The sequence below is a fragment of the Schistocerca gregaria genome, chromosome 9 (genome assembly GCF_023897955.1).
Source record: "Schistocerca gregaria isolate iqSchGreg1 chromosome 9, iqSchGreg1.2, whole genome shotgun sequence".
NCBI classification, from domain to species: domain Eukaryota; kingdom Metazoa; phylum Arthropoda; class Insecta; order Orthoptera; family Acrididae; genus Schistocerca; species Schistocerca gregaria.
Genome location: NC_064928.1, coordinates 15,599,371 through 15,743,549, shown reverse-complemented (window position 1 = coordinate 15,743,549; position 144,179 = coordinate 15,599,371).

Sequence of the window (144,179 nt, the reverse complement as noted above, 5' to 3'; positions counted from 1 at the left end):
TGGACCTTCAGAGTGTTGATGAAGCACAGAAGTTGAATCAGCGTTGTACACAATAAGCACCATGCGGACGTTTCTCCATGAGAGTAATGTCTTAAACTGTCTACGCTTTGTTCGTTCACTGGAAGACTAGTAGTAGTTTCCGAAGCTCATCTGGAGGCATTCTGTAATCTGTGGACCCTCAGAGTGTTGATGAAACACAGAAATTTCATCGGCATTGAACACAATAAACACCATGCGGACTTTTCTCCATGGGAGTAATGTCTTACACTGTCTACGCTTTGATCGTTCACTGGAAGACTAGTAGTTGTTTCTGAAGCACATCTGGAGGCATTCTGTAATCTGTGGACCTTCAGAGTGTTGATGAAGCACAGAAGTTGAATCAGCGTTGTACACAATAAGCACCATGCGGACGTTTCTCCATGAGAGTAATGTCTTCAACTGTCTACGCTTTGATCGTTCACTGGAAGACTAGTAGTAGTTTCCGAAGCACATCTGGAGGCATTCTGTAATCTGTGGACCTTCAGAGTGTTGATGAAGCACAGAAGTTGAATCAGCGTTGTACACAATAAGCACCATGCGGACGTTTCTCCATGAGAGTAATGTCTTAAACTGTCTACGCTTTGTTCGTTCACTGGAAGACTAGTAGTAGTTTCCGAAGCTCATCTGGAGGCATTCTGTAATCTGTGGACCTTCAGAGTGTTGATGAAACACAAAACTTGCATTGGCGTTGAACACAATAAGCACCAATCGGACTTTTCTCCATGGGAGTAATGTCTTAAACTGTCTACGCTTTGATCGTTCACTGGAAGACTATTAGCAGTTTACGAAGCACATCTGGAGGCATTCTGTATTCTGTTGATCTTCAGAGTGTTGATCAAACACAGAAATTGAATCGGCATTGAACACAATAAGCACCATGTGGACTTTCTCCATGGGAGTAATGTCTTAAACTGTCTACGCTTTGATCGTACACTGGAAGACTAGTAGTAGTTTCCGAAGCACATCTGGAGGCATTCTGTAATCTGTGGAACTTTAGAGTGTTTATGAAACACAGAAATTGGATCGGCATTGAACACAATAAGCACCATGAGTACTATTCTCCATGGGAGTAATGTCTTACACTGTCTACGCTTTGATCGTTCACTGGAAGACTAGTAGTTGTTTCCGATGCACATCTGGAGGCATTCTGTAATCTGTGGACCTTCAGAGTGTTGATGAAACACAGAAGTTGAATCAGCGTTATACACAATAAGCACCATGCAGACGTTTCTCTATGAGAGTAATGTCTTAAACTGTCTACGCTTTGATCGTTCACTGGAAGACTAGTAGTAGTTTCCGAAGCACATCTGGATGCATTCTGTTATCTGTGGACCTTCAGAGTGTTGATGAAACACAAAAATTGCATCGGCATTGAACACAATAAGCACCACCTGGTACTTTTCTCCATGGGAGTAATGTCTTAAACTGTCGACGCTTTGATCGTTCACTGGAAGACTAGTAGTAGTTTCCGAAGCACATCTGGATGCATTCAGCAATCTGTGGACCTTCAGAGTGTTGATGAAACAAAGAAATTGCATCGGCATTGAACACAATAAGCACCATGCGGACATTTCTCCATGACAGTAATGTCTTAAAGTGTTTCCGCCTTGATCGTTCACTGGAAGACTAGTAGTAGTTTCCGGAGCACATCTGGAGGCATTCTGTACTCTGTGGACCTTCAGAGTGTTGATCAAATACAGAAATTGAATCGGCATGGAGCACAATAAGCACCATGTGGACTTTCTCCATGAGAGTAATGTCTTAAACTGTCTACGCTTTGATCGTTCACTGGAAGGCTAGTAGTAGTTTCCGAAGCACATCTGGAGGCATTCTGCAATCTGTGGAACTTTAGAGTGTTTATGAAACACAGAAATTGCATCGGCATTGAACACAATAAGCACCATGAGGACTTTTCTCCATGGGAGTAATGTCTTACACTGTCTACGCTTTGATCGTTCACTGGAAGACTAAGAGTTGTTTCCGAAGCACATCTGGAGGCATTCTGTAATCTGTGGACCTTCAGAGTGTTGATGAAACACAGAAGTTGAATCAGCGTTGTACACAATAAGCACCATGCGGACGTTTCTCCATGAGAGTAATGTCTTAAACTGTCTACGCTTTGATCGTTCACTGGAAGACTAGTAGTAGTTTCCGAAGCTCATCTGGAGGCATTCTGTAATCTGTGGACCTTCAGAGTGTTGATGAAACACAGAAATTTCATCGGCATTGAACACAATAAGCACCATGCGGACTTTTCTCCATTGGAGTAATGTCTTCAATTGTCTACGCTTTGATCGTTCACTGGAAGGCTAGTAGTAGTTTCCGAAGCACATCTGGAGGCATTCTGTAATCTGTGGAACTTTAGTGTGTTTATGAAACACATAAATTGCATCGGCATTGAACACAATAAGCACCAAGAGGACTTGTCTCCATGGGAGTAATGTCTTACACTGTCTACGCTTTGATCGTTCACTGGAAGACTAGTAGTTGTTTCCGATGCCCATCTGGAGGCATTCTGTAATCTGTGGTCCTTCAGAGTGTTGATGAAACACAGAAGTTGAATCAGCGTTGTACACAATAAGCACCATGCGGACGTTTCTCCATGAGAGTAATGTCTTAAACTGTCTACGCTTTGATCGTTCACTGGAAGACTAGTAGTAGTTTCCGAAGCTCATCTGGAGGCATTCTGTAATCTGTGGACCTTCAGAGTGTTGATGAAACACAGAAATTGAATCGGCATTGAACACAATACGCACCATGCGGACTTTTCTCCATGGGAGTAATGTCTTAAACTGTCTACGATTTGATCGTTCCCTGAAAGACTAGTAGTAGTTTCCGAAGCACATCTGGAGGCATTCTGCAATCTGTAGATCTTCAGAGTGTTGATGAAACTCAACAATTGCATCGGCATTGAACACAATAAGCACCATGCGGAGTTTACTCCATGGGAGTAATGTCTTGAACTGTCTACGATTTGATCGTGCACTGGAAGACTAGTAGTAGTTTCCGAAGCTCATCTGGATGCATTCTGTAATCTGTGGAACTTTAGAGTGTTTATGAAACACAGAAATTGCATCGGCATTGAACACAATAAGCACCATGAGGACTTTTCTCCATGGGAGTAATGTCTTACACTGTCTACGCTTTGATCGTTCACTGGAAGACTAGTAGTTGTTTCCGAAGCACATCTGGAGGCATTCTGTAATCTGTGGACCTTCAGAGTGTTGATGAAACACAGAAGTTGAATCAGCGTTGTACACAATAAGCACCATGCGGACGTTTCTCCATGAGAGTAATGTCTTAAACTGTCTACGCTTTGATCGTTCACTGGAAGACTAGTAGTAGTTTCCGAAGCTCATCTGGAGGCATTCTGTAATCTGTGGACCTTCAGAGTGTTGATGAAACACAGAAATTTCATCGGCATTGAACACAATAAGCACCATGTGGACTTTTCTCCATTGGAGTAATGTCTTCAATTGTCTACGCTTTGATCGTTCACTGGAAGGCTAGTAGTAGTTTCCGAAGCACATCTGGAGCCATTCTGTAATCTGTGGAACTTTAGTGTGTTTATGAAACACAGAAATTGCATCGGCATTGAACACAATAAGCACCAAGAGGACTTTTCTCCATGGGAGTAATGTCTTACACTGTCTACGCTTTGATCGTTCACTGGAAGACTAGTAGTTGTTTCCGATGCACATCTGGAGGCATTCTGTAATCTGTGGACCTTCAGAGTGTTGATGAAACACAGAAGTTGAATCGGCGTTGTACACAATAAGCACCATGCGGACGTTTCTCCATGAGAGTAATGTCTTAAACTGTCTACGCTTTGATCGTTCCCTGAAAGACTAGTAGTAGTTTCCGAAGCACATCTGGAGGCATTCTGTAATCTGTAGATCTTCAGAGTGTTGATGAAACACAAAAATTGCATCGGCATTGAACACAATAAGCACCATGCGGAGTTTTCTCCATGGGAGTAATGTCTTGAACTGTCTACGCTTTGATCGTGCACTGGAAGACTAGTAGTAGTCTCCGAAGTACATCTGGATGCATTCTGTAATCTGTGGACTTTCAGAGAGTTGATGAAACACAAAAATTGCATCGGCATTGAATACAATATGCACCATGCGGACTTTTCTCTATGGGAGTAAAGTAAAAAACTGTCTACGCTTTGATCGTTCCCAGAAAGACTAGTAGTAGTTTCCGAAGCACATCTGGAGGCATTCTGTAATCTGTGGACCTTCAGAGTGTTGATGAAACACAAAAATTGCATCGGCATTGAATACAATAAACACCAAGCAGACTTTTCTACATGGGAGTAATGTCTTGAACTGTCTACGCTTTGATCGTGCACTGGAAGACTAGTAGTAGTTTCCGAAGCTCATCTGGATGCATTCTGTAATCTGTGGAACTTTAGAGTGCTTATGAAACACAGAAATTGCATCGGCATTGAACACAATAAGCACCATGAGGACTTTTCTCCATGGGAGTAATGTCTTACACTGTCTACGCTTTGATCGTTCACTGGAAGACTAGTAGTTGTTTCCGAAGCACATCTGGAGGCATTCTGTAATCTGTGGACCTTCAGAGTGTTGATGAAACACAGAAGTTGAATCAGCGTTGTACACAATAAGCACCATGCGGACGTTTCTCCATGAGAGTAATGTCTTAAACTGTCTACGCTTTGATCGTTCACTGGAAGACTAGTAGTAGTTTCCGAAGCTCATCTGGAGGCATTCTGTAATCTGTGGACCTTCAGAGTGTTGATGAAACACAGAAATTTCATCGGCATTGAACACAATAAGCACCATGTGGACTTTTCTCCATTGGAGTAATGTCTTCAATTGTCTACGCTTTGATCGTTCACTGGAAGGCTAGTAGTAGTTTCCGAAGCACATCTGGAGGCATTCTGTAATCTGTGGAACTTTAGTGTGTTTATGAAACACAGAAATTGCATCGGCATTGAACACAATAAGCACCAAGAGGACTTTTCTCCATGGGAGTAATGTCTTACACTGTCTACGCTTTGATCGTTCACTGGAAGACTAGTAGTTGTTTCCGATGCACATCTGGAGGCATTCTGTAATCTGTGGACCTTCAGAGTGTTGATAAAACACAGAAGTTGAATCGGCGTTGTACACAATAAGCACCATGCGGACGTTTCTCCATGAGAGTAATGTCTTAAACTGTCTACGCTTTGATCGTCCACTGGAAGACTAGTAGTAGTTTCCGAAGCTCATCTGGAGGCATTCTGTAATCTGTGGACCTTCAGAGTGTTGATGAAACACAGAAATTGAATCGGCATTGAACACAATACGCACCATGCGGACTTTTCTCCATGGGAGTAATGTCTTAAACTGTCTACGATTTGATCGTTCCCTGAAAGACTAGTAGTAGTTTCCGAAGCACATCTGGAGGCATTCTGTAATCTGTAGATCTTCAGAGTGTTGATGAAACACAAAAATTGCATCGGCATTGAACACAATAAGCACCATGCGGAGTTTTCTCCATGGGAGTAATGTCTTGAACTGTATACGCTTTGATCGTGCACTGGAAGACTAGTAGTAGTCTCCGAAGTACATCTGGATGCATTCTGTAATCTGTGGACTTTCAGAGAGTTGATGAAACACAAAAATTGCATCGGCATTGAATACAATATGCACCATGCGGACTTTTCTCTATGGGAGTAAAGTAAAAAACTGTCTACGCTTTGATCGTTCCCAGAAAGACTAGTAGTAGTTTCCGAAGCACATCTGGAGGCATTCTGTAATCTGTGGACCTTCAGAGTGTTGATGAAACACAAAAATTGCATCGGCATTGAATACAATAAACACCAAGCAGACTTTTCTACATGGGAGTAATGTCTTTAACTGTCTACGCTTTGATCGTTCCCTGGAGGACTAGTAGTAGTTTCCGAAGCACACCTGGAGGCATTCCGTAATCTGTGGACATTCAGAATGTTGATGAAACACAAAACTTGCATCGGCGTTGAACACAATAAGCACCATGCGGACTTTTCTCTATGGGAGTAATGTCTTAAACTGTCTACGCTTTGATCGTTCACTGGAAGACTATTAGTAGTTTACGAAGCACATCTGGAGGCATTCTGTATTCTGTGGACCTTCAGAGTGTTGATCAAACACAGATATTGTATCGGCATTGAGCACAATAAGCACCATGTGGACTTTCTCCATGAGAGTAATGTCTTAAAGTTTCTCCGCATTGATCGTTCACTGGAAGACTAGTAGTAGTTTCCGGAGCACATCTGGAGGCATTCTGTAATCTGTGGACCTTCAGAGTGTTGATGAAACACAAATATTGCATCGGCATTGAATACAATAAGCACCAAGCAGACTTTTCTACATGGGAGTAATGTCTTTAACTGTCTACGCTTTGATCGTTCCCTGGAAGACTAGTAGTAGTTTCCGAAGCACACCTGGAGGCATTCTGTAATCTGTGGACCTTCAGAATGTTGATGAAACACAAAACTTGCATCGGCGTTGAACACAATAAGCACCATGCGGACTTTTCTCTATGGGAGTAATGTCTTAAACTGTCTACGCTTTGATCGTTCACTGGAAGACTATTAGTAGTTTACGAAGCACATCTGGAGGCATTCTGTATTCTGTGGACCTTCAGAGTGTTGATCAAACACAGAAATTGGATCGGCATTGAACACAATAAGCACCATGAGTACTTTTCTCCATGGGAGTAATGTCTTACACTGTCTACGCTTTGATCGTTCACTGGAAGACTAGTAGTTGTTTCCGAAGCACATCTGGAGGCATTCTGTAATCTGTGGACCTTCAGAGTGTTGATGAAACACAGAAGTTGAATCAGCGTTATACACAATAAGCACCATGCAGACGTTTCTCCATGAGAGTAATGTCTTAAACTGTCTACGCTTTGATCGTTCACTGGAAGACTAGTAGTAGTCTCCGAAGCACATCTGGATGCATTCTGTTATCTGTGGACCTTCAGAGTGTTGATGAAACACAAAAATTGCATCGGCATTGAACACAATAAGCACCATCTGGACTTTTCTCCATGGGAGTAATGTCTTAAACTGTCGCCGCTTTGATCGTTCACTGGAAGACTAGTAGTAGTTTCCGAAGCACATCTGGATGCATTCAGCAATCTGTGGACCTTCAGAGTGTTGATGAAACAAAGAAATTCCATCGGCATTGAACACAATAAGCACCATGCGGACTTTTCTCCATGACAGTAATGTCTTACAGTGTCTCCGCCCTGATCGTTCACTGGAAGACTAGTAGTAGTTTCCGGAGCACATCTGGAGGCATTCTGTACTCTGTGGACCTTCAGAGTGTTGATCAAACACAGAAATTGAATCGGCATGGAGCACAATAAGCACCATGTGGACTTTCTCCATGAGAGTAATGTCTTAAACTGTCTACGCTTTGATCGTTCACTGGAAGGCTAGTAGTAGTTTCCGAAGCACATCTGGAGGCATTCTGTAATCTGTGGAACTTTAGAGTGTTTATGAAACACAGAAACTGCATCGGCCTTGAACACAATAAGCACCATGAGGACTTTTCTCCATGGGAGTAATGTCTTACACTGTCTACGCTTTGATCGTTCACTGGAAGACTAGTAGTTGTTTCCGAAGCACATCTGGAGGCATTCTGTAATCTGTGGACCTTCAGAGTGTTGATGAAACACAGAAGTTGAATCAGCGTTGTACACAATAAGCACCATGCGGACGTTTCTCCATGAGAGTAATGTCTTAAACTGTCTACGCTTTGATCGTTCACTGGAAGACTAGTAGTAGTTTCCAAAGCTCATCTGGAGGCATTCTGTAATCTGTGGACCTTCAGAGTGTTGATGAAACACAGAAATTGCATCGGCATTGAACACAATAAGCACCATGCGGACTTTTCTCCATTGGAGTAATGTCTTCAATTGTCTACGCTTTGATCGTTCACTGGAAGGCTAGTAGTAGTTTCCGAAGCACATCTGGAGGCATTCTGTAATCTGTGGAACTTTAGTGTGTTTATGAAACACAGAAATTGCATCGGCATTGAACACAATAAGCACCAAGAGGACTTTTCTCCATGGGAGTAATGTCTTACACTGTCTACGCTTTGATCGTTCACTGGAAGACTAGTAGTTGTTTCCGATGCACATCTGGAGGCATTCTGTAATCTGTGGACCTTCAGAGTGTTGATGAAACACAGAAGTTGAATCAGCGTTGTACACAATAAGCACCATGCGGACGTTTCTCCATGAGAGTAATGTCTTAAACTGTCTACGCTTTGATCGTTCACTGGAAGACTAGTAGTAGTTTCCGAAGCTCATCTGGGGGCATTCTGTAATCTGTGGACCTTCAGAGTGTTGATGAAACACAGAAATTGAATCGGCATTGAACACATTACGCACCATGCGGACTTTTCTCCATGGGAGTAATGTCTTAAACTGTCTACGATTTGATCGTTCCCTGAAAAACTAGTAGTAGTTTCCGAAGCACATCTGGAGGCATTCTGTAATCTGTAGATCCTCAGAGTGTTGATGAAACACAAAAATTGCATCGGCATTGAACACAATAAGCACCATGCGGAGTTTTCTCCATGGGAGTAATGTCTTGAACTGTCTACGCTTTGATCGTGCACTGGAAGACTAGTAGTAGTTTCCGAAGCTCATCTGGATGCATACTGTAAACTGTGGAACTTTAGAGTGTTTATGAAACACAGAAATTGCATCGGCATTGAACACAATAAGCACCATGCGGACTTTTCTCCATGGGAGTAATATCTTAAAGTGTCTACGATTTGATCGTTCCCTGAAAGACTAGTAGTAGTTTCCTAAGCACATCTAGATGCATACTGTAATCTGTGGACCTTCAGAGTGTTCATGAAACACAGAAATTGAATCGGCATTGAACACAATACGCACCATGCGGACTTTTCTCCATGGGAGTAATGTCTTAAACTGTCTACGATTTGATCGTTCCCTGAAAGACTAGTAGTAGTTTCCGAAGCACATCTGGAGGCATTCTGTAATCTGTAGATCTTCAGAGTGTTGATGAAACACAAAAATTGCATCGGCATTGAACACAATAAGCACCATGCGAAATTTTCTCCATGGGAGTAATGTCTTAAACTGTCTACGCTTTGATCGTTCCCTGGAAGACTAGTAGTAGTCTCCGAAGTACATCTGGGTGCATTCTGTAATCTGTGGACTTTCAGAGAGTTGATGAAACACAAAAATTTCATCGGCATTGAACACAATAAGCACCATGCGGACTTTTCTCCATTGGAGTAATGTCTTCAATTGTCTACGCTTTGATCGTTCACTGGAAGGCTAGTAGTAGTTTCCGAAGCACATCTGGAGGCATTCTGTAATCTGTGGACCTTCAGAGTGTTGTTGAAACACAGAAATTTCATCGGCATTGAACACAATAAGCACCATGCGGACTTTTCTCCATTGGAGTAATGTCTTCAATTGTCTACGCTTTGATCGTTCACTGGAAGGCTAGTAGTAGTTTCCGAAGCACATCTGGAGGCATTCTGTAATCTGTGGAACTTTAGTGTGTTTATGAAACACAGAAATTGCATCGGCATTGAACACAATAAGCACCAAGAGGACTTTTCTCCATGGGAGTAATGTCTTACACTGTCTACGCTTTGATCGTTCACTGGAAGACTAGTAGTTGTTTCCGATGCACATCTGGAGGCATTCTGTAATCTGTGGACCTTCAGAGTGTTGATGAAACACAGAAGTTGAATCGGCATTGAACACAATACGCACCATGCGGACTTTTCTCCATGGGAGTAATGTCTTAAACTGTCTACGATTTGATCGTTCCCTGAAAGACTAGTAGTAGTTTCCGAAGCACATCTGGAGGCATTCTGTAATCTGTAGATCTTCAGAGTGTTGATGAAACACAAAAATTGCATCGGCATTGAACACAATAAGCACCATGCGGAGTTTTCTCCATGGGAGTAATGTCTTGAACTGTCTACGCTTTGATCGTGCACTGGAAGACTAGTAGTAGTCTCCGAAGTACATCTGGATGCATTCTGTAATCTGTGGACTTTCAGAGAGTTGATGAAACACAAAAATTGCATCGGCATTGAATACAATATGCACCATGCGGACTTTTCTCTATGGGAGTAATGTAAAAAACTGTCTACGCTTTGATCGTTCCCAGAAAGACTAGTAGTAGTTTCCGAAGCACATCTGGAGGCATTCTGTAATCTGTGGACCTTCAGAGTGTTGATGAAACACAAAAATTGCATCGGCATTGAATACAATAAGCACCAAGCAGACTTTTCTACATGGGAGTAATGTCTTTAACTGTCTACGCTTTGATCGTTCCCTGGAAGACTAGTAGTAGTTTCCGAAGCACACCTGGAGGCATTCCGTAATCTGTGGACCTTCAGAATGTTGATGAAACACAAAACTTGCATCGGCGTTGAACACAATAAGCACCATGCGGACTTTTCTCTATGGGAGTAATGTCTTAAACTGTCTACGCTTTGATCATTCACTGGAAGACTATTAGTAGTTTACGAAGCACATCTGGAGGCATTCTGTATTCTGTGGACCTTCAGAGTGTTGATCAAACACAGAAATTGTATCGGCATTGAGCACAATAAGCACCATGTGGACTTTCTCCATGAGAGTAATGTCTTAAAGTTTCTCCGCATTGATCGTTCACTGGAAGACTAGTAGTAGTTTCCGGAGCACATCTGGAGGCATTGTGTAATCTGTGGACCTTCAGAGTGTTGATGAAACACAAAAATTGCATCGGCATTGAATACAATAAGCACCAAGCAGACTTTTCTACATGGGAGTAATGTCTTTAACTGTCTACGCTTTGATCGTTCCCTGGAAGACTAGTAGTAGTTTCCGAAGCACACCTGGAGGCATTCTGTAATCTGTGGACCTTCAGAATGTTGATGAAACACAAAACTTGCATCGGCGTTGAACACAATAAGCACCATGCGGACTTTTCTCTATGGGAGTAATGTCTTAAACTGTCTACGCTTTGATCGTTCACTGGAAGACTATTAGTAGTTTACGAAGCACATCTGGAGGCATTCTGTATTCTGTGGACCTTCAGAGTGTTGATCAAACACAGAAATTGGATCGGCATTGAACACAATAAGCACCATGAGTACTTTTCTCCATGGGAGTAATGTCTTACACTGTCTACGCTTTGATCGTTCACTGGAAGACTAGTAGTTGTTTCCGAAGCACATCTGGAGGCATTCTGTAATCTGTGGACCTTCAGAGTGTTGATGAAACACAGAAGTTGAATCAGCGTTATACACAATAAGCACCATGCAGACGTTTCTCCATGAGAGTAATGTCTTAAACTGTCTACGCTTTGATCGTTCACTGGAAGACTAGTAGTAGTCTCCGAAGCACATCTGGATGCATTCTGTTATCTGTGGACCTTCAGAGTGTTGATGAAACACAAAAATTGCATCGGCATTGAACACAATAAGCACCATCTGGACTTTTCTCCATGGGAGTAATGTCTTAAACTGTCGCCGCTTTGATCGTTCACTGGAAGACTAGTAGTAGTTTCCGAAGCACATCTGGATGCATTCAGCAATCTGTGGACCTTCAGAGTGTTGATGAAACAAAGAAATTCCATCGGCATTGAACACAATAAGCACCATGCGGACTTTTCTCCATGACAGTAATGTCTTACAGTGTCTCCGCCTTGATCGTTCACTGGAAGACTAGTAGTAGTTTCCGGAGCACATCTGGAGGCATTCTGTACTCTGTGGACCTTCAGAGTGTTGATCAAACACAGAAATTGAATCGGCATGGAGCACAATAAGCACCATGTGGACTTTCTCCATGAGAGTAATGTCTTAAACTGTCTACGCTTTGATCGTTCACTGGAAGGCTAGTAGTAGTTTCCGAAGCACATCTGGAGGCATTCTGTAATCTGTGGAACTTTAGAGTGTTTATGAAACACAGAAACTGCATCGGCCTTGAACACAATAAGCACCATGAGGACTTTTCTCCATGGGAGTAATGTCTTACACTGTCTACGCTTTGATCGTTCACTGGAAGACTAGTAGTTGTTTCCGAAGCACATCTGGAGGCATTCTGTAATCTGTGGACCTTCAGAGTGTTGATGAAACACAGAAGTTGAATCAGCGTTGTACACAATAAGCACCATGCGGACGTTTCTCCATGAGAGTAATGTCTTAAACTGTCTACGCTTTGATCGTTCACTGGAAGACTAGTAGTAGTTTCCGAAGCTCATCTGGAGGCATTCTGTAATCTGTGGACCTTCAGAGTGTTGATGAAACACAGAAATTGCATCGGCATTGAACACAATAAGCACCATGCGGACTTTTCTCCATTGGAGTAATGTCTTCAATTGTCTACGCTTTGATCGTTCACTGGAAGGCTAGTAGTAGTTTCCGAAGCACATCTGGAGGCATTCTGTAATCTGTGGAACTTTGGTGTGTTTATGAAACACAGAAATTGCATCGGCATTGAACACAATAAGCACCAAGAGGACTTTTCTCCATGGGAGTAATGTCTTACACTGTCTACGCTTTGATCGTTCACTGGAAGACTAGTAGTTGTTTCCGATGCACATCTGGAGGCATTCTGTAATCTGTGGACCTTCAGAGTGTTGATGAAACACAGAAGTTGAATCAGCGTTGTACACAATAAGCACCATGCGGACGTTTCTCCATGAGAGTAATGTCTTAAACTGTCTACGCTTTGATCGTTCACTGGAAGACTAGTAGTAGTTTCCGAAGCTCATCTGGGGGCATTCTGTAATCTGTGGACCTTCAGAGTGTTGATGAAACACAGAAATTGAATCGGCATTGAACACATTACGCACCATGCGGACTTTTCTCCATGGGAGTAATGTCTTAAACTGTCTACGATTTGATCGTTCCCTGAAAAACTAGTAGTAGTTTCCGAAGCACATCTGGAGGCATTCTGTAATCTGTAGATCCTCAGAGTGTTGATGAAACACAAAAATTGCATCGGCATTGAACACAATAAGCACCATGCGGAGTTTTCTCCATGGGAGTAATGTCTTGAACTGTCTACGCTTTGATCGTGCACTGGAAGACTAGTAGTAGTTTCCGAAGCTCATCTGGATGCATACTGTAAACTGTGGAACTTTAGAGTGTTTATGAAACACAGAAATTGCATCGGCATTGAACACAATAAGCACCATGCGGACTTTTCTCCATGGGAGTAATATCTTAAAGTGTCTACGATTTGATCGTTCCCTGAAAGACTAGTAGTAGTTTCCTAAGCACATCTAGATGCATACTGTAATCTGTGGACCTTCAGAGTGTTCATGAAACACAGAAATTGAATCGGCATTGAACACAATACGCACCATGCGGACTTTTCTCCATGGGAGTAATGTCTTAAACTGTCTACGATTTGATCGTTCCCTGAAAGACTAGTAGTAGTTTCCGAAGCACATCTGGAGGCATTCTGTAATCTGTAGATCTTCAGAGTGTTGATGAAACACAAAAATTGCATCGGCATTGAACACAATAAGCACCATGCGAAATTTTCTCCATGGGAGTAATGTCTTAAACTGTCTACGCTTTGATCGTTCCCTGGAAGACTAGTAGTAGTCTCCGAAGTACATCTGGGTGCATTCTGTAATCTGTGGACTTTCAGAGAGTTGATGAAACACAAAAATTTCATCGGCATTGAACACAATAAGCACCATGCGGACTTTTCTCCATTGGAGTAATGTCTTCAATTGTCTACGCTTTGATCGTTCACTGGAAGGCTAGTAGTAGTTTCCGAAGCACATCTGGAGGCATTCTGTAATCTGTGGACCTTCAGAGTGTTGTTGAAACACAGAAATTTCATCGGCATTGAACACAATAAGCACCATGCGGACTTTTCTCCATTGGAGTAATGTCTTCAATTGTCTACGCTTTGATCGTTCACTGGAAGGCTAGTAGTAGTTTCCGAAGCACATCTGGAGGCATTCTGTAATCTGTGGAACTTTAGTGTGTTTATGAAACACAGAAATTGCATCGGCATTGAACACAATAAGCACCAAGAGGACTTTTCTCCATGGGAGTAATGTCTTACACTGTCTACGCTTTGATCGTTCACTGGAAGACTAGTAGTTGTTTCCGATGCACATCTGGAGGCATTCTGTAATCTGTGGACCTTCAGAGTGTTGATGAAACACAGAAGTTGAATCGGCGTTGTACACAATAAGCACCATGCGGACGTTTCTCCATGAGAGTAATGTCTTAAACTGTCTACGCTTTGATCGTTCACTGGAAGACTAGTAGTAGTTTCCGAAGCTCATCTGGAGGCATTCTGTAATCTGTGGACCTTCAGAGTGTTGATGAAACACAGAAATTGAATCGGCATTGAACACAATACGCACCATGCGGACTTTTCTCCATGGGAGTAATGTCTTAAACTGTCTACGATTTGATCGTTCCCTGAAAGACTAGTAGTAGTTTCCGAAGCACATCTGGAGGCATTCTGTAATCTGTAGATCTTCAGAGTGTTGATGAAACACAAAAATTGCATCGGCATTGAACACAATAAGCACCATGCGGAGTTTTCTCCATGGGAGTAATGTCTTGAACTGTCTACGCTTTGATCGTGCACTGGAAGACTAGTAGTAGTCTCCGAAGTACATCTGGATGCATTCTGTAATCTGTGGACTTTCAGAGAGTTGATGAAACACAAAAATTGCATCGGCATTGAATACAATATGCACCATGCGGACTTTTCTCTATGGGAGTAATGTAAAAAACTGTCTACGCTTTGATCGTTCCCAGAAAGACTAGTAGTAGTTTCCGAAGCACATCTGGAGGCATTCTGTAATCTGTGGACCTTCAGAGTGTTGATGAAACACAAAAATTGCATCGGCATTGAATACAATAAGCACCAAGCAGACTTTTCTACATGGGAGTAATGTCTTTAACTGTCTACGCTTTGATCGTTCCCTGGAAGACTAGTAGTAGTTTCCGAAGCACACCTGGAGGCATTCCGTAATCTGTGGACCTTCAGAATGTTGATGAAACACAAAACTTGCATCGGCGTTGAACACAATAAGCACCATGCGGACTTTTCTCTATGGGAGTAATGTCTTAAACTGTCTACGCTTTGATCATTCACTGGAAGACTATTAGTAGTTTACGAAGCACATCTGGAGGCATTCTGTATTCTGTGGACCTTCAGAGTGTTGATCAAACACAGAAATTGTATCGGCATTGAGCACAATAAGCACCATGTGGACTTTCTCCATGAGAGTAATGTCTTAAAGTTTCTCCGCATTGATCGTTCACTGGAAGACTAGTAGTAGTTTCCGGAGCACATCTGGAGGCATTGTGTAATCTGTGGACCTTCAGAGTGTTGATGAAACACAAAAATTGCATCGGCATTGAATACAATAAGCACCAAGCAGACTTTTCTACATGGGAGTAATGTCTTTAACTGTCTACGCTTTGATCGTTCCCTGGAAGACTAGTAGTAGTTTCCGAAGCACACCTGGAGGCATTTTGTAATCTGTGGACCTTCAGAATGTTGATGAAACACAAAACTTGCATCGGCGTTGAACACAATAAGCACCATGCGGACTTTTCTCTATGGGAGTAATGTCTTAAACTGTCTACGCTTTGATCGTTCACTGGAAGACTATTAGTAGTTTACGAAGCACATCTGGAGGCATTCTGTATTCTGTGGACCTTCAGAGTGTTGATCAAACACAGAAATTGGATCGGCATTGAACACAATAAGCACCATGAGTACTTTCCTCCATGGGAGTAATGTCTTACACTGTCTACGCTTTGATCGTTCACTGGAAGACTAGTAGTTGTTTCCGAAGCACATCTGGAGGCATTCTGTAATCTGTGGACCTTCAGAGTGTTGATGAAACACAGAAGTTGAATCAGCGTTGTACACAATAAGCACCATGCGGACGTTTCTCCATGAGAGTAATGTCTTAAACTGTCTACGCTTTGATCGTTCACTGGAAGACTAGTAGTAGTTTCCGAAGCTCATCTGGAGGCATTCTGTAATCTGTGGACCTTCAGAGTGTTGATGAAACACAGAAATTGCATCGGCATTGAACACAATAAGCACCATGCGGACTTTTCTCCATTGGAGTAATGTCTTCAATTGTCTACGCTTTGATCGTTCACTGGAAGGCTAGTAGTAGTTTCCGAAGCACATCTGGAGGCATTCTGTAATCTGTGGAACTTTAGTGTGTTTATGAAACACAGAAATTGCATCGGCATTGAACACAATAAGCACCAAGAGGACTTTTCTCCATGGGAGTAATGTCTTACACTGTCTACGCTTTGATCGTTCACTGGAAGACTAGTAGTTGTTTCCGATGCACATCTGGAGGCATTCTGTAATCTGTGGACCTTCAGAGTGTTGATGAAACACAGAAGTTGAATCAGCGTTGTACACAATAAGCACCATGCGGACGTTTCTCCATGAGAGTAATGTCTTAAACTGTCTACGCTTTGATCGTTCACTGGAAGACTAGTAGTAGTTTCCGAAGCTCTTCTGGGGGCATTCTGTAATCTGTGGACCTTCAGAGTGTTGATGAAACACAGAAATTGAATCGGCATTGAACACAATACGCACCATGCGGACTTTTCTCCATGGGAGTAATGTCTTAAACTGTCTACGATTTGATCGTTCCCTGAAAGACTAGTAGTAGTTTCCGAAGCACATCTGGAGGCATTCTGTAATCTGTAGATCTTCAGAGTGTTGATGAAACACAAAAATTGCATCGGCATTGAACACAATAAGCACCATGCGGAGTTTTCTCCAATGGAGTAATGTCTTGAACTGTCTACGCTTTGATCGTGCGCTGGAAGACTAGTAGTAGTCTCCGAAGTACATCTGGATGCATTCTGTAATCTGTGGACTTTCAGAGAGTTGATGAAACACAAAAATTGCATCGGCATTGAATACAATATGCACCATGCGGACTTTTCTCTATGGGAGTAATGTAAAAAACTGTCTACGCTTTGATCGTTCCCAGAAAGACTAGTAGTAGTTTCCGAAGCACATCTGGAGGCATTCTGTAATCTGTGGAGCTTCAGAGTGTTGATGAAACACAAAAATTGCATCGGCGTTGAATACAATAAGCACCAAGCAGACTTTTCTACATGGGAGTAATGTCTTTAACTGTCTACGCTTTGATCGTTCCCTGGAAGACTAGTAGTAGTTTCCGAAGCACACCTGGAGGCATTCCGTAATCTGTGGACCTTCAGAATGTTGATGAAACACAAAACTTGCATCGGCGTTGAACACAATAAGCACCATGCGGACTTTTCTCTATGGGAGTAATGTCTTAAACTGTCTACGCTTTGATCGTTCACTGGAAGACTATTAGTAGTTTACGAAGCACATCTGGAGGCATTCTGTATTCTGTGGACCTTCAGAGTGTTGATCAAACACAGAAATTGTATCGGCATTGAGCACAATAAGCACCATGTGGACTTTCTCCATGAGAGTAATGTCTTAAAGTTTCTCCGCATTGATCGTTCACTGGAAGACTAGTAGTAGTTTCCGGAGCACATCTGGAGGCATTCTGTAATCTGTGGACCTTCAGAGTGTTGATGAAACACAAAAATTGCATCGGCATTGAATACAATAAGCACCAAGCAGACTTTTCTACATGGGAGTAATGTCTTTAACTGTCTACGCTTTGATCGTTCCCTGGAAGACTAGTAGTAGTTTCCGAAGCACACCTGGAGGCATTCTGTAATCTGTGGACCTTCAGAATGTTGATGAAACACAAAACTTGCATCGGCGTTGAACACAATAAGCACCATGCGGACTTTTCTCTATGGGAGTAATGTCTTAAACTGTCTACGCTTTGATCGTTCACTGGAAGACTATTAGTAGTTTACGAAGCACATCTGGAGGCATTCTGTATTCTGTGGACCTTCAGAGTGTTGATCAAACACAGAAATTGGATCGGCATTGAACACAATAAGCACCATGAGTACTTTTCTCCATGGGAGTAATGTCTTACACTGTCTACGCTTTGATCGTTCACTGGAAGACTAGTAGTTGTTTCCGAAGCACATCTGGAGGCATTCTGTAATCTGTGGACCTTCAGAGTGTTGATGAAACACAGAAGTTGAATCAGCGTTGTACACAATAAGCACCATGCGGACGTTTCTCCATGAGAGTAATGTCTTAAACTGTCTACGCTTTGATCGTTCACTGGAAGACTAGTAGTAGTTTCCGAAGCTCATCTGGAGGCATTCTGTAATCTGTGGACCTTCAGAGTGTTGATGAAACACAGAAATTGCATCGGCATTGAACACAATAAGCACCATGCGGACTTTTCTCCATTGGAGTAATGTCTTCAATTGTCTACGCTTTGATCGTTCACTGGAAGGCTAGTAGTAGTTTCCGAAGCACATCTGGAGGCATTCTGTAATCTGTGGAACTTTAGTGTGTTTATGAAACACAGAAATTGCATCGGCATTGAACACAATAAGCACCAAGAGGACTTTTCTCCATGGGAGTAATGTCTTACACTGTCTACGCTTTGATCGTTCACTGGAAGACTAGTAGTTGTTTCCGATGCACATCTGGAGGCATTCTGTAATCTGTGGACCTTCAGAGTGTTGATGAAACACAGAAGTTGAATCAGCGTTGTACACAATAAGCACCATGCCGACGTTTCTCCATGAGAGTAATGTCTTAAACTGTCTACGCTTTGATCGTTCACTGGAAGACTAGTAGTAGTTTCCGAAGCTCAACTGGGGGCATTCTGTAATCTGTGGACGTTCAGAGTGTTGATGAAACACAGAAATTGAATCGGCATTGAACACAATACGCACCATGCGGACTTTTCTCCATGGGAGTAATGTCTTAAACTGTCTACGATTTGATCGTTCCCTGAAAGACTAGTAGTAGTTTCCGAAGCACATCTGGAGGCATTCTGTAATCTGTAGATCTTCAGAGTGTTGATGAAACACAAAAATTGCATCGGCATTGAACACAATAAGCACCATGCGGAGTTTTCTCCATGGGAATAATGTCTTGAACTGTCTACGCTTTGATCGTGCACTGGAAGACTAGTAGTAGTTTCCGAAGCTCATCTGGATGCATTCTGTAATCTGTGGAACTTTAGAGTGTTTATGAAACACAGAAATTGCATCGGCATTGAACACAATAAGCACCATGCGGACTTTTCTCCATGGGAGTAATATCTTAAAGTGTCTACGATTTGATCGTTCCCTGAAAGACTAGTAGTAGTTTCCTAAGCACATCTAGATGCATACTGTAATCTGTGGACCTTCAGAGTGTTGATGAAACACAGAAATTGAATCGGCATTGAACACAATACGCACCATGCGGACTTTTCTCCATGGGAGTAATGTCTTAATCTGTCTACGATTTGATCGTTCCCTGAAAGACTAGTAGTAGTTTCCGAAGCACATCTGGAAGCATTCTGTAATCTGTAGATCTTCAGAGTGTTGATGAAACACAAAAATTGCATCGGCATTGAACACAATAAGCACCATGCGAAATTTTCTCCATGGGAGTAATGTCTTAAACTGTCTACGCTTTGATCGTTCCCTGGAAGACTAGTAGTAGTCTCCGAAGTACATCTGGGTGCATTCTGTAATCTGTGGACTTTCAGAGAGTTGATGAAACACAAAAATTTCATCGGCATTGAACACAATAAGCACCATGCGGACTTTTCTCCATTGGAGTAATGTCTTCAATTGTCTACGCTTTGATCGTTCACTGGAAGGCTAGTAGTAGTTTCCGAAGCACATCTGGTTGCATTCTGTAATCTGTGGACCTTCAGAGTGTTGATGAAACACAGAAATTTCATCGGCATTGAACACAATAAGCACCATGCGGACTTCTCTCCATTGGAGTAATGTCTTCAATTGTCTACGCTTTGATCGTTCACTGGAAGGCTAGTAGTAGTTTCCGAAGCACGTCTGGAGGCATTCTGTAATCTGTGGAACTTTAGTATGTTTATGAAACACAGAAATTGCATCGGCATTGAACACAATAAGCACCAAGAGGACTTTTCTCCATGGGAGTAATGTCTTACACTGTCTACGCTTTGATCGTTCACTGGAAGACTAGTAGTTGTTTCCGATGCACATCTGGAGGCATTCTGTAATCTGTGGACCTTCAGAGTGTTGATGAAACACAGAAGTTGAATCGGCGTTGTACACAATAAGCACCATGCGGACGTTTCTCCATGAGAGTAATGTCTTAAACTGTCTACGCTTTGATCGTTCGCTGGAAGACTAGTAGTAGTTTCCGAAGCTCATCTGGAGGCATTCTGTAATCTGTGGACCTTCAGAGTGTTGATGAAACACAGAAATTGCATCGGCATTGAACACAATAAGCACCATGCGGACTTTTCTCCATTGGAGTAATGTCATCAATTGTCTACGCTTTGATCGTTCACTGGAAGGCTAGTAGTAGTTTCCGAAGCACATCTGGAGGCATTCTGTAATCTGTGGAACTTTAGTGTGTTTATGAAACACAGAAATTGCATCGGCATTGAACACAATAAGCACCAAGAGGACTTTTCTCCATGGGAGTAATGTCTTACACTGTCTACGCTTTGATCGTTCACTGGAAGACTAGTAGTTGTTTCCGATGCACATCTGGAGGCATTCTGTAATCTGTGGACCTTCAGAGTGTTGATGAAACACAGAAGTTGAATCAGCGTTGTACACAATAAGCACCATGCGGACGTTTCTCCATGAGAGTAATGTCTTAAACTGTCTACGCTTTGATCGTTCACTGGAAGACTAGTAGTAGTTTCCGAAGCTCATCTGGGGGCATTCTGTAATCTGTAGATCTTCAGAGTGTTGATGAAACACAAAAATTGCATCGGCATTGAACACAATAAGCACCATGCGGAGTTTTCTCCATGGGAATAATGTCTTGAACTGTCTACGCTTTGATCGTGCACTGGAAGACTAGTAGTAGTTTCCGAAGCTCATCTGGATGCATTCTGTAATCTGTGGAACTTTAGAGTGTTTATGAAACACAGAAATTGCATCGGCATTGAACACAATAAGCACCATGCGGACTTTTCTCCATGGGAGTAATATCTTAAAGTGTCTACGATTTGATCGTTCCCTGAAAGACTAGTAGTAGTTTCCGAAGCACATCTGGAGGCATTCTGTAATCTGTAGATCTTCAGAGTGTTGATGAAACACAAAAATTGCATCGGCATTGAACACAATAAGCACCATGCGAAATTTTCTCCATGGGAGTAATGTCTTAAACTGTCTACGCTTTGATCGTGCCCTGGAAGACTAGTAGTAGTCTCCGAAGTACATCTGGGTGCATTCTGTAATCTGTGGACTTTCAGAGAGTTGATGAAACACAAAAATTTCATCGGCATTGAACACAATAAGCACCATGCGGACTTTTCTCCATTGGAGTAATGTCTTCAATTGTCTACGCTTTGATCGTTCACTGGAAGGCTAGTAGTAGTTTCCGAAGCACATCTGGAGGCATTCTGTAATCTGTGGACCTTCAGAGTGTTGATGAAACACAGAAATTTCATCGGCATTGAACACAATAAGCACCATGCGGACTTTTCTCCATTGGAGTAATGTCTTCAATTGTCTACGCTTTGATCGTTCACTGGAAGGCTAGTAGTAGTTTCCGAAGCACATCTGGAGGCATTCTGTAATCTGTGGAACTTTAGTGTGTTTATGAAACACAGAAATTGCATCGGCATTGAACACAATAAGCACCAAGAGGACTTTTCTCCATGGGAGTAATGTCTTAATCTGTCTACGCTTTGATCGTTCACTGGAAGACTAGTAGTTGTTTCCGATGCACATCTGGAGGCATTCTGTAATCTGTGGACCTTCAGAGTGTTGATGAAACACAGAAGTTGAATCGGCGTTGTACACAATAAGCACCATGCGGACGTTTCTCCATGAGAGTAATGTCTTAAACTGTCTACGCTTTGATCGTTCACTGGAAGACTAGTAGTAGTTTCCGAAGCTCATCTGGAGGCATTCTGTAATCTGTGGACCTTCAGAGTGTTGATGAAACACAGAAATTGAATCGGCATTGAACACAATACGCACCATGCGGACTTTTCTCCATGGGAGTAATGTCTTAAACTGTCTACGGTTTGATCGTTCCCTGAAAGACTAGTAGTAGTTTCCGAAGCACATCTGGAGGCATTCTGTAATCTGTAGATCTTCAGAGTGTTGATGAAACACAAAAATTGCATCGGCATTGAACACAATAAGCACCATGCGGAGTTTTCTCCATGGGAGTAATGTCTTGAACTGTCTACGCTTTGATCGTGCACTGGAAGACTAGTAGTAGTCTCCGAAGTACATCTGGATGCATTCTGTAATCTGTGGACTTTCAGAGAGTTGATGAAACACAAAAATTGCATCGGCATTGAATACAATATGCACCATGCGGACTTTTCTCTATGGGAGTAATGTAAAAAACTGTCTACGCTTTGATCGTTCCCAGAAAGACTAGTAGTAGTTTCCGAAGCACATCTGGAGGCATTCTGTAATCTGTGGACCTTCAGAGTGTTGATGAAACACAAAAATTGCATCGGCATTGAATACAATAAGCACCAAGCAGACTTTTCTACATGGGAGTAATGTCTTTAACTGTCTACGCTTTGATCGTTCCCTGGAAGACTAGTAGTAGTTTCCGAAGCACACCTGGAGGCATTCCGTAATCTGTGGACCTTCAGAATGTTGATGAAACACAAAACTTGCATCGGCGTTAAACACAATAAGCACCATGCGGACTTTTCTCTATGGGAGTAATGTCTTAAACTGTCTACGCTTTGATCGTTCACTGGAAGACTATTAGTAGTTTACGAAGCACATCTGGAGGCATTCTGTATTCTGTGGACCTTCAGAGTGTTGATCAAACACAGAAATTGTATCGGCATTGAGCACAATAAGCACCATTTGGACTTTCTCCATGAGAGTAATGTCTTAAAGTTTCTCCGCATTGATCGTTCACTGGAAGACTAGTAGTAGTTTCCGGAGCACATCTGGAAGCATTCTGTAATCTGTGGACCTTCAGAGTGTTGATGAAACACAAAAATTGCATCGGCATTGAATACAATAAGCACCAAGCAGACTTTTCTACATGGGAGTAATGTCTTTAACTGTCTACGCTTTGATCGTTCCCTGGAAGACTAGTAGTAGTCTCCGAAGTACATCTGGGTGCATTCTGTAATCTGTGGACTTTCAGAGAGTTGATGAAACACAAAAATTGCATCGGCATTGAATACAATATGCACCATGCGGACTTTTCTCTATGGGAGTAATGTAAAAAACTGTCTACGCTTTGATCGTTCCCAGAAAGACTAGTAGTAGTTTCCGAAGCACATCTGGAGGCATTCTGTAATCTGTGGACCTTCAGAGTGTTGATGAAACACAAAAATTGCATCGGCATTGAATACAATAAGCACCAAGCTGACTTTTCTACATGGGAGTAATGTCTTTAACTGTCTACGCTTTGATCGTTCCCTGGAAGACTAGTAGTAGTTTCCGAAGCACACCTGGAGGCATTCTGTAATCTTTGGACCTGCAGAATGTTGATGAAACACAAAACTTGCATCGGCGTTGAACACAATAAGCACCATGCGGACTTTTCTCTATGGGAGTAATGTCTTAAACTGTCTACGCTTTGATCGTTCACTGGAAGACTATTAGTAGTTTACGAAGCACATCTGGAGGCATTCTGTATTCTGTGGACCTTCAGAGTGTTGATCAAACACAGAAATTGTATCGGCATTGAGCACAATAAGCACCATGTGGACTTTCTCCATGAGAGTAATGTCTTAAAGTGTCTCCGCATTGTTCGTTCACTGGAAGACTAGTAGTAGTTTCCGGAGCACATCTGGAGGCATTCTGTACTCTGTGGACCTTCAGAGTGTTGATCAAACACAGAAATTGAATCGGCATGGAGCACAATAAGCACCATGTGGACTTTCTCCATGAGAGTAATGTCTTAAACTGTCTACGCTTTGATCGTTCACTGGAAGGCTAGTAGTAGTTTCCGAAGCACATCTGGAGGCATTCTGTAATCTGTGGAACTTTAGAGTGTTTATGAAACACAGAAATTGCATCGGCATTGAACACAATAAGCACCATGAGGACTTTTCTCCATGGGAGTAATGTCTTACACTGTCTACGCTTTGATCGTTCACTGGAAAACTAGTAGTTGCTTCCGAAGCACATTTGGAGGCATTCTGTAATCTGTGGACCTTCAGAGTGTTGATGAAACACAGAAGTTGAATCAGCGTTGTACACAATAAGCACCATGCGGACGTTTCTCCATGAGAGTAATGTCTTAAACTGTCTACGCTTTGATCGTTCACTGGAAGACTAGTAGTAGTTTCCGAAGCTCATCTGGAGGCATTCTGTAACCTGTGGACCTTCAGAGTGTTGATGAAACACAGAAATTGCATCGGCATTGAACACAATAAGCACCATGCGGACTTATCTCTATGGGAGTAATGTCTTAAACTGTCTACGCTTTGATCGTTCACTGGAACGCTAGTAGTAGTTTCCGAAGCACATCAGGAGGCATTCTGTAATCTGTGGAACTTTAGTGTGTTTATGAAACACAGAAATTGCATCGGCATTGAACACAATAAGCACCAAGAGGACTTTTCTCCATGGGAATAATGTCTTACACTGTCAACGCTTTGATCGTTCACTGGAAGACTAGTAGTTGTTTCCGATGCACATCTGGAGGCATTCTGTAATCTGTGAACCTTCAGAGTGTTGATGAAACACAGAAGTTGAATCAGCGTTGTACACAATAAGCACCATGCGGACGTTTCTCCATGAGAGTAATGTCTTAAACTGTCTACGCTTTGATCGTTCACTGGAAGACTAGTAGTAGTTTCCGAAGCTCATCTGGAGGCATTCTGTAATCTGTGGACCTTCAGAGTGTTGATGAAACACAGAAATTTCATCGGCATTGAACACAATAAGCACCATGCGGACTTTTCTCCATGGGAGTAATGCCTTCAACTGTCTACGCTTTGATCGTTTACTGGAAGACTAGTAGTAGTTTCCGAAGCTTATCTGGAGGCATTCTGTAATCTGTGGACCTTCAGAGTGTTGATGAAACACAGAAATTGAATCGGCATTGAACACAATAAGCACCATGCGGACTTTTCTCCATGGGAGTAATGTCTTAAAGTGTCTACGATTTGATCGTTCCCTGAAAGAATAGTAGTAGTTTCCGAAGCACATCTGGAGGCATTCTGTAATCTGTGGACCTTCAGAGTGTTGATGAAATACAGAAATTGAATCGGCATTGAACACAATAAGAGCCATGGGGACTTTTCTCCATGGGAGTAATGTCTTAAACTGTCTACGATTTGATCGTTCCCTGAGAGACTAGTAGTAGTTTCCGAAGCACATCTGGAGGCATTCTGTAATCTGTAGATCTTCAGAGTGTTGATGAAACACAAAAATTGCATCGGCATTGAACACAATAAGCACCATGCGAAATTTTCTCCATGGGAGTAATGTCTTAATCTGTCTACGCTTTGATCGTTCCCTGGAAGACTAGTAGTAGTTTCCTAAGGACATCTAGATGCATACTGTAATCTGTGGACCTTCAGAGTGTTGATGAAACACAGAAATTGAATCGGCATTGAACACAATACGCACCATGCGGACTTTTCTCCATGGGAGTAATGTCTTAAACTGTCTACGATTTGATCGTTCCCTGAAAGACTAGTAGTAGTTTCCGGAGCACATCTGGAGGCATTCTGTAATCTGTAGATCTTCAGAGTGTTGATGAAACACAAAAATTGCATCGGCATTGAACACAATAAGCACCATGCGAAATTTTCTCCATGGGAGTAATGTCTTAAACTGTTTACGCTTTGATCGTTCCCTGGAAAACTAGTAGTAGTGTCCGAAGTACATCTGGATGCATTCTGTAATCTGTGGACTTTCAGAGAGTTGATGAGACACAAAAATTGCATCGGCATTGAATACAATATGCACCATGCGGACTTTTCTCTATGGGAGTAATGTAAAAAACTGTCTACGCTTTGATCGTTCCCAGAAAGACTAGTAGTAGTTTCCGAAGCACATCTGGAGGCATTCTGTAATCTGTGGACCTTCAGAGTGTTGATGAAACACAAAAATTGCATCGGCATTGAATACAATAAGCACCATGCAGACTTTTCTACATGGGAGTAATGTCTTTAACTGTCTACGCTTTGATCGTTCCCTGGAAGACTAGTAGTAGTTTCCGAAGCACACCTGGAGGCATTCTGTAATCTGTGGACCTTCAGAATGTGGATGAAACACAAAACTTGCATCGGCGTTGAACACAATATGCACCATGCGGACTTTTCTCTATGGGAGTAATGTTTTAAACTGTCTACGCTTTGATCGTTCACTGGAAGACTATTAGTAGTTTACGAAGCACATCTGGAGGCATTCTGTATTCTGTGGACCTTCAGAGTGTTGATCAAACACAGAAATTGTATCGGCATTGAGCACAATAAGCACCATGTGGACTTTCTCCATGAGAGTAATGTCTTAAACTGTCTACGCTTTGATCGTTCACTGGAAGGCTAGTAGTAGTTTCCGAAGCACATCTGGAGGCATTCTGTAGTCTGTGGAACTTTAGAGTGTTTATGAAACATAGAAATTGCATCGGCATTGAACATAATAAGCACCATAAGGACTTTTCTCCATGGGAGTAATGTCATATACTATCTACGCTTTGATCGTTCACTGGAAGACTAGTAGTGGTTTCCGAAGCACATCTGGAGGCATTCTGTAATCTGTGGACCTTCAGAGTGTTGATGAAACACAGAAGTTGAATCAGCGTTGTACACAATAAGCACCATGCGGACGTTTCTCCATGAGAGTAATGTCTTACACTGTCTACGCTTTAATCGTTCACTGGAAGACTAGTAGTAGTTTCCGAAGCTCATCTGGAGGCATTCTGTAAACTGTGGACCTTCAGAGTGTTGATGAAACACAGAAATTGCATCGGCATTGAACACAATAAGCACCATGCGGACTTTTCTCCATGGGAGTAATGTCTTTAACTGTCTACGTTTTGATCGTTCACTGGAAGACTAGTAGTAATTTCCGAAGCTCATCTGGAGGCATTCTGTAATCTGTGGACCTTCAGAGTGTTGATGAAACACAGAAGTTGAATCAGCGTTATACACAATAAACACCATGCAGACGTTTCTCCATGAGAGTAATCTCTTAAACTGTCTACGCTTTGATCGTTCTCTGGAAGACTAGTAGTAGTTTCCGAAGCACATCTGGATGCATTCTGTAATCTGTGGACCTTCAGAGTGTTGATGAAACACAAAAATTGTATCGGCATTGAAGACAATAAGCACCATCTGGACTTTTCTCCGTGGGGGTAATGTCTTAAACTGTCGACGCTTTGATCGTTCACTGGAAGACTAGTAGTAGTTTCCGAAGCTCAACTGGATGCATTCAGCAATCTGTGGACCTTCAGAGTGTTGATGAAACAAAGAAATTGCATCGGCATTGAACACAATAAGCACCATGCGGACTTTTCTCCATGACAGTAATGTCTTAAAGTGTGTCCGCCTTGATCGTTCACTGGAAGACTAGTAGTAGTTTCCGAAGCACATCTGGAGGCATTCTGTAATCTGTGGACCTTCAGAGTGTTGATGAAACACAGAAATTGCATCGGCATTGAACACAATAAGCACCATGCGGACTTTTCTCTATGGGAGTAATGTCTTAAACTGTCTACGCTTTGATCGTTCACTGGAAGACTATTAGTAGTTTACGAAGCACATCTGAAGGCATTCTGTATTCTGTGGACCTTCAGAGTGTAGATCAAACACAGAAATTGATTCGGCATTGAGAACAATAAGCACCATGTGGACTTTCTATATGGGAGTAATGTCTTCAACTGTCTACGCTTTGATCGTTCACTGGAAGACTAGTTGTAGTTTCCGAAGCCCATCTGGAGGCATTCTGTTATCTGTGGACCTTCAGAGTGTTGATGAAACACAGAAATTGAATCGGCATTGAACACAATAAGCACCATGCGGAGTTTTCTCCATGGGAGTAATGTCTTAAACTGTCTACGCTTTGATCGTGCATTGGAAGACTAGTAGTAGTTTCCGAAGCTCATCTGGATGCATTCTGTAATCTGTGGAACTTTAGAGTGTTTATGAAACACAGAAATTGCATCGGCATAGAACACAATAAGTACCATGAGGACTTTTCTCCATGGGAGTAACGTCTTACACTGTCTACTCCTTGATCGTTCACTGGAAAACTAGTAGTTGTTTCCGAAGCACATCTGTAGGCATTCTGTCATCTGTGGACCTTCAGAGTGTTGATGAAACACAGAAGTTGAATCAGCGTTGTACACAATAAGCACCATGCGGACGTTTGTCCTTGAGAGTAATGTCTTAAAATGTTTACGCTTTGATCGTTCACTGGAAGACTAGTAGTAGTTTCCGAAGCTCATCTGAAGGCATTCTGTACTCTGTGGACCTTCAGAGTGTTGATGAAACACTGAAATTTCATCGGCATTGAACACAATAAGCACCATGCAGACTTTTCTCCATGGGAGTAATGTCTTAAACTGTCTACGATTTGATCGTTCCCTGAAAGACTAGTAGTAGTTTCCGAAGCACATCTGGAGGCATTCTGTAATCTGTGGACCTTCAGAGTGTTGATGAAACACAAAAATTGCATCGGCATTGAACACAATAAGCACCATGCAAAATTTTCTCCATGGGAGTAATGTCTTAAACTGTCTACGCTTTGATCGTTCCCTGGAAGACTAGTAGTAGTTTCTGAAGCACATATGGTTGCATTCTATAATCTGTGGACCTTCAGAGTGTTGATGAAACACAAAAATTGCATCGGCATTGAGTACAATAAATACCATGCGGACTTTTTTCCATGGGAGTAATGTCTTAAACTGTCTATACTTTTATCGTTCCCTGGAAGACCAGTAGCAGTCTCCGAAGCACAACTGTAAGCATTCCGTAATCTGTGGACCTTCAGAGTGTTGATGAAACACAAAACGTGCATTGGCGTTGAACACAATAAGCACCATGCGGACTTTTCTATATGGGAGTAATGTGTTAAACTGTCTACGCTTTGATCGTTCACTGGAAGACTATTAGCAGTTTACGAAGCACATCTGGAGGCATTCTGTATTCTGTGGACCTTCAGAGTGTTGATCAAACACAGAAATTGAATCGGCATTGAACACAATAAGCACCATGTGGACTTTCTCCATGAGAGTAATGTCTTAAACTGTCTACGCTTTTATCGTACACTGGAAAACTAGTAGTAGTTTCCGAAGCTCATCTGGAGGCATTCTGTAATCTGTGGAACTTTAGAGTGTTTATGGAATACAGAAATTGCATCGGCATTGAACACAATAAGCACCATTCGGACTTTTCTCCATGGGAGTAATGTCTTAAAGTGTCTACGATTTGATCGTTCCCTGAAAGACTAGTAGTAGTTTCCGAAGCACATCTGGAGGCATTCTGTAATCTGTGGACCTTCAGAGTGTTGATGAAACACAGAAATTGAATCGGCATTGAACACAATACGCACCATGCGGACTTTTCTCCATGGGAGTAATGTCTTAAACTGTCTACGATTTGATCGTTCCCTGAAAGACTAGTAGTAGTTTCCGAAGCACATCTGGAGGCATTCTGTAATCTGTAGATCTTCAGAGTGTTGATGAAACACAAAAATTGCATCGGCATTGAATACAATAAGCACCATGCAGACTTTTCTACATGGGAGTAATGTCTTTAACTGTCTACGCTTTGATCGTTCCCTGGAAGACTAGTAGTAGTTTCTGAAGCACACCTGGAGGCATTCTGTAATCTGTGGACCTTCAGAATGTTGATGAAACACAAAACTTGCATCGGCGTTGAACACAATAAGCACCATGCGGACTTTACTCTATGGGAGTAATGTCTTAAACTGTCTACGCTTTAATCGTTTACTGGAAGACTATTAGTAGTTTACGAAGCACATCTGGAGGCATTCTGTATTCTGTGGACCTTCAGAGTGTTGATCAAACACAGAAATTGTATCGGCATTGAGCACAATAAGCACCATGTGGACTTTCTCCATGAGAGTAATGTCTTAAACTGTCTACTCTTTGATCGTTCACTGGAAGGCTAGTAGTAGTTTCCGAAGCACATCTGGAGGCATTCTGTAATCTGTGGAACTTAAGAGTGTTTATGAAACATAGAAATTGCATCGGCATTGAACATCATAAGCACCATGAGGACTTTTCTCCATGGGAGTAATGTCATATACTAACTACGCTTTGATCGTTCACTGGAAGACTAGTAGTGGTTTCCGAAGCACATCTGGAGGCATTCTGTAATCTGTGGACCTTCAGAGTGTTGATGAAACACAGAAGTTGAATCAGCGTTGTACACAATAAGCACCATGCGGACGTTTCTCCATGAGAGTAATGTCTTACACTGTCTACGCTTTAATCGTTCACTGGAAGACTAGTAGTAGTTTCCGAAGCTCATCTGGAGGCATTCTGTAATCTGTGGACCTTCAGAGTGTTGATGAAACACAGAAATTTCATCGGCATTTAACACAACAAGCAACATGCGGACTTTTCTCCATGGGAGTAATGTCTTCAACTGTCTACGCTTTGATCGTTCACTGGAAGACTAGTTGTAGTTTCCGAAGACAATCTGGAGGCATTCTGTTATCTGTGGACCTTCAGAGTGTTGATGAAACACAGAAATTGAGTCGGCATTGAACACAATAAGCACCATGCGGAGTTTTCTCCATGGGAGTAATGTCTTAAACTGTCTACGCTTTGATCGTGCACTGGAAGACTAGTAGTAGTTTCCGAAGCTCATCTGGATGCATTCTGTAATCTATGGAACTTTAGAGTGTTTATGAAACACAGAAATTGCATCGGCATAGAACACAATAAGCACCTTGAGGACTTTTCTCCATGGGAGTAACGTCTTACACTGCTACTCCTTGATCGTTCACTGGAAGACAAGTAGTTGTTTCCGAAGCTCATCTGGATGCATTCTGTCATCTGTGGACCTTCAGAGTGTTGATGAAACACAAAAGTTGAATCAGCGTTGTACACAATAAGCACCATGCGGACGTTTGTCCTTGAGAGTAATGTCTTAAAATGTTTACGCTTTGATCGTTCACTGGAAGACTAGTAGTAGTTTCCGAAGCTCATCTGGAGGCATTCTGTACTCTGTGGACCTTCAGAGTGTTGATGAAACACAGAAATTTCATCGGCATTGAACACAATAAGCACCATGCGGACTTTTCTCCATGGGAGTAATGTCTTAAACTGTCTACGATTTGATCGTTCCCTGAAAGACTAGTAGTACTTTCCGAAGCACATCTGGAGGCATTCTGTAATCTGTGGACCTTCAGAGTGTTGATGAAACACAGAAGTTGAATCAGCGTTATACACAATAAGCACCATGCAGACGTTTCTCCATGAGAGTAATCTCTTACACTGTCTACGCTTTGATCGTTCACTGGAAGACTAGTAGTAGTATCCGAAGCACATCTGGATGCATTCTGTAATCTGTGGACCTTCAGAGTGTTGATGAAACACAAAAATTGCATCGGCATTGAAGACAATAAGCAAGATCTGGACTTTTCTCCATGGGGGTAATGTCTTAAACTGTCGACGCATTGACCGTTCACTGGAAGACTAGTAGTAGTTTCCGAAGCTCAACTGGATGCATTCAGCAAACTGTGGACCTTCAGAGTGTTGATGAAACAAAGAAATTGCATCGGCATTGAACACAATAAGCACCATGCGGACTTTTCTCCATGACAGTAATGTCTAAAAGTGTGTCCGGCTTGATCGTTCACTGGAAGACTAGTAGTAGTTTCCGAAGCAGATCTGGAGGCATTCTGTAACCTGTGGACCTTCAGAGTGTTGATGAAACACAGAAATTGCATCGGCATTGAACACAATAAGCACCATGCGGACTTTTCTCTATGGGAGTAATTTCTTAAACTGTCTACGCTTTGATCGTTCACTGGAAGACTATTAGTAGTTTACGAAGCACATCTGAAGGCATTCTGTATTCTGTGGACCTTCAGAGTGTAGATCAAACACAGAAATTGAATCGGCATTGAGCACAATAAGCACCATGTGGACTTTCTCCATGGGAGTAATGTCTTCAACTGTCTACGCTTTGATCGTTCACTGGAAGACTAGTTGTAGTTTCCGAAGCCCATCTGGAGGCATTCTGTTATCTGTGGACCTTCAGAGTGTTGATGAAACACAGAAATTGAATCGGCATTGAACACAATAAGCACCATGCGGAATTTACTCCATGGGAGTAATGTCTTAAACTGTCTACGCTTTGATCGTGCACTGGAAGACTAGTAGTAGTCTCCGAAGCTCAACTGGATGCATTCAGCAAACTGTGGACCTTCAGAGTGTTGATGAAACACAGAAATTGCATCGGCATAGAACACAATCAGCACCATGAGGACTTTTCTCCATGGGAGTAACGTCTTACACTGTCTACTCCTTGATCGTTCACTGGAAGACTAGTAGTTGTTTCTGAAGCACATCTGGAGGCATTCTGTCATCTGTGGACCTTCAGAGTGTTGATAAACACAGAAGTTGAATCAGCGTTGTACACAATAAGTACCATGCGGACGTTTGTCCTTGAGAGTAATGTCTTAAAATGTTTACGCTTTGATCGTTCACTGGAAGACTAGTAGTAGTTTCCGAAGCTCATCTGGAGGCATTCTGTACTCTGTGGACCTTCAGAGTGTTGATGAAACACAGAAATTTCATCGGCATTGAGTACAATAAATACTATGCGGACTTTTTTCCATGGGAGTAATGTCTTAACTGTCTATACTTTTATCGTTCCCTGGAAGACCAGTAGCAGTCTCCGAAGCACATCTGTAAGCATTCCGTAATCTGTGGACCTTCAGAGTGTTGATGAAACACAAAACTTGCATTGGCGTTGAACACAATAAGCACCATGCGGACTTTTCTATATGGGAGTAATGTCTTAAACTGTCTACGCTTTGATCGTTCACTGGAAGACTATTAGCAGTTTACGAAGCACATCTGGAGGCATTCTGTATTCTGTGGACCTTCAGAGTGTTGATCAAACACAGAAATTGAATCGGCATTGAACACAATAAGCACCATGTGGACTTTCTCCATGAGAGTAATGTCTTAAACTGTCTACGCTTTGATCGTTCACTGGAAGACTATTAGCAGTTTACGAAGCACATCTGGAGGCATTCTGCATTCTGTGGACCTTCAGAGTGTTGATCAAACACAGAAATTGAATCGGCATTGAACACAATAAGCACCATGTGGACTTTCTCCATGAGAGTAATGTCTTAAACTGTCTACGCTTTTATCGTACACTGGAAAACTTGTAGTAGTTTCCGAAGCTCATCTGGAGGCATTCTGTAATCTGTGGACCTTCAGAGTGTTGGTGAAACACAGAAATTGCATCGGCATTGAACACAATAAGCACCATGCGGACTTTTCTCCATGGGAGTAATGTCTTTAACTGTCTACGCTTTGATCGTTCACTGGAAGACTAGTAGTAATTTCCGAAGTTCATCTGGAGGCATTCTGTATTCTGTGGACCTTCAGAGTGTTGATCAAACACAGAAATTGAATCGGCATTGAACACAATAAGCACCATGTGGACTTTCTCCATGAGAGTAATGTCTTAAACTGTCTACGCTTTTATCAGTACACTGGAAAACTAGTAGTAGTTTCCGAAGGTCATCTGGAGGCATTCTGTAATCTGTGGACCTTCAGAGTGTTGATGAAACACAGAAATTGCATCGGAATTGAACACAATAAGCACCATGCGGACTTTTCTCCATGGGAGTCATGTCTTCAACTGTCTACGCTTTGATCGTACACTGGAAGACTAGTAGTAGTTTACGAAGCACATCTGAAGGTATTCTGTATAATGTGGACCTTCAGAGTGTTGATCAAACACAGAAATTGAATCGGCATTGAGCACAATAAGCACCATGTGGACTTGCTCCATGAGAGTAATGTCTTAAACTGTCTACGCTTTGATCGTTCACTGGAAGTCTAGTAGTAGTTTCCGAAGCACGTCTGGAGGCATTCCGTAATCTGTGGACATTCAGAGTGTTGATGAAACACAAAACTTGCATTGACGTTGAAGATAATAAGCATCATGCGGACTTTTCTCCATGGGAATAATGTCTTAAACTGTCTACGCTTTGATCGTACACTGGAAGACTATTAGCAGTTTACGAAGCACATCTGGAGGCATTCTGTATTCTGTGGACCTTCAGAGTGTTGATCAAACACAGAAATTGAATCGGCATTGAACACAATAAGCACCATGTGGACTTTCTCCATGAGAGTAATGTCTTAAACTGTATACGCTTTTATCTTACTCTGGAAAACTAGTAGTAGTTTCCGAAGCTCATCTGCAGGCGTTCTGTAATCTGTGGACCTTCACAGTGTTAATGAAACATAGAAATTTCATCGGCATTGAACACAATAAGCACCATGCGGACTTTTCTTTATGGGAGTAATGTCTTCAACTGTCTACGCTTTGATCGTTCACTGGAAGACTAGTAGTAGTTTCCGAAGCACATCTGGAGGCATTCTGTAATCTGTGGACCTTCAGAGTGTTGATGAAACACAGAAATTGAATCGGCATTGAACACAATAAGCACCATGCGGAGTTTTCTCCATGGGAGTAATGTCTTGAACTGTCTATGCTTTGATCGTGCACTGGAAGACTAGTAGTAGTTTCCGAAGCACATCTGGAGGCATTCTGTAATCTGTGGACCTTCAGGGTGTTTATGAAACACAGAAATTGAATCGGCATTGAACACAATAAGCACCATGCGGACTTTTCTCCATGGGAGTAATGTCTTAAACTGTCTACGATTTGATCGTTCCCTGAAAGACTAGTAGTAGTTTCCGAAGCACATATGGAGGAATTCTGTAATCTGTGAACCTTCAGAGTGTTGATGAAACACAAAAATTATATCGGCATTGAACACAATAAGCACCATGCGAAATTTTCTCCATGGGAGTAATGTCTTAAACTATCTACGCTTTGATCGTTCCCTGGAAGACTAGTAGTAGTTTCTGAAGCACATATGGTTGCATTCTATAATCTGTGGACCTTCAGAGTGTTGATGAAACACAAAAATTGCATCGGCGTTGAATACAATAAATACCATGCGGACTTTTTTCCATGGGAGTAATGTCTTAAACTGTCTATACTTTTATCGTTCCCTGGAAGACCAGTAGCAGTCTCCGAAGCACATCTGTAAGCATTCCGTAATCTGTGGACCTTCAGAGTGTTGATGAAACACAAAACTTGCATTGGCGTTGAACACAAAAAGCACCATGCGGACTTTTCCATATGGGAGTAATGTCTTAAACTGTCTACGCTTTGATCGTTCACTGGAAGACTATTAGCAGTTTACGAAGCACATCGGGAGGCATTCTGTATTCTGTGGACCTTCAGAGTGTTGATCAAACACAGACATTGAATCGGCATTGAACACAATAAGCACCATGTGGACTTTCTCCATGAGAGTAATGTCTTAAACTGTCTACGCTTTTATCAGTACACTGGAAAACTAGTAGTAGTTTCCGAAGGTCATCTGGAGGCATTCTGTAATCTGTGGACCTTCAGAGTGTTGATGAAACACAGAAATTGCAACGGCATTGAACACAATAAGCACCATGCGGACTTTTCTCCATGGGGGTAATGTCTTTAACTGTCTACCCTTTGATCGTTCACTGGAAGACTAGTAGTAATTTCCGAAGCTCATCTGGAGGCATTCTGTAATCTGTGGACCTTCAGAGTGTTGATGAAACACAGAAAGTGCATCGGCATTGAACACAATAAGCACCATGCGGACTTTTCTCCATGGGACTAATGTCTTAAACTGTCTACGGTTTGATCGTACACTGGAAGACTAGTAGTAGTTCCTTAAGCACATCTGGAGGCATTCTGTAATCTGTGGAACTTTAGAGTGTTTATGAAACACAGAAATTGGATCGGCATTGAACACAATAAGCACCATGAGTACTTTCCTCCATGGGAGTAATGTCTTACACTATCTAGGCTTTGATCGTTCACTGGAAGACTAGTAGTTGTTTCCGAAGCACATCTGGAGGCATTCTGTAATATGTGGACCTTCAGAGTGTTGATGAAACACAGAAGTTGAATCAGCGTTATACACAATAAGCACCATGCAGACGTTTCTCCATGAGAGTAATGTCTTAAACTGTCTACGCTTTGATCGTTCACTGGAAGACTAGTAGTAGTTTCCGAAGCACATCTGGATGCATTCTGTAATCTGTGGACCTTCAGAGTGTTGATGAAACACAAAAATTGCAACGGCATTGAAGACAATAAGCACCATCTGGACTTTTCTCCATGGGGGTAATGTCTTAAACTGTCGACGCTTTGATCGTTCACTGGAAGACTAGTAGTAGATTCCGAAGCTCAACTGGATGCATTCAGCAATCTGTGGACCTTCAGAGTGTTGATGAAACAAAGAAATTGCATCGGCATTGAACACAATAAGCACCATGCGGACTTTTCTCCATGACAGTAATGTCTTAAAGTGTCTCCTCCTTGATCGTTCACTGGAAGACTAGTAGTAGTTTCCGAAGCACATCTGGAGGCATTCTGTAATCTGTGGAACTTCAGAGTGTTGATGAAACACAGAAATTGCATCGGCATTGAGCACAATAAGCACCATGTGGACTTTCTCCATGAGAGTATTGTCTTAAACTGTCTACGCTTTGATCGTTCACTGGAAGGCTAGTAGTAGTTTCCGAAGCACATCTGGAGGCATTCTGTAATCTGTGGAACTTTAGTGTATTTATGAAACACAGAAATTGCATCGGCATTGAACACAATAAGTAACCATGAGGACTTTTCTCCATGGGAGTAATATCTTACTATGTCTACGCTTTGATCGTTCACTGGAAGACTAGTAGTTGTTTCCGAAGCACATCTGGAGGCATTCTGTAATCTGTGGACCTTCAGAGTGTTGATGAAACACAGAAGTTGAATCAGCGTTGTACACAATAAGCACCATGCGGACGTTTCTCCATGAGAGTAATGTCTTAAACTGTCTACGCTTTGATCGTTCACTGGAAGACTAGTAGTAGTTTCCGAAGCTCATCTGGAGTCATTCTGTAATCTGTGGACCTTCAGAGTGTTGATGAAACACAGAAATTTCGTCGGCATTGAACACAATAAGCACCATGCGGACTTTTCTCCATGGGAGTAATGTCTTCAACTGTCTACGCTTTGATCGTACACTGGAAGACTAGTAGTAGTTTCCGAAGCTCATCTGCAGGCGTTCTGTAATCTGTGGACCTTCACAGTGTTAATGAAACACAGAAATTTCATCGGCATTGAACACAATAAGCACCATGCGGACTTTTCTCCTTAGGAGTAATGTCTTCAACTGTCTACGCTTTGATCGTTCACTGGAAGACTAGTAGTAGTTTCCGAAGCACATCTGGAGGCATTCTGTAATCTGTGGACCTTCAGAGTGTTGATGAAACACAGAAATTGAATCGGCATTGAACACAATAAGCACCATGCGGAGTTTTCTCCATGGGAGTAATGTCTTGAACTGTCTATGCTTTGATCGTGCACTGGAAGACTAGTAGTAGTTTCCGAAGCACATCTGGAGGCATTCTGTAATCTGTGGACCTTCAGGGTGTTTATGAAACACAGAAATTGAATCGGCATTGAACACAATAAGCACCATGCGGACTTTTCTCCATGGGAGTAATGTCTTAAACTGTCTACGATTTGATCGTTCCCTGAAAGACTAGTAGTAGTTTCCGAAGCACATATGGAGGAATTCTGTAATCTGTGAACCTTCAGAGTGTTGATGAAACACAAAAATTATATCGGCATTGAACACAATAAGCACCATGCGAAATTTTCTCCATGGGAGTAATGTCTTAAACTATCTACGCTTTGATCGTTCCCTGGAAGACTAGTAGTAGTTTCTGAAGCACATATGGTTGCATTCTATAATCTGTGGACCTTCAGAGTGTTGATGAAACACAAAAATTGCATCGGCGTTGAATACAATAAATACCATGCGGACTTTTTTCCATGGGAGTAATGTCTTAAACTGTCTATACTTTTATCGTTCCCTGGAAGACCAGTAGCAGTCTCCGAAGCACATCTGTAAGCATTCCGTAATCTGTGGACCTTCAGAGTGTTGATGAAACACAAAACTTGCATTGGCGTTGAACACAAAAAGCACCATGCGGACTTTTCCATATGGGAGTAATGTCTTAAACTGTCTACGCTTTGATCGTTCACTGGAAGACTATTAGCAGTTTACGAAGCACATCGGGAGGCATTCTGTATTCTGTGGACCTTCAGAGTGTTGATCAAACACAGACATTGAATCGGCATTGAACACAATAAGCACCATGTGGACTTTCTCCATGAGAGTAATGTCTTAAACTGTCTACGCTTTTATCAGTACACTGGAAAACTAGTAGTAGTTTCCGAAGGTCATCTGGAGGCATTCTGTAATCTGTGGACCTTCAGAGTGTTGATGAAACACAGAAATTGCAACGGCATTGAACACAATAAGCACCATGCGGACTTTTCTCCATGGGGGTAATGTCTTTAACTGTCTACCCTTTGATCGTTCACTGGAAGACTAGTAGTAATTTCCGAAGCTCATCTGGAGGCATTCTGTAATCTGTGGACCTTCAGAGTGTTGATGAAACACAGAAAGTGCATCGGCATTGAACACAATAAGCACCATGCGGACTTTTCTCCATGGGACTAATGTCTTAAACTGTCTACGGTTTGATCGTACACTGGAAGACTAGTAGTAGTTCCTTAAGCACATCTGGAGGCATTCTGTAATCTGTGGAACTTTAGAGTGTTTATGAAACACAGAAATTGGATCGGCATTGAACACAATAAGCACCATGAGTACTTTCCTCCATGGGAGTAATGTCTTACACTATCTAGGCTTTGATCGTTCACTGGAAGACTAGTAGTTGTTTCCGAAGCACATCTGGAGGCATTCTGTAATATGTGGACCTTCAGAGTGTTGATGAAACACAGAAGTTGAATCAGCGTTATACACAATAAGCACCATGCAGACGTTTCTCCATGAGAGTAATGTCTTAAACTGTCTACGCTTTGATCGTTCACTGGAAGACTAGTAGTAGTTTCCGAAGCACATCTGGATGCATTCTGTAATCTGTGGACCTTCAGAGTGTTGATGAAACACAAAAATTGCAACGGCATTGAAGACAATAAGCACCATCTGGACTTTTCTCCATGGGGGTAATGTCTTAAACTGTCGACGCTTTGATCGTTCACTGGAAGACTAGTAGTAGATTCCGAAGCTCAACTGGATGCATTCAGCAATCTGTGGACCTTCAGAGTGTTGATGAAACAAAGAAATTGCATCGGCATTGAACACAATAAGCACCATGCGGACTTTTCTCCATGACAGTAATGTCTTAAAGTGTCTCCTCCTTGATCGTTCACTGGAAGACTAGTAGTAGTTTCCGAAGCACATCTGGAGGCATTCTGTAATCTGTGGAACTTCAGAGTGTTGATGAAACACAGAAATTGCATCGGCATTGAGCACAATAAGCACCATGTGGACTTTCTCCATGAGAGTATTGTCTTAAACTGTCTACGCTTTGATCGTTCACTGGAAGGCTAGTAGTAGTTTCCGAAGCACATCTGGAGGCATTCTGTAATCTGTGGAACTTTAGTGTATTTATGAAACACAGAAATTGCATCGGCATTGAACACAATAAGTAACCATGAGGACTTTTCTCCATGGGAGTAATATCTTACTATGTCTACGCTTTGATCGTTCACTGGAAGACTAGTAGTTGTTTCCGAAGCACATCTGGAGGCATTCTGTAATCTGTGGACCTTCAGAGTGTTGATGAAACACAGAAGTTGAATCAGCGTTGTACACAATAAGCACCATGCGGACGTTTCTCCATGAGAGTAATGTCTTAAACTGTCTACGCTTTGATCGTTCACTGGAAGACTAGTAGTAGTTTCCGAAGCTCATCTGGAGTCATTCTGTAATCTGTGGACCTTCAGAGTGTTGATGAAACACAGAAATTTCGTCGGCATTGAACACAATAAGCACCATGCGGACTTTTCTCCATGGGAGTAATGTCTTCAACTGTCTACGCTTTGATCGTACACTGGAAGACTAGTAGTAGTTTCCGAAGCTCATCTGCAGGCGTTCTGTAATCTGTGGACCTTCACAGTGTTAATGAAACACAGAAATTTCATCGGCATTGAACACAATAAGCACCATGCGGACTTTTCTCCTTAGGAGTAATGTCTTCAACTGTCTACGCTTTGATCGTTCACTGGAAGACTAGTAGTAGTTTCCGAAGCACATCTGGAGGCATTCTGTAATCTGTGGACCTTCAGAGTGTTGATGAAACACAGAAATTGAATCGGCATTGAACACAATAAGCACCATGCGGAGTTTTCTCCATGGGAGTAATGTCTTGAACTGTCTATGCTTTGATCGTGCACTGGAAGACTAGTAGTAGTTTCCGAAGCACATCTGGAGGCATTCTGTAATCTGTGGACCTTCAGGGTGTTGATGAAACACAGAAATTGAATCTTCATTGAACACAATAAGCACCATGCGGACTTTTCTCCATGGGAGTAATGTCTTAAACTGTCTACGATTTGATCGTTCCCTGAAAGACTAGTAGTAGTTTCCGAAGCACATATGGAGGAATTCTGTAATCTGTGGACCTTCAGAATGTTGATGAAACACAAAAATTGCATCGGCATTGAACACAATAAGCACCATGCGAAATTTTCTCCATGGGAGTAATGTCTTAAACTATCTACGCTTTGATCGTTCCCTGGAAGACTAGTAGTAGTTTCTGAAGCACATATGGTTGCATTCTATAATCTGTGGACCTTCAGAGTGTTGATGAAACACAAAAATTGCATCGGCATTGAATACAATAAATACCATGCGGACTTTTTTCCATGGGAGTAATGTCTTAAACTGTTTATACTTTTATCGTTCCCTGGAAGACCAGTAGCAGTCTCCGAAGCACATCTGTAAGCATTCCGTAATCTTTGGACCTTCAGAGTGTTGATGAAACACAAAACTTGCATTGGCGTTGAACACAAAAAGCACCATGCGGACTTTTCTATATGGGAGTAATGTCTTAAACTGTCTACGATTTGATCGTTCACTGGAAGACTATTAGCAGTTTACGAAGCACATCTGGAGGCATTCTGTATTCTGTGGACCTTCAGAGTGTTGATCAAACACAGAAATTGAATCGGCATTGAACACAATAAGCACCATGTGGACTTTCTCCATGAGAGTAATGTCTTAAACTGTCTACGCTTTTATCAGTACACTGGAAAACTAGTAGTAGTTTCCGAAGGTCATCTGGAGGCATTCTGTAATCTGTGGACCTTCAGAGTGTTGATGAAACACAGAAATTGCATCGGCATTGAACACAATAAGCACCATGAGGACTTTTCTCCATGGGGGTAATGTCTTTAACTGTCTACCCTTTGATCGTTCACTGGAAGACTAGTAGTAATTTCCGAAGCTCATCTGGAGGCATTCTGTAATCTGTGGACCTTCAGAGTGTTGATGAAACACAGAAAGTGCATCGGCATTGAACACAATAAGCACCATGCGGACTTTTCTCCATGGGACTAATGTCTTAAACTGTTTACGCTTTGATCGTACACTGGAAGACTAGTAGTAGTTCCTTAAGCACATCTGGAGGCATTCTGTAATCTGTGGAACTTCAGAGTGTTTATGAAACACAGAAATTGGATCGGCATTGAACACAATAAGCACCATGAGTACTTTTCTCCATGGGAGTAATGTCTTACACTGTCTACGCTTTGATCGTTCACTGGAAGACTAGTAGTTGTTTCCGAAGCACATCTGGAGGCATTCTGTAATCTGTGGACCTTCAGAGTGTTGATGAAACACAGAAGTTGAATCAGCGTTATACACAATAAGCACCATGCAGACGTTTCTCCATTAGAGTAATGTCTTAAACTGTCTACGCTTTGATCGTTCACTGGAAGACTAGTAGTAGTTTCCGAAGCACATCTGGATGCATTCTGTAATCTGTGGACCTTCAGAGTGTTGATGAAACACAAAAATTGCATTGGCATTGAAGACAATAAGCACCATCTGGACTTTTCTCCATGGGGGTAATGTCTTAAACTGTCGACGCTTTGATCGTTCACTGGAAGACTAGTAGTAGATTCCGCAGCTCAACTGGATGCATTCAGCAATCTGTGGACCTTCAGAGTGTTGATGAAACAAAGAAATTGTATCGGCATTGAACACAATAAGCACCATGCGGACTTTTCTCCATGACAGTAATGTCTTAAAGTGTCTCCTCCTTGATCGTTCACTGGAAGACTAGTAGTAGTTTCCGAAGCACATCTGGAGGCATTCTGTAATCTGTGGAACTTCAGAGTGTTGATGAAACACAGAAATTGCATCGGCATTGAGCACAATAAGCACCATGTGGACTTTCTCCATGAGAGTATTGTCTTAAACTGTCTACGCTTTGATCGTTCACTGGAAGACTAGTAGTAGTTTCCGAAGCTCATCTGGAGTCATTCTGTAATATGTGGACCTTCAGAGTGTTGATGAAACACAGAAATTTCGTCGGCATTGAACACAATAAGCACCATGCGGACTTTTCTCCATGGGAGTAATGTCTTCAACTGTCTACGCTTTGATCGTACACTGGAAGACTAGTAGTAGTTTACGAAGCACATCTGAAGGTATTCTGTATTCTGTGGACCTTCAGAGTGTTTATCAAACACAGAAATTGAATCGGTATTGAGCACAATAAGCACCATGTGGACTTGCTCCATGAGAGTAATGTCTTAAACTGTCTACGCTTTGATCGTTCACTGGAAGGCTAGTAGTAGTTTCCGAAGCACGTCTGGAGGCATTCTGTAATCTGTGGAACTTTAGTGTGTTTATGAAACACAGAAATTACATCGGCATTGAACACAATAAGCCCCATGAGGACTTTTCTCCATGGGAGTAATGTCTTACACTGTCTACGCTTTGATAGTTCACTGGAAGACTAGTAGTTGTTTCCGAAGCACATCTGGAGGCATTCTGTAATCTGTGGACCTTCAGAGTGTTGATGAAACACAGAAGTTGAATCAGCGTTATACACAATAAGCACCATGCAGACGTTTCTCCATGAGAGTAATGTCTTAAACTGTCTACGCTTTGATCGTTCACTTGAAGACTAGTAGTAGTTTCCGAAGCACATCTGGATGCATTCTGTAATCTGTGGACCTTCAGAGTGTTGATGAAACACAAAAATTGCATCGGCATTGAAGACAATAAGCACCATCTGGACTTTTCTCCATGGGGGTAATGTCTTAAACTGTCGACGCTTTGATCGTTCACTGGAAGACTAGTAGTAGTTTCCGAAGCTCAACTGGATGCATTCAGCAATCTGTGGACCTTCAGAGTGTTGATGAAACAAAGAAATTGCATCGGCATTGAACACAATAAGCACCATGCGGACTTTTCTCCATGACAGTAATGTCTTAAAGTGTCCCCCCCTTGATCGTTCACTGGAAGACTAGTAGTAGTTTCCGAAGCTCATCTGGAGTCATTCTGTAATCTGTGGACCTTCAGAGTGTTGATGAAACACAGAAATTTCGTCGGCATTGAACACAATAAGCACCATGCGGACTTTTCTCCATGGGAGTAATGTCTTCAACTGTCTACGCTTTGATCGTACACTGGAAGACTAGTAGTAGTTTACGAAGCACATCTGAAGGTATTCTGTATTATGTGGACCTTCAGAGTGTTGATCAAACACAGAAATTGAATCGGCATTGAGCACAATAACCACCATGTGGACTTGCTCCATGAGAGTAATGTCTCAAACTGTCTACGCTTTGATCGTTCACTGGAAGGCTAGTAGTAGTTTCCGAAGCACGTCTGGAGGCATTCTGTAATCTGTGGAACTTTAGTGTGTTTATGAAACACAGAAATTACATCGGCATTGAACACAATAAGCACCATGAGGAATTTTCTCCATGGGAGTAATGTCTAACACTGTCTACGCTTTGATCGTTCACTGGAAGACTAGTAGTTGTTTCCGAAGCACATCTGGAGGCATTCTGTAATCTGTGGACCTTCAGAGTGTTGATGAAACACAGAAGTTGAATCAGCGTTATACACAATAAGCACCATGCAGACGTTTCTCCATGAGAGTAATGTCTTAAACTGTCTACGCTTTGATCGTTCACTGGAAGACTAGTAGTAGTTTCCGAAGCACATCTGGAGGCATTCTGTAATCTGTGGACCTTCAGAGTGTTGATGAAACACAGAAATTGCATCGGCATTGAACACAATAAGCACCATGCGGACTTTTCTCTATGGGAGTAATGTCTTAAACTGTCTACGCTTTGATCGTTCACTGGAAGACTATTAGTAGTTTACGAAGCACATCTGAAGGCATTCTGTATTCTGTGGACCTTCAGAGTGTAGATCAAACAGAGAAATTGAATCGGCATTGAGCACAATAAGCACCATGTGGACTTTCTCCATGAGAGTAATGTCTTAAACTGTCTACGCTTTGATCGTTCACTGGAAGGCTAGTAGTAGTTTCCGTAGCACATCTGGAGGCATTCTGTAATCTGTGGACCTTCAGAGTGTTGATGAAACACAGAAGTTGAATCAGCGTTATACACAATAAGCACCATGCAGACGTTTCTCCATGAGAGTAATCTCTTAAACTGTCTACGCTTTGATCGTTCACTGGAAGACTAGTAGTAGTTTCCGAAGCACATCTGGATGCATTCTGTAATCTGTGGACCTTCAGAGTGTTGATGAAACACAAAAATTGCATCGGCATTGAAGACAATAAGCACCATGAGGACTTTTCTCCATGGGAGTAATGTCTTACACTGTATACGCTTTGATCGTTCACTGGAAGACTAGTAGTTGTTTCCGAAGCTCATCTGGAGGCATTCTGTAATCTGTGGACCTTCTGAGTGTTGATGAAACACAGAAATTTCATCGGCATTGAACACAATAAGCACCATGAGGACTGTTCTCCATGGGAGTAATGTCTTCAACTGTCTACGCTTTGATCGTTCACTGGAAGACTAGTAGTAGTTTCCGAAGCACATCTGGAGGTATTCTGTAATCTGTGGACCTTCAGAGTGTTGATGAAACACAGAAATTGAATCTCCATTGAACACAATAAGCACCATGCGGATTTTTCTCCATGGGAGTAATGTCTTGAACTGTCTACGCTTTGATCGTGCACTGGAAGACTAGTAGTAGTTTCCGAAGCACATCTGGAGGCATTCTGTAATCTGTGGACCTTCAGAGTGTTGATGAAACACAGAAGTTGAGTCAGCGTTATACACAATAAGCACCATGCAGACGTTTCTCCATGAGAGTAATCTCTTAAACTGACTACGCTTTGATCGTTCACTGGAAGACTAGTAGTAGTTTCCGAAGCACGTCTGGAGGCATTCTGTAATCTGTGGAACTTTAGTGTGTTTATGAAACACAGAAATTACATCGGCATTGAACACAATAAGCACCATGAGGACTTTTCTCCATGGGAGTAATGTCTTACACTGTCTACGCTTTGATCGTTCACTGGAAGACTAGTAGTTGTTTCCGAAGTTCATCTGGAGGCATTCTGTAATCTGTGGACCTTCTGAGTGTTGATGAAACACAGAAATTTCATCGGCATTGAACACAATAAGCACCATGAGGACTGTTCTCCATGGGAGTAATGTCTTAACTGTCTACGCTTTGATCGTTCACTGGAAGACTAGTAGTAGTTTCCGAAGCACATCTGGAGGCATTCTGTAATCTGTGGACCTTCAGAGTGTTGATGAAACACAGAAATTGAATCTCCATTGAACACAATAAGCACCATGCGGATTTTTCTCCATGGGAGTAATGTCTTGAACTGTCTACGCTTTGATCGTGCACTGGAAGACTAGTAGTAGTTTCCGAAGCCCATCGGGATGCATTGTGTAATCTGTGGAACTCTAGAGTGTTTATGAAACACAGAAATTGCATCGGCATTGAACACAATAAGCACCATGCGGACTTTTCTCCATGGGAGTAATGTCTAAAACTGTCTACGATTTGATCGTTCCCTGAAAGACTAGTAGTAGTTTTCGAAGCACATCTGGAGGCATTCTGTAATCTGTGGAACTTTAGAGTGTTTATGAAACACAGAAATTGCATCATCATAGAACACAATAAGCACCATGAGGACTTTTCTCTATGGGAGTAACGTCTTACACTGTCTACTCCTTGATCGTTCACTGGAAGACTAGTAGTTGTTTCCGAAGCACATCTTTAGGCATTCTGTCATCTGTGGACCTTCAGAGTGTTGATGAAACACAGAAGTTGAATCAGCGTTGTACACAATAAGCACCATGCGGACGTTTGTCCTTGAGAGTAATGTCTTAAAATGTTTACGCTTTGATCGTTCACTGGAAGACTAGTAGTAGTTTCCGAAGCACATCTGGAGGCATTCTGTAATCTGTGGACCTTCAGAGTGTTGATGAGACACAAAAATTGCATCGGCATTGAACACAATAAGCACCATGCGAAATTTTCTCCCGGGAGTAATGCCTTAAACTGTCTACGCTTTGATCGTTCCCTGGAAGACTAGTAGTAGTTTCTGAAGCACATATGGTTGCATTCTATAATCTGTGGACCTTCAGAGTGTTGATGAAACACAAAAATTGCATCGGCATTGAATACAATAAATACCATGCGGACTTTTTTCCATCGGAGTAATGTCTTAAACTGTCTATACTTTTATCGTACCCTGGAAGACCAGTAGCAGTCTCCGAAGCACATCTGTAAGCATTCCGTAATCTGTGGACCTTCAGAGTGTTGATGAAACACAAAACTTGCATTGGCGTTGAACACAATAAGCACCATGCGGACTTTTCTATATGGGAGTAATGTCTTAAACTGTCTACGCTTTGATCGTTCACTGGAAGACTATTAGCAGTTTACGAAGCACATCTGGAGGCATTCTGTATTCTGTGAACCTTCAGACTGTTGATCAAACACAGAAATTGAATCGGCATTGAACACAATAAGCACCATGTGGACTTTCTCCATGAGAGTAATGTCTTAAACTGTCTACGCTTTTATCGTACACTGGAAAACTAGTAGTAGTTTCTGAAGCTCATCTGGAGGCATTCTGTAATCTGTGGACCTTCAGAGTGTTGATGAAACACAGAAATTGCATCGGCATTGAACACAATAAGCACCATGCGGACTTTTCTCCATGGGAGTAATGTCTTTAACTGTCTACGATTTGATCTTTCACTGGAAGACTAGTAGTAGTTTCCGAAGCACATCTGGAGGCATTCTGTAATCTGTGGACCTTCAGAGTGTTGATGAAACACAGAAATTTCGTCGGCATTGAACACAATAAGCACCATGCGGACTTTTCTCCATGGGAGTAATGTCTTCAACTGTCTACGCTTTGATCGTACACTGGAAGACTAGTAGTAGTTTACGAAGCACATCTGAAGGTATTCTGTATTATGTGGACCTTCAGAGTGTTGATCAAACACAGAAATTGAATCGGCATTGAGCACAATAACCACCATGTGGACTTGCTCCATGAGAGTAATGTCTCAAACTGTCTACGCTTTGATCGTTCACTGGAAGGCTAGTAGTAGTTTCCGAAGCACGTCTGGAGGCATTCTGTAATCTGTGGAACTTTAGTGTGTTTATGAAACACAGAAATTACATCGGCATTGAACACAATAAGCACCATGAGGAATTTTCTCCATGGGAGTAATGTCTAACACTGTCTACGCTTTGATCGTTCACTGGAAGACTAGTAGTTGTTTCCGAAGCACATCTGGAGGCATTCTGTAATCTGTGGACCTTCAGAGTGTTGATGAAACACAGAAGTTGAATCAGCGTTATACACAATAAGCACCATGCAGACGTTTCTCCATGAGAGTAATGTCTTAAACTGTCTACGCTTTGATCGTTCACTGGAAGACTAGTAGTAGTTTCCGAAGCACATCTGGAGGCATTCTGTAATCTGTGGACCTTCAGAGTGTTGATGAAACACAGAAATTGCATCGGCATTGAACACAATAAGCACCATGCGGACTTTTCTCCATGACAGTAATGTCTTAAAGTGTGTCCGCCTTGATCGTTCCCTGGAAGACTAGTAGTAGTTTCCGAAACACATCTGGAGGCATTCTGTAATCTGTGGACCTTCAGAGTGTTGATGAAACACAGAAACTGCATCGGCATTGAACACAATAAGCACCATGCGGACTCTTCTCTATGGGAGTAATGTCTTAAACTGTCTACGTTTTGATCGTTCACTGGAAGACTATTAGTAGTTTACGAAGCACATCTGAAGGCATTCTGTATTCTGTGGACCTTCAGAGTATAGATCAAACACAGAAATTGAATCGGCATTGAGCACAATAAGCACCATGTGGACTTTCTCCATGGGAGTAATGTCTTCAACTGTCTACGCTTTGATCGTTCACTGGAAGACTAGTTGTAGTTTCCGAAGCCCATCTGGAGGCATTCTGTTATCTGTGGACCTTCAGAGTGTTGATGAAACACAGAAATTGAATCGGCATTGAACACAATAAGCACCATGCGGAGTTTTCTCCATGGGAGTAATGTCTTAAACTGTCTACGCTTTGATCGTGCACTGGAAGACTAGTAGTAGTTTCCGAAGCTCATCTGGATGCATTCTGTAATCTGTGGAACTTTAGAGTGTTTATGAAACACAGAAATTGCATCGGCATAGAACACAATAAGCACCATGAGGACTTTTCTCCATGGGAGTAACGTCTTACACTGTCTACTCCTTGATCGTTCACTGGAAGACTAGTAGTTGTTTCCGAAGCACATATGGAGGCATTCTGTCATCTGTGGACCTTCAGAGTGTTGATGAAACACAGAAATTTCGTCGGCATTGAACACAATAAGCACCATGCGGACTTTTCTCCATGGGAGTAATGTCTTAAACTGTCTACGATTTGATCGTTCCCTGAAAGACTAGTAGTAGTTTCCGAAGCACATCTGGAGGCATTCTGTAATCTGTGGACCTTCAGAGTGTTGATGAAACACAAAAATTGCATCGGCATTGAACACAATAAGCACCATGCGAAATTTTCTCCATGGGAGTAATGTCTTAAACTGTCTACGCTTTGATCGTTCCCTGGAAGACTAGTAGTAGTTTCTGAAGCACATATGGTTGCATTCTATAATCTGTGGACCTTCAGAGTGTTGATGAAACACAAAAATTGCATCGGCATTGAGTACAATAAATACCATGCGTACTTTTTTCCATGGGAGTAATGTCTTAAACTGTTTATACTTTTTTCGTTCCCTGGAAGACCAGTAGCAGTCTCCGAAGCACATCTGTAAGCATTCCGTAATCTGTGGACCTTCAGAGTGTTGATGAAACACAAAACTTGCATTGGCGTTGAACACAATAAGCACCATGCGGACTTTTCTATATGGGAGTAATGTCTTAAACTGTCTACGCTTTGATCGTTCAATGGAAGACTATTAGCAGTTTACGAAGCACATCTGGAGGCATTCTGTATTCTGTGGACCTTCCGAGTGTTGATCAAACACAGAAATTGAATCGTCATTGAACACAATAAGCACCATGTGGACTTTCTCCATGAGAGTAATGTCTTAAACTGTCTACGCTTTTATCGTACACTGGAAAACTAGTAGTAGCTTCCGAAGCTCATCTGGAGGCATTCTGTAATCTGTGGACCTTCAGAGTGTTGATGAAACACAGAAATTGCATCGGCATTGAACACAATAAGCACCATGCGGACTTTTCTCCATGGGAGTAATGTCTTTAACTGTCTACGCTTTGATCGTTCACTGGAAGACTAGTAGTAATTTCCGAAGCTCATCTGGAGGCATTCTGTAATCTGTGGACCTTCAGAGTGTTGATGAAACACAGAAGTTGGATCAGCGTTATACACAATAAGCACCATGCAGACGTTTCTCCATGAGATTAATGTCTTAAACTGTATACGCTTTTATCGTACACTGGAAAACTAGTAGTAGTTTCCGAAGCTCATCTGCAGGCATTCTGTAATCTGTGGACCTTCACAGTGTTAATGAAACACAGAAATTTCATCGGCATTGAAGACAATAACCACCATGCGGACTTTTCTCCATGGGAGTAATGTCTTCAACTGTCTACGCTTTGATCGTTCACTGGAAGACTAGTAGTAGTTTCCGAAGCACATCTGGAGGCATTCTGTAATCTGTGGACCTTCAGAGTGTTGATGTAACACAGAAATTGAATCGGCATTGAACACAATAAGCACCATGCGGAGTTTTCTCCATGGGAGTAATGTCTTCAACTGTCTATGCTTTGATCGTGCACTGGAAGACTAGTAGTAGTTTCCGAAGCACATCTGGAGGCATTCTGTAATCTGTGGACCTTCAGGGTGTTGACGAAACACAGAAATTGAATCGGCATTGAACACAATTAGCACCATGCGGACTTTTCTCCATGGTAGTAATGTCTTAAACTGTCTACGCTTTGATCGTTCCCTGGAAGACTAGTAGTAGTTTCTGAAGCACATATGGTTGCATTCTATAATCTGCGGACCTTCAGAGTATTGATGAAACACAAAAATTGCATCGGCATTGAATACAATAAATACCATGCGGACTTTTTTCCATGGGAGTAATGTCTTAAACTGTCTATACTTTTATCGTTCCCTGGAAGACCAGTAGGAGTCTCCGAAGCACATCTGTAAGCATTCCGTAATCTGTGGACCTTCAGAGTGTTGATGAAACACAAAACTTGCATTGGCGTTGAACACAAAAAGCACCATGCGGACTTTTCTATATGGGAGTAATGTCTTAAACTGTCTACGCTTTGATCGTTCACTGGAAGACTATTAGCAGTTTACGAAGCACATCTGGAGGCATTCTGTATTCTGTGGACCTTCAGAGTGTTGATCAAACACAGAAATTGAATCGGCATTGAACACAATAAGCACCATGTGGACTTTCTCCATGAGAGTAATGTCTTAAACTGTCTACGCTTTTATCAGTACACTGGAAAACTAGTAGTAGTTTCCGAAGGTCATCTGGAGGCATTCTGTAATCTGTGGACCTTCAGAGTGTTGATGAAACACAGAAAGTGCATCGGCATTTAACACAATAAGCACCATGTGGACTTTTCTCCATGGGACTAATGTCTTAAACTGTCTACGCTTTGATCGTACACTGGAAGACTAGTAGTAGTTTCCGAAGCACATCTGGAGGCATTCTGTAATCTGCGGAACTTTAGGGTGTTTATGAAACACAGAAATTGGATCGGCATTGAACACAATAAGCACCATGAGTACTTTTCTCCATGGGAGTAATGTCTTACACTGTCTACGATTTGATCGTTCACTGGAAGACTAGTAGTTGTTTCCGAAGCACATCTGGAGGCATTCTGTAATCTGTGGACCTTCAGAGTGTTGATGAAACACAGAAGTTGAATCAGCGTTATAAACAATAAGCACCATGCAGACGTTTCTCCATGAGAGTAATGTCTTAAAATGTCTACGCTTTGATCGTTCACTGGAAGACTAGTAGTAGTTTCCGAAGCACATCTGGATGCATTCTGTAATCTGTGGACCTTCAGAGTGTTGATGAAACACAAAAATTGCATCGGCATTGAAGACAATAAGCACCATCTGGACTTATCTCCATGGGGGTAATGTCTTAAACTGTCGACGCTTTGATCGTTCACTGGAAGACTAGTAGTAGATTCCGAAGCTCAACTGGATGCATTCAGCAATCTGTGGACCTTCAGAGTGTTGATGAAACAAAGAAATTGCATCGGCATTGAACACAATAAGCACCATGCGGACTTTTCTCCATGACAGTAATCTCTTAAAGTGTCTCCGCCTTGATCGTTCACTGGAAGACTAGTAGTAGTTTCCGAAGCACATCTGGATGCATTCTGTAATCTGTGGAACTTCAGAGTGTTGATGAAACACAGAAATTGCATCGGCATTGAGCACAATAAGCACCATGAGGACTTTCTCCATGAGAGTATTGTCTTAAACTGTCTACGCTTTGATCGTTCACTGGAAGGCTAGTAGTAGTTTCCGAAGCACATCTGGAGGCATTCTGTAATCTGTGGAACATTACAGTGTTTACGAAACACAGAAATTGCATCGGCATTGAACACAATAAGCACCATGAGGACTTTTCTCCATGGGAGTAATGTCTTACAATGTCTACGCTTTGATCGTTCACTGGAAGACTAGTAGTTGTTTCCGAAGCACATCTGGAGGCATTCTGTAATCTGTGGACCTTCAGAGTGTTGATGAAACACAGAAGTTGAATCAGCGTTGTACACAATAAGCACCATGCGGACGTTTCTCCATGAGAGTAATGTCTTAAACTGTCTACGCTTTGATCGTTCACTGGAAGACTAGTAGTAGTTTCCGAAGCTCATCTGGAGTCATTCTGTAATCTGTGGACCTTCAGAGTGTTGATGAAACACAGAAATTTCGTCGGCATTGAACACAATAAGCACCATGCGGACTTTTCTCCATGGGAGTAATGTCTTCAACTGTCTACGCTTTGATCGTACACTGGAAGACTAGTAGTAGTTTACGAAGCACATCTGAAGGTATTCTGCATTCTGTGGACCTTCAGAGTGTTGATCAAACACAGAAATTGAATCGGCATTGAGCACAATAAGCACCATGTGGACTTGCTCCATGAGAGTAATGTCTTAAACTGTCTACGCTTTGACCGTACACTGGAAGACTAGTAGTAGTTTACGAAGCACATCTGAAGGTATTCTGTATTCTGTGGACCTTCAGAGTGTTGATCAAACACAGAAATTTAATCGGCATTGAGCACAATAAGCACCATGTGGACTTTCTCCATGAGAGTAATGTCTTACAATGTCTACGCTTTGATCGTTCTCTGGAAGACTAGTAGTTGTTTCCGAAGCACATCTGGAGGCATTCTGTAATCTGTGGACCTTCAGAGTGTTGATGAAACACAGAAGTTGAATCAGCGTTGTGCACAATAAGCACCATGCGGACGTTTCTCCATGAGAGTAATGTCTTAAACTGTCTACGCTTTGATCGTTCACTGGAACCCTAGTAGTAGTTTCCGAAGCTCATCTGGAGTCATTCTGTAATCTGTGGACCTTCAGAGTGTTGATGAAACACAGAAGTTGAATCAGCGTTGTGCACAATAAGCACCATGCGGACGTTTCTCCATGAGAGTAATGTCTTAAACTGTCTACGCTTTGATCGTTCACTGGAAGACTAGTAGTAGTTTCCGAAGCTCATCTGGAGTCATTCTGTAATCTGTGGACCTTCAGAGTGTTGATGAAACACAGAAATTTCGTCGGCATTGAACACAATAAGCACCATGCGGACATTTCTCCATGGGAGTAATGTCTTCAACTGTCTACGCTTTGATCGTACACTGGAAGACTAGTAGTAGTTTACGAAGCACATCTGAAGGTATTCTGTATTCTGTGGACCTTCAGAGTGTTGATCAAACACAGAAATTGAATCGGCATTGAGCACAATAAGCACCATGTGGACTTGCTCCATGAGAGTAATGTCTTAAACTGTCTACGCTTTGATCGTTCACTGGAAGGCTAGTAGTAGTCTCCGAAGCACGTCTGGAGGCATTCTGTAATCTGTGGAACTTTAGTGTGTTTATGAAACACAGAAATTACATCGGCATTGAACACAATAAGCACCATGAGGACTTTTCTCCATGGGAGTAATGTCTTACACTGTCTACGCTTTGATCGTTCACTGGAAGATTAGTAGTAGTTTCCGAAGCTCATCTGGAGGCATTCTGTAATCTGTGGACCTTCAGAGTGTTGATGAAACTCAAAAATTGCATCGGCATTGAACACAATAAGCACCATGCGAAATTTTCTCCATGGGAGTAATGTCTTAAACTGTCTACGCTTTGATCGTTCCCTGGAAGACTAGTAGTAGTTTGTGAAGCACATATGGATGCATTCTATAATCTGTGGACCTTTAGAGTGTTGATGAAACACAAAAATTGCATCGGCATTGAATACAATAAATACCATGCGGACTTTTTTCCATGGGAGTAATGTCTTAAACTGTCTATACTTTGATCGTTCCCTGGAAGACCAGTAGCAGTCTCCGAAGCACATCTGTAAGCATTCCGTAATCTGTGGACCTTCAGAGTGTTGATGAAACTCAAAACTTGCATTGGCGTTGAACATAATAAGCACCATGCGGACTTTTCTCCATGGGAGTAATGTCTTCAACTGTGTACGCTTTGATCGTACACTGGAAGACTAGTAGTAGTTTACGAAGGACATCTGCAGGCATTCTGTATTCTGTGGACCTTCAGAGTGTTGATCAAACACAGAAATTGAATCGGCATTGAACACAATAAGCACCATGTGGACTTTCTCCATGAGAGTAATGTCTTAAACTGTGTACGCTTTTATCGTACACTGGAAAACTAGTAGTAGTTTCCGAAGCTCATCTGGAGGCATTCTGTAATCTGTGGACCTTCAGTGTGTTGAAAACACAGAAATTGCATCGGCATTGAACACAATAAGCACCATGCGGACTTTTCTCCATGGGAGTAATGTCTTAAACTGTCTACGCTTTGATCGTACACTGGAAGACTAGTAGTAGTTTCCGAAGCACATCTGGAGGCATTCTGTAATCTGTGGAACTTTAGAGTGTTTATGAAACACAGAAATTGGATCGGCATTGAACACAATAAGCACCATGAGTACTTTTCTCCATGGGAGTAATGTCTTACACTGTCTACGCTTTGATCGTTCACTGGAAGACTAGTAGTTTTTTCCGAAGCACATCTGGAGGCATTCTGTAATCTGTGGACCTTCAGAGTGTTGATGAAACACAGAGGTTGAATCGGCATTGAACACAATAAGCACCATGCGGATTTTTCTCCATAGGAGTAATGTCTTGAACTGTCTACGCTTTGATCGTGCACTGGAAGACTAGTAGTAGTTTCCGAAGCCCATCGGGATGCATTCTGTAATCTGTGGAACTCTAGAGTGTTTATGAAACACAGAAATTGCATCGGCATTGAACACAATAAGCACCATGCGGACTTTTCTCCATGGGAGTAATGTCTAAAACTGTCTACGATTTGATCGTTCCCTGAAAGACTAGTAGTAGTTTCCGAAGCACATATGGATGCATTCTATAATCTGTGGACCTTCAGAGTGTTGATGAAACACAAAACTTGCATTGGCGTTGAACATAATAAGCACCATGCGGACTTTTCTCCATGGGAGTAATGTCATAAACTGTCTACGCTTTGATCGTTCACTGGAAGACTATTAGCAGGTTACGAATCACATCTGGAGGCATTCTGTATTCTGTGGACCTTCAGAGTGTTGATCAAACACAGAAATAGCATCGGCATTGAACACAATAAGCACCATGCGGACTTTTCTCCATGGGAGTAATGTCTTAAACTGTCTACGATTTGATCGTTCCCTGAAAGACTAGTAGTAGTTTCCGAAGCACATCTGGAGGCATTATGTAATCTGTGGACCTTCAGAGTGTTGATGAAACACAAAAATTGAATCGGCATTGAACACAATAAGCACCATGCGGAATTTTCTCCATGGGAGTAATGTCTTAAACTGTCTACGCTTTGATCGTTCCCTGGAAGACTAGTAGTAGTTTGTGAAGCACATATGGATGCATTCTATAATCTGTGGACCTTCAGAGTGTTGATGAAACACAAAAATTGCATCGGCATTGAATACAATAAATACCATGGGACTTTTTTCCATGGGAGTAATGTCTTAAACTGTCAATACTCTGATCGTTCCCTGGAAGACCAGTAGCAGTCTCCGAAGCACATCTGTAAGCATTCCGTAAACTGTGGACCTTCAGAGTGTTGATGAAACACAAAACTTGCATTGGCGTTGAACACAATAAGCACCATGCGGACTTTTCTCCATGGGAGTAATGTCTTAAACTGTCTACGCTTTGATCGTTCACTGGAAGACTATTAGCAGTTTCTGCTACGGTCGCAGGTTCGAATCCTGCCGAGGGCATGGATGTGTGTGATGTCCTTAGGTTAGTTAAGTTTAAGTAGTTCTAAGTTCTAGGGGACTAATGACCACAGCAGTTGAGTCCCATAGTGTTCAGAGCCATTTGAACCATTTTTTAGCAGTTTACGAAGGACATCTGGAGGCATTCTGTATTCTGTGGACCTTCAGAGTGTTGATCAAACACAGAAATTGAATCGGCATTGAACACAATAAGCACCATGTGGACTTTCTCCATGAGAGTAATGTCTTAAACTGTGTACGCTTTTATCGTACACTGGAAAACTAGTAGTAGTTTCCGAAGGTCATCTGGAGGCATTCTGTAATCTGTGGACCTTCAGAGTGTTGAAAACACAGAACTTGCATCGGCATTGAACACAATAAGCACCATGCGGACTTTTCTCCATGGAAGTAATGTCTTAAACTGTCTACGCTTTGATCGTACACTGGAAGACTAGTAGTAGTTTCCTAAGCACATCTGGAGGCATTCTGTAATCTGTGGAACTTTAGAGTGTTTATGAAACACAGAAATTGGATCGGCATTGAACACAATAAGCACCATGAGTACTTTTCTCCATGGGAGTAATGTCTTACACTGCCTACGCTTTGATCGTTCACTGGAAGACTAGTAGTTTTTTCCGAAGCACATCTGGAGGCATTCTGTAATCTGTGGACCTTCAGAGTGTTGATGAAACACAGAGGTTGAATCGGCATTGAACACAATAAGCACCATGCGGATTTTTCTCCATGGGAGTAATGTCTTGATCTGTCTACGCTTTGATCGTGCACTGGAAGACTAGTAGTAGTTTCCGAAGCCCATCGGGATGCATTCTGTAATCTGTGGAACTCTAGAGTGTTTATGAAACACAGAAATTGCATCGGCATTGAACACAATAAGCACCATGCGGACTTTTCTCCATGGGAGTAATGTCTAAAACTGTCTACGATTTAATCGTTCCCTGAAAGACTAGTAGTAGTTTCCGAAGCACATCTGGAGGCATTCTGTAATCTGTGGACCTTCAGAGTGTTGATGAAACTCAAAAATTGCATCGGCATTGAACACAATAGGCACCATGCGAAATTTTCTCCATGGGAGTAATGTCTTAAACTGTCTACGCTTTGATCGTTCCCTGGAAGACTAGTAGTAGTTTGTGAAGCACATATGGATGCATTCTATAATCTGTGGACCTTTAGAGTGTTGATGAGACACAAAAATTGCATCGGCATTGAATACAATAAATACCATGCGGACTTTTTTCCATTGGAGTAATGTCTTAAACTGTCTATACTTTGATTGTTCCCTGGAAGACCAGTAGCAGTCTCCGAAGCACATCTGTAAGCATTCCGTAATCTGTGGACCTTCAGAGTGTTGATGAAACACAAAACTTGCATTGGCGTTGAACATAATAAGCACCATGCGGACTTTTCTCCATGGGAGTAATGTCTTAAACTGTCTACGCTTTGATCGTTCACTGGAAGACTATTAGCAGTTTACGAATCACATCTGGAGGCATTCTGTATTCTGTGGACCTTCAGAGTGTTGATCAAACACAGAAATTGCATCGGCATTGAACACAATAAGCACCATGCGGACTTTTCTCCATGGAAGTAATGTCTTAAACTGTCTACGATTTGATCGTTCCCTGAAAGACTAGTAGTAGTTTTCGAAGCACATCTGGAGGCATTCTGTAATCTGTGGACCTTCAGAGTGTTGATGAAACACAAAAATTGCATCGGCATTGAACACAATAAGCACCATTTTCTCCATGGGAGTAATGTCTTAAACTGTCTACGCTTTGATCGTTCCCTGGAAGACTAGTAGTAGTTTGTGAAGCACATATGGATGCATTCTATAAACTGTGGACCTTCAGAGTGTTGATGAAACACAAAAATTGCATCGGCATTGAATACAATAAATACCATGCGGACTTTTTCCATGGGAGTAATGTCTTAAACTGTCTATACTTTGATCGTTCCCTGGTCGACCAGTAGCAGTCTCCGAAGCACATCTGTAAGCATTCCGTAATCTGTGGACCTTCAGAGTGTTGATGAAACACAAAACTTGCATTGGCGTTGAACACAATGAGCACCATGCGGACTTTTTTCCATGGGAGTAATGTCTTAAACTGTCTACGCTTTGATCGTTCACTGGAAGACTATTAGCAGTTTCTGCTACGGTCGCAGGTTCGAATCCTGCCTCGGGCATGGATGTGTGTGATGTCCTTAGGTTAGTTAGGTTTAAGTAGTTCTAAGTTCTAGGGGACTAATGACCACAGCAGTTGAGTCCCATAGTGTTCAGAGCCATTTGAAACATTTTTTAGCAGTTTACGAAGGACATCTGGAGGCATTCTGTATTCTGTGGACCTTCAGAGTGTTGATCAAACACAGAAGTTGAATGGCCATTGAACACAATAAGCACCATGTGGACTTTCTCCATGAGAGTAATGTCTTAAACTGTGTACGCTTTTATCGTACACTGGAAAACTAGTAGTAGTTTCCGAAGCTCATCTGGAGGCATTCTGTAATCTGTGGACCTTCAGAGTGTTGAAAACACAGAAATTGCATCGGCATTGAACACAATAAGCACCATGCGGACTTTTCTCCATGGGAGTAATGTCTTAAACTGTCTACGCTTTGATCGTACACTGGAAGACTAGTAGTAGTTTCCGAAGCACATCTGGAGGCATTCTGTAATCTGTGGAACTTTAGAGTGTTTATGAAACACAGAAATTGCATCGGCATTGAACACAATAAGCACCATGCGGACTTTTCTCCATGGGAGTAATGTCTTAAACTGTCTACGCTTTGATCGTACACTGGAAGACTAGTAGTAGTTTCCGAAGCACATCTGGAGGCATTCTGTAATCTGTGGAACTTTAGAGTGTTTATGAAACACAGAAATTGCATCGGCATTGAACACAATAAATACCATGCGGACTTTTTTCCATGGGAGTAATGTCTTAAACTGTCTATACTTTGATCGTTCCCTGGAAGACCAGTAGCAGTCTCCGAAGCACATCTGTAAGCATTCCGTAATCTGTGGACTTTCAGAGTGTTGATGAAACACAAAACTTGCATTGGCGTTGAACATAATAAGCACCATGCGGATTTTTCTCCATGGGAGTAATGTCTTGAACTGTCTACGCTTTGATCGTGCACTGGAAGACTAGTAGTAGTTTCCGAAGCACATCTGGATGCATTCAGCAATCTGTGGACCTTCAGAATGTTGATGAAACAAAGAAATTGCATCGGCATTGAACACAATAAGCACCATGCGGACTTTTCTCCATGACAGTAATGTCTTAAAGTGTCTCCGACTTGATCGTTCACTGGAAGACTAGTTGTAGTTTCCGAAGCACATCTGGAGGCATTCTGTAATCTGTGGACCTTCAGAGTGTTGATGAAACACAGAAATTGCATCGGCATTGAACACAATAAGCACCATGCGGACTTTTCTCTATGGGAGTAATGTCTTAAAGTGTCTACGCTTTGATCGTTCACTGGAAGACTATTAGTAGTTTACGAAGCACATCTGGAGGCATTCTGTATTCTGTGGACCTTCAGAATGTTGATCAAACACAGAAATTGAATCGGCATTGAACACAATAAGCACCATGTGGACTTTCTCCATGAGAGTAATGTCTTAAACTGTCTACGCTTTTATCGTACACTGGAAAACTAGTAGTAGTTTCCGAAGATCATCTGGAGGCATTCTGTAATCTGTGGACCTTCAGAGTGTTGATGAAACACAGAAATTGCATCGGCATTGAGCACAATAAGCACCATCCGGACTTTTCTCCATGGGAGTAATGTCTTAAACTGTCTACGCTTTGATCGTACACTGGAAGACTAGTAGTAGTTTCCGAAGCACATCTGGAAGCATTCTGTAATCTGTGGAACTTTAGAGTGTTTATGAAACACAGAAATTGGATCGGCATTGAACACAATAAGCACCATGAGTACTTTTCTCCATGGGAGCAATGTCTTACACTGTCTACGCTTTGATCGTTCACTGGAAGACTAGTAGTTGTTTCTGAAGCACATCTGGAGGCATTCTGTAATCTGTGGACCTTCAGAGTGTTGATGAAACACAGAGGTTGAATCAGCGTTATACACAATAAGCACCATGCAGACGTTTCTCCATGAGAGTAATGTCTTAAACTGTCTACGCTTTGATTGTTCACTGGAAGACTAGTACTAGCTTCCGAAGCACATCTGGATGCATTCTGTAATCTGTGGACCTTCAGAGTGTTGATGAAACACAAAAATTGCATCGGCATTGAACACAATAAGCACCATCTGGACTTTTCTCCATGGGAGTAATGTCTTAAACTGTCGACGCTTTGATCGTTCACTGGAAGACTAGTAGTAGTTTCCGAAGCACATCTGGATGCATTCAGAAATCTGTGGACCTTCAGAGTGTTGATGAAACAAAGAAATTGCATCGGCATTGAACACAATAAGCACCATGCGGACTTTTCTCCATGACAGTAATGTCTTAAAGTGTCTCCGCCTTGATCGTTCACTGGAAGACTAGTAGTAGTTTCCGAAGCACATCTGGAGGCATTCTGTAATCTGTGGACCTTCAGAGTGTTGATGAAACACAGAAATTGCATCGGCATTGAACACAATAAGCACCATGCGGACTTTTCTCTATGGGAGTAATGTCTTAAACTGTCTACGCTTTGATCGTTCACTGGAAGACTATTAGTAGTTTACGAAGCACATCTGGAGGCATTCTGTATTCTGTGGACCTTCAGAGTGTTGATCAAACACAGAAATTGAATCGGCATTGAGCACAATAAGCATCATGTGGACTTTCTCCATGAGAGTAATGTCTTAAACTGTCCACGCTTTGATCGTTCACTGGAAGGCTAGTAGTAGTTTCCGATGCACATCTGGAGGCATTCTGTAATCTGTGGAACTTTAGAGTGTTTATGAAACACAGAAATTAGATCAGTATTGAACACAATAAGCGCCATGAGGACTTTTCTCCATTGGGAGTAATGTCTTACACTGTCTACGCTTTGATCGTTCACTGGAAGACTAGTAGTTGTTTCCGAAGCACAACTGGAGGCATTCTGTAATCTGTGGACCTTCAGAGTGTTGATGAAACACAGAAGTTGAATCAGCGTTGTACACAATAAGCACCATTCGGACATTTCTCCATGAGAGTAATGTCTTAAACTGTCTACGCTTTGATCGTTCACTGGAAGACTAGTAGTAGTTTCCGAAGCTCATCTGGAGGCATTCTGTAATCTGTGGACCTTCAGAGTGTTGATGAAACACAGAAATTTCATCGGCATTGAACACAATAAGCACAATGCCGACTTTTCTCCATGGGAGTAATGTCTTCAACTGTCTACGCTTTGATCGTTCACTGGAAGACTAGTAGTAGTTTCCGAAGCACATCTGGAAGCATTCTGTAATCTGTGGACCTTCAGAGTGTTGATGAAACACAGAAATTGAATCGGCATTGAACACAATAAGCACCATGCGGAGTTTTCTCCATGGGAGTAATGTCTTAAACTGTCTACGCTTTGATCGTGCACTGGAAGACTAGTAGTAGTTTCCGAAGCTCATCTGGATGCATTCTGTAATCCGTGGAACTTTAGAGTGTTTATGAAACACAGAAATTGCATCGGCATAGAACACAATAAGCACCATGAGGACTTTTCTCCATTGGAGTAATGTCGTACACTGTCTACTCTTTGATCGTTCACTGGAAGACTAGTAGTTGTTTCCGAAGCACATCTGGAGGCATTCTGTAATCTGTGGACCTTCAGAGTGTTGATGAAACACAGAAGTTGAATCAGCGTTGTACACAATAAGCACCATTCGGACGTTTGTCCATGAGAGTAATGTCTTAAACTGTTTACGCTTTGATCGTTCTCTGGAAGACTAGTAGTAGTTTCCGAAGCTCATCTGGAGGCATTCTGTAATCTGTGGACCTTCAGAGTGTTGATGATACACAGAAATTTCATCGGCATTGAACACAATAAGGACCATGCAGACTTTTCTCCATGGGAGTAATGTCTCCAACTGTCTACGCTTTTATCGTTCACTGGAAGACTAGTAGTAGTTTCCGAAGCACATCTGGAGGCATTCTGTAATCTGTGTAACTTCAGAGTGTTGATGAAACACAGAAATTGCACCGGCATTGAACACAATAAGCACCATGCGGACTTTTCTCCATGGGAGTAATGTCTTAAACTGTCTACGCTTTGATTGTTCCCTGGAAGACTAGTAGTAGTTTCTGAAGCTCATCTAGATTCATACTGTAATCTGTGGACCTTCAGAGTGTTGATGAAACACAGAAATTGAATCGGCATTGAACACAATAAGCACCATGCGGACTTATCTCCATGGGAGTAATGTCTTAAACTGTCTACGCTTTGATCGTTCCCTGGAAGACTAGTAGTAGTTTCTGAAGCACATATGGATGCATTCTATAATCTGTGGACCTTCAGAGTGTTGATGAAACACAAAAATTGCATCGGCATTGAATACAATAAATACCATGCGGAATTTTTTCCATGGGAGTAATGCCTTACTCTGTCTATACTTTGACCGTTCCCTGGAAGACCAGTAGCAGTCTCCGAAGCACATCTGTAAGCATTCCGTAATCTGTGGACCTTCAGAGTGTTGATGAAACACAAATCTTGCATTGGCGTTGAACACTATAAGCACCATGCTGACTTTTCTCCATGGGAGTAATGTCTTAAACTGTCTACGCTTAGATCGTTCAATGGAAGACTATTAGCAGTTTACGAAGCACATCTGGAGGCATTCTGTATTCTGTGGACCTTCAGAGTGTTGATCAAACACAGAAATTAAATCGGCATTGAACACAATAGGCACCATGTGGACTTTCTCGATGAGAGTAATGTCCTTAACTGTCTACGATTTTATCGTACACTGGAAAACTAGTAGTAGTTTCCGAAGGTCATCTGGAGGCATTCTGTAATCTGTGGACCTTCAGAGTGTTGATGAAACACAAAAAATGCATCGGCATTGAACACAATAAGCACCATGCGGACTTTTCTCAATGGGAGTAATGTCTTAAACTGTCTACGCTTTGATCGTTCACTGGAAGACTAGTAGTAATTTCCGAAGCTCATCTGGATGCATTCTGTAATCTGTGGACCTTCAGAGTGTTGATGAAACACAGAAAGTGCATCGGCATTGAACACAATAAGCTCCATGCGGACTTTTCTCCATGGGACTAATGTCTTAAACTGTCTACGCTTTGATCGTACACTGGAAGACTAGTAGTAGTTTCCGAAGCACATCTGGAGGCATTCTGTAATCTGTGGAACTTTAGAGTGTTTATGAAACACAGAAATTGGATCGGCATTGAACACAATAAACACCATGAGTACTTTTCTCCATGGGAGTAATGTCTTACACTGTCTACGCTTTGATCGTTCACTGGAAGACTAGTAGTTGTTTCCGAAGCACATCTGGAGGCATTCTGTAATCTGTGGACCTTCAGAGTGTTGATGAAACACAGAAGTTGAATCAGCGTTATACACAATAAGCACCATGCAGACGTTTTTCCATGAGAGTAATGTCTTAAACTGTCTACGCTTTGATCGTTCACTGGAAGACTAGTAGTAGTTTCCGAAGCATATCTGGATGCATTCTGTAATCTGTGGACCTTCAGAGTGTTGATGAAACACAAAAATTGCATCGGCATTGAACACAATAAGCACCATCTGGACTTTTCTCCATGGGAGTAATGTCTTAAATTGTCGACGCTTTGATCGTTCACTGGAAGACTAGTAGTAGTTTCCGAAGCACATCTGGATGCATTCAGCAATCTGTGGACCTTCAGAGTGTTGATGAAACAAAGAAATTGCATCGGCATTGAACACAATAAGCACCATGCGGACTTTTCTCCATGACAGTAATGTCTTAAAGTGTCTCCGCCTTGATCGTTCACTGGAAAACTAGTAGTAGTTTCCGAAGCACATCTGGAGGCATTCTGTAATCTGTGGACCTCAGAGTGGTGATGAAACACAGAAATTGCATCGGCATTGAACACAATAAGCACCATGCGGACTTTTCTCCATGGGAGTAATGTCTTAAACTGTCTACGCTTTGATCGTTCACTGGAAGACTAGTAGTTGTTTCCGAAGCACATCTGGATGAATTCTGTAATCTGTGGACCTTAAGAGTGTTGATGAAACACAGAATTTGAATCAGCGTTGTACACAATAAGCAACATACGGACTTTTCTCCATGGGAGTAATGTCTTAATCTGTCTACGCTTTGATCGTACCCTGGAAGACTAGTAGTAGTTTTCGAAGCACATCTGCATTCATTCTGTAATCTGTGGACAATCAGAGTGTTGATGAAACACAGAAATTGCATCGGCATTGAACACAATAAGCACCATGCGGACTTTACTCCATGGGAGTAATGTCTTAAACAGTCTACGATTTGACCATGCACTGGAAGACTAGTAGTAGTTTCCGAAGCACATCTGCATGCATTCTGTAATCTGTGGACATTCAGAGTGTTGATGAAACACAAAAATTGCTTCGGCATTGAACACAATAAGCACCATGCATACTTTTCTCCATGGGAGTAATGTCTCAAACTGTCGACGCTTTGATCGTTCCCTGGAAGACAAGTAGTAGTTTCCAAAGCACATCTTGATGCACTCTGATATCAGTGGACCTTTAGAGTGTTGATGAAACAAAGAAATTTCATCGGCATTGAACACAATAAGTACCATGCGGACTTTTCTCCATGGGAGTAATGTCTTACACTGTCTACGCTTTGATCGTTCACTGGAAGACTAGTAGTAGTTTCCGAAGCAGATCTGAAGGCGTTCTGTAATCTGTGGACCTTTAGAGTGTTGATGAAACACAGAAATTGAATCGGCATTGAACACAATACGCACCATGCGGACTTTTCTCCATGGGAGTAATGTCTTAAACTGTCTACGCTTTGATCGTTCCCTGGAAGACTAGTAGTAGTTTCCGAAGCACATCTAGATGCATACTGTAATCTGTGGACCTTCAGAGAGTTGATGAAACACAGAAAATGAATCGGCATTGAACACAATAAGCACCATGCGGACTTTTCTCCATGGAAGTAATGTCTTAAACTGTCTACGATTTGATGTTTCCCTGAAAGACTAGTAGTAGTTTCCGAAGTACATCTGGAGGCATTCTGTAATCTGTGGACCTTCAGAGTGTTGATGAAACACAAAAATTGCATCGGCATTGAACACAATAAGCACCATGCGAAATTTTCTCAATGGGAGTAATGTCTTAAACCGTCTACGCTTTGATCTTTCCCTGGAAGACTGGTAGTAGTCTCCGAAGTACATCTGGATGCATTCTGTAATCTGTGGACTTTCAGAGTGTTGATGAAACACAAAAATTGCATCGGCATTGAATACAATATGCACTATGCGGACTTTTCTCCATGGGAGTAAGGTCTGAAACTGTTTACGCTTTGATCGTTCCCAGAAAGACTATTAGTAGTTTACGAAGCACATCTGGAGGCATTCTGTAATCTGTGGACCTTCAGAGTGTTGATGAAACACAAAATTTGCATCGGCGTTGAACACAATTAGCACCATGCGGACTTTTCTCTATGGGAGTGATGTCTTAAACTGTCTACGCTTTGATCGTTCACTGGAAGACTATTAGTAGTTTACGAAACACATCTGGAGGCATTCTGTATTCTGTGGACCTTCAGAGTGTTGATCAAATACAGAAATTGAATCGGCATTGAGCACAATAAGCACCATGTGGACTTTCTCCGTGAGAGTAATGTCTTAAACTGTCTACGCTTTGATCGTTCAATGGAAGGCTAGTAGTAGTTTCCGAAGCACATCTGGAGGCATTCTGTAATCTGTGGAACATTAGAAAGTTTATGAAACACAGAAATTGCATCGGCATTGAACACAATAAGCACCATGAGGACTTTTCTCCATGGGAGTAATGTCTTACACTGTCTACGCTTTGATCGTTCACTGGAAGACTAGTAGTAGTTTCCGAAGCACATCTGGAGGCATTCTGTAATCTGAGAACCTTCAGAGTGTTGATGTAACACAGAAGTAGAATCAGCGTTGTACACAAAAAGCACCATGCAGACGTTTCTCCATGAGAGTAATGTCTTAAACTGTCTACGCTTTGATCGTTCACTGGAAGACTAGTAGTAGTTTCCGAAGCTCATCTGGAGGCATTCTGTAATCTGTGGACCTTCAGAGTGTTGATGAAACACAGAAATTTCATCGGCATTGAACACAATAAGCACCATGCGGACTTTTCTCCATGGGAGTAATGGCTTGAACTGTCTACGCTTTGATCGTGCACTGGAAGAGTAGTAGTAGTTTCCGAAGCACATCTGGAGGCATTCTGTAATCTGTGGACCATCAGAGTGTTGATGAAACACAGAAATTGAAACGGCATTGAACACAATAAGCACCATGTTGACTTTTCTCCATGGGAGTAATGTCTTAAACTGTACACGCTTTGATCGTTCCCTGGAAGACTAGTAGTAAATTCCGAAGCACATCTAGATGCATACTGTAATCTGTGGAAATTCAGAGTGTTGATGAAACACAGAAATTGAATCGGCATTGAACACAATAAGCACCATATGGACTTTTCTCCATGGGAGTAATGTCTTAAATTGTCTACGATTTGATCGTTCCCTGAAAGACTAGTAGTAGTTTCTGAAGCACATCTGGAGGCATTCTGTAATCTGTGGACCCTCAGAGTGTTGATGAAACACAAAAATTGCATCGGCATTGAACACAATAAGCACAATGCGAAATTTTCTCCATGGGAGTAATGTCTTAAACTTTCTACGCTTTGATCGTTCCCTGGAAGACTAGTAGTAGTCTCCGAAGTACATCTGGAGGCATTCTGAAATCTGTGGACTTTCAGAGTGTTGATGAAACACAAAAATTGCATCGGCATTGAATACAATATGCACCATGCGGACTTTTCTCTATGGGAGTAATGTCTTAAACTGACTACGCTTTGATCGTTCCCAGAAAGACTAGTAGTAATTTCCGAAGCACATCTGGAGGCATTCTGTAATCTGTGGACCTTCAGACTGTTGATGAAACACAAAAATTGCATCGGCATTGAATACAATAAGCACCATGCAGACTTTTCTACATGGGAGTTATATCTTTAACTGTCTACGCTTTGATCGTTCCCTGGAAGACTAGTAGTAGTTTCCGAAGCACATCTGGAGGCATTCTGTAATCTGTGGACCTTCAGAGTGTTGATGAAACACAGAAATTTTATCGGCATTGAACACAATAAGCATCATGATGACTTTTCTCCATGGGAGTAATGTCTTCAACTATCTACGCTTTGATCGTTCACTGGAAGACTTGTAGTAGTTTCCGAAGCACATCTGGGGCATTCTGTAATCTGTGGACTTTCAGAATGTTGATGAAACACAAAAAGTGCAACGGCATTGAACACAATAAGCACCATTCGGACTTTACTCCATGGGAGTAATGTCTTAAACTGTCGACTCTTTGATCGTTCCCTGGAAGACTAGTAGTTGTTTCCGAAGCACATCTGGATGCATTCTGTAATCTGTGGACCTTCAGAGTGTTGATGAAACACAGAAATTGCATTGGCATTGAACACAATAAGCACCATGCGGACTTTTCTCCATGGGAGTAGTGTCTTAAACTGTCTACGCTTTGATTGTACACTGGAAGATTAGTTGTAGATTCCGAAGCACATCTGGAGGCATTCTGTAATCTGTGGACCTTCAGAATGTTGATGAAACACAAAAATTGCATTGGCATTGAACACAATAAACACCATGCGGACTTTTCTCCATGGGAGTAATGTCTTAAACTGTCTACGGTTTGATCGTACACTGGAAGACTAGTAGTAGTTTCCGAAGCACATCTGGAGGCATTCTGTAATCTGTGGACCTTCAGAGTGTTGATGAAACACAGAAATTGAAACGGCATTGAACACAATAAGCGCCATGCGGACTTTTCTCCATCGGAGTAATGTTTTAAACTATCTACGCTTTGATCGTTCCTTGGAAGACTAGTAGTAGTTTCCGAAGCACATCCAAATGCATACAGTAATCCGTGGACCTTCAGAGTGTTGATGAAACACAGAAACTGAATCGGCATTGAACACAATAAGCACCATGCGGACTTTTCTCCATGGGAGGAATGTCTCAAACTGTCTACGCTTTGATCGTTCCCCGAAGACTAGTAGTAGTTTCCGAAGCACACCTGAAGGCATTCTGTAATCTGTGGACCTTCAGAGTGTTGATGAACAACAAAAATTGCATCGGCATTGAACACAATTAGCACCATGCGGACTTTTCGCCATGGGAGTAATGTCTAAAGCTGTCTACGCTTTGATCGTACACTTTAAGAGTAGTAGAAGTTTCCAAAGCACATCTGGAGGCATTCTGTAATCTGTGGACCTTCAGAATGTTGATGAAACACAGAAATTGTATCGGCATTGAACACAATAAGCACCATGAGGACTTTTCTCCATGAGATTAATGTATTAAACTGTCTACGCTTTGATAGATCACTGGGAGACTAGTAGTAGTTTCCGAAGCACATCTGGAGGCATTCTGTAATCTGTGGACCCTCAGAGTGTTGAAGAAACACAGAAATTGCATCGGCATTGAACACAATAAGCACCATGCGGACTTTTCTCCATGGGAGTAATGTCTTACACTGTCTACGATTTGATCGTTCCTGGAAGACTAGTATTAGTTTTCGAGGCACATCTGGATTCATTCTGTAATCAGTGGACCTTCAGAGTGTTGATGAGACACAGAAATTGAATCGGCATTGAACACAATAAGCACCATGTGGAGATTACTCCACAGGAGTAATGTCTTAAACTGTCTACGCTTTGATCGTTCCCTGGATGACTAGTAGTAGTTTCCGAAGCACATCTGGAGGCATTCTGTAATCTGTGTAACTTCAGGGTGTTGATGAAACACAGAAATTGCATTGGCATTGAACACAATAAGCACCATGCGGACTTTTCTCCATGGGAGTAGTGTCTTAAACTGTCTACTCTTTGATCGTACACTGGAAGATTAGTTGTAGATTCCGAAGCACATCTGGAGGCATTCTGTAATCTGTGGACCTTCAGAGTGTTGATGAAACACAGTAATTGTTTCGGCATTGAACACAATAAGCACCATGCGGACTTTTCTTCATGAGATTAATGTCTTAAACTGTCTACGCTTTGATAGATCACTGGAAGAGTAGTAGTAGTTTCCGAAGCACATCCCCAGGCATTATGTAATCTGTGGACCTTCAGAGTGTTGATGAAACACAGAAATTGCATCAGCATTGAACACAATAAGCACCATGCGTACTTTTCTCCATGGGAGTAATGTCTTAAAATGTCTACGCTTTGATCGCTCCCTGGAAGAGTAGTAGTAGTTTCCGAAGCACATCTGGATGCATTCAGTAATCTGTGGACCTTCAGAGTGTTGATGAAATACAAAAATTGCATCGGCATTGAACACAATAAGCACCATGCGGACTTTTCTCAATGGGATAAATGTCTCAAACTGTCTCTGCTTTGATCGTTCCCTGGAAGACTAGTAGTAGTTTCCGAAGCAGATCTGAAGGCATTCTGTAATCTGTGGACCTTCAGAGTGTTGATGAAACACAGAAACTGAATCGGCATTGAACACAATACGCACCATGCGGACTTTTCTCCATGGGAGAAAAGTCTTAAACTGTCTACGCTTTGATCGTTCACTGGAAGCCTGGCATTAGTTTTCGAAGCACATCTGGAGGTATTCTGTAATCTGTGGACCTTCAGAGTGTTGATGAAACACAGAAATTGCATCGGCATAGAACACAATAAGCACCATGCATACTTTTCTCCATGTGAGTAATGTCTTAAACTGTCGACGCTTTGATCGTTCACTGAAAGACTAGTAGTAGTTTCCGAATCACATGTGGATGCATTCTGTATGCTGTGGACCTTCCGAGTGTTGATGAAACACAAAAATTGCATCGGCATTGAACACAATAAGCACCATGCGGTCTTTTCTCCATGGGGTAATGTCTTAAACTGTCTACACTTCGATCGTTCCCTGGAAGACTAGTAGTACTTTTCAAAGCACATCTGGATGCATTCTGTAATCTGTGGACCTTCAGTGTTGATGAAACACAGAAATTCCATCGGCATTGAAGACAATAAGCTCCATGCGGACTTTTTTCCATGGGAGTAATGTCTTAAACTGTCTACGCTTTGATCGTTCCCTGGAAGACTAGTAGTAGAGTCAGTAGCACATCTGGAGGCATTCTGTAATCTGTGTAACTTCAGGGTGTTGATGAAACACAGAAATTGCACCGGCATTGAACACAATAAGCACCATGAGGACTTTTCTCCATGGGAGTAATGTCTTAATCTGTCTACGCTTTGATCGTTACCTGGAAGACTAGTAGTAGTTTCCAAAGCACATCTGGATTCATTCTGTAATCTGTGGACCTTCAGAGTGTTGATGAAACACAGAAATTGAATCGGCATTGAACACAATAAGCACCATGCGGAGTTTTCTCCATGGGAGTAATGTCTTAAACTGTCTACGCTTTGATCGCGCACTGGAAGACTAGTAGTAGTTTCCGAAGCTCATCTGGAGGCATTCTGTAAACTGTGGACCTTCAGAGTGTTGATGAAACACAGAGGTTGAATCAGCGTTGTACACAATAAGCACCATGCGGACGTTTCTCCATGAGAGTAATGTCTTAAACTGTCTACGATTTGATCGGTCCCTGGAAGACTAGTAGTAGTTTCCGAAGCACATCTGGAGGCATTCTGTATGCTGTGGACCTACAGAGTGTTGATGAAACACAAAAATTGCATCGGCATTGAACACAATAAGCACCATGCGTACTTTTCTCCATGGGAGTAATGTCTTAAACTGTCTACGCTTTGATCGTTCCCTGGAAGACTGGTAGTAGTCTCCGAGGTACATCTGTAGGCATTCTGTAATCTGTGTAACTTCAGGGTGTTGATGAAACACAGAAATTGCATTGGCATTGAACACAATAAGCACCATGCGGACTTTTCCACATGGGATTAGTGTCTTAAACTTTCTACGCTTTGATCATACACTGGAAGATTAGTTGTAGATTCCGAAGCACATCTGGAGGCATTCTGTAATCTGTGGACCTTCAGAGTGTTGATGAAACACAGAAATTGCATCGGCATTGACCACAATAAGCACCATGCGTACTTTTCTCCATGGGAGTAATGTCTTAAACTGATACGCTTAGATCGTTCCCTGGAAGACTGGTAGTAGTCTCTGAAGTACATCTGGATGCATTCTGTAATCTGTGGACTTTCAGAGTGTTGATGAAACACAAAAATTGCATCGGCATTGAATACAATATGCACCATGAGGACTTTTCTCCATGGGAGTAATGTCTTAAACTATCTACGCTTTGATCGTTCACTGGAAGACTTGTAGTAGTTTCCGAAGCACATCTGGAGGCATTCTGTAATCTGTGGACTTTCAGAATGTTGATGAAACACAAAAAGTGCAACGGCATTGAACACAATAAGCACCATGAGGACTTTTCTCCATGGGAGTAATGTCTTAAACTGTCGATGCTTTGATCGTTCCCTGGAAGACTAGTAGTAGTTTCTGAAGCACATCTGGGTGCATTCTGTAATCTGTGGACATTCAGAGTGTTGATGAAACACAAAAATTGCATCGGCATTGAACACAATAAGCACCATGCGGACTTTTCTCCATGGGAGTAATGTCTTAAACTGTCGACTCTTTGATCGTTCCCTGGAAGACTAGTAGTTGTTTCCGAAGCACATCTGGATGCATTCTGTAATCTGTGGACCTTCAGAGTGTTGATGAAACACAGAAATTGCATTGGCATTGAACACAATAAGCACCATGCGGACTTTTCTCCATGGGAGTAGTGTCTTAAACTGTCTACGCTTTGATCGTACACTGGAAGATTAGTTGTAGATTCCGAAGCACATCTGGAGGCATTCTGTAATCTGTGGACCTTCAGAATGTTGATGAAACACAAAAATTGCATTGGCATTGAACACAATAAACACCATGCGGACTTTTCTCCATGGGAGTAATGTCTTAAACTGTCTACGGTTTGATCGTACACTGGAAGACTAGTAGTAGTTTCCGAAGCACATCTGGAGGCATTCTGTAATCTGTGGACCTTCAGAGTGTTGATGAAACACAGAAATTGAAACGGCATTGAACACAATATACACCATGCGGACTTTTCTCCATGGGAGTAATGTCTTAAACTGTCTACGATTTGATCGCTCCTTGGAAGACTAGCAGTTGTATCCGAAGCACATCTGGATGCATTCTCTAATCTGTGGACCTTCAGAGTGTTGATGAAACACAAAAATTGCATCGGCATTTAACACAATTAGCACCATGCAGACTTTTCGCCATGGGAGTAATGTCTAAAGCTGTCTACGCTTTGATCGTACACTTTAAGAGTAGTAGAAGTTTCCAAAGCACATCTGGAGGCATTCTGTAATCTGTGGACCTTCAGAATGTTGATGAAACAAAGAAATTGTATCGGCATTGAACACAATAAGCACCATTAGGACTTTTCTCCATGAGATTAATGTATTAAACTGTCTACGCTTTGATAGATCACTGGGAGACTAGTAGTAGTTTCCGAAGCACATCTGGAGGCATTCTGTAATCTGTGGACCCTCAGAGTGTTGAAGAAACACAGAAATTGCATCGGCATTGAACACAATAAGCACCATGCGGACTTTTCTCCATGGGAGTAATGTCTTACACTGTCTACGATTTGATCGTTCCCTGGAAGACTAGTATTAGTTTTCGAGGCACATCTGGATTCATTCTGTGATCAGTGGACCTTCAGAGTGTTGATGAGACACAGAAATTGAATCGGCATTGAACACAATAAGCACCATGTGGAGATTTCTCCACAGGAGTAATGTCTTAAACTGTCTACGCTTTGATCGTTCCCTGGATGACTAGTAGTAGTTTCCGAAGCACATCTGGAGGCATTCTGTAATCTGTGTAACTTCAGGGTGTTGATGAAACACAGAAATTGCATTAGCATTGAACACAATAAGCACCATGCGGACTTTTCTCCATGGGAGTAGTGTCTTAAACTGTCTACTCTTTGATCGTACACTGGAAGATTAGTTGTAGATTCCGAAGCACATCTGGAGGCATTCTGTAATCTGTGGACCTTCAGAGTGTTGATGAAACACAGAAATTGTTTCGGCATTGAACACAATAAGCACCATGCGGACTTTTCTCCATGAGATTAATGTCTTAAACTGTCTACGCTTTGATAGATCACTGGAAGAGTAGTAGTAGTTTCCGAAGCACATCCCCAGGCATTATGTAATCTGTGGACCTTCAGAGTGTTGATGAAACACAGAAATTGCATCAGCATTGAACACAATAAGCACCATGCGTACTTTTCTCCATGGGAGTAATGTCTTAAAATGTCTACGCTTTGATCGCTCCCTGGAAGAGTAGTAGTAGTTTCCGAAGCACATCTGGATGCATTCAGTAATCTGTGGACCTTCAGAGTGTTGATGAAATACAAAAATTGCATCGGCATTGAACACAATAAGCACCATGCGGACTTTTCTCAATGGGATAAATGTCTCAAACTGTCTCTGCTTTGATCGTTCCCTGGAAGACTAGTAGTAGTTTCCGAAGCAGATCTGAATGCATTCTGTAATCTGTGGACCTTCAGAGTGTTGATGAAACACAGAAACTGAATCGGCATTGAACACAATACGCACCATGCGGACTTTTCTCCATGGGAGAAAAGTCTTAAACTGTCTACGCTTTGATCGTTCACTGGAAGACTGGCATTAGTTTTCGAAGCACATCTGGAGGTATTCTGTAATCTGTGGACCTTCAGAGTGTTGATGAAACACAGAAATTGCATCGGCATAGAACACAATAAGCACCATGCATACTTTTCTCCATGTGAGTAATGTCTTAAACTGTCGACGCTTTGATCGTTCACTGGAAGACTAGTAGTAGTTTCCGAATCACATGTGGATGCATTCTGTATGCTGTGGACCTTCAGAGTGTTGATGAAACACAAAAATTGCATCGGCATTGAACACAATAAGCACCATGCGGTCTTTTCTCCATGGGGTAATGTCTTAAACTGTCTACACTTCGATCGTTCCCTGGAAACTAGTAGTACTTTTCAAAGCACATCTGGATGCATTCTGTAATCTGTGGACCTTCAGTGTTGATGAAACACAGAAATTCCATCGGCATTGAAGACAATAAGCTCCATGCGGACTTTTTTCCATGGGAGTAATGTCTTAAACTGTCTACGCTTTGATCGTTCCCTGGAAGACTAGTAGTAGTTTCCGTAGCACATCTGGAGGCAATCTGTAATCTGTGTAACTTCAGGGTGTTGATGAAACACAGAAATTGCCCCGGCATTGAACACAATAAGCACCATGAGGACTTTTCTCCATGGGAGTAATGTCTTAATCTGTCTACGCTTTGATCGTTACCTGGAAGAGTAGTAGTAGTTTCCAAAGCACATCTGGATGCATTCTGTAATCTGTGGACCTTCAGAGTGTTGATGAAACACAGAAATTGAATCGGCATTGAACACAATAAGCACCATGCGGAGTTTTCTCCATGGGAGTAATGTCTTAAACTGTCTACGCTTTGATCGTGCACTGGAAGACTAGTAGTAGTTTCCGAAGCTCATCTGGATGCATTCTGTAATCTGTGGAACTTTAGAGTGTTTATGAAACACAGAAATTGCATCGGCATTGAACACAATAAGCACCATGAAGACTTTTCTACATGGGAGTTATATCTTTAACTGTCTACGCTTTGATCGTTCCCTGGAAGACTAGTAGTAGTTTCCGAAGCACATCTGGAGGCATTCTGTAATCTGTGGACCTTCAGAGTGTTGATGAAACACAGAGATTGAATCAGCGTTGTACACAATAAGCACCATGCGGACGTTTCTCCATGAGAGTAATGTCTTAAACTGTCTACGATTTGATCGGTCCCTGGAAGACTAGTAGTAGTTTACGAAGCACATCTGGAGGCATTCTGTATGCTGTGGACCTACAGAGTGTTGATGAAACACAAAAATTGCTTCGGCATTGAACACAATAAGCACCATGCGTACTTTTCTCTATGGGAGTAATGTCTTAAACTGTCTACGCTTTGATCGTTCCCTGGAAGACTGGTAGTAGTCTCCGAGGTACATCTGTAGGCATTCTGTAATCTGTGTAACCTCAGGGTGTTGATGAAACACAGAAATTGCATTGGCATTGAACACAATAAGCACCATGCGGACTTTTCTCCATGGGAGTAGTGTCTTAAACTGTCTACGCTTTGATCATACACTGGAAGATTAGTTGTAGATTCCGAAGCACATCTGGAGGCATTCTGTAATCTGTGGACCTTCAGAGTGTTGATGAAACACAGAAATTGCATCGGCATAGAACTTAATAAGCACCATGCATACTTTTCTCCATGTGAGTAATGTCTTAAACTGTCGACGCTTTGATCGTTCACTGGAAGACTAGTAGTAGTTTCCGAAGCACACCTGGAGGCATTCCGTAATCTGTGGATCTTAAGAGGTTTGATGAAACACAGAATTTTGCATCGGCATTGAACACAATAGGCACCAAGCGGACTTTTCTCCATGGGAGAAAAGTCTTAAACTGTCTACGCTTTGATCGTTCACTGGAAGACTGGCATTAGTTTCCGAAGCACATCTGGATCTATTCTGTAATCTGTGGACCTTCAGAGTGTTGATGAAACACAGAAATTGCATCGGCATAGAACACAATAAGCACCATGCGGAGTTTTCTCCATGGGAGTAATGTCTTAAACTGTCTACGCTTTGATCGTGCACTGGAAGACTAGTAGTAGTTTCCGAAGCTCATCTGGATGCATTCTGTAATCTGTGGAACTTTAGAGTGTTTATGAAACACAGAAATTGCATCGGCATTGAACACAATAAGCACCATGAGGACTTTTCTCCATGGGAGTAATGTCTTACACTGTCTACTCTTTGATCGTTCACTGGAAGACTAGTAGTTGTTTCCGAAGCACATCTGGAGGCATTCTGTAATCTGTGGACCTTCAGAGTGTTGATGAAACACAGAGGTTGAATCAGCGTTGTACACAATAAGCACCATGCGGACGTTTCTCCATGGGAGAAAAGTCTTAAACTGTCTACGCTTTGATCGTTCACTGGAAGACTGGCATTAGTTTCCGAAGCACATCTGGAGGCATTCTGTATGCTGTGGACCTACAGAGTGTTGATGAAACACAAAAATTGCATCGGCATTGAACACAATAAGCACCATGCGTACTTTTCTCCATGGGAGTAATGTCTTAAACTGTCTACGCTTTGATCGTTCCCTGGAAGACTGGTAGTAGTCTCCGAGGTGCATCTGTAGGCATTCTGTAATCTGTGTAACTTCAGGGTGTTGATGAAACACAGAAATTGCATTGGCATTGAACACAATAAGCACCATGCGGACTTTTCTCCATGGGAGTAGTGTCTTAAACTGTCTACGCTTTGATCATACACTGGAAGATTAGTTGTAGATTCCGAAGCACATCTGGAGGCATTCTGTAATCTGTGGACCTTCAGAGTGTTGATGAAACACAGAAATTGTATCGGCATTGAACACAATAAGCACCATGAGGACTTTTCTCCATGAGATTAATGTCTTAAACTGTCTACGCTTTGATAGATCACTGGAAGACTAGTAGTAGTTTCCGAAGCACATCCCGAGGCATTATGTAATCTGTGGACCTTCAGAGTGTTGATGAAACACAGAAATTGCATCAGCATTGAACACAATAAGCACCATGCGTACTTTTCTCCATGGGAGTAATGTCTTAAACTGTCTACGCTTTGATCGCTCCCTGGAAGAGTAGTAGTAGTTTTCAAAGCACATCTGGATGCATTCTGTAATCTGTGGACCTTCAGTGTTGATGAAACACAGAAATTCCATCGGCATTGAATACAATAAGCTCCATGCGGACTTTTTTCCATGGGAGTAATGTCTTAAACTGTCTACGATTTGATCGGTCCCTGAAAGACTAGTAGTAGTTTCCGAAGCACATCTGGAGGCATTCTGTATGCTGTGGACCTTCAGAGTGTTGATGAAACACAGAGGTTGAATCAGCGTTGTACACAATAAGCACCATGCGGACGTTTCTCCATGAGAGTAATGTCTTAAACTGTCTACGATTTGATCGGTCCCTGGAAGACTAGTAGTAGTTTCCGAAGCACATCTGGAGGCATTCTGTATGCTGTGGACCTTCAGAGTGTCGATGAAACACAAAAATTGCATCGGCATTGAACACAATAAGCACCATGCGGTCTTTTCTCCATGGGAGTAATGTCTTAAACTGTCTACACTTCGATCGTTCCCTGGAAGACTAGTAGTACTTTTCAAAGCACATCTGGATGCATTCTGTAATCTGTGGACCTTCAGTGTTGATGAAACACAGAAATTCCATCGGCATTGAAGACAATAAGCACCATGCGGACTTTTTTCCATGGGAGTAATGTCTTAAACTGTCTACGCTTTGATCGTTCCCTGGAAGACTAGTAGTAGTTTCCGTAGCACATCTGGAGGCATTCTGTAATCTGTGTAACTTCAGGGTGTTGATGAAACACAGAAATTGCACCGGCATTGAACACAATAAGCACCATGAGGACTTTTCTCCATGGGAGTAATGTCTTAATCTGTCTACGCTTTGATCGTTCCCTGGAAGACTAGTAGTAGTTTCCGAAGCACATCTGGATGCATTCTGTAATCTGTGGACCTTCAGAGTGTTGATGAAACACAGAAATTGAATCGGCATTGAACACAATAAGCACCATGCGGAGTTTTCTCCATGGGAGTAATGTCTTAAACTGTCTACGCTTTGATCGTGCACTGGAAGACTAGTAGTAGTTTCCGAAGCTCATCTGGATGCATTCTGTAATCTGTGGAACTTTAGAGTGTTTATGAAACACAGAAATTGCATCGGCATTGAACATAATAAGCACCATGAGCACTTTTCTCCATGGGAGTAATGTCTTACACTGTCTACTCTTTGATCGTTCACTGGAAGACTAGTAGTTGTTTCCGAAGCACATCTGGAGGCATTCTGTAATCTGTTGACCTTCAGAGTGTTGATGAAACACAGAGGTTGAATCAGCGTTGTACACAATAAGCACCATGCGGACGTTTCGCCATGAGAGTAATGTCTTAAACTGTCTACGCTTTGATCATACACTGGAAGTTTAGTTGTAGATTCCGAAGCACATCTGGAGGCATTCTGTAATCTGTGGACCTTCAGAGTGTTGATGAAACACAGAAATTGTATCGGCATTGAACACAATAAGCACCACGAGGACTTTTCTCCATGAGATTAATGTCTTAAACTGTCTACGCTTTGATAGATCACTGGAAGACTAGTAGTAGTTTCCGAAGCACATCCCGAGGCATTATGTAATCTGTGGACCTTCAGAGTGTTGATGAAACACAGAAATTGCATCAGCATTGAACACAAAGAGCACCATGCGTACTTTTCTCCATGGGAGTAATGTCTTAAACTGTCTACGCTTTGATCGCTCCCTGGAAGAGTAGTAGTAGTTTTCAAAGCACATCTGGATGCATTCTGTAATCTGTGGACCTTCAGTGTTGATGAAACACAGAAATTCCATCGGCATTGAATACAATAAGCTCCATGCGGACTTTTTTCCATGGGAGTAATGTCTTAAACTGATACGCTTAGATCGTTCCCTGGAAGACTGGTAGTAGTCTCCGAAGTACATCTGGATGCATTGTGTAATCTGTGGACTTTCAGAGTGTTGATGAAACACAAAAATTGCATCGGCATTGAATACAATATGCACCATGCGGACTTTTATCTATGGGAGTAATGTCTTAAACTGTCTACGCTTTGATCGTGCACTGGAAGACTAGTAGTAGTTTCCGAAGCTCATCTGGATGCATTCTGTAATCTGTGGACCTTCAGAGTGTTGATGAAACACAAAGATTGCATCGGCATTGAACACAATAAGCACCATGCGGACTTTTCTCCATGGGAGTAATGTCTTAAACTGTCGACGCTTTGATCGTTCCCTGGTAGACTAGTAGTAGTTTCCGAAGGACATCTGGATGCATTCTGCAATCTGTGGACCTTCAGAGTGTTGATGATACAAAGAAATTGCATCGGCATTGAACACAATAAGCACCATGCGGACTTTTCTCCATGACAGTAATGTCTTAAAGTGTCTGCGCCTTGATCGTTCACTGGAAGACTAGTAGTAGTTACCGAAGCACATCTGAAGGCAATCTGTAATCTTTGGACCTTCAGAGTGTTGATGAAACACAAAAATTGCATCGGCATTGAACACAATAAGCACCATGCGAAATTTTCTCCATGGGAGTAATGTCTATAAACTGTCTACGCTTTGATCGTTCCCTGGAAGACTAGTAGTAGTCTCTGAAGTACATCTGGATGCATTCTGTAATCTGTGGACTTTCAGAGTGTTGATGAAGCACAGAAATTGCATCAGCATTGAACACAATAAGCACCATGCGTACTTTTTTCCATGGGAGTAATGTCTTATACTGTCTACTCTTTGATCGTACACTGGAAGACTAGTAGTAGTTTCCGAAGCACACCTGGAGGCATTCCGTAATCTGTGGATCTTAAGAGGTTTGATGAAACACAGAATTTTGCATCGGCATTGAACACAATAGGCACCAAGCGGACTTTTCTCCATGGGAGAAAAGTCTTAAACTGTCTACGCTTTGATCGTTCACTGGAAGTCTGGCATTAGTTTCCGAAGCACATCTGGAGGTATTCTGTAATCTGTGGACCTTCAGAGTGTTGATGAAACACAGAAATTGCATCGGCATAGAACACAATAAGCACCATGCGGAGTTTTCTCCATGGGAGTAATGTCTTAAACTGTCTACGCTTTGATCGTGCACTGGAAGACTAGTAGTAGTTTCCGAAACTCATCTGGATGCATTCTGTAATCTGTGGAACTTTAGAGTGTTGATGAAACACAGAAATTGCATCGGCATTGAACACAATAAGCACCATGAGGACTTTTCTCCATGGGAGTAATGTCTTACACTGTCTACTCTTTGATCGTTCACTGGAAGACTAGTAGTTGTTTCCGAAGCACATCTGGAGGCATTCTGTAATCTGTGGACCTTCAGAGTGTTGATGAAACACAGAGGTTGAATCAGCGTTGTACACAATAAGCACCATGCGGACGTTTCTCCATGAGAGTAATGTCTTAAACTGTCTACGATTTGATCGGTCCCTGAAAGACTAGTAGTAGTTTCCGAAGCACATCTGGAGGCATTCTGTATGCTGTGGACCTTCAGAGTGTTGATGAAACACAAAAATTGCATCGGCATTGAACACAATGAGAACCATGCGTACCTTTCTCCATGGGAGTAATGTCTTAAACTGTCTACGCTTTGATCGTTCCCTGGAAGACTGGTAGTAGTCTCCGAGGTACATCTGTAGGCATTCTGTAATCTGTGTAACTTCAGGGTGTTGATGAAACACAGAAATTGCATTGGCATTGAACACAATAAGCACCATGCGGACTTTTCTCCATGGGAGTAGTGTCTTAAACTGTCTACGCTTTGATCGTACACTGGAAGATTAGTTGTAGATTCCGAAGCACATCTGGAGGCATTCTGTAATCTGTGGACCTTCAGAGTGTTGATGAAACACAGAAATTGTATCGGCACTGAACACAATAAGCACCATGAGGACTTTTCTCCATGAGATTAATGTCTTAAACTGTCTACGCTTTGATAGATCACTGGATGACTAGTAGTAGTTTCCGAAGCACATCCCGAGGCATTATGTAATCTGTGGACCTTCAGAGTGTTGATGAAACACAGAAATTGCATCAGCATTGAACACAATAAGCACCATGCGTACTTTTCTCCATGGGAGTAATGTCTTAAACTCTCTACGCTTTGATCGCTCCCTGGAAGAGTAGTAGTAGTTTTCAAAGCACATCTGGATGCATTCTGTAATCTGTGGACCTTCAGTGTTGATGAAACACAGAAATTCCATCGGCATTGAATACAATAAGCTCCATGCGGACTTTTTTCCATGGGAGTAATGTCTTAAACTGTCGACGATTTGATCGGTCCCTGAAAGACTAGTAGTAGTTTCCGAAGCACATCTGGAGGCATTCTGTATGCTGTGGACCTTCAGAGTGTTGATGAAACACAAAAATTGCATCGGCATTGAACACAATAAGCACCATGCGTACTTTTCTCCATGGGAGTAATGTCATAAACTGATACGCTTAGATCGTTCCCTGGAAGACTGGTAGTAGTCTCCGAAGTACATCTGGATGCATTCTGAAATCTGTGGACTTTCAGAGTGTTGATGAAACACAAAAATTGCATCGGCATTGAATACAATATGCACCATGCGGACTTTTATCTCTGGGAGTAATGTCTTAAACTGTCTACGTTTTGATCGTTCCCAGAAAGACTAGTAGTAGTTTCCGAAGCTCATCTGGATGCATTCTGTAATCTGTGGACCTTCAGAGTGTTGATGAAACACAAAGATTGCATCGGCATTGAACACAATAAGCACCATGAGGACTTTTCTCCATGGGAGTAATGTCTTAAACTGTCGACGCTTTGATCGTTCCCTGGTAGACTATTAGTAGTTTCCGAAGCACATCTGGATGCATTCTGCAATCTGTGGACCTTCAGAGTGTTGATGATACAAAGAAATTGCATCGGCATTGAACACAATAAGCACCATGCGGACTTTTCTCCATGACAGTAATGTCTTAAAGTGTCTACGCCTTGATCGTTCACTGGAAGACTAGTAGTAGTTACCGAAGCACATCTGAAGGCATTCTGTAATCTTTGGACCTTCAGAGTATTGATGAAACACAAAAATTGCATCGGCATTGAACACAATATGCACCATGCGAAATTTTCTCCATGGGAGTAATGTCTTAAACTGTCTACGCTTTGATCGTTCCCTGGAAGACTAGTAGTAGTCTCTGAAGTATATCTGGATGCATTCTGTAATCTGTGGACTTTCAATGTCTCGATGAAACACAAAAATTGCATCGGCATTGAATACAATATGCACCATGCGGACTTTTCTCCATGGGAGTAGTGTCTTAAACTGTCTACGCTTTGATCGTACACTGGAAGATAAGTTGTAGATTCCGAAGCACATCTGGAGGCATTCTGTAATCTGTGGACCTTCAGAGTGTTGATGAAACAAAGAAATTGCATCGGCATTGAACACAATAAGCACCATGCGGAATTTTCTCCATGGTAGTAATGTCTTAAACTGTCTACGCTTTGATCGTTCCCTGGAAGACTAGTAGTTGCTTACGAAGCACATCTGGATGCATTCTGTAATCTGTGGACCTTCAGAGTGTTGATGAAACACAGAAATTGCATTGGCATTGAACACAATAAGCACCATGCGGACTTTTCTCCATGGGAGTAGTGTCTTAAACTGTCTACGCTTTGATCGTACACTGGAAGATAAGTTGTAGATTCCGAAGCACATCTGCAGGCATTCTGTAATCTGTGGACCTTCAGAGTGTTGACGAAACACAGAAATTGTATCAGCATTGAACACAATAAGCACCATGCCGACTTTTGTCCATGAGATTAATGTCTTAAACTGGCTACGCTTTGATAGATCACTGGAAGACTAGTAGTAGTTTCCGAAGCACATCCCGAGGCATTATGCAATCTGTGGACCTTCAGAGTGTTGATGAAACACAGAAATAGCATCAGCATTGAACACAATAAGCACCATGCGTACTTTTTTCCATGGGAGTAATGTCTTAAACTGTCTACTCTTTGATCGTACACTGGAAGACTAGTAGTAGTTTCCGAAGCACACCTGGAGGCACTCTGTAATCTGTGGATCTTAAGAGGTTTGATGAAACACAGAATTTTGCATCGGCATTGAACACAATAGGCACCAAGCGGACTTTTCTCCATGGGAGACAAGTCTTAAACTGTCTACGCTTTGATCGTTCACTGGAAGACTGGCATTAGTTTCCGAAGCACATCTGGAGGTATTCTGTAATCTGTGGACCTTCAGAGTGTGGATGAAACACAGAAACTGAATCGGCATTGAACACAATACGCACCATGCGGACTTTTCTCCATGGGAGAAAAATCTTAAACTGTCTACGCTTTGATCGTTCACTGGAAGACTGGCATTAGTTTCCGAAGCACATCTGGAGGTATTCTGTAATCTGTGGACTTTCAGAGTGTTGATGAAACACAGAAATTGCATCGGCATAGAACACAATAAGCACCATGCATACTTTTCTCCGTGTGAGTAATGTCTTAAACTGTCGACGCTTTGATCGTTCACTGGAAGACTAGTAGTAGTTTCCGAATCACATGTGGATGCATTCTGTATGCTGTGGACCTTCAGAGTGTTGATGAAACGCAAAAATTGCATCGGCATTGAACACAATAAGCACCATGCGGTCTTTTCTCCATGGGAGTAATGTCTTAAACTGTCTACACTTTGATCGTGCACTGGAAGACTAGTAGTAGTTTCCGAAGCTCATCTAGATGCATTCTGTAATCTGTGGAACTTTAGAGTGTTTATGAAACACAGAAATTGCATCGGCATTGAACACAATAAGCACCATGAGGACTTTTCTCCATGGGAGTAATGTCTTACACTGTCTACTCTTTGATCGTTCACTGGAAGACTAGTAGTTGTTTCCGAAGCACATCTGGAGGCATTCTGTAATCTGTGCACCTTCGGAGTGTTGATGAAACACAGAGGTTGAATCAGCGTTGTACACAATAAGAACCATGCGGACGTTTCTCCATCAGAGTAATGTCTTAAACTGTCTACGATTTGATCGGTCCCTGGAAGACTAGTAGTAGTTTCCGAAGCACATCTGGAGGCATTCTGTATGCTGTGGACCTTCAGAGTGTTGATGAAACACAACAATTGCATCGGCATTGAACACAATAAGCACCATGCGTACTTTTCTCCATGGGAGTAATGTCTTAAACTGTCTACGCTTTGATCGTTCCCTGGAAGACTGGTAGTAGTCTCCGAGGTACATCTGTAGGCATTCTGTAATCTGTGTAACTTCAGGGTGTTGATGAAACACAGAAATTGCATTGGCATTGAACACAATAAGCACCATGCGGACTTTTCTCCATGGGAGTAGTGTCTTAAACTGTCTACGCTTTGATCATACACTGGAAGATTAGTTGTAGATTCCGAAGCACATCTGGAGGCATTCTGTAATCTGTGGACCTTCAGAGTGTTGATGAAACACAGATATTGTATCGGCATTGAACACAATAAGCACCATGAGGACTTTTCTCCATGAGATTAATGTCTTAAACTGTCGACGCTTTGATAGATCACTGGAAGACTAGTAGTAGTTTCCGAAGCACATCCCGAGGCATTATGTAATCTGTGGACCTTCAGAGTGTTGATGAAACACAGAAATTGCATCAGCATTGAACACAATAAGCACCATGCGTACTTTTCTCCATGGGAGTAATGTCTTAAACTGTCTACGCTTTGATCGCTCCCTGGAAGAGTAGTAGTAGTTTTCAAAGCACATCTGGATGCATTCTGTAATCTGTGGACCTTCAGTGTTGATGAAACACAGAAATTCCATCGGCATTGAACACAATAAGCTCCATGCGGACTTTTTTCCATTTGAGTAATGTCTTAAACTGTCTACGATTTGATCGTTCCCTGGAAGACTAGTAGTAGTTTCCGATGCACATCTGGATGCATTCTGTAATCTGTGGACCTTCAGAGTGTTGATGAAACACAGAAATTGAATCGGCATTGAACACAATAAGCACCATGCGGAGTTTTCTCCATGGGAGTAATGTCTTAAACTGTCTACGCTTTGATCGTGCACTGGAAGAGTAGTAGTAGTTTCCGAAGCTCATCTAGATGCATTCTGTAATCTGTGGAACTTTAGAGTGTTTATGAAACACAGAAATTGCATCGGCATTGAACACAATAAGCACCATGCGGACTTTTCTCCATGGGAGTAATGTCTTAAACTGTCTACGATTTGATCGGTCCCTGAAAGACTAGTAGTAGTTTCCGAAGCACATCTGGAGGCATTCTGTATGCTGTGGACCTTCAGAGTGTTGATGAAACACAAAAATTGCATCGGCATTGAACACAATAAGCACCATGCATACTTTTCTCCATGGGACTAATGTCTTAAACTGATACGCTTAGATCGTTCCCTGGAAGACTGGTAGTAGCCTCCGAAGTACATCTGGATGCATTCTGTAATCTGTGGACTTTCAGAGTGTTGATGAAACACAAAAATTGCATCGGCATTGAATACATTATGCACCATGCGGACTTTTATCTATGGGAGTAATGTCTTAAACTGTCTACGCTTTGATCGTTCCAGAAAGACTAGTAGTAGTTACCGAAGCACATCTGAAGGCATTCTGTAATCTGTGGACCTTCAGAGTGTTGATGAAACAAAGAAATTGCATCGGCATTGAACACAATAAGCACCATGCGGAATTTTCTCCATGGTAGTAATGTCTTAAACTGTCTACGCTTTGATCGTTCCCTGGAAGACTAGTAGTAGTTTCCGAAGCACATCTGGAGGCATTCTGTATGCTGTGTACCCTCAGAGTGTTGATGAAACAAAAAAATTGCATCGGCATTGAACACAATAAGCACCATGCGTACTTTTCTCCATGGGAGTAATGTCTTAAACTGTCTACGCTTTGATCGTTCCCTGGAAGACTGGTAGTAGTCTCCGAGGTACATCTGTAGGCATTCTGTAATCTGTGTAACTTCAGGGTGTTGATGAAACACAGAAATTGCATTGGCATTGAACACAATAAGCACCATGCGGACTTTTCTCCATATGAGTAGTGTCTTAAACTGTCTACGCTTTGATCATACACTGGAAGATTAGTTGTAGATTCCGAAGCACATCTGGAGGCATTCTGTAATCTGTGGACCTTCAGAGTGTTGATGAAACACAGAAATTGCATCAGCATTGAACACAATAAGCACCATGCGTACTTTTCTCCATTGGAGTAATGTCTTAAACTCTCTACGCTTTGATCGCTCCCTGGAAGAGTAGTAGTAGTTTTCAAAGCACATCTGGATGCATTCTGTAATCTGTGGACCTTCAGTGTTGATGAAACACAGAAATTCCATCGGCATTGAATACAATAAGCTCCATGCGGACTTTTTTCCATGGGAGTAATGTCTTAAACTGTCGACGATTTGATCGGTCCCTGAAAGACTAGTAGTAGTTTCCGAAGCACATCTGGAGGCATTCTGTATGCTGTGGACCTTCAGAGTGTTGATGAAACACAAAAATTGCATCGGCATTGAACACAATAAGCACCATGCGTACTTTTCTCCATGGGAGTAATGTCTTAAACTGATACGCTTAGATCGTTCCCTGGAAGACTGGTAGTAGTTTCGGAAGCACATCTGGAGGCATTCTGTAATCTGTGGACCTTCAGAGTGTTGATGAAACACAAAGATTGCATCGGCATTGAACACAATAAGCACCATGCGGACTTTTCTGCATGGGAGTAATGTCTTAAACTGTCGACGCTTTGATCGTTCCCTGGTAGACTATTAGTAGTTTCCGAAGCACATCTGGATGCATTCTGCAATCTGTGGACCTTCAGAGTGTTGATGATACAAAGAAATTGCATCGGCATTGAACACAATAAGCACCATGCGGACTTTTCTCCATGACAGTAATGTCTTAAAGTGTCTACGCCTTGATCGCTCACTGGAAGACTAGTAGTAGTTACCGAAGCACATCTGAAGGCATTCTGTAATCTTTGGACCTTCAGAGTGTTGATGAAACACAAAAATTGCATCGGCATTGAACACAATAAGCACCATGCGAAATTTTCTCCATGGGAGTAATGTCTTAAACTGTCTACGCTTTGATCGTTCCCTGGAAGACTAGTAGTAGTTTCCGAAGCACATCCCGAGGCATAATGTAATCTGTGGACCTTCAGAGTGTTGATGAAACACAGAAATTGCATCAGCATTGAACACAATAAGCACCATGCGTACTTTTCTCCATGGGAGTAATGTCTTAAACTGTCTACGCTTTGATCGTTCCCTGGAAGACTGGTAGTAGTCTCCGAGGTACATCTGTAGGCATTCTGTAATCTGTGTAACTTCAGGGAGTTGATGAAACACAGAAATTGCATTGGCATTGAACACAATAAGCACCATGCGGACTTTTCTCCATGGGAGTAGTGTCTTAAACTGTCTACGCTTTGATCATACACTGGAAGATTAGTTGTAGATTCCGAAGCACATCTGGAGGCATTCTGTAATCTGTGGACCTTCAGAGTGTTGATGAAACACAGAAATTGTATCGGCACTGAACACAATAAGCACCATGAGGACTTTTCTCCATGAGATTAATGTCTTAAATTGTCTACGCTTTGATAGATCACTGGATGACTAGTAGTAGTTTCCGAAGCACATCCCGAGGCATTATGTAATCTGTGGACCTTCAGAGTGTTGATGAAACACAGAAATTGCATCAGCATTGAACACAATAAGCACCATGCGTACTTTTCTCCATGGGAGTAGTGTCTTAAACTCTCTACGCTTTGATCGCTCCCTGGAAGAGTAGTAGTAGTTTTCAAAGCACATTTGGATGCATTCTGTAATCTGTGGACCTTCAGTGTTGATGAAACACAGAAATTCCATCGGCATTGAATACAATAAGCTCCATGCGGACTTTTTTCCATGGGAGTAATGTCTTAAACTGTCGACGATTTGATCGGTCCCTGAAAGACTAGTAGTAGTTTCCGAAGCACATCTGGAGGCATTCTGTGTGCTGTGGACCTTCAGAGTGTTGATGAAACACAAAAATAGCATCGGCATTGAACACAATAAGCACCATGCGTACTTTTCTCCATGGGAGTAATGTCTTAAACTGATACGCTTAGATCGTTCCCTGGAAGACTGGTAGTAGTCTCCGAAGTACATCTGGATGCATTCTGAAATCTGTGGACTTTCAGAGTGTTGATGAAACACAAAAATTGCATCGGCATTGAATACAATATGCACCATGCGGACTTTTATCTATGGGAGTAATGTCTTAAACTGTCTACGCTTTGATCGTTCCCAGAAAGACTAGTAGTAGTTTCCGAAGCTCATCTGGATGCATTCTGTAATCTGTGGACCTTCAGAGTGTTGATGAAACACAAAGATTGCATCGGCATTGAACACAATAAGCACCATGCGGACTTTTCTCCATGGGAGTAATGTCTTAAACTGTCGACGCTTTGATCGTTCCCTGGTAGACTATTAGTAGTTTCCGAAGCACATCTGGATGCATTCTGCAATCTGTGGACCTTCAGAGTGTTGATGATACAAAGAAATTGCATCGGCATTGAACACAATAAGCACCATGCGGACTTTTCTCCATGACAGTAATGTCTTAAAGTGTCTACGCCTTGATCGTTCACTGGAAGACTAGTAGTAGTTACCGAAGCACATCTCAAGGCATTCTGTAATCTTTGGACCTTCAGAGAGATGATGAAACACAAAAATTGCATCGGCATTGAACACAATAAGCACCATGCGAAATTTTCTCCATGGGAGTAATGTCTTAAACTGTCTACGCTTAGATCGTTCCCTGGAAGACTGGTAGTAGTCTCCGAAGTACATCTGGATGCATTCTGAAATCTGTGGACTTTCAGAGTGTTGATGAAACACAAAAATTGCATCGGCATTGAATACAATATGCACCATGCGGACTTTTATCTATGGGAGTAATGTCTTAAACTGTCTACGCTTTGATCGTTCCCAGAAAGACTAGTAGTAGTTTCCGAAGCTCATCTGGATGCATTCTGTAATCTGTGGACCTTCAGAGTGTTGATGAAACACAAAGATTGCATCGGCATTGAACACAATAAGCACCATGCGGAGTTTTCTCCATGGGAGTAATGTCTTAAACTGTCGACGCTTTGATCGTTCCCTGGTAGACTATTAGTAGTTTCCGAAGCACATCTGGATGCATTCTGCAATCAGTGGACCTTCAGAGTGTTGATGAAACAAAGAAATTGCATCGGCATTGAACACAATAAGCACCATGCGGAATTTTCTCCATGGCAGTAATGTCTTAAACTGTCTACGCTTTGATCGTTCCCTGGAAGACTAGTAGTTGTTTACGAAGCACATCTGGATGCATTCTGTAATCTGTGGACCTTCAGAGTGTTGATGAAACACAGAAATTGCATTGGCATTGAACACAATAAGTACCATGCGGACTTTTCTCCATGGGAGTAGTGTCTTAAACTGTCTACGCTTTGATCGTACACTGGAAGATAAGTTGTAGATTCCGAAGCACATCTGGAGGCATTCTGTAATCTGTGGACCTTCAGAGTGTTGACGAAACACAGGAATTGTATCGGCATTGAACACAATAAGCACCATGCCGACTTTTCCCCATGAGATTAATGTCTTAAACTGGCTACGCTTTGATAGATCACTGGAAGACTAGTAGTAGTTTCCGAAGCACATCCCGAGGCATTATGTAATCTGTGGACCTTCAGAGTGTTGATGAAACACAGAAATTGCATCGGCATAGAACACAATAAGCACCATGCATACTTTTCTCCATGTGAAAAATGTCTTAATCTGTCGACGCTTTGATCGTTCACTGGAAGACTAGTAGTAGTTTCCGAATAACATGTGGATGCATTCTGTATGCTGTGGACCTTCAGAGTGTTGATGAAACACAAAAATTGCATCGGCATTGAATACAATATGCACCATGCGGACTTTTATCTATGGGAGTAATGTCTTAAACTGTCTACGCTTTGATCGTTCCCAGAAAGACTAGTAGTAGTTTCCGAAGCACATCTGGAGGCATTCAGTAAACTGTGGACCTTCAGAGTGTTGATGAAACACAGAAATTGAATCGGCATTGAACACAATAAGCCCCATGCGACTTTCATCCATGGGAGTAATGTCTTAAACTGTCTACGCTTTGATCGTTCAATGGAAGACTGTTAGTAGTCTCCGAAGTACATCTGGATGCATTCTTTAATCTGTGGACTTTCAGAGTGTTGATTAAACACAAAAATTGCATCGGCATTGAATACAATATGCACCATGCGGACTTTTATCTAAGGGAGTAATGTCTTAAACTGTCTACGCTTTGATCGTTCCCAGAAAGACTAGTAGTAATTTCCGAAGCACATCTGGAGGCATTCTGTAATCTGTGGACCTTCAGAGTGTTGATGAAACACAAAAATGGCATCGGCATTGAATACAATAAGCACCATGCAGACTTTTCTACATGGGAGTAATGTCTTTAACTGTCTACGCTTTGATCGTTCCCTGGAAGACTAGTTGTGGTTTCCGAAGCACATCTGGAGGCATTCTGCAATCTGAGGAACTTTAGAGTGTTTATGAAGCACAGAAATTGCATCGGCATTGAACACTATAAGCACCATGAGGACTTCTCTACATGGGAGTAATGTCTTACACTGTCTACGCTTTGATCGTTCACTGGAAGACTAGTAGTAGTTTCCGAAGCACATCTGGATGCATTCTGTAATCTGTGGACCTTCAGAGTGTTGATGAAACACAAAAATTGCATCGGCATTGAACACAATAAGCACCATGCGGACTTTTCTCCATGGGAGTAATGTCTTAAACTGTCGACGCTTTCATCGATCCCTGGTAGACTAGTAGTAGTTTCCGAAGCACATCTGGATGCATTCTGCAATCTGTGGACCTTCAGAGTGTTGACGATACAATGAAATTGCATCGGCATATAACACAATAAGCACCTTGCGGACTTTTCTCCATGACAGTAATGTCTTAAAGTGTCTACGCCTTCATCGTTCACTGGAAGACTAGTAGTAGTTACCGAAGCACATCTGAAGGCATTCTGTAATCTTTGGACCTTCAGAGTGTTGATGAAACACAAAAATTGCATCGGCATTGAACACAATAAGCACCATGCGAAATTTTCTCCATGGGAGTAATGTCTTAAACTGTCGACGCTTTGATCGTTCCCTGGAAGACTAGTAGTAGTCTCTGAAGTACATCTGGATGCATTCTGTAATCTGTGGACTTTCAGAGTGTTGATGAAACACAAAAATTGCATCGGCATTGAATACAATATGCACCATGCCGACTTTTCTCTATGGGAGTAATGTCTTAAACAGTCTACGCTTTGATCGTTCCCAGAAAGACTAGTAGTAATTTCCGAAGCACATCTGGAGGCATTCTACAATCAGTGGACCTTCAGAGTGTTGATGAAACAAAGAAATTGCATCGGCATTGAACACAATAAGCACCATGCGGACTTTTCTCCATGGTAATAATGTCTTAAACTGTCTACGTTTTGAACGTTCCCTGGAAGACTAGTAGTTGTTTACGAAGCACATCTGGATGCATTCTGTAATCTGTGGACCTTCAGAGTGTTGATGAAACACAGAAATTGCATTGGCATTGAACACAATAAGCACCATGCGCACTTTTCTCCATGGGAGTAGTGTCTTAAACTGTCTACGCTTTGATCATTCCCTGGAAGACTAGTATTAGTTTCCGAAGCAGATCTGAAGGCATTCTGTAACCTGTGGACCTTCAGAGTGTTGACGAAACACAAAAATTGCATCAGCATTACACACAATTAGCACCATGCGGACTTTTCTCCATCGGAGTAATGTCTTAAACTGTCTACGCTTTGATCGTTCCCTGAAAGACTGGTAGTAGTCTCCGAAGTACATCTGGATGCATTCTGTAATCTGTGGACTTTCAGAGTGTTGATGAAACACAAAAATTGCATCGGCATTGAATACAATATGCACCATGCGGACTTTTATCTATGGGAGTAATGTCTTAAATTGTCTACGCTTTGATCTTTCCCAGAAAGACTAGTAGTAATTTCCGAAGCACATCTGGAGGCATTCTGTAATCTGTGGACCTTCAGAGTGTTGATGAAACACAAAAATGGCATCGGCATTGAATACAATAAGCACCATGCAGACTTTTCTACATGGGAGTAATGTCTTTAACTGTCTACGCTTTGATCGTTCCCTGGAAGACTAGTAGTAGTTTCCGAAGCACATCTGGAGGCATTCTGTAATCTGTGGAACTTCAGAGTGTTGATGAAACACAGATATTGGATCGGCATTGAACACAATAAGCATCATGCGGTCTTTTCTCCATGGGAGTAGTGTCTTCAACTGTCTACGCTTTGATCGTTCACTGGAAGACTAGTAGTAGTTTCCGAAGCACATCTGGAGGCATTCTGCAATCTGTGGAACTTTAGAGTGTTTATGAAGCACAGAAATTGCATCGGCATTGAACACAATAAGCACCATGAGGACTTTTCTACATGGGAGTAATGTCTTACACTGTCCACGCTTTAATCGTTCACTGGAAGACTAGTAGTAGTTTCCGAAGCACATCTGGAGGCATTCTGTAATCTGTGGACCTTCAGAGTGTTGATGAAACACAGAAATTGGATCGGCATTGAACACAATAAGCACCATGCGGAGTTTTCTCCATGGGAGTAATGTCTTAAACTGTCTACGCTTTGATCGTTCACTGGAAGACTAGTAGTAGTTTCCGAAGCTCATCTGGATGCATTCTGTAATCTGTGGACCTTCAGAGTGTTGATGAAACACAAACATTGCATCGGCATTGAACACAATAAGCACCATGCGGACTTTTCTTCATGGGAGTAATGTTTTAAACTGTCGACGCTTTGATCGTTCGCTGGTAGACTAGTAGTAGTTTCCGAAGCACATCTGGATGCATTCTACAATCTGTGGACCTTCAGAGTGTTGATGATACAAAGCAATTGCATCGGCATTGAACACAGTAAGCACCATGTGGACTTTTCTCCATGACAGTAATGTCTTAAAGTGTCTACGCCTTGATCGTTCACTGGAAGACTAGTAGTAGTTACCGAAGCACATCTGAAGGCATTCTGTAATCTTTGGACCTTCAGTGTGTTGATGAAACACAGAAATTGCATCGGCATTAAAGACAATAAGCACCATGCGGACTTTTCTCCATGTGAGTAATGTCTTGAACTGTCCACGCTTTGATCGTTCCCTGGTAGACTAGTAGTAGTTTCCGAAGCACATCTGGATGCATTCTGCAATCTGTGGACCTTCAGAGTGTTGATGATACAAAGCAATTGCATCGGCATTGAACACAGTAAGCACCATGTGGACTTTTCTCCATGACAGTAATGTCTTAAAGTGTCTACGCCTTGATCGTTCACTGGAAGACTAGTAGTAGTTACCGAAGCACATCTGAAGGCATTCTGTAATCTTTGGACCTTCAGAGTGTTGATGAAACACAGAAATTGCATCGGCATTAAAGACAGTAAGCACCATGCGGACTTTTCTCCATGGGAATAATGTCTTGAATTGTCCACGCTTTGATCGTATACTGGAAGACTAGTAGTAGTTTTCGAAGCACATCTGGGGGCATTCTGTAATCTGTTGACCTTCAGAGTGTTGATGAAACACACAATTTTGCATCGGCATTGAACACAATAAGCACCATGCGGACTTTTCTCCATCGGAGTAATGTCTTAAACTGTCTACGCTTTGATCGGTCCCTGGAAGACTAGTAGTAGTTTTCGAAGCACATCTGCATTCATTCTGTAATCTGTGGACCCTCAGAGTGTTGATGAAACACAGAAATTGGATCGGCATTGAACACAATAAGCACCATGCGGAATTTTCTCCATGGGAGTAATGTCTTAAACTGTCTACGCTTTGATCGTTCACTGGAAGACTAGTAGTAGTTTCCGAAGCTCATCTGGATGCATTCTGTAATCTGTGGACCTTCAGAGTGTTGATGAAACACAAAAATTGCATCGGCATTGAACACAATAAGCACCATGCGGACTTTTCTCCATGGGAGTAATGTCTTAAACTGTCGACGATTTCATCGTTCCCTGGTAGACTAGTAGTAGTTTCCGAAGCACATCTGGATGCATTCTGCAATCTGTGGACCTTCAGAGTGTTGATGATACAAAGAAATTGCATCGGCATATAACACAATAAGCACCATGCGGACTTTTCTCCATGACAGTAATGTCTTAAAGTGTCTACGCCTTCATCGTTCACTGGAAGACTAGTGGTAGTTACCGAAGCACATCTGAAGGCATTCTGTAATCTTTGGACCTTCAGAGTGTTGATGAAACACAAAAATTGCATCGGCATTGAACACAATAAGCACCATGCGAAATTTTCTCCATGGGAGTAATGTCTTAAACTGTCGACGCTTTGATCGTTCCCTGGAAGACTAGTAGTAGTCTCTGAAGTACATCTGGATGCATTCTGTAATCTGTGGACTTTCAGAGTGTTGATGAAACACAAAAATTGCATCGGCATTGAATACAATATGCACCATGCGGACTTTTCTCTATGGGAGTAATGTCTTAAACTGTCTACGCTTTGATCGTTCCCAGAAAGACTAGTAGTAATTTCCGAAGCACATCTGGAGGCATTCTGCAATCAGTGGACCTTCAGAGTGTTGATGAAACAAAGAAATTGCATCGGCATTGAACACAATAAGCACCATGCGGACTTTTCTCCATGGTAATAATGTCTTAAACTGTCTACGTTTTGAACGTTCCCTGGAAGACTAGTAGTTGTTTACGAAGCACATCTGGATGCATTCTGTAATCTGTGGACCTTCAGAGTGTTGATGAAACACAGAAATTGCATTGGCATTGAACACAACAAGCACCATGCGGACTTTTCTCCATGGGAGTAGTGTCTTAAACTGTCTACGCTTTGATCGTACACTGGAAGATAAGTTGTAGATTCCGAAGCACATCTGGAGGCATTCTGTAATCTGTGGACCTTCAGAGTGTTGATGAAACACAGAAATTGTATCGGCATTGAACACAATAAGCACCATGCGGACTTTTCTCCATGAGATTAATGTCTTAAACTGGCTACGCTTTGATAGATCACTGGAAGACTAGTAGTAGTTTCCGAAGCACATCCCGAGGCATTATGTAATCTGTGGACCTTCAGAGTGTTGATGAAACACAGAAATTGCATCAGCATTGAACACAATAAGCTCCATGCGTACTTTTTTCCATGGGAGTAATGTCTTAAACTGTCTACGTTTTGATCGCTCCCTGGAAGAGTAGTATTAGTTTCCGAAGCACATCTGGATGCATTCAGTAATCTGTGGACCTTCAGAGTGTTGATGAAAAACAAAAATTGCATCGGCATTGAACACAATAAGCACCATGCGGACTTTTCTCCATCGGAGTAATGTCTTAAACTGTCTACGCTTTGATCATTCCCTGGAAGACTAGTATTAGTTTCCGAAGCAGATCTGAAGGCATTCAGTAATCTTTGGACCTTCAGAGTGTTGATGAAACACAAAAATTGCATCAGCATTACACACAATTAGCACCATGCGGACTTTTCTCCATGGGAGTAATGTCTTAAACTGTCTACGTTTTGATCGTTCCCTGAAAGACTGGTAGTAGTCTCCGAAGTACATCTGGATGCATTCTGTAATCTGTGGACTTTCAGAGTGTTGATGAAACACAAAAATTGCATCGGCATTGAATACAATATGCACCATGCGGACTTTTATCTATGGGAGTAATGTCTTAAATTGTCTACGCTTTGATCGTTCCCAGAAAGACTAGTAGTAATTTCCGAAGCACATCTGGAGGCATTCTGTAATCTGTGGACCTTCAGAGTGTTGATGAAACACAAAAATGGCATCGGCATTGAATACAATAAGCACCATGCAGACTTTTCTACATGGGAGTAATGTCTTTAACTGTCTACGCTTTGATCGTTCCCTGGAAGACTAGTAGTAGTTTCCGAAGCACATCTGGAGGCATTCTGTAATCTGTGGAACTTCAGAGTGTTGATGAAACACAGATATTGGATCGGCATTGAACACAATAAGCATCATGCGGTCTTTTCTCCATGGGAGTAGTGTCTTCAACTGTCTACGCTTTGATCGTTCACTGGAAGACTAGTAGTAGTTTCCGAAGCACATCTGGAGGCATTCTGCAATCTGTGGAACTTTAGAGTGTTTATGAAGCACAGAAATTGCATCGGCATTGAACACAATAAGCACCATGAGGACTTTTCTACATGGGAGTAATGTCTTACACTGTCTACGCTTTAATCGTTCACTGGAAGACTAGTAGTAGTTTCCGAAGCACATCTGGAGGCATTCTGTAATCTGTGGACCTTCAGAGTGTTCATGAAATACAGAAATTGGATCGGCATTGAACACAATAAGCACCATGCGGAGTTTTCTCCATGGGAGTAATGTCTTAAACTGTCTACGCTTTGATCGTTCACTGGAAGACTAGTAGTAGTTTCCGAAGCTCATCTGGATGCATTCTGTAATCTGTGGACCTTCAGAGTGTTGATGAAACACAAAAATTGCATCGGCATTGAACACAATAAGCACCATGCGTACTTTTTTCCATGGGAGTAATGTCTTAATCTGTCTACGCTTTGACCGTACACTGGAAGACTAGTAGTAGTTTCCGAAGCACATCTGGAGGTATTCTGTAATCTGTGGACCTTCAGACGGTTGATGAAACACAGAAATTGCATCGGCATAGAACACAATAAGCACCATGCATACTTTTCTCCATGTGAGTAATGTCTTAAACTGTCGACGCTTTGATCGTTCACTGGAAGACTAGTAGTAGTTTCCGAATCACATGTGGATGCATTCTGTATGCTGTGGACCTTCAGAGTGTTGAAGAAACACAAAAATTGCATCGGAATTGAACACAATAAGCACCATGCGGACTTTTCTCCATGGGAGTAATGTCTTAAACTGTCTACACTTCGATCGTTCCCTGGAAGACTAGTAGTACTTTTCAAAGCACATCTAAATGCATTCTGTAATCTGTGGACCTTCAGTGTTGATGAAACACAGAAATTCCATCGGCATTGAATACAATAAGCACCTTGCGGACTTTTTTCCATGGGAGTAATGTCTTAAAATGTCTACGCTTTGATCGTTCCCTGGAAGACTAGTAGTAGTTTCCGAAGCACATCTGGAGGCATTCTGTAATCTGTGTAACTTCAGGGTGTTGATGAAACACAGAAATTGCACCGGCATTGAACACAATAAGCACCATGCGGACTTTTCTCCATGGGAGTAATGTCTTAATCTGTCTACGCTTTGATCGTTCCCTGGAAGACTAGTAGTAGTTTCCGAAGCACATCTGGATTCATTCTGTTATCTGTGGACCTTCAGAGTGTTGATGAAACACAGATATTGAATCGGCATTGAACACAATAGGCACCATGCGGAGTTTTCTCCATGGGAGTAATGTCTTAAACTGTCTACGCTTTGATCGTGCACTGGAAGACTAGTAGTAGTTTCCGAAGCTATCTGGATGCATTCTGTAATCTGTGGAACTTTAGAGTGTTTATGAAACACAGAAATTGCATCGGCATTGAACACAATAAGCACCATGAGGACTTTTCTCCATGGGAGTAATGTCTTAAACTGTCTACGATTTGATCGTTCCCAGAAAGACTAGTAGTAGTTTCCGAAGCACATCTGGAGGCATTCTGTAATCTGTGGACCTTCAGAGTGTTGATGAAACACAGAAATTGAATCGGCATTGGACACAAGAAGCACCATGCGGACTTTTCTCCATGGGAGTAATGTCTTAAACCGTCTACGATTTGATCGGTCCCTGGAAGACTAGAAGTTGTTTCCGAAGCTCATCTGGAGGCATTCTGTAGAGTGTGGACCTTCAGAGTGTTGATGAAACACAAAAATTGCATCGGCATTGAACACAATAAGCACCATGCGTACTTTTTTTCATGGGAGTAATGTCTTAAACTGTCTACGCTTTGATCGTTCCCTGGAAGACTGGTAGTATTCTCCGAAGTACATCTGGATGTATTCTGTAATCTGTGGACTTTCAGAGTGTTGATGAAACACAAAAATTGTATCGGCATTGAATACAATATGCATCATGCGGACATTTATCTATGTGAGTAATGTCTTAAACTGTCTACGCTTTGATCGGTCCCAGAAAGACTAGTAGTAATGTCCGAAGCACATCTGGAGGCATTCTGTAATCTGAGGACCTTCAGAGTGTTGATGAAACACAAAAATTGCATCGGCATTGAATAAAATAAGCACCATGCAGACTTTTCTACATGGGAGTAATGTCTTTAACTGTCTACGCTTTGATCGTTCCCTGGAAGACTAGTAGTAGTTTCCGAAGCACATCTGGAGGCATTCTGTAATCTGTGGACCTTCAGAGTGTTGATGAAACACAGCAATTGCATCGGCATTGAACACAATAAGCACCATGCGGACTTTTCTCCATGGGAGTAATGTCTTAAACTGTCTACGCTTTGATCGTTCCCTGGAAGACTAGCAGTAGTTTCCGAAGCACATCTAGATGCATACTGTAATCTGTGGCCCTTCAGAGTGTTGATGAAACACAGAAATTGAATCGGCATTGAACACAATAAGCACCATGCGGACTTTTCTCCATGGGAGTAATGTCTTAAACTGTCTACGATTTGATCGGTCCCTGGAAGACTAGTAGTAGTTTCCGAAGCTCATCTGGAAGCATTCCTTTAGTCTTTGGACCTTCAGAGTGTTGATGAAACACAAAAATGGCATCGGCATTGAACACAATAAGCACCATGCGTACTTTTCTCCATGGGAGTAATGTCTTAAACTGTCTACGCTTTGATCGTTCCCTGGAAGACTGTTAGTAGTCTCCGAAGTACATCTGGATGCATTCTGTAATCTGTGGACTTTCAGAGTGTTGATGAAACACAAAAATTGCATCGGCATTGAATACAATATGCACCATGCGGACTTTTATCTATGGGAGTAATGTCTTAAACTGTCTAGGCTTTGATCGTTCCCAGAAAGACTAGTAGTAATTTCCGAAACACATCTGAAGGCATCCTGTAATCTGAGGACCTTCAGAGTGTTGATGAAACACAAAAATTGCATCGGCATTGAATTCAATACGCACTATGCAGACTTTTCTACATGGGAGTAATGTCTTTAACTGTCTACGCTTTGATCGTTCCCTGGAAGACTAGTAGTAGTTTCCGAAGCACATCTGGAGGCATTCTGTAATCTGTGGACCTTCAGAGTGTTGATGAAACACAGAAATTGCATCGGCATTGAACACAATAAGCACCATGCGGACTTTTCTCCATGGGAGTAATGTCTTCAACTGTCGACGCTTTGATCGTTCCCTGGTAGACTAGTAGTAGTTTCCGAAGCACATCTGGATGCATTCTGCAATCTGTGGACCTTCAGAGTGTTGATGAAACAAAAAAATTGCATCGGCATTGAACACAATAAGCACCATGCGGACTTTTCTCCATGACAGTAATGTCTTAAAGGGTCTACGCCTCGATCGTTCACTGGAAGACTAGTAGTAGTTACCGAAGCACATCTGAAGGCATTCTGTAATCTTTGGACCTTCAGAGTGTTGATGAAACACAGAGATTGCATCGGCAATGAAGACAATAAGCACCATGCGGACTTTTCTCCATGTGAGTAATGACTTAAACTGTCTACGCTTTGATCGTACACTGGAAGACTAGTAGTAGTTTCCGAAGCACATCTGGAGGCATTCCGAAACCTGTGGACCTTCAGAGTACTGATGAAACACAAACATTGCATCGGCATTGAACACAATAAGCACCATGCGGACTTTTCTCCATGGGAGTAAGGTCTTGAACTGTCTACGCCTTTATCGTATACTGGAACACTAGTAGTAGTTTCCGAAGCACATCTGGAGGCATTCTGTAATCTGTGGACCTTCAGAGTGTTGATGAAACACACAATTTTGCATCGGCATTGAACACAATAAGCACCATGCGGACTTTTCTCCACGGGGGTAATGACTTAAACTGTATACGCTTTGATCGTACACTGGAAGACTAGTAGTAGTTTCCGAAGCACATCTGGGGGCATTCTGAAATCTGTGGACCTTCAGAGTGTTGATGAAACACAAAAATTGCATCGGCATTGACACAATAAGCAACATGCGGACTTTTCTCCATGGGAGTAATGTCTTGAACTGTCCACACTTTGATCGTATACTGGAAGACTAGTAGTAGTTTCCGAAGCACATCTGGAGGCATTCTGTAATCTGTTGACCTTCAGAGTGTTGATGAAACACACAATTTTGCATCGGCATTGAACACATTAAGCACCATGCGGACTTTTCTCCATCGGAGTAATGTCTTAAACTGTCTACGCTTTGATCGGTCCCTGGAAGACTAGTAGTAGTTTTCGAAGCAAATCTGCATTCATTCTGTAATCTGTGGACCCTCAGAGTGTTGATGAAACACAGAAATTGAATCGGCATTGAACACAATAAGCACCATGCGGACTTTTCTCCATGGGAGTAATGTCTTAAACTGTCTACGATTTGATCGTTCCCTGAAAGACTAGTAGTAGTTTCCGAAGCACATCTGGAGGCATTCTGTAATCTGTGGACCTTCAGAGTGTTGATGAAACACAGAAATTGCATCGGCATTGAACACAATAAGCACCATGCAGACTTTTCTACATGGGAGTAATGTCTTTAAGTGTCTATGCTTTGATCGTTCCCTGGAAGACTAGTAGTAGCTTCCGAAGCTCATCTGGATGCTTTCTGTAATCTGTGTAGCTTCAGAGTGTTGATGAAACACAAAAATTGCATCGGCATTGAACACAATAAGCACCATGCGGACTTTTCTCCATGGGGGTAATGTCTTAAACTGTCGACGCTTTGATCGTTCCCTGGTAGACTAGTAGTAGTTTCCGAAGCACATCTGGAGGCATTCTGTAATCTGTGGACCTTCAGAGTGTTGATGAAACACAGAAATTGCATCGGCATTGAACACAATAAGCACCATGCGGACTTTTCTCCATGGGAGTAATGTCTTAAACTGTCTACGCTTTGATCGTTCCCTGGAAGACTAGTATTAGTTTCCGAAGCACATCTAGATGCATACTGTAATCTGTGGACCTTCAGAGTGTTGATGAAACACAGAAATTGAATCGGCATTGAACACAATAAGCACCATGCGGACTATTCTCCATGGGAGTAATGTCTTAAACTGTCTACGATTTGATCGGTCCCTGGAAGACTAGTAGTAGTTTCCGAAGCTCATCTGGAAGCATTCTGTAATCTGTGGACCTTCAGAGTGTTGATGAATCACAAAAATGGCATCGGCATTGAACACAATAAGCACCATGCGTACGTTTCTCCATGGGAGTAATGTCTTAAACTGTCTACGCTTTGATCGTTCCCTGGAAGACTGGTAGTAGTCTCCGAAGTACATCTGGATGCATTCTGTAATCTGTGGACTTTCAGAGTGTTGATGAAACACAAAAATTGCATCGGCATTGAATACAATATGCACCATGCGGACTTTTATCTATGGGAGTAATGTCTTAAACTGTCTACGCTTTGACCGTTCCCAGAAAGACTAGTAGTAATTTCCGAAGCACATCTGGAGGCATCCTGTAATCTGAGGACCTTCAGAGTGTTGATGAAACACAAAAATTGCATCGGCATTGAATACAATAAGCACCATGCAGACTTTTCTACATGGGAGTAATGTCTTTAAGTGTCTACGCTTTGATCTTTCCCTGGAAGACTAGTAGTAGTTTCCGAAGCACATCTGGAGGCATTCTGTAATCTGTGGACATTCAGAGTGTTGATGAAACACAGAAATTGCATCGGCATTGAACACAATAAGCACCATGCGGACTTTTCTCCATGGGAGTAATGTCTTAAACTGTCGACGCTTTGATCGTTCCCTGGTAGACTAGTAGTAGTTTCCGAAGCACATCTGGATGCATTCTGCAATCTGTGGACCTTCAGAGTGTTGATGAAACAAAGAAATTGCATCGGCATTGAACACAATAAGCACCATGCGGACTTTTCTTCATGACAGTAATGTCTTAAAGTGTCTACGCGTCGATCGTTCACTGGAAGACTAGTAGTAGTTACCGAAGCACATCTGAAGGCATTCTGTAATCTTTGGACCTTCAGAGTGTTGATGAAACACAAAAATTGCATCGGCATTGAATACAATAAGCACCATGCAGACTTTTCTACATGGGAGTAATGTCTTTAACTGTCTACGCTTTGATCTTTCCCTGGAAGACTAGTAGTAGTTTCCGAAGCACATCTGGAGGCATTCTGTAATCTGTGGACCTTCAGAGTGTTGATGAAACACAGAAATTGCATCGGCATTGAACACAATAAGCACCATGCGGACTTTTCTCCATGGGAGTAATGTCTTAAACTGTCGACGCTTTGATCGTTCCCTGGTAGACTAGTAGTAGTTTCCGAAGCACATCTGAAGGCATTCTGTAATCTGTGGACCTTCAGAGTGCTGATGAAACACAAAAATTGCATCGGCATTGAACACAATAAGCACCATGCGGACTTTTCTCCATGGGAGTAAGGTCTTGAACTGTCAACGCCTTTATCGTATACTGGAACACTAGTAGTAGTTTCCGAAGCACATCTGGAGGCATTCTGTAATCTGTGGACCCTCATAGTGTTGATGAAACACACAATTTTGCATCGGCATTGAACACAATAAGCACCATGCGGACTTTTCTAAACGGGAGTAATGACTTAAACAGTATACGCTTTGATCGTACACTGGAAGACTAGTAGTAGTTTCCGAAGCACATCTGGAGTCATTCTGAAATCTGTGGACCTTCAGAGTGTTGATGAAACACAAAAATTGCATCGGCATTGACACAATAAGCAACATGCGGACTTTTCTCCATGGGAGTAATGTCTTAAACTGTCTACGCTTTGATCGGTCCCTGGAAGACTAGTAGTAGTTTTCGAAGCAAATCTGCATTCATTCTGTAATCTGTGGACCCACAGAGTGTTGATGAAACACAGAAATTGAATCGGCATTGAACACAATAAGCACCATGCGGACTTTTCTCCATGGGAGTAATGTCTTAAACTGTCTACGATTTGATCGTTCCCTGAAAGACTAGTAGTAGTTTCCGAAGCACATCTGGAGGCATTCTGTCATCTGTGGACCTTCAGAGTGTTGATGAAACACAAAAATTGCATCGGCATTGAACACAATAAGCACCATGCGAAATTTTCTCCATGGGAATAATGTCTTAAACTGTCTACGCGTTGATCGTTCCCTGGAAGACTAGTAGTAGTCTCTGAAGTACATCTGGATGCATTCTGTAATCTGTGGACTTTCAGAGTGTTGATGAAACACAAAAATTGCATCCGCATTGAATACAATATGCACCATGCGGACTTTTCTCCATGAGATTAATGTCTTAAACTGTCTACGCTTTGATAGATCACTGGAAGACTAGTAGTAGTTTCCGAAGCACATCCCGAGGCGTTATGTAATCTGTGGACCTTCAGAGTGTTGATGAAACACAGAAATTGCATCGGCATTGAACACAATAAGCACCATGCGGACTTTTCTCCATGGGAGTAATGTCTTAAACTGTCGACGCTTTGATCGTTCCCCGGTAGACTAGTAGTAGTTTCCGAAGCACATCTGGATGCATTCTGCAATCTGTGGACCTTCAGAGTGTTGATGAAACAAAGAAATTGCATCGGCATTGAACACAATAAGCACCATGCGGACTTTTCTTCATGACAGTAATGTCTTAAAGTGTCTACGCGTCGATCGTTCACTGGAAGACTAGTAGTAGTTACCGAAGCACATCTGAAGGCATTCTGTAATCTTTGGACCTTCAGAGTGTTGATGAAACACAGAAATTGCATCGGCATTGAAGACAATAAGCACCATGCGGACTTTTCTCCATGGGAGTAATGACTTAAACTGTCTACGCTTTGATCGTTCCCTGGAAGACTAGTAGTAGTTACCGAAGCACATCTGGAGGCATTCTGTAATCTGTGTAACTTCAGGGTGTTGAAGAAACACAGAAATTGCACCGGCATCGAACACAATAAGCACCATGCGGACTTTTCTCCATGGGAGTAATGTCTTAATCTGTCTACGCTTTGATCGTTCCGTGGAAGACTAGTAGTAGTTTCCGAAGCACATCTGGATTCATTCTGTTATCTGTGGGCCTTCAGAGTGTTGATGAAACACAGAAATTGAATCGGCATTCAACACAATAAGCACCATGCGGAGTTTTCTCCATGGGAGTAATGTCTTAAACTGTCTACGCTTTGATCGTTCCCAGAAAGACTTGTAGTAATTTCCGAAGCACATCTGGAGGCATTCTGTAATCTGAGGACCTTTAGAGTGTTGATGAAACACAAAAATTGCATCGGCATCGAACACAATAAGCACCATGCGTACTTTTCTCCATGGGAGTTATGTCTTAAACTGTCGACGCTTTGATCGTTCCCTGGTAGACTAGTAGTAGTTTCCGAAGCACATCTGGATGCATTCTGCAATCTGTGGACCTTCAGAGTGTTGATGAAACAAAGAAATTGCATCGGCATTGAACACAATAAGCACCATGCGGACTTTTCTCCATGGGAGTAGTAACTTAAACTGTCTACGCTTTGATCGTACACTGGAAGACTAGTAGTAGTTTCCGAATCACATCTGGAGGCATTCTGAAACCTGTGGACCTTCAGAGTGCTGATGAAACACAAAAATTGCATCGGCATTGAACACAATAAGCACCATGCGGACTTTTCTCCATGGGAGTAAGGTCTTGAACTGTCTACGCTTTGATCGTATACTGGAACACTAGTAGTAGTTTCCGAAGCACTTCTGGAGGCATTCTGTAATCTGTGGACCTTCAGAGTGTTGATGAAACACACAAGTTTGCATCGGCATTGAACACAATAGCACCATGCGGACTTTTCTCCATGGGAGTAATGACTTAAACTGTCTACACTTTGATCGTACACTGGAAGTCTAGTAGTAGTTTCCGAAGCACATCTGGAGGCATTCTGAAATCTGTGGACCTTCTGAGTGTTGATGAAACACAAAAATTGCATCGGCATTGACACAATAAGCAACATGCGGACTTTTCTCCATGGGAGTAATGTCTTGAACTGTCCACATTTTGAACGTATACTGGAAGACTAGTAGTAGTTTCCGAAGCACATCTGGAGGCATTCTGTAATCTGTGGACCTTCAGAGTGTTGATGAAACACAAAAACTGCATCGGCATTGAACACAATAAGCACCATGCAGACTTTTCTACATGGGAGTAATGTCTTTAAGTGTCTACGCTTTGATCGTTCCCTGGAAGACTAGTAGTAGTTTCCGAAGCACATCTGGATGCATTCTGTAATCTGTGTAGCTTCAGAGTGTTGATGAAACACAAAAATTGCATCGGCATTGAACACAATAAGCACCATGCGGACTTTTCTCCATGGGGGTAATGTCTTAAAATGTCGACGCTTTGATCGTTCCCTGGTAGACTAGTAGCAGTTTCCGAAGCACATCTGGATGCATTCTGCAATCTGTGGACCTTCAGAGTGTTGATGAAACAAAGAAATTGCATCGGCATTGAACACAATAAGCACCATGCGGACTTTTCTCCATGACAGAAATGTCTTAAAGTGTCTACGCCTTGATCGTTCACTGTAAGACTAGTAGTAGTTACCGAAGCACATCTGAAGGCATTCTGTAATCTTTGGACCTTCAGAGTGTTGATGAAACACAGAAATTGCATCGGCATTGAAGACAATAAGCACCATGCGGACTTTTCTCCATGGGAGTAATGTCTTAAACTGTCTACGCTTTGACCGTACACTGGAAGACTAGTAGTAGTTTCCGAAGCACATCTGGAGGCATTCCGTAATCTGTGGACATTAAGAGGTTTGATGAAACACAGAATTTTGCATCGGCATTGAACACAATAGGAACCAAGCGGACTTTTCTCCATGGGAGAAAAGGCTTAAACTGTCTACGCTTTGATCGTTCACTGGAAGACTGGTAATAGTTTCCGAAGCACATCTGGAGGTATTCTGTAATCTGTGGACCTTCAGACGGTTGATGAAACACAGAAATTGCATCGGCATAGAACACAATAAGCACCATGCATACTTTTCTCCATGTGAGTAATGTCTTAAACTGTCGACGCTTTTGATCGTTCACTGGAAGACTAGTAGTAGTTTCCGAATCACATGTGGATGCATTCTGTATGCTGTGGACCTTCAGAGTGTTGATGAAACACAGTAATTGCATTGGCATTGAACACAATAAGCACCATGCGGACTTTTCTCCATGGGAGTAGTGTCTTAAACTGTCTACGCTTTGATCGTACACTGGAAGATAAGTTGTAGATTCCGAAGCACATCTGGAGGCATTCTGTAATCTGTGGACCTTCAAAGTGTTGATGAAACACAGAAATTGTATCGGCATTGAACACAATAAGCACCATGCGGACTTTTCTCCATGAGATTAATGTCTTAAACTGTCTACGCTTTGATAGATCACTGGAAGACTAGTAGTAGTTTCCGAAGCACATCCCGAGGCATTATGTAATCTGTGGACCTTCAGAGTGTTGATGAAACACAGAAATTGCATCAGCATTGAACACAATAAGCACCATGCGGACTTTTCTCCATGGGAGTAATGTCTTAAACTGTCTACAATTCGATCGTTCCCTGGAAGACTAGTAGTACTTTTCAAAGTACATCTGGATGCATTCTGTAATCTGTGGACCTTCAGTGTTGATGAAACACAGAAATTCCATCGGCATTGAATACAATAAGCACCTTGCGGACTTTTTTCCAAGGGAGTAATGTCTTAAACTGACTACGCTTTGATCGTTCCCTGGAAGACTAGTAGTAGTTACCGAAGCACATCTGGAGGCATTCTGTAATCTGTGTAACTTCAGGGTGTTGATGAAACACAGAAATTGCACCGGCATCGAACACAATAAGCACCATGCGGACTTTTCTCCATGGGAGTAATGTCTTAATCTGTCTACGATGTGATCGTTCCCTGAAAGACTAGTAGTAGTTTCCGAAGCACATCTGGACTCATTCTGTTATCTGTGGACCTTCAGAGTGTTGATGAAACACAGAAATTGAATCGGCATTGAACACAATAAGCACCATGCGGAGTTTTCTCCATGGGAGTAATGTCTTAAACTGTCTACGCTTTGATCGTTCCCAGAAAGACTTGTAGTAATTTCCGAAGCACATCTGGAGGCAATCTGTAATCTGAGGACCTTTAGAGTGTTGATGAAACACAAAAATTGCATCGGCATGGAATACAATAAGCACCATGCAGACTTTTCTACATGGGAGTAATGTCTTTAACTGTCTACGCTTTGATCGTTCCCTGGAAGACTAGTAGTATTTTCCGAAGCACATCTGGAGGCATTCTGTAATCTGTGGACTTTCAGAGTGTTGATGAAACACAGAAATTGCATCGGCATTGAACACAATAAGCACCATGCATACTTTTCTCCATGGGAGTTATGTCTTAAACTGTCGACGCTTTGATCGTTCCCTGGTAGACTAGTAGTAGTTTCCGAAGCACATCTGGATGCATTCTGCAATCTGTGGATCTTCAGAGTGTTGATGAAACAAAGAAATTGCATCGGCATTGAACACAATAAGCACCATTCGGACTTTTCTCCATGACAGTAATGTCTTAAAGTGTCTACGCCTTGATCGTTCACTGGAAGACTAGTAGTAGTTACCGAAGCACATCCGAAGGCATTCTGTAATCTTTGGACCTTCAGACTGTTGATGAAACACAGAAATTGCATCGGCATTGAAGACAATAAGCACCATGTGGACTTTTCTCCATGGGAGTAATAACTTAAACTGTCTACGCTTTGATCGTACACTGGAAGACTAGTAGTAGTTTCCGAAGCACATCTGGAGGCATTCTGAAACCTGTGGACCTTCAGAGTGCTGATGAAACACAAACATTGCATCGGCATTGAACACAATAAGCACCATGCGGACTTTTCTCCATGGGAGTAAGGTCTTGAACTGTCTACGCATTGATCGTATACAGGAACACTAGTAGTAGTTTCCGAAGCACATCTGGAGGCATTCTGTAATCTGTGGACCTTCAGAGTGTTGATGAAACACACATTGTGCATCGGCATTGAACACAATAAGCACCATGCGGACTTATCTCCATGGGAGTAATGACTTAAACTGTCTACGCTTTGATCGTACACTGGAAGACTAGTAGTAGTTTCCGAAGCACATCTGGAGGCATTCTGAAATCTGTGGACCTTCAGAGTGTTGATGAAACACAAAAATTGCATCGTCATTGACACAATAAGCAACATGCGGACTTTTCTCCATGGGAGTAATGTCTTGAACTGTCCACACTTTGATCGTATACTGGAAGACTAGTAGTAGTTTCCGAAGCACATCTGGAGGCATTCTGTAATCTGTGGACCTTCAGAGTGTTGATGAAACACAAAAATTGCATCGGCATTGAACACAATAAGCACCATGCAGACTTTTCTACATGGGAGTAATGTCTTTAAGTGTCTACGCCTTGATCGTTCCCTGGAAGACTAGTAGTAGCTTCCGAAGCTCATCTGGATGCATTCTGTAATCTGTGTAGCTTCAGAGTGTTGATGAAACACAAAAATTGCATCGGCATTGAACACAATAAGCACCATGCGGACTTTTCTCCATGGGGGTAATGTCTTAAACTGTCGACGCTTTGATCGTTCCCTGGTAGACTAGTAGTAGTTTCCGAAGCACATCTGGATGCATTCTGCAATCTGTGGACCTTCAGAGTGTTGATAAAACAAAGAAATTGCATCGGCATTGAACACAATAAGCACCATGCGGACTTTTCTCCATGACAGTAATGTCTTAAAGTGTCTACGCCTTGATCGTTCACTGTAAGACTAGTAGTAGTTACCGAAGCACATCTGAAGGCATTCTGTAATCTTTGGACCTTCAGAGTGTTGATGAAACACAGAAATTGCATCGGCATTGAAGACAATAAGCACCATGCGGACTTTTCTCCATGGGAGTAATGACTTAAACTGTCTACGCTTTGATCGTACACTGGAAGACTAGTAGTAGTTTCCGAAGCACATCTGGAGGCATTCTGAAACCTGTGGACCTTCAGAGTGCTGATGAAACACAAAAATTGTATCGGCATTGAACACAATAAGCACCATGCGGACTTTTCTCCATAGGAGTAATGTCTTGAACTGTCTACGCTTTGATCGTATACTGGAACACTAGTAGTAGTTTCCGAAGCACATCTGGAGGCATTCTGAAACCTGTGGACCTTCAGAGTGCTGATGAAACACAAAAATTGCATCGGCATTGAACACAATAAGCACCATGCGGACTTTTCTCCATGGGAGTAAGGTCTTGAACTGTCTACGCTTTGATCGTATACTGGAACACTAGTAGCAGTTTCCGAAGCACATCTGGAGGCATTCTGTAATCTGTGGACCTTCAGAGTGTTGATGAAACACGCAATTTTGCATCGGCATTGAACACAATAAGCACCATGCGGACTTTTCTCCATGGGAGTAATGACTTAAACTGTCTACGCTTTGATCGTACACTGGAAGACTAGTAGTAGTTTCTGAAGCACATCTGGAGGCATTCTGAAATCTGTGGACCTTCAGAGTGTTGATGAAACACAAAAATTGCATCGGCATTGACACAATAAGCAACATGCGGACTTTTCTCCATGGGAGTAATGTGTTGAACTGTCCACAATTTGATCGTATACTGGAAGACTAGTAGTAGTTTCCGAAGCACATCTGGAGGCATTCTGTAATCTGTTGAAATTCAGAGTGTTGATGAAACACACAATTTTGCATCGGCATTGAACACAATAAGCACCTTGCGGACTTTTCTCCATCGGAGTAATGTTTTAAACTGTCTACGCTTTGATCGTTCCCTGGAAGGCTAGTAGTAGTTTTCGAAGCACATCTGCATTCATTCTGTAATCTGTGGACCCTCAGAGTGTTGATGAAACACAGAAATTGAATCGGCATTGAACACAATAAGCACCATGCGAAATTTTCTCCATGGTAGTAATGTCTTAAACTGTCTACGTTTTGATCGTTCCCTGGAAGACTACTAGTAGTCTCCGAAGTACATCTGGATGCATTCTGTAATCTGTGGACTTTCAGAGTGTTGATGAAACACAAAAATTGCATCGGCATTGAATACAATATGCACCATGCGGACTTTTCTCTATGGGAGTAATGTCTTTAACTGTCTACGCTTTGATCGTTCCCAGAAAGACTAATGGTAATTTCCGAAGCACATCTGGAGGCATTCTGTAATCTGTGGACCTTCAGGGTGTTGATGAAACACAAAAATTGCATCGGCATTGAATACAATAAGCACCATGCGGACTTTTCTACATGGGAGTAATGTCTTTAACTGTCTACGCTTTGATCGTTCCCAGAAAGACTAGTAGTAATTTCCAAAGCACATCTGGAGGCATTCTGTATTCTGTGGACCTTCAGAGTGTTGATGAAACACAAAACTTGCATCGGCGTTGAACACAATAAGCACCATGCTGACTTTTCTCTATGGGTGTAATGTCTTAAACTGTCTACGCTTTGATCGTTCACTGGAAGACTATTAGTAGTTTACGAAGCACATCTGGAGGCATTCTGTATTCTGTGGACCTTCGGAGTGTTGATCAAACACAGAAATTGAATCGGCATTGAGCACAATAAGCACCATGTGGACTTTCTCCATGAGAGTAATGTCTTAAACTGTCTTCGCTTTGATCGTTCACTGGAAGGCTAGTAGTAGTTTCCGAAGGACATCTGGAGGCATTCTGCAATCTGTGGAACTTTAGAGTGTTTACGAAACACAGAAATTGCATCGGCATTGAACACAATAAGCACCATGAGGACTTTTCTCCATGGGAGTAATGTTTCACACTGTCTACGCTTTGATCGTTTACTGGAAGACTAGTAGTTGTTTCCGAAGCACATCTGGAGGCATTCTGTAATCTGTGGATCTTCAGAGTGTTGATGAAACACAGAAGTTGAATCAGAGTTGTACACAATAAGAACCATGCGGACGTTTCTCCATGAGTGTAATGTCTTAAACTGTCTACGTTTTGATCGTTCACATGAAGACTAGTAGTAGTTTCCGAAGCTCATCTGGAGGCATTCTGTAATCTGTGGACCTTCAGAGTGTTGATGAAACACAAAACTTGCATCGGCATTGAACACAATAAGCACCATGCGGACTTTTCTCCATGGGAGTAATGTCTTAAACTGTCGACGCTTTGATCGTTCCCTGGTAGACTAGTAGTAGTTTCCGAAGCACATCTGGATGCATTCTGCAATCTGTGGACCTTCAGAGTGTTGATGAAACAAAGAAATTGCATCGGCATTGAACACAATAAGCACCATGCGGACTTTTCTCCATGACAGTAATGTCTTAAAGTGTCTACGCCTTGATCGTTCACTGGAAGACTATTAGTAGTTACCTAAGCACATCTGAAGGCATTCTGTAATCTTTGGACCTTCAGAGTGTTGATGAAACAAAGAAATTGCATCGGCATTGAAGACAATATGCACCATGCGGACTTTTCTCCATGGGAGTAATGACTTAAACTGTCTACGCTTTGATCCTACACTGGAAGACTAGTAGTAGTTTCCGAAGCACATCTGGAGGCATTCTGAAACCTGTGGACCTTCAGAGTGCTGATGAAACACAAAAATTGCATCGGCATTGAACACAATAAGCACCATGCGGACTTTTCTCCATGGGAGTAATGTCTTGAACTGTCTACGCTTTTGTCGTATACTGGAACACTAGTAGTAGTTTCCGAAGCACATCTGGAGGCATTCTGTATGCTGTGGACCTTCAGAGTGTTGATGAAACACACAATTTTGCATCGGCATTGAACACAATAAGCACCATGCGGACTTTTCTCCATGGGAGTAATGACTTAAACTGTCTACGCTTTGATCGTACACTGGAAGACTAGTAGTAGTTTCCGAAGCACATCTGGAGAAATTCTTAAATCTGTGGACCTTCAGAGTGTTGACGAAACACAAAAAATGCATCGGCATTGACACAATAAGCAACATGCGGACTTTTCTCCATGGAAGTGATGTCTTGAACTGTTCACACTTTGATCGTATACTGGAAGACTAGTAGTAGTTTCCGAAGCACATCTGGAGGCATTCTGTAATCTGTGGACCTTCAGAGTGTTGATGAAACACAAAAATTGCAACGGCATTGAACACAATAAGCACCATGCGGACTTTTCTCCATGGGAGTAATGTCTTAAACTGTCGATGCTTTGATCGTTCCCTGGAAGACTAGTAGTAGTTTCCGAAGCACATCTGGGTGCATTCTGTAATCTGTGGACATTCAGAGTGTTGATGAAACACAAAAATTGCATCGGTATTGAACATAATAAGCACCATGTGGACTTTTCTCCATGGTAGTAATGTCTTAAACTGTCGACTCTTTGATCGTTCCCTGGAAGACAAGTAGTAGTTTCCGAAGCACATCTGGATGCACTCTGCAATCAGTGGACCTTCAGAGTGTTGAGGAAACAAAGAAATTGCATCGGCATTGAACACAATAAGCACCATGCGGACTTTTCTCCATGGGAGCAGTGTCTTAAACTGTCTACGCTTTGATCGTACACTGGAAGATTAGTTGTAGATTCCGAAGCACATCTGGAGGCATTCTGTAATTTGTGGACCTTCAGAATGTTGATGAAACACAAAAACTGCATCGGCATTGAACACAATAAGCACCAAGCGGACTTTTCTCCATGGGAGTAATGTCTTAAACTGTCTACGCTTTGATCGAACACTGGAAGACTAGTAGTAGTTTCCGAAGCACATCTGGAGGCATTCTGTAATCTGTGGACCTTCAGAGTGTTGATGAAACACAGAAATTGAATCGGCATTGAACACAATAAGCGCCATGCGGACTTTTCTCCATCGGAGTAATGTTTTAAACTGTCTACGCTTTGATCGTTCCCTGGATGACTAGTAGTAAATTCCGAAGCACATCCAGATGCATACTGTAATCAGTGGACCTTCAGAGTGTTGATGAAACAAAGAAATTGCATCGGCATTGAACACAATAAGCACCACGCGGACGTTTCTCCATGGGAGTAATGTCTTAAACTGTCTACGATTTGATCGCTACCTGGAAGACTAGCAGTTGTATCCGAAGCACATCTGGATGCATACTGTAATCTGTGGACCTTCAGAGTGTTGATAAAACAAAGAAATTGCATCGGCATTGAACACAATAAGCACCATGCGGACTTTTCTCCATGACAGTAATGTCTTAAAGTGTCTACGCCTTGATCGTTCACTGTAAGACTAGTAGTAGTTACCGAAGCACATCTGAAGGCATTCTGTAATCTTTGGACCTTCAGAGTGTTGATGAAACACAGAAATTGCATCGGCATTGAAGACAATAAGCACCATGCGGACTTTTCTCCATGGGAGTAATGACTTAAACTGTCTACGCTTTGATCGTACACTGGAACACTAGTAGTAGTTTCCGAAGCACATCTGGAGGCATTCTGAAACCTGTGGACCTTCAGAGTGCTGATGAAACACAAAAATTGCATCGGCATTGAACACAATAAGCACCATGCGGACTTTTCTCCATGGGAGTAAGGTCTTGAACTGTCTACGCTTTGATCGTATACTGGAACACTAGTAGCAGTTTCCGAAGCACATCTGGAGGCATTCTGAAATCTGTAGACCTTCAGAGTGTTGATGAAACACAAAAATTGCATCGGCATTGACACAATAAGCAACATGCGGACTTTTCTCCATGGGAGTAATGTCTTGAACTGTCCACAATTTGATCGTATACTGGAAGACTAGTAGTAGTTTCCGAAGCACATCTGGAGGCATTCTGTAATCTGTTGAAATTCAGAGTGTTGATGTAACACACAATTTTGCATCGGGATTGAACACAATAAGCACCATGCGGACTTTTCCCCATCGGAGTAATGTTTTAAACTGTCTACGCTTTGATCGTTCCCTGGAAGGCTAGTAGTAGTTTTCGAAGCACATCTGCATTCATTCTGTAATCTGTGGACCCTCAGAGTGTTGATGAAACACAGAAATTGAATCGGCATTGAACACAATAAGCACCATGCGAAATTTTCTCCATGGGAGTAATGTCTTAAACTGTCTACGTTTTGATCGTTCCCTGGAAGACTAGTAGTAGTCTCCGAAGTACATCTGGATGCATTCTGTAATCTGTGGACTTTCAGAGTGTTGATGAAACACAAAAATTGCATCGGCATTGAATACAATATGCACCATGCGGACTTTTCTCTATGGGAGTAATGTCTTTAACTGTCTACGCTTTGATCGTTTCCAGAAAGACGAGTAGGAATTTCCGAAGCACATCTGGAGGCATTCTGTAATCTGTGGACCTTCAGGGTGTTGATGAAACACAAAAATTGCATCGGCATTGAATACAATAAGCACCATGCAGACTTTTCTACATGGGAGTAATGTCTTTAACTGTCTACGCTTTGATCGTTCCCTGGAAGACTAGTAGTAGTTTCCGAAGCACATCTGGAGGCATTCTGTATTCTGTGGACCTTCGGAGTGTTGATCAAACACAGAAATTGAATCGGCATTGAGCACAATAAGCACCATGTGGACTTTCTCCATGAGAGTAATGTCTTAAACTGTCTACGCTTTGATCGTTCACTGGAAGGCTAGTAGTAGTTTCCGAAGGACATCTGGAGGCATTCTGTATGCTGTGGACCTTCAGAGTGTTTACGAAACACAGAAATTGCATCGGCATTGAACACAATAAGCACCATGAGGACTTTTCTCCATGGGAGTAATGTTTCACACTGTCTACGCTTTGATCGTTCACTGGAAGACTAGTAGTTGTTTCCGAAGCACATCTGGAGGCTTTCTGTAATCTGAGGACCTTCAGAGTGTTGATGAAACACAGAAGTTGAATCAGAGTTGTACACAATAAGAACCATGCGGACGTTTCTCCATGACAGTAATGTCTACGCCTTGATCGTTCACTGGAAGACTATTAGTAGTTACCGAAGCACATCTGAAGGCATTCTGTAATCTTTGGACCTTCAGAGTGTTGATGAAACAAAGAAATTGCATCGGCATTGAAGACAATATGCACCATGCGGACTTTTCTCCATGGGAGTAATGTCTTAAACTGTCGATGCTTTGATCGTTCCCTGGAAGACTAGTAGTAGTTTCCGAAGCACATCCGGGTGCATTCTGTAATCTGTGGACATTCAGAGTGTTGATGAAACACAAAAATTGCATCGGTATTGAACATAATAAGCACCATGTGGACTTTTCTCCATGGTAGTAATGTCTTAAACTGTCGACTCTTTGATCGTTCCCTGGAAGACAAGTAGTAGTTTCCGAAGCACATCTGGATGCACTCTGCAATCAGTGGACCTTCAGAGTGTTGATGAAACAAAGAAATTGCATCGGCATTGAACACAATAAGCACCATACGGACTTTTTTCGATGGGAGCAGTGTCTTAAACTGTCTACGCTTTGATTGTACACTGGAAGATTAGGTGTAGATTCCGAAGCACATCTGGAGGCATTCTGTAATTTTTGTACCTTCAGAATGTTGATGAAACACAAAAACTGCATCGGCATTGAACACAATAAGCACCATGCGGACTTTTCTCCATGGGAGTAATGTCTTAAACTGTCTACGCTTTGATCGTACACTGGAAGACTAGTAGTAGTTTCCGAAGCACATCTGGAGGCATTCTGTAATCTGTGGACCTTCAGAGTGTTGATGAAACACAGAAGTTGAATCGGCATTGAACACAATAAGCGCCATAAGGACTTTTCTCCATCGGAGTAATGTTTTAAACTGTCTACGCTTTGATCGTTCCCTGGATGACTAGTAGTAGCTTCCGAAGCACATCCAGATGCATACTGTAATCAGTGGACCTTCAGAGTGTTGATGAAACAAAGAAATTGCATCGGCATTGAACACAATAAGCACCACGCGGACTTTTCTCCATGGGAGTAATGTCTTAAACTGTCTACGATTTGATCGCTACCTGGAAGACTAGCAGTTGTATCCGAAGCACATCTGGATGCATACTGTAATCTGTGGACCTTCAGAGTGTTGATGAAACACTAAAATTGCATCGGCATTGAACACAATTTGCACCATTCGGACTTTTCTCCATGGGAGTAATGTCTAAAGCTGTCTACGCTTTGATCGTTCACTGGAAGAGTAGTAGAAGTTTCCAAAGCACATCTGGAGGCATTCTGTAATCTGTGGACCTTCAGAGTGTTGATGAAACACACAAATTGCATCAGCATTGAACACAATAAGCACCATGCGTACTTTTCTCCATGGGAGTAATGTCAAGCTGTCTACGCTTTGATCGCTCCCTGGAAGAGTAGTAGTAGTTTCCGAAGCACATCTCGATGCATTCTGTAATCTGTGGACCTTCAGAGTGTTGATGAAACACAAAAATTGCATCGGCATTGAACACAATAAGCATCATGCCGACTTTTCCCCATGGGAGGAAAGTCTCAAACTGTCTACGCTTTGATCGTTCCCCGAAGACTAGTAGTAGTTTCCGAAGCACATCTGGGTGCATTCTATAATCTGTGGACCTTCAGAGTGTTGATGAAACGTAAAAATTGCATCGGTATTGAAGACAATAAGCACCATGCGGACTTTTCTCCATGGGAGTAATGTCTTAAACTGTCTACGCTTTGATCGTACATTGGAAGACTAGTAGTAGTTTCCGAAACACATCTGGAGGCAATCTGTAATCTGTGGACCTTCAGAGTGTTGATGAAACACAGAAATTGAATCGGCATTGAACACAATAAGCGCCATGCGGACTTTTCTCCATCGGAGTAATGTTTTAAACTGTCTACGCTTTGATCGTTCCCTGGAAGACTAGTAGTAGTTTCCGAGGCACATCCAGATGCATACTGTAAACCGTGGAACTTCAGAGTGTTGATGAAACACAGAAACTGAATCGGCATTGCACACAATAAGCACCATGCGGACTTTTCTCCATGGGAGGAATGTCTTAAACTGTTTACGATTTGATCGCTCCCTGGAAGACTAGTAGTTGTTTCCGAAGCACATCTCGATGCATTCTGTAATCTGTGGACCTTCAGAGTGTTGATGAAACACAAAAATTGCATCGGCATTGAACACAATAAGCATCATGCCGACTTTTCCCCATGGGAGGAAAGTCTCAAACTGTCTACGCTTTGATCGTTCCCCGAAGACTAGTAGTAGTTTCCGAAGCACATCTGGATGCATTCTATAATCTGTGGACCTTCAGAGTGTTGATGAAACATAAAAATTGCATCGGTATTGAAGACAATAAGCACCATGCGGACTTTTCTCCATGGGAGTAATGTCTTAAACTGTCTACGCTTTGATCGTACATTGGAAGACTAGTAGTAGTTTCCGAAACACATCTGGAGGCAATCTGTAATCTGTGGACCTTCAGAGTGTTGATGAAACACAGAAATTGAATCGGCATTGAACACAATAAGCGCCATGCGGACTTTTCTCCATCGGAGTAATGTTTTAAACTGTCTACGCTTTGATCGTTCCCTGGAAGACTAGTAGTAGTTTCCGAGGCACATCCAGATGCATACTGTAAACCGTGGAACTTCAGAGTGTTGATGAAACACAGAAACTGAATCGGCATTGCACACAATAAGCACCATGCGGACTTTTCTCCATGGGAGGAATGTCTTAAACTGTTTACGATTTGATCGCTCCCTGGAAGACTAGTAGTTGTTTCCGAAGCACCTCTGGATGCATTCTGTAATCTGGGGACCTTCAGAGTGTTGATGAAACACAAAAATTGCATCGGCATTGAACACAATAAGCACCAAGCGGACTTTTCTCCATGATATTAATGTCTTAAACTGTCTACGCTTTGATAGATCACTGGAAGTCTAGTAGTAGTTTCCGAAGCACATCTGGATGCATTCTGTAATCTGTGGACCTTCAGAGTGTTGATGAAACACAAAAATTGCATCGGCATTGAACACAATAAGCACCATGCGGACTTTTCTAAATGGGATAAATGTCTGAAACTGTCTACGCTTTGATCGTTCCTTGGAAGACTAGTAGTAGTTTCCGAAGCAGATCTGAAGGCATTCTGTAATCTGTGGACCTTCAGAGTGTTGATGAAACACAAAAATTGCATCAGCATTACACACAATAAGCACCATGCGGATTTTCTCCATGGGAGTAATGTTTTAAACTGTCTACGCTTTGATCGTACACTGGAAGACTAGTAGTAGTTTCCGAAGCACATCTGGAGGCATTCCTTAATTTGTGGATCTTCAGAGGTTTGATGAAACACAGAATTTTGCATCGGCATTGAACACAATAGGCACCATGCGGACTTTTCTCCATGGGAGAAAAGTCTTAAACTGTCTACGCTTTCATCGTTCACTGGAAGACTGGTAGTAGTTTCCGAAGCACATCTGGAGGCATTCTGTAATCTGTGGACCTTCAGAGTGTTGATGAAACACAGAAATTGCATCGTTATTGAACACAATAAGCACCATGCGTTCTTTTCTCCATGGGAGTAATGTCTTAAACTGTCGACGCTTTGATCGTTCACTGGAAGACTAGTAGTAGTTTCCGAATCACATGTGGATGCATTCTGTATGCTGTGGACCTTCCGAGTGTTGATGAAACACAAAAATTGCATCGGCAATGAACACAATAAGCACCATTCGGACTTTTCTCCATGGGAGTAATTTCTTAAACTGTCTACACTTTAATCGTTCCCTGGAAGACTAGTAGTACTTTCCAAAGCACATCTGGATGCATTCTGTAATCTGTGGACCTTCAGTGTTGATGAAACACAGAAATTCCATCGGCATTGAATACAATAAGCACCATGCGGACTTTTCTACATGGGAGTAATGTCTTTAACTGTCTACGCTTTGATCGTTCCCTGGAAGACTAGTAGTAGTTTCCGAAGCACATCTGGAGGCATTCTGTAATCTGTGGACCTTCAGAGTGTTGATGAAACACAAAACTTGCATCGGCGTTGAACACAATAAGCACCATGCTGACTTTTCTCTATGGGTGTAATGTCTTACACTGTCTACGCTTTGATCGTTCACTGGAAGACTAGTAGTTGTTTCCGAAGCACATCTGGAGGCATTCTGTAATCTGTGGACCTTCAGAGTGTTGATGAAACACAGAAGTTGAATCAGCGTTGTACACAATAAGAACCATGCGGACGTTTCTCCATGAGTGTAATGTCTTAAACTGTCTACGTTTTGATCGTTCACATGAAGACTAGTAGTAGTTTCCGAAGCACATCTGGAGGCATTCTGTAATCTGTGGACCTTCAGAGTGTTGATGAAACACAAAAATTGCATCGGCATTGAATACAATAAGCACCATGCAGACTTTTCTACATGGGAGTAATGTCCTTAACTGTCTACGCTATGATCGTTCCCTGGAAGACTAGTAGTAGCTTCCGAAGCTCATCTGGATGCATTCTGTAATCTGTGGAGCTTCAGAGTGTTGATGAAACACAAAAATTGCATCGGCATTGAACACAATAAGCACCATGCGGACTTTTCTCCATGGGAGTAATGTCTTAAACTGTCGACGCTTTGATCGTTCCCTGGTAGACTAGTAGTAGTTTCCGAAGCACATCTGGATGCATTCTGCAATCTGTGGACCTTCAGAGTGTTGATGAAACAAAGAAATTGCATCGGCATTGAACACAATAAGCACCATGCGGACTTTTCTCCATGACAGTAATGTCTTAAAGTGTCTACGCCTTGATCGTTCACTGGAAGACTAGTAGTAGTTACCGAAGCACATCTGAAGGCATTCTGTAATCTTTGGACCTTCAGAGTGTTGATGAAACAAAGAAATTGCATCGGCATTGAAGACAATAAGCACCATGCGGACTTTTCTCCATGGGCGTAATGACTTAAACTGTCTACGCTTTGATCCAACACTGGAAGACTAGTAGTAGTTTCCCAAGCACATCTGGAGGCATTCTGAAACCTGTGGACCTTCAGAGTGCTGATGAAACACAAAAATTGCATCGGCATTGAACACAATAAGCACGATGCGGACTTTTCTCCATGGGAGTAATGTCTTGAACTGTCTACGCTTTAATCGTATACTGGAACACTAGTAGTAGTTACCGAAGCACATCTGAAGGCATTCTGTAATCTTTGGACCTTTAGAGTGTTGATGAAACAAAGAAATTGCATCGGCATTGAAGACAATAAGCACCATGCGGACTTTTCTCCATGTGAGTAATGACTTAAACTGTCTTGTCTTTGATCCAACACTGGAAGACTAGTAGTAGTTTCCCAAGCACATCTGGAGGCATTCTGAAACCTGTGGACCTTCAGAGTGCTGATGAAACACAAAAATTGTATCGGCATTGAATACAATAAGCACCATGCAGACTTTTCTACATGGGAGTAATGTCTTTAACTGTCTACGATTTTATCGTTCCCTGGAAGACTAGTAGTAGCTTCCGAAGCTCATCTGGATGCATTCTGTAATCTGTGGAGCTTCAGAGTGTTGATGAAACACAAAAATTGCATCGGCATTGAACACAATAAGCACCATGCGGACTTTTCTCCATGACAGTAATGTCTTAAAGTGTCTACGCCTTGATCGTTCACTGGGAGACTAGTAGCAGTTACCGAAGGAAATCTGAAGGCATTCTGTAATCTTTGGACCTTCAGAGTGTTGATGAAACAAAGAAATTGCATCGGCATTGAAGACAATAAGCACCCTGCGGACTTTTCTCCATGGGAGTAATGACTTAAACTGTCTACGCTTTGATCCTACACTGGAAGACTAGTAGTAGTTTCCGAAGCACATCTGGAGGCATTCTGAAACCTGTGGACCTTCAGAGTGCTGATGAAACACAAAAATTGCATCGGCATTGAACACAATAATCACCATGCGGACTTTTCTCCATGGGAGTAATGTCTTGAACTGTCTACGCTTTGATCGTATACTGGAACACTAGTAGTAGTTTCCGAAGCACATCTGGAGGCATTCTGTATGCTGTGGACCTTCAGAGTGTTGATGAAACACACAATTTTGCATCGGCATTGAACACAATAAGCACCATGCGAACTTTTCTCCATGGGAGTAATGACTTAAACTGTCTACGCTTTGATCGTACACTGGAAGACTAGTAGTAGTTTCCGAAGCACATCTGAAGGCATTCTGAAATCTGTGGACCTTCAGAGTGTTGACGAAACACAAAAAATGCATCGGCATTGACACAATAAGCAACATGCGGACTTTTCTCCATGGAAGTGATGTCTTGAACTGTCCACACATTGATCGTATACTGGAAGACTAGTAGTAGTTTCCGGAGCACATCTGTAGGCATTCTGTAATCTGTTGACCTTCAGAGTGTTGATGAAACACACAATTTTGCATCGGCATTGAACACAATAAGCACCATGTGGACTTTTCTCCATCGGAGTAATGTTTTAAACTGTCTACGCTTTGATCGTTCCCTGGAAGACTAGTAGTAGTTTTCGAAGCACATCTGCATTCATTCTGTAATCTGTGGACCCTCAGAGTGTTGATGAAACACAGAAATTAAATCGGCATTGAACACAATAAGCAACATGCGGACTTTTCTCCATGGGAGTAATGTCTTAAACTCTCTACGATTTGATCGTCCCTGAAAGACTAGTAGTAGTTTCCGAAGCACATCTGGAGGCATTCTGTAATCTGTGGACCTTCAGAGTGTTGATGAAACACAAAAATTGCAACGGCATTGAACACAATAAGCACCATGCGGACTTTTCTCCATGGGAGTAATGTCTTAAACTGTCGATGCTTTGATCGTTCCCTGGAAGACTAGTAGTAGTTTCCGAAGCACATCTGGGTGCATTCTGTAATCTGTGGACATTCAGAGTGTTGATGAAACACAAAAATTGCATCGGTATTGAACACAATAAGCACCATGCGGACTTTTCTCCATGGGAGTAATGTCTTAAACTGTCGACTCTTTGATCGTTCACTGGAAGACAAGTAGTAGTTTCCGAAGCACATCTGGATGCACTCTGCAATCAGTGGACCTTTGGACTGTTGATGAAACAAAGAAATTGCATCGGCATTGAACACAATAAGCACCATGCGGACTTTTCTCCATGGGAGTAGTGTCTTAAACTGTCTACGCTTTGATCGTACACTGGAAGATTAGTTGTAGATTCCGAAGCACATCTGGAGGCATTCTGTAATTTGTGGACCTTCAGAATGTTGATGAAACACAAAAACTGCATTGTCATTGAACACATTAAGCACCATGCGGACTTTTCTCCATGGGAGTAATGTCTTAAACGGTCTACGCTTTGATCGTACACTGGAAGACTAGTAGTAGTTTCCGAAGCACATCTGGAGGCATTCTGTAATCTGTGGACCTTCAGAGTGTTGATGAAACAGAGAAATTGAATCGGCATTGAACACAATAAGCGCCATGCGGACTTTTCTCCATCAGAGTAATGTTTTAAACTGTCTACGCTTTGATCGTTCCCTGGTTGACTAGTAGTAGTTTCCGTAGCACATCCAGATGCATACTGTAATCCGTGGACCTTCAGATTGTTGATGAAACACAGAAACTGAATCGGCATTGAACACAATAAGCACCACGCGGACTTTTCTTCATGGGAGTAATGTCTTAAACTGTCTACGATTTGATCGCTCCCTGGAAGACTAGCAGTTGTATCCGAAGCACATCTGGATGCATACTGTAATCTGTGGACCTTCAGAGTGTTGATGAAACACAGAAATTGAATCGGCATTGAACACAATTAGCACCATTCGGACTTTTCTCCATGGGAGTAATGTCTAAGGCTGTCTACGCTTTGATCGTTCACTGGAAGAGTAGTAGAAGTTTCCAAAGCACATCTGGAGGCATTCTGTAATCTGTGGACCTTCAGAGTGTTGATGAAACACAGAAATTGTATCGGCTTTGAACACAATAAGCTCCATGCGGACTTTTCTCCATGAGATTAATGTCTTAAACTGTCTACGCTTTGATAGATCACTGGAAGACTAGTAGTAGTTTCCGAAGCACATCTGGAGGCATTATGTAATCTGTGGACCTTCAGAGTGTTGATGAAACACACAAATTGCATCAGCATTGAACACAATAAGCACCATGCGTACTTTTCTCCATGGGAGTAATGTCAAACTGTCTACGCTCTGATCGCTCAATGGAAGAGTAGTAGTAGTTTCCGAAGCACATCTCGATGCATTCTGTAATCTGTGGACCTTCAGAGTGTTGATGAAACACAAAAATTGCATCGGCATTGAACATAATAAGCACCATGCGGACTTTTCTCCATGGGATAAATGTCTCAAACTGTCTACGCTTTGATCGTTCCCTGGAAGACTAGTAGTGGTTTCCGAAGCAGATCTGAAGGCGTTCTGTAATCTGTAGACCTTCAGAGTGTTGATGAAACACATAATTGCATCAGCATTACACACAATAAGCACCATGCGGATTTTCTCCATGGGAGTAATGTCTTAAACTGTCTACGCTTTGATCGTACACTGGAAGACTAGTAGTAGTTTCCGAAGCACATCTGGAGGCATTACGTAATCTGTGGATCTTCAGATTTTTGATGAAACACAGAATTTTGCATCGGCATTGAACACAATAGGCACCATGCGGACTTTTTTCCATGGGAGAAAAGTCTTAATCTGTCTACGCTTTGATCGTTCACTGGAGGACTGGTAGTAGTTTCCGAAGCACATCTGGAGGCTTTCTGTAATCTGTGGACCTTCAGAGTGTTGATGAAACACAAAAATTGCATCGCCATTGAACACAATAAGCACCATGCAGACTTTTCTCCATGGGAGTAATGTCTTAAACTGTCGACGCTTTGATCGTTCCCTGGTAGACTAGTAGTAGTTTCCGAAGCACATCTGGATGCATTCTGCAATCTGTGGACCTTCAGAGTGTTGATGAAACAAAGAAATTGCATCGGCATTGAACACAATAAGCACCATGCGGACTTTTCTCCATTTTAGTGATGACTTAAACTGTCTACGCTTTGATCCAACACTGGAAGACTAGTAGTAGTTTCCCAAGCACATCTGGAGGCATTCTGAAACCTGTGGACCTTCAGAGTGCTGATGAAACACAAAAATTGCATCGGCATTGAACACAATAAGCACCATGCGGACTTTTCTCCATGGGAGTAATGTCTTGAACTGTCTACGCTTTGATCGTATACTGGAACACTAGTAGTAGTTACCGAAGCACATCTGAAGCCATTCTGTAATCTTTGGACCTTCAGAGTGTTGATGAAACAAAGAAATTGCATCGGCATTGAAGACAATAAGCACCATGCGGACTTTTCTCCATGGGAGTAATGACTTAAACTGCCTTGTCTTTGATCAAACACTGGAAGACTAGTAGTAGTTTCCCAAGCACATCTGGAGGCATTCTGAAACCTGTGGACCTTCAGAGTGCTGATGAAACACAAAAATTGCATCGGCATTGAATACAATAAGCACCATGCAGACTTTTCTACATGGGAGTAATGTCTTTAACTGTCTACGCTTTGATCGTTCCCTGGAAGACTAGTAGTAGCTTCCGAAGCTCATCTGGATGCATTCTGTAATCTGTGGACCTTCAGAGTGTTGATGAAACACAAAAATTGCATCGGCGTTGAACACAATAAGCACCATGCGGACTTTTCTCCATGGGAGTAATGTCTTTAACTGTCTACGCTTTGATCGTTCCCTGGAAGACTAGTAGTAGCTTCCGAAGCTCATCTGGATGCATTCTGTAATCTGTGGACCTTCAGAGTGTTGATGAAACACAAAAATTGCATCGGCGTTGAACACAATAAGCACCATGCGGACTTTTCTCCATGGGAGTAATGTCTTAAACTGTCGACGCTTTGATCATTCCCTGGTAGACTAGTAGTAGTTTCCGAAGCACATCTGGATGCATTCTGCAATCTGTGGACCTTCAGAGTGTTGATGAAACACAAAAATTGCATCGGCATTGAACACAATAAGCACCATGCGGACTTTTCTCCATGGGAGTAATGTCTCAAACTGTCGACGCTTTGATCGTTCCCTGGTAGACTAGTAGTAGTTTCCGAAGCACATCTGGATGCATTCTGCAATCTGTGGACCTTCAGAGTGTTGATGAAACAAAGAAATTGCATCGGCATTGAACACAATAAGCACCATGCGGACTTTTCTCCATGACAGTAATGTCTTAAAGTGTCTACGTCTTGATCGTTCACTGGGAGACTAGTAGTAGTTACCGAAGCAAATCTGAATGCATTCTGTAATCTTTGGACATTCAGAGTGTTGATGAAACAAAGAAATTGCATCGGCATTGAAGACAATAAGCACCATGCGGACTTTTCTCCATGGGAGTAATGACTTAAACTGTCTACGCTTTGATCCTACACTGGAAGAATAGTAGTAGTTTCCGAAGCACATCTGGAGGCATTCTGAAACCTGTGGACCTTCAGAGTGCTGATGAAACACAAAAATTGCATCGGCATTGAACACAATAAGCACCATGCGGACTTTTCTCCATGGGAGTAATGTCTTGAACTGTCTACGCTTTGATCGTATACTGGAAAACTAGTAGTAGTTTCCGAAGCACATCTGGAGGCATTCTGTATGCTGTGGACCTTCAGAGTGTTGATGAAACACACAATTTTGCATCGGCATTGAACACAATAAGCACCATGCGAACTTTTCTCCATGGGAGTAATGACTTAAACTGTCTACGCTTTGATCGTACACTGGAAGACTAGTAGTAGTTTCCGAAGCACATCTGGAGGCATTCTGAAATCTGTGGACCATCAGAGTGTTGACGAAACACAAAAAATGCATCGGCATTGACACAATAAGCAACATGCGGACTTTTCTCCATGGAAGTGATGTCTTGAACTGTCCACACATTGATCGTATACTGGAAGACTAGTAGTAGTTTCCGAAGCACATCTGTAGGCATTCTGTAATCTGTTGACCTTCAGAGTGTTGATGAAACACACAATTTTGCATCGGCATTGAACACAATAAGCACCATGTGGACTTTTCTCCATGGGAGAAAAGTCTTAATCTGTCTACGCTTTGATCGTTCACTGGACTACTGGTAGTAGTTTCCGAAGCACATCTGGAGGCTTTCTGTAATCTCTGGACCTTCAGGGTGTTGATGAAACACAGAAATTGCATCGGCATTGAACACAATAAGCACCATGCGTTCTTTTCTCAATGGGAGTGATGTCTTAAACTGTCGACGCTTTGATCGTTCACTGGAAGACTAGTAGTAGTTTCCGAATCACATGTGGATATATTCGGTATGCTGTGGACCTTCAGAGTGTTGATGAAACACAAAAATTGCATCGGCAATGAACACAATAATCACCATGCGGACTTTTCTCCATGGGAGTAATGTCTTAAACTGTCTACACTTTGATCGTTCCCTGGAAGACTAGTAGTACTTTCCAAAGCACATCTGGATGCATTCTGTAATCTGTGGACCTTCAGTGTTGATGAAACACAGAAATTCCATCGGCATTGAATACAATAAAAACCATGCGGACTTTTTTCCATGGGAGTAATGTCTTAAACTGTCTACGCTTTGATCGTTCCCTGGAAGATTAGTAGCAGTTTCCGAAGCACATCTGGAGGAATTCTGTAATCAGTGTAACTTCAGAGTGTTGATGAAACACAGAAATTGCACTGGCATTCAACACAATAAGCACCATGCGGACTTTTCTTCATGGGAGTAATGTCTTAATCTGTCTACGCTTTGATCGTTCCCTGGAAGACTAGTAGTAGTTTCCGAAGCACATCTGGATGCATTCTGTAATCTGTGGACCTTCAGAGTGTTAATGAAACACAAAAATTGCATCGGCATTGAACACAATAAGCATCATGCGGACTTTTCCCCATGGGAGGAAAGTCTCAAACTGTCTACGCTTTGATCGTTCCCCGAAGACTAGTAGTAGTTTCCGAAGCGCATCTGGATGCATTCTATAATCTGTGGACCTTCAGAGTGTTGATGAAACATAAAAATTGCATCGGTATTGAAAACAATAAGCACCATGCGGACTTTTCTCCATGGGAGTAATGTCTTAAACTGTCTACGCTTTGATCGTACATCGGAAGACTAGTAGTAATTTCCGAAACACATCTGGAGGCAATCTGTAATCTGTGGACCTTCAGAGTGTTGATGGAACACAAAAATTGCATCGGCATTGAACACAATAAGCACCATGCGGACTTTTCTAAATGGCATAAATGTCTGAAACTGTCTACGCTTTGATCGTTCCTTGGAAGACTAGTAGTAGTTTCCGAAGCAGATCTGAAGGCATTCTGTAATCTGTGGACCTTCAGAGTGTTGATGAAATACAAAAATTGCATCAGCATTACACACAATAAGCACCATGCAGATTTTCTCCAGGGGGTAAAGTTTTAAACTGTCTACGCTTTGATCGTACACTGGAAGACTAGTAGTAGTTTCCGAAGCACATCTGGAGGCATTCTGTAATCTGTGGACCTTCAGAGTGTTGATGAAACACAGAAATTGTATCGGCCTTGAACACAATAAGCACCATGCGGACTTTTCTGCTTGAGAGTAATGTCTTAAACTGTCTACGCTTTGATAGATCACTGGAAGACTAGTAGTAGTTTCCGAAGCACATCTGGAGGCATTCCGTAATCTGTGGATCTTCAGAGGTTTGATGAAACACAGAATTTTGCATCGGCATTGAACACAATAGGCACCATGCGGACTTTTCTCCATGGGAGAAAAGTCTTAAACTGTCTACGCTTTGATCGTTCCCTGGAAGACTAGTAGTAGTTTCCGAAGCACATCTGGGTGCATTCTTTAATCTGTGGACATTCAGAGTGTTGATGAAACACAAAAATTGCATCGGTATTGAACATAATAAGCACCATGTGGACTTTTCTCCATGGGAGAAAAGTCTTAATCTGTCTACGCTTTGATCGTTCACTGGACTACTGGTAGTAGTTTCCGAAGCACATCTGGAGGCTTTCTGTAATCTGTGGACCTTCAGGGTGTTGATGAAACACAGAAATTGCATCGGCATTGAACACAATAAGCACCATGCGTTCTTTTCTCAATGGGAGTGATGTCTTAAACTGTCGACGCTTTGATCGTTCACTGGAAGACTAGTAGTAGTTTCCGAATCACATGTGGATATATTCGGTATGCTGTGGACCTTCAGAGTGTTGATGAAACACAAAAATTGCATCGGCAATGAACACAATAATCACCATGCGGACTTTTCTCCATGGGAGTAATGTCTTAAACTGTCTACACTTTGATCGTTCCCTGGAAGACTAGTAGTACTTTCCAAAGCACATCTGGATGCATTCTGTAATCTGTGGACCTTCAGTGTTGATGAAACACAGAAATTCCATCGGCATTGAATACAATAAAAACCATGCGGACTTTTTTCCATGGGAGTAATGTCTTAAACTGTCTACGCTTTGATCGTTCCCTGGAAGATTAGTAGCAGTTTCCGAAGCACATCTGGAGGAATTCTGTAATCAGTGTAACTTCAGAGTGTTGATGAAACACAGAAATTGCACTGGCATTCAACACAATAAGCACCATGCGGACTTTTCTTCATGGGAGTAATGTCTTAATCTGTCTACGCTTTGATCGTTCCCTGGAAGACTAGTAGTAGTTTCCGAAGCACATCTGGATGCATTCTGTAATCTGTGGACCTTCAGAGTGTTAATGAAACACAAAAATTGCATCGGCATTGAACACAATAAGCATCATGCGGACTTTTCCCCATGGGAGGAAAGTCTCAAACTGTCTACGCTTTGATCGTTCCCCGAAGACTAGTAGTAGTTTCCGAAGCGCATCTGGATGCATTCTATAATCTGTGGACCTTCAGAGTGTTGATGAAACATAAAAATTGCATCGGTATTGAAAACAATAAGCACCATGCGGACTTTTCTCCATGGGAGTAATGTCTTAAACTGTCTACGCTTTGATCGTACATCGGAAGACTAGTAGTAGTTTCCGAAACACATCTGGAGGCAATCTGTAATCTGTGGACCTTCAGAGTGGTGATGAAACACAAAAATTGCATCGGCATTGAACACAATAAGCACCATGCGGACTTTTCTAAATGGGATAAATGTCTGAAACTGTCTACGCTTTGATCGTTCCTTGGAAGACTAGTAGTAGTTTCCGAAGCAGATCTGAAGGCATTCTGTAATCTGTGGACCTTCAGAGTGTTGATGAAATACAAAAATTGCATCAGCATTACACACAATAAGCACCATGCAGATTTTCTCCATGGGAGTAAAGTTTTAAACTGTCTACGCTTTGATCGTACACTGGAAGACTAGTAGTAGTTTCCGAAGCACATCTGGAGGCATTCCGTAATCTGTGGATCTTCAGTGGTTTGATGAAACACAGAATTTTGCATCGGCATTGAACACAATAGGCACCATGCGGACTTTTCTCCATGGGAGAAAAGTCTTAAACTGTCTACGCTTTGATCGTTCACTGGAAGACTGGTAGTAGTTTCCGAAGCACATCTGGAGGCATTCTGTAATCTGTGGACATTCAGAGTGTTGATGAAACACAGAAATTGAATCGGCATTGAACACAATAAGCGCCATGCGGACTTTTCTCCATCGGAGTAATGTTTTAAACTGTCTACGCTTTGATCGTTCCCTGGATGACTAGTAGTAGTTTCCGAAGCACATCCAGATGCATACTGTAATCAGTGGACCTTCAGAGTGTTGATGAAACAAAGAAATTGCATCGGCATTGAACACAATAAGCACCACGCGGACTTTTCTCCATGGGAGTAATGTCTTAAACTGTCTACGATTTGATCGCTACCTGGAAGACTAGCAGTTGTATCCGAAGCACATCTGGATGCATACTGTAATCTGTGGACCTTCAGAGTGTTGATGAAACACTAAAATTGCATCGGCATTGAACACAATTTGCACCATTCGGACTTTTCTCCATGGGAGTAATGTCTAAAGCTGTCTACGCTTTGATCGTTCGCTGGAAGAGTAGTAGAAGTTTCCAAAGCACATCTGGAGGCATTCTGTAATCTGTGGACCTTTAGAGTGTTGATGAAACACAGAAATTGTATCGACATTGAACACAATAAGCACCATGCGGACTTTTCTCCATGAGATTAATGTCTTAAACTGTCTACGCTTTGATAGATCACTGGAAGACTAGTAGTAGTTTCCGAAGCACATCTGGAGGCATTATGTAATCTGTGGACCTTCAGAGTGTTGATGAAACACACAAATTGCATCAGCATTGAACACAATAAGCACCATGCCTACTTTTCTCCATGGGAGTAATGTCAAACTGTCTACGCTTTGATCGCTCCCTGGAAGAGTAGTAGTAGTTTCCGAAGCACATCTCGATGCATTATGTAATCTGTGGACCTTCAGAGTGTTGATGAAACACAAAAATTGCATCGGCATTGAACACAATAAGCATCATGCCGACTTTTCCCCATGGGAGGAAAGTCTCAAACTGTCTACGCTTTGATCGTTCCCCGAAGACTAGTAGTAGTTTCCGAAGCACATCTGGATGCATTCTATAATCTGTGGACCTTCAGAGTGTTGATGAAACATAAAAATTGCATCGGTATTGAAGACAATAAGCACCATGCGGACTTTTCTCCATGGGAGTAATGTCTTAAACTGTCTACGCTTTGATCGTACATTGGAAGACTAGTAGTAGTTTCCGAAACACATCTGGAGGCAATCTGTAATCTGTGGACCTTCAGAGTGTTGATGAAACACAAAAATTGCATCAGCATTACACACAATAAGCACCATGCGGATTTTCTCCATGGGAGTAATGTTTTAAACTGTCTACGCTTTGATCGTACACTGGAAGACTAGTAGTAGTTTCCGAAGCACATCTATAGGCATTCCTTAATTTGTGGATCTTCAGAGGTTTGATGAAACACAGAATTTGGATCGGCATTGAACACAATAGGCACCATGCGGACTTTTCTCCATGGGAGAAAAGTCTTAAACTGTCTACGCTTTGATCGTTCACTGGAAGACTGGTAGTAGTTTCCGAAGCACATCTGGAGGCATTCTGTAATCTGTGGACCTTCAGAGTGTTGATGAAACACAGAAATTGCATCGGCATTGAACACAATAAGCACCATGCGTTCTTTTCTCCATGGGAGTAATGTCTTAAACTGTCGACGCTTTGATCGTTCAGTGGAAGACTAGTAGTACTTTCCGAATCACATGTGGATGCATTCTGTATGCTGTGGACCTTCAGAGTGTTGATGAAACACAAAAATTGCATCGGCAATGAACACAATAAGCACCATTCGGACTTTTCTCCATGGGAGTAATGTCTTAAACTGTCTACACTTTAATCGTTCCCTTTAAGACTAGTAGTACTTTCCAAAGCACATCTGGATGCATTCTGTAATCTGTGGACCTTCCGTGTTGATGAAACACAGAAATTCCATCGGCATTGAATACAATAAGCACCATGCGGACTTTTTTCCATGGGAGTAATGTCTTTAACTGTCTACGCTTTGATCGTTCCCTGGAAGACTAGTAGTAGTTTCATAAGCACATCTGGAGGCATTCTGTAATCTGTGTAACTTCAGAGTGTTGATGAAACACAAAAATTGCATCGGCATTGAACACAATAAGCATCATGCGGACTTTCCCCCATGGGAGGAATGTCTCAAACTGTCTACGCTTTGATCGTTCCCCGAAGACTAGTAGTAGTTTATGAAGCACATCTGGATGCATTCTGTAATCTGTGGACCTTCAGAGTATTGATGAAACATAAAAATTGCATCGGTATTGAAGACAATAAGCACCATGCGGACTTTTCTCCATGGGAGTAATGTCTTAAACTGTCTACGCTTTGATCGTACACTGGAAGACTAGTAGTAGTTTCCGAAACACATCTGGAGGCAATCTGTAATCTGTGGACCTTCAGAGTGTTGATGAAACACAGAAATTGAATCGGCATTGAACACAATAAGCACCATGATGACTTTTCTCCATGGGAGTAATGTCTTCAACTATCTACGCTTTGATCGTTCACTGGAAGACTAGTAGTAGTTTCCGAAGCACATCTATAGGCATTCTGTAACCTGTGGACCTTCAGAGTGTTGATGAAACACAGAAATTGCATCGGCATTGAACACAATAAGCACCATGCGGACTTTTCTCCATGGGAGTAATGTCTTAAGCTGTCTACGCTTTGATCGTACACTGGAAGAGTAGTAGAAGTTTCCAAAGCACATCTGGAGGCATTGTGTAATCTGAGGACCTTCAGAGTGTTGATGAAACACAGAAATTGTATCGGCCTTGAACACAATAAGCACCATGCGGACTTTTCTGCTTGAGAGTAATGTCTTAAACTGTCTACGCTTTGATAGATCACTGGAAGACTAGTAGTAGTTTCCGAAGCACATCTGGATGCATTCTGTAATCTGTGGACCTTCAGAGTGTTGATGAAACACAAAAATTGCATCGGCATTGAATACAATAAGCACCATGCAGACTTTTCTACATGGGAGTAATGTCTTTAACTGTCTACGCTTTGATCGTTCCCTGGAAGACTAGTAGTAGTTTCCGAAGCACATCTGGAGGCATTCTGTAATCTGTGGACCTTCAGAGTGTTGATGAAACACAAAACTTGCATCGGCGTTGAACACAATAAGCACCATGCTGACTTTTCTCTATGGGTGTAATGTCTTAAACGGTCTACGCCTTGATCGTTCACTGGAAGACTATTAGTAGTTTACGAAGCACATCTGGAGGCATTCTGTATTCTGTGGACCTTCGGAGTGTTGATCAAACACAGAAATTGAATCGGCATTGAGCACAATAAGCACCATGTGGACTTTCTCTATGAGAGTAATGTCTTAAACTGTCTACGCTTTGATCGTTCACTGGAAAACTAGTAGTTGTTTCCGAAGCACATCTGGAGGCATTCTGTAATCTGTGGACCTTCAGAGTGTTTAAGAAACACAGAAATTGCATCGGCATTGAACACAATAAGCACCATGAGGACTTTACTCCATGGGAGTAATGTCTTACACTGTCTACGCTTTGATCGTTCACTGGAAGACTAGTAGTTGTTTCCGAAGCACATCTGGAGGCATTCTGTAATCTGTGGACCTTCAGAGTGTTGATGAAACACAGAAGTTGAATCAGCGTTGTACACAATAAGAACCATGCGGACGTTTCTCCATGAGTGTAATGTCTTAAACTGTCTACGTTTTGATCGTTCACATGAAGACTAGTAGTAGTTTCCGAAGCTCATCTGGAGGCATTCTGTAATCTGTGGCCCTTCAGAGTGTTGATGAAACACAAAAATTGTATCGGCATTGAACACAATAAGCACCATGCGGACTTTTCTCCATAGGAGTAATGTCTTTAACTGTCTACGCTTTGATCGTATACTGGAACACTAGAAGTAGTTTCCGAAGCCCATCTGGAGGCATTCTGTAAACAGTGGACCTTCAGAGTGTTGATGAAACACAGAAATATCATCGGCATTGAACACAATATGCACCATGCGGACTTTACTCTATGGGAGTAATGTCTTAAACTGTCTACGCTTTGATCGTTCCCAGAAAGACTAGTAGTAATTTCCGAAGCACATCTGGAGGCATTCTGTAATCTGTGGACCTTCAGAGTGTTGATGAAACACAAAAATTGCATCGGCATTGAACACAATAACCACCATGCGGACTTTTCTCCATGACAGTAATGTCTTAAAGTGTCTACGCCTTGATCGTTCACTGGAAGACTAGTAGTAGTTACCGAAGCACATCTGAAGGCATTCTGTAATCTTTGGACCTTCAGAGTGTTGATGAAACAAAGAAAATGCATCGGCATTGAAGACAATAAAGCACCATGCGGACTTTTCTCCATGGGAGTAATGACTTAAAATGTCTACGCTTTGATTCAACACTGGAAGACTAGTAGTAGTTTCCCAAGCACATCTGGAGGCATTCTGAAACCTGTGGACCTTCAGAGTGCTGATGAAACACAAAAAATGCATCGGCATTGAACACAATAAGCACCATGCGGCCTTTTCTCCATGGGAGTAATGTCTTGAACTGTCTACGCTTTGATCGTATACTGGAACACTAGTAGTAGTTACCGAAACACATCTGAAGGCATTCTGTAATCTTTGGACCTTCAGAGTGTTGATGAAACAAAGAAATTGCATCGGCATTGAAGACAATAAGCACCATGCGGACTTTTCTCCCTGGGAGTAATGACTTAAACTGTCTTGTCTTTGATCCAACACTGGAAGACTAGTAGTAGTTTCCCAAGCACATCTGGAGGCATTCTGAAACCTGTGGACCTTCAGAGTGCTGATGAAACACAAAAATTGCATCGGCATTGAATACAATAAGCACCATGCAGACTTTTCTACATGGGAGTAATGTCTTTAACTGTCTACGCTTTGATCGTTCCCTGGAAGACTAGTAGTAGCTTCCGAAGCTCATCTGGATGCATTCTGTAATCTGTGGAGCTTCAGAGTGTTGATGAAACACAAAAATTGCATCGGCATTGAACACAATAAGCACCATGCGGAATTTTCTCCATGGGAGTAATGTCTTAAACTGTCGACGCTTTGATCGTTCCCTGGTAGACTAGTAGTAGTTTCCGAAGCACATCTGGATGCATTCTGCAATCTGTGGACCTTCAGAGTGTTGATGAAACACAAAAATTGCATCGGCATTGAACACAATAAGCACCATGCGGACTTTTCTCCATGGGAGTAATGTCTCAAACTGTCGACGCTTTGATCGTTCCCTGGTAGACTAGTAGTAGTTTCCGAAGCACATCTGTTTGCATTCTGCAATCTGTGGACCTTCAGAGTGTCGATGAAACAAAGAAATTGCATCGGCATTGAACACAATAAGCACCATGCAGACTTTTCTCCATGACAGTAATGTCTTAAAGTGTCTACGCCTTGATCGTTCACTGGGAGACTAGTAGTAGTTACCGAAGCAAATCTGAAGGCATTCTGTAATCTTTGGACCTTCAGAGTGTTGATGAAACAAAGAAATTGCATCGGCATTGAAGACAATAAGCACCATGCGGACTTTTCTCCATGGGAGTAATGACTTAAACTGTCTACGCTTTGATCCTACACTGGAAGACTAGTAGTAGTTTCCGAAGCACATCTGGAGGCATTCTGAAACCTGTGGACCTTCAGAGTGCTGATGAAACACAAAAATTGCATCGGCATTGAACACAATAAGCACCATGCGGACTTTTCTCCATGGGAGTAATGTCTTGAACTGTCTACGCTTTGATCGTATACTGGAACACTAGTAGTAGTTTCCGAAGCACATCTGGAGGCATTCTGTATGCTGTGGACCTTCAGAGTGTTGATGAAACACACAATTTTGCATCGGCATTGAACACAATAAGCACCATGCGAACTTTTCTCCATGGGAGTAATGACTTAAACTGTCTACGCTTTGATCGTACACTGGAAGACTAGTAGTAGTTTCCGAAGCACATCTGGAGGCATTCTGAAATCTGTGGACCTTCAGAGTGTTGACGAAACACAAAAAATGCATCGGCATTGACACAATAAGCAACATGCGGACTTTTCTCCATGGAAGTGATGTCTTGAACTGTCCACACATTGATCGTATACTGGAAGACTAGTAGTAGTTTCCGAAGCACATCTGTAGGCATTCTGTAATCTGTTGACCTTCAGAGTGTTGATGAAACACACAATTTTGCATCGGCATTGAACACAATAAGCACCATGTGGACTTTTCTCCATCGGAGTAATGTTTTAAACTGTCTCCGCTTTGATCGTTCCCTGGAAGACTAGTAGTAGTTTTCGAAGCACATCTGCATTCATTCTGTAATCTGTGGACCCTCAGAGTGTTGATGAAACACGGAAATTAAATCGGCATTGAACACAATAAGCAACATGCGGACTTTTCTCCATGGGAGTAATGTCTTAAACTGTCTACGATTTGATCGTTCCCTGAAAGACTAGTAGTAGTTTCCGAAGCACATCTGGAGGCATTCTGTAATCTGTGGACCTTCAGAGTGTTGATGAAACACAAAAATTGCAACGGCATTGAACACAATAAGCACCATGCGGACTTTTCTCCATGGGAGTAATGTCTTAAACTGTCGATGCTTTGATCGTTCCCTGGAAGACTAGTAGTAGTTTCCGAAGCACATCTGGGTGCATTCTGTAATCTGTGGACATTCAGAGTGTTGATGAAACACAAAAATTGTATCTATATTGAACACAATAAGCACCATGCGGACTTTTCTCCATGGGAGTAATGTCTTAAACTGTCGACTCTTTGATCGTTCACTGGAAGACAAGTAGTAGTTTCCGAAGCACATCTGGATGCACTCTGCAATCAGTGGACCTTAGGAGTGTTGATGAAACAAAGAAATTGCATCGGCATTGAACACAATAAGCACCATGCGGACATTTCTCCATGGGAGTAGTGTCTTAAACTGTCTACGCTTTGATCGTACACTGGAAGATTAGTTGTAGATTCCGAAGCACATCTGGAGGCATTCTGTAATTTGTGGACCTTCAGAATGTTGATGAAACACAAAAACTGCATTGTCATTGAACACAATAAGCACCATGCGGACTTTTCTCCATGGGAGTAATGTCTTAAACGGTCTACGCTTTGATCGTACACTGGAAGACTAGTAGTAGTTTCCGAAGCACATCTGGAGGCATTCTGTAATCTGTGGACCTTCAGAGTGTTGATGAAACAGAGAAATTGAATCGGCATTGAACACAATAAGCACCATGCGGACTTTTCTCCATCGGAGTAATGTTTTAAACTGTCTATGCTTTGATCGTTCCCTGGATGACTAGTAGTAGTTTCCGTAGCACATCCAGATGCATACTGTAATCCGTGGACCTTCAGAGTGTTGATGAAACACAGAAACTGAATCGGCATTGAACACAATAAGCACCACGCGGACTTTTCTCCATGGGAGTAATGTCTTAAACTGTCTACGATTTGATCGCTCCCTGGAAGACTAGCAGTTGTATCCGAAGCACATCTGGATGCATACTGTAATCTGTGGACCTTCAGAGTGTTGATGAAACACAGAAATCGAATCAGCATTGAACACAATTAGCACCATTCGGACTTTTCTCCATGGGAGTAATGTCTAAAGCTGTCTACGCTTTGATCGTTCACTGGAAGAGTAGTAGAAGTTTCCAAAGCACATCTGGAGGCATTCTGTAATCTGTGGACCTTCAGAGTGTTGATGAAACACAGAAATTGTATCGGCTTTGAACACAATAAGCACCATGCGGACTTTTCTCCATGAGGTTAATGTCTTAAACTGTGTACGCTTTGATAGATCACTGGAAGACTAGTAGTAGTTTCCGAAGCACATCTGGAGGCATTATGTAATCTGTGGACCTTCAGAGTGTTGATGAAACACACAAATTGCATCAGCATTGAACACAATAAGCACCATGCGTACTTTTCTCCATGGGAGTAATGTCAAACTGTCTACGCTTTGATCGCTCAATGGAAGAGTAGTAGTAGTCTCCGAAGCACATCTCGATGCATTCTGTAATCTGTGGACCTTCAGAGTGTTGATGAAACACAAAAATTGCATCGGCATTGAACACAATAAGCACCATGCGGACTTTTCTCCATGGGATAAATGTCTCAAACTGTCTACGCTTTGATCGTTCCCTGGAAGACTAGTAGTGGTTTCCGAAGCAGATCTGAAGGCGTTCTGTAATCTGTGGACCTTCAGAGTGTTGATGAAACACACAAATTGCATCAGCATTGAACACAATAAGCACCATGCGTACTTTTCTCCATGGGAGTAATGTCAAACTGTCTACGCTTTGATCGCTCAATGGAAGAGTAGTAGTAGTTTCCGAAGCACATCTCGATGCATTCTGTAATCTGTGGACCTTCAGAGTGTTGATGAAACACAAAAATTGCATCAGCATTACACACAATAAGCACCATGCGGATTTTCTCCATGGGAGTAATGTCTTAAACTGTCTACGCTTTGATCGTACACAGGAAGACTAGTAGTAGTTTCCGAAGCACATCTGGAGGCATTACGTAATCTGTGGATCTTCAGATTTTTGATGAAACACAGAATTTTGCATCGGCATTGAACACAATAGGCACCATGCGGACTTTTCTCCATGGGAGAAAAGTCTTAATCTGTCTACGCTTTGATCGTTCACTGGAGGACTGGTAGTAGTTTCCGAAGCACATCTGGAGGCTTTCTGTAATCTGTGGACCTTCAGAGTGTTGATGAAACACAAAAATTGCATCGGCATTGAACACAATAAGCACCATGCAGACTTTTCTCCATGGGAGTAATGACTTAAACTGTCTTGTCTTTGATCCAACACTGGAAGACTAGTAGTAGTTTCCCAAGCACATCTGGAGCCATTCTGAAACCTGTGGACCTTCAGAGTGCTGATGAAACACAAATATTGCATCGGCATTGAATACAATAAGCACCATGCAGACTTTTCTACATGGGAGTAATGTCTTTAACTGTCTACGCTTTGATCGTTCCCTGGAAGACTAGTAGTAGCTTCCGAAGCTCATCTGGATAAATTCTGTAATCTGTGGACCTTCAGAGTGTTGATGAAACACAAAAGTTGCATCGGCGTTGAACACAATAAGCACCATGCGGACTTTTCTCCATGGGAGTAATGTCTTAAACTGTCGACGCTTTGATCGTTCCCTGGTAGACTAGTAGTAGTTTACGAAGCACATCTGGATGCACTCTGCAATCTGTGGACCTTCAGAGTGTTGATGAAACACAAAAATTGCATCGGCATTGAACACAATAAGCACCATGCGGACTTTTCTCCATGGGAGTAATGTCTCAAACTGTCGACGCTTTGATCGTTCCCTGGTAGACTAGTATTAGTTTCCGAAGCACATCTGGATGCATTCTGCAATCTGTGGACCTTCAGAGTGTTGATGAAACAAAGAAATTGCATCGGCATTGAACACAATAAGCACCATGCGGACTTTTCTCCATGACAGTAATGTCTTAAAGTGTCTACGCCTTGATCGTTCACTGGGAGACTAGTAGTAGTTACCGAAGCAAATCTGAAGGCATTCTGTAATCTTTGGACCTTCAGAGTGTTGATGAAACAAAGAAATTGCATCGGCATTGAAGACAATAAGCACCATGCGGACTTTTCTCCATGGGAGTAATGACTTAAACTGTCTACGCTTTGATCCTACACTGGAAGACTAGTAGTAGTTTCCGAAGCACATCTGGAGGCATTCTGAAACCTGTGGACCTTCAGAGTGCTGATGAAACACAAAAATTGCATCGGCATTGAACACAATAAGCACCATGCGGACTTTCCTCCATGGGAGTAATGTCTTGAACTGTCTACGCTTTGATCGTATACTGGAAAACTAGTAGTAGTTTCCGAAGCACATCTGGAGGCATTCTGTATGCTGTGGACCTTCAGAGTGTTGATGAAACACACAACTTTGCATCGGCATTGAACACAATAAGCACCATGCGAACTTTTCTCCATGGGAGTAATGACTTAAACTGTCTACGCTTTGATCGTACACTGGAAGACTAGTAGTAGTTTCCGAAGCACATCTGGAGGCATTCTGAAATCTGTGGACCATCAGAGTGTTGACGAAACACAAAAAATGCATCGGCATTGGCACAATAAGCAACATGCGGGCTTTTCTCCATGGAAGTGATGTCTTGAACTGTCCACACATTGATCGTATACTGGAAGACTAGTAGTAGTTTCCGAAGCACATCTGTAGGCATTCTGTAATCTGTTGACCTTCATAGTGTTGATGAAACACACAATTTTGCATCGGCATTGAACACAATAAGCATCATGCGGACTTTTCCCCATGGGAGGAAAGTCTCAAACTGTCTACGCTTTGATCGTTCCCCGAAGACTAGTAGTAGTTTCCGAAGCGCATCTGGATGCATTCTATAATCTGTGGACCTTCAGAGTGTTGATGAAACATAAAAATTGCATCGGTATTGAAGACAATAAGCACCATGCGGACTTTTCTCCATGGGAGTAATGTCTTAAACTGTCTACGCTTTGATCGTACATTGGAAGACTAGTAGTAGTTTCCGAAACACATCTGGAGGCAATCTGTAATCTGTGGACCTTCAGAGTGTTGATGAAACACAAAAATTGCATCGGCATTGAACACAATAAGCACCATGCGGACTTTTCTAAATGGGATAAATGTCTGAAACTGTCTACGCTTTGATCGTTCCTTGGAAGACTAGTAGTAGTTTCCGAAGCAGATCTGAAGGCATTCTGTAATCTGTGGACCTTCAGAGTGTTGATGAAACACAAAAATTGCATCAGCATTACACACAATAAGCACCATGCAGATTTTCTCCATGGGAGTAAAGTTTTAAACTGACTACGCTTTGATCGTACACTGGAAGACTAGTAGTAGTTTCCGAAGCACATCTGGAGGCATTCCGTAATCTGTGGATCTTCAGAGGTTTGATGAAACACAGAATTTTGCATCGGCATTGAACACAATAGGCACCATGCGGACTTTTCTCCATGGGAGAAAAGTCTTAAACTGTCTACGCTTTGATCGTTCACTGGAAGACTGGTAGTAGTTTCCGAAGCACATCTGGAGGCATTCTGTAATCTGTGGACCTTCAGAGTGTTGATGAAACACAGAAATTGCATCGGCATTGAACACAATAAGCACCATGCGTTCTTTTCTCCATGGGAGTAATGTCTTAAACTGTCGACGCTTTGATCGTTCACTGGAAGACTAGTAGTAGTTTCCGAATCACATGTGGATGCATTCTGTATGCTGTGGACCTTCAGAGTGTTGATGAAAAACAAAAATTGCATCGACAATGAACACAATAAGCACCATGCGGACTTTTCTCCATGGGAGTAATGTCTTAAACTGTCTACACTTTAATCGTTCCCTGGAAAACTAGTAGTTTTTTCCAAAGCACATCTGGATGCATTCTGTAATCTGTGGACCTTCAGTGTTGATGAAACACAGAAATTCCATCGGCATTGAATACAATAAGCACCATGCGGACTTTTTTCCATGGGTGTAATGTCTTTAACTGTCTACGCTTTGATCGTTCCCTGGAAGACTAGTAGTAGTTTCAGAAGCACATCGGGAGGCATTCTGTAATCTGTGGACCTTCAGAGTGTTGATGAAACACAGAAATTGTATCGGCCTTGAACACAATAAGCACCATGCGGACTTTTCTGCTTGAGAGTAATGTCTTAAACTGTCTACGCTTTGATAGATCACTGGAAGACTAGTAGTAGTTTCCGAAGCACATCTGGAGGCATTCTGTAATCTGTGTAACTTCAGAGTGTTGATGAAACACAGAAATTGCACCGGTATTGAACACAATAAGCACCATGCGGACTTTTCTCCATGGGAGTAATGTCTTAATCTGTCTACGCTTTGATCGTTCCCTTTAAGACTAGTAGTAGTTTCCGAAGCACATCTGGATGCATTCTGTAATCTGTGGACCTTCAGAGTGTTAATGAAACACAATAATTGCATCGGCATTGAACACAAAAAGTATCATGCGAACTTTTCCCCATGGCAGGAAAGTCTCAAACTGGCTACGCTTTGATCGTTCCCCGAAGTCTAGTAGTAGTTTCCGAAGCACATCTGGATGCATTCTGTAATCTGTGGACCTTCAGAGTGTTGATGAAACATAAGAATTGCATCGGTATTGAAGACAATAAGCACCATGCGGACTTTTCTCCATGGGAGTAATGTCTTAAACTGTCTACGCTTTGATCGTACACTGGAAGACTAGTAGTAGTTTCCGAAACACATCCAGATGCATACTGTAATCAGTGGAACTTCAGAGTGTTGATGAAACACAGAAACTGAATCGGCATTGAACACAATAAGCACCATGCGGACTTTCCTCCATGGGAGTTATGTCTTAAACTGTCTACGATCTGATAGCTCCCTGGAAGACTAGTAGTAGTTTCCGAAGCACATCTGGAGGCATTCTGTAATCTGTGGACCTTCAGAGTGTTGATGAAACACAAAACTTGCATCGGCGTTGAACACAATAAGCACCATGCGGACTTTTCTCTATGGGAGTAATGTCTTAATAAGCAGCATGTCACAATAAGCACCATGATGACTTTTCTCCATGGGAGTAATGTCTTCAACTATCTACGCTTTGATCGTTCACTGGAAGACTAGTAGTAGTTTCCGAAGCACATCTATAGGCATTCTGTAACCTGTGGACCTTCAGAGTGTTGATGAAACACAGAAATTGCATCGGCATTGAACACAATAAGCACCAAGCGGACTTTTCTCCATGGGAGTAATGTCTTAAGCTGTCTACGCTTTGATCGTACACTGGAAGAGTAGTAGAAGTTTCCAAAGCACATCTGGAGGCATTCTGTAATCTGTGGACCTTCAGAGTGTTGATGAAACACAGAAATTGTATCGGCCTTAAACACAATAAGCACCATGCGGACTTTTCTGTTTGAGAGTAATGTCTTAAACTGTCTACGCTTTGATAGATCACTGGAAGACTAGTAGTAGTTTCCGAAGCACATCTGGAGGCATTCTGTAATCTGTGTAACTTCAGAGTGTTGATGAAACACAGAAATTGCACCGGCATTGAACACAATATGCACCACGCGGACTTTTCTCCATGGGAGTAATGTTTTAATCTGTCTACGCTTTGATCGTTCCCTTTAAGACTAGTAGTAGTTTCCGAAGCACATCTGGATGCATTCTGTAATCTGTGGAGCATCAGAGTGTTAATGAAACACAATAATTGCATCGCAATTGAACACAAAAATTATCATGCGAACTTTTCCCCATGGCAGGAAAGTCTCAAACTGGCTACGCTTTGATCGTTCCCCGAAGACTAGTAGTAGTTTCCGAAGCACATCTGGATGCATTCTGTAATCTGTGGACCTTCAGAGTGTTGATGAAACATAAAAATTGCATCGGTATTGAAGACAATAAGCACCATGCGGACTTTTCCCCATGGGAGTAATGTCTTAAACTGTCTACGCTCTGATCGTACACTGGAAGACTAGTAGTAGTTTCCGAAACACATCTGGAGGCAATCTGTAATCTGTGGACCTTCAGAGTGTTGATGAAACACAGAAATTGAATCGGCATTGAACACAATAAGCGCCATGCAGACTTTTCTCCATCGGAGTAATGTTTTAAACTTTCTACGCTTTGATCGTTCCCTGGATGACTAGTAGTAGTTTCCGAAGCACATCCAGATGCATACTGTAATCCGTGGAACTTCAAAGTGTTGATGAAACACAGAAACTGAATCGGCATTGAACACAATAAGCACCATGCGGACTTTCCTCCATGGGAGTTATGTCTTAAACTGTCTACGATCTGATCGCTCCCTGGAAGACTAGTAGTAGTTTCCGAAGCACATCTGGAGGCATTCTGTAATCTGTGGACCTTCAGAGTGTTGATGAAACACAAAACTTGCATCGGCGTTGAACACAATAAGCACCATGAGGACTTTTCTCTATGGGAGTAATGTCTTAAACTGTCTACGCTTTGATCGTTCACTGGAAGACTATTAGTAGTTTACGAAGCACATCTGCAGGCATTCTGTATTCTGTGGACCTTCAGAGTGTTGATCAAACACAGAAATAGACTCGGCATTGAGCACAATAAGCACGATGTGGATTTTCTCCATGAGAGTAATGTCTTAAACTGTCTACGCTTTGATCGTTCACTGGAAGGCTAGTAGTAGTTTCCGAAGCACATCTGGAGGCATTCCGCAATCTGTGGAACTTTAGAGTGTTTATGAAACACATTAATTGCATCGGCATTGAACACAATAAGCACCATGAGGACTTTTCTCCATGGGAGTAATGTCTTACACTGTCTACGCTTTGATCGTTCACTGG